The sequence below is a fragment of the Triticum urartu genome, chromosome 3A (genome assembly GCF_056163025.1).
Source record: "Triticum urartu cultivar PI428250 chromosome 3A, HENAU_Tu73, whole genome shotgun sequence".
Lineage (NCBI taxonomy): Eukaryota > Viridiplantae > Streptophyta > Magnoliopsida > Poales > Poaceae > Triticum > Triticum urartu.
Genome location: NC_141875.1, coordinates 616,179,121 through 616,323,299, shown reverse-complemented (window position 1 = coordinate 616,323,299; position 144,179 = coordinate 616,179,121). Strand labels below are relative to the sequence as shown.

The following is a 144,179-nucleotide window of genomic DNA, read 5'->3' as shown; positions in this document are numbered from 1 at the left end:
GATGCTTGCAATAGAGGTTAATCATAAGTGGGATGCTTCTCCAAGTAAGGACAATACCCAAGCACCGGTCCACCCACATATTGTAAGTGCATCTAGTGCCCCTTAGTGATTTTGGTGTATTGAAGACTTATAGGTTAAAGGACTAATGCGTTTGTGAGTGTACACAGGTCTATAAGTCTATGAGGAGTTTGATATTTACAGAGAAAGTCGACCCCTAAAAATGAAGTTCTTCGACTGAAGACTTTGGATCTCTGAAGACTTTCTGAAGACTTTGAAAGTGAAGAAATTGGTGTGACCGTGAAGACTTGGTATTCATTCGAGGAACATGAAGCGTGAAGACTTTTGTTTTCGTAGTTTCATTTTCTCTTTCTTGAGTCATAGGAAACACCGTACTGTTAAGGGGGGTCGAGGAAATACTAAGGAAAATTTTCCATGTGATTCTCAACTCAAAATACTACACCTACCAATCCCTTCGAGTGAAGCCATTGGAAATCTCATACAGTTCGGTCAATTTCTTCAGTGACAGAGACGAAGTTCTTCTGGTCTCTGAGGAATTTTTCCTGACTGAGGAGTAAGGAATTCGCCAGTGCGGATTGCCTACACAGTGAGGAAAATGATAGCCCTGAGGATTTTGCTACTCAAAATTCCGACCGTTGCTGTGCTATGCGCCAGCTGTCCCAAAATACCTATCCACCTAACGGTCATATCATTGAAGGGCATTTATGTCTTATCATATCGGGCTGCTCCCTAGGCTATAAATAGCCGCCCCCTACAACCACTAGTTGGTTGGCTGCTCCGAGAGAAACTGACACTTGTCATTTGAGAGCAACCCATCCTCCGAGGACTTTGAGCGAAAATTATCAAGTGAGGAGAACCCCAAAACCCAAACACCTACAAACCCCAAGTGATTGAGCATCACTGAAGAGATTGATCCTGCGTGGATCCGACGCTTGTTACCTTTGAAGACTGTGCTTCTTCCATACGGTTAGGCGTCATGGTCTAGAGCATCCAAGAGGAATTGTGGATCGCCGAGTGACCGAGTTTGTGAAGGTTTGGAAGTCGCCTGAAGACTTACCACGAGTGATTGGACGACGTATGTGTGACCTTAGTTCAAGGAGAATACGGTGAGGACTGGGTGTCCTGAGCTGCGTGTTCAGGACTGGGTGTCCGGGACTGTGTGTCCTCGAGTTTAAATACTCAGCCGCTCCAACCAGACATACAACTGAGACAACAGTTGGAACTGGTCTACCAAATCATTGTCTTCACCAAGCTTACTGGTTCTATTCCCTCAACTCTTTCATTTCCTCATAACTGTGTTGTGTGGTTGTTCATATATGTGTTTGAAGACTTTGACTGAAGACTTTCTCAATTTCCTCAGTTCTATTTCTTCAGTCTGTTTGTCTTCATCCTGTATTATCCTGTGCTTACGCCTCCTGTACTCTGTGCCTGTCTTTATTTTATCATGATGACTATGCTTGTATTCTGTTATGTTTACTTTTGAGTACTCATTCCGCTGCTAGTAGTTCTTCGCTAAGGAATTTCCTCACCGGCAAATTCCTCAGTGAAGAATTTCATAAAAATCGCCTATTCACCCCCCCTCTAGTCGATATAACGCACTTTCAATTGGTATCAGAGCAAGGTACTCCCTTGTTCTATGTGATTTTGGTTTAACCGCCTGGATTTTTAGTTATGTCGACCGCAGGTATGATCAAGGTCTCTGCTGGGTGTCCTACCTTCGATGGGACGGATTACCCCTACTGGAAGAATAAGATGCGAATGCATCTTGAAGCAATTGATAACGATCTCTGGTATGTTGTGGAAAATGGTGTTCCCTCAGTCACACCTTCTCTGAATGCTGCTGATGTGAAGATATTCAAGCAACTCGACTCTCAAGCGAAGAATATCATATGTGGCCATCTGAGCAAAGGACAGTATGGCAGAGTGAGTGCTTTGGAGACAGCGAAGCTTATCTGGGACAGGTTGTCCAAAGTGAATGAAGGAGTCTCAACTCAGCGTGACTCTCGAGTTGATGTTCTTCGCAATCTCTTCAACCGCTTCAAAAGACTCGACAATGAAAATGTTCAGCAAACCTTCGATCGCCTCACTGACATCTCAAATGAGCTTCAAACACTTGGTGCCACTGACATCACCGACCATGAGGTGGTGAAGAAATTGCTGAGATCGCTTGATTCCTCATTTGACACTCTGGCATTGATGATACAAGAACGTGCTGATTACAAGTCACTTGATCCCACTGATATTCTCGAAAGGCTAAATACTCATGAGTTCCAACTTGCTGAAAAGAGAGATCTCTATGGTTCAAGCTATGGCAGAACACGTGCACTGAAGGCCAAGGCAGTATCCGAGTCCGAAGATGAAGACTCTGGTAGCAGCCTTGGTGATCCTGAAGAACTAAGCCATGATCTGGCTCTGCTTGTGAAGAAGTTCCAAAAGTTCTCAAGATGTGGTCGCCTTGGAAGACCCTCAAGGAGCAGTGATTCCTCATCCAGTGACTACAAGAGGAGGCTCTGCCACAAATGCAAGAAGCCTGGATGTTACATTCAAGATTGTCCTCAATGGGAAAAGGAATCAAAGAAGAAGAAATACAAGGATTACGGTTCTGATGATGCGAAGAAAAAGAAGAAATCCACAAAATCCTCATCATCAAAATCCTCAAGGCCTTCATATCACAAGAAGAGCAGCTCCAAGAAGGCCAGGGCATTCATTGGCAAGGAAATGGACTCTAAGGCTGAATCTGAAGAAAATGAGGAAGAGGAGTCATCTGAGGAGTCCGAATCCGGAGTGGCGAGCCTAGCTCTCGCTACTACATTCGTCAGAAAGTATCTTCAACACTGAAGAAAATGACCTCACCAACAAAGCTGATGAAGGGGATGATGACTACACTCCCACCTATTGCTTCATGGCAAAGGGTGCCAAGGTACTCAAATATACCTCATCTGAATCAAGTGAGAATGAATCTGATGAAAACCTTAAGCCCAGCTATTCTAAACTTGCTAAGATTGCTGTAAAACAACAAAGGGCTTTAGAAAAGGTTCAAAACATGTTAGACAAAAGTGATGATATGTTGGGTGAAGAAATGGATCGCACTAAAGCCTTGACTGAAAACCTTCAGAGATTTCAGACTAGGTTTGACAATCTTCAAAGTCATCATAACACTCTCTTATCCGATCATGAGAAGCTTTCTTATGAATTTCTTCAAAGAAAGCAAGATCTTGAAAAGCTAAGAGTGAGTTATGAAGATCTTCAGAAGGAGCGCGATTCATTACTTGCTCAACAAATCAGCGCATCTCAGGAAGAATTTGTTCCTCCATGTTTGAAATGCATTGAACGTGAAACTGCTAATTCTTCACCTGAATGTTCAAATGTTGCTAATGTTTCAAATTCTTCACATGCCTCTGCTATCACTAAATCCTCATCTGAGGACATTGCTAGTATCACTGACGATGCAGGGCTGAAGGAATTGTACACGATAGGCATGTACAAAAGCCTCAAAGGGCATCAGGCTCTTTGTGATGTGCTTAAAAAGCAGATCCTCAACAGGAACCCTAGGAAAGAGGGTATTGCCTTTGAGAGGAAACTCAATGCTGATGGTACATATTGGAAGCCTGAGCAGTACCCCAAAACTACATGGGTTGCTGCAAAGGGACCTCCAGTTGATCCATCTAACTTATCTAGATTTGCATGTGAATCTCCTCGTTCTGATGAATAGTCGTTTGACTCCAACTACAAACTATTCAAAAATCAGAATGTTGAAGTATTTGCTAGATATGTTCGCACTAACTACAGGAACGGCTCCCCTATGAAGAAAATCTGGGTTCCCAAAAGATGCCTTGAAAATCTTCAGGTGAATGTCATCATGACGCCATATGTGAAGTATAGGAACCCCAGATCAAATTCTTCATACAGACTAAACTCCTCACATGGATCAAATTCCTCAAAAGGATCAAAGTCCTCATATGAACATCATCGTGCTAACCCATGTGTTTCGTAGGGAAGATCTAAGGATTATGGATATGTGCATTATTCTTCAAATTATTATGTCCATAAGTCCTCGAAGAATTTCTCTGCTTACTCTTATGCTTATTCTAACCCCTATTATGTGAAACGAAATGGACTGGCTTCTATGCCATCCTTCTCGTATGAAGCTCACAGAATGATGAACTCTTTGCCACCCCTTCAGATGTGGGTGGTGAATAAAAAGAACTAATCTCTTCTGCAAGGTGAGGTCTCCAGACGTACGTAATCGTCTGAAGAATTTGCTGGAGACCTGAGCATGCCTGATAGGACGCAGGCTAATCATGAAGAAATGAACTTTCATTTCTCACGTCCTCATATTGCTTTATCTGTTCTTTTGCTTGATGAAATTGATCTGATGAATTGATGTCATATTCTTCACTGATGAAGTATATGAGTTTGTAAGATGCACTAATTCATCTGCAGGATGATCAACCCAAAGCCACTGAGTGGGTCCTCGATAGTGGGTGTACAAACCACATGACTGGTGACAAGAATCTATTGATGGATGCTCCATTATCTCCGTCGCATCTGAAGCATATCATCTTTGCTGACAAAGGCAAAAGTCAGGTATTGGGTCTAGGTAAGGTTGCGATCACAAAGGATCGACACATGGACAAAGTCATGCTTGTTGAGTCCTTAGGATACAACCTTATGTCTGTCTCAATGCTTTGTGATCTTGATATGGTTGTTGTCTTTGGCAAGTACCGTTGTGTTGTGGTTATGGAAGCTGACAATTCCAAAGTCTTCGAAGGCTTTAGGAGAGGAGACCTGTATATTGTTGATATCTCTATAGGACTACAACCAGCCGTGTGTCTACTTGCAAAAGCTTCAGAAGGCTGGCTCTGGCATCGACGACTTGGTCATGCAGGCATGAGGAATTTGCACATGCTTGCGAAGTAGAAGCATGTCATTGGCATCGAGAATGTCAAATTCCTCAAGGATCACCTATGCAGAGCCTGTGAAGCTGGGAAGATGATAAAGGCCAAGCATCCAGCGAAGACTATCATGACCACTACTCGCCCATTTGAATTGCTTCACATGGATCTCTTCAGTCCTAATCATTATTCTGCTATTTCAAATGAAGCATCTCAATATGGCTTTGTTATTGTTGATGACTACTCTCGTTATACATGGGTACACCTTGTTACTTACAAACATGAAGTGCAGGAGGTCTTCAAACGATTTTCCTCGAGGGCTTCAACCAACTTTAGTGTGAAGATCAAGCACATCAGAAGTGACAATGGCACTGAGTTCAAGAATTCTGGTCTCGATGACTATCTTGATGAACTTTGTATTACTCATGAGTTATCTGCTCCTTACACTCCTCAGCAGAACGGCGTCATGGAGCGCAAGAACAGGACTCTTGCTGAGATGGCTCGCGCTATGCTTGATGAATACAAAACGCCTCGTCGTTTATGGACTAAGGCAATTGATACCGCGTGCCATATCATCAACAGAGTATATCTTCACAAATTCTTCAAGAAGACTACCTATGAACTCCTCACTGATTAGAAACCCAATGTAAGTTATGTCAAAGTCTTCGGTGCTAAATGCTGGATAAGAGATCCTCATCACAACTCAAAATTTGCACCGAAAGCACATGAAGGTTTTATGCTTGGTTACGGAAAGGACTCGCACACCTACAGAGTCTTCAACAACGTTCTTCACAAGGTTGTTGAAACTGTAGATGTGCGGTTCGATGAAACTAATGGCTCGCAAAGAGAGCACCTACCTACTGTGATAGATGAACCAGCACCTGAGGAAACTATCAAGTTCAAGGCTACTGAGGATGTCATTCCCACTAAAGAATCTGCTGAAGAATTCATTCCAGAACATGAAGAACGTTGAGCTAATGCACCTGAAGAAAATACTGAAGAAAATGGTGCTGAAGAGAATGCTGATCAAATTCTTCAATGGCAACCAGCTCATCCTCGCATTGCAAAAGAAGTGCAAGTTGAAAAGATCATCAATGGCATCAAAGCGCTAGGTCCTCTCACACGCTCAAAAGCTTCACATTTGTCTAACTTTTGTGGGCACTATGCTTTTGTCTCTATTACAGAGCCCACTAAGGTAGATGAAGCATTTCTGGAGCCTGAGTGGATTCAGGCCATGCAAGAAGAATTACATCAGTTCGAGCTCAACAATGTCTAGGAACTGGTCAAACGTCCAGATCCTCGCAAGCACAATATCATCGGCACAAAGTGGATCTACCGCAACAAGCAAGATGAAAATGGCCTTGTGGTGAGGAATAAGGCACGACTTGTAGCTCAAGGCTACACACAGGTTGAAGGAATTGATTTCGATGAAACTTTTGCACATGTTGCTAGACTTGAGGCTATTCGCATATTACTTGCTTATGCTAACCATCATGATATCAATTTATATCCAATGGATGTGAAAAGTGCATTCCTTAATGGTAAGCTTGAGGAAGAAGTATATGTTTCTCAACCCCCAGGTTTTGAAGATCCAAAGAATCCTGACAAAGTCTTCAGACTCAACAAGGCCCTCTATGGCCTCAAGCAGGCCCCACGGGTGTGGTATGATACTTTGAAGGAATTCCTCATGACGAAAGGCTTCAAACCCGGTTCACTCGACCCTACTCTTTTCACTAAATCTTATGATGGTGAATTGTTTGTGTGCCAAATATATGTTGATGATATTATCTTTGGCTGTACTGACCAACGTTATAGTGATGAATTTGCCTATATGATGAGTGAAGAATATCAAATGTCTATGATGGGAGAGCTGAAATTCTTCTTAGGACTTCAAATTCGTCAACAACGCAATGGGATATTCATATCTCAGGAGAAATACCTCAAGGATGTACTGAGGAAATTCGGCATGCAAGATTGCAAAGGCTTCAAAATTCCTATGCCCACAAATGGCCATCTGTGCACTGATGAAAATGGTATTGAGTTCGATCATAAGGTATACCGCTCCATGATTGGTTCTTTATTGTACTTATGTGCATCTAGGCCAGATATAGTGCTTAGTGTTTGCATGTGTGCCCAATTTCAAGCTACACCGAAGGAATCACACCATAAGGCTGTGAAGCATATTCTTCGATATCTAGCTCACACACCAACACTTGGATTATGGTACCCCAAGGGCTAGGCTTTTGATCTCATTGGATATTCTGACTCTGACTATGCTGGTGATCGTGTGGACCGCAAGTCAACATCTGGTACATGTCATTTCCTCGGACAATCTTTGGTCTGTTGGTCCTCGAAGAAACAGAACTGCGTATCACTATCTACTGCTGAAGCTGAGTATATTGCCGCTGGTTCTTGTTGTGCCCAATTGCTATGGATGAAGCAAACTCTCAAGGACTACGGCGTCAACATGAAGAATGTGACTCTCTACTGTGACAATGAGAGTGCCATCAAGATTGCTCACAACCCAGTTCAGCACTCGAGGACAAAGCACATTCAGATTCGTCATCATTTTCTTCGTGATCATGTGTTCAAGGGCGACATTTCTATTGAGCATGTGAAAACTGAAGAACAGCTAGCCGATATCTTCACAAAGCCCTTGGATGAGAAGAGATTTAGCAAGTTGCGGTGTGAGCTAAATATCCTAGAATCTTCGAATGTTCTTTGAAAAGGACACTCATCCTAACACTTATGCAAAATTGATGACTTAGACGTGCAACACATGAAGAAACATTTTTCTTCAATCAATGAAGAATAACACTCTTAGTGTGAAGAAACTAACGAAGAATTTGATTCTCAGAACCCTATGATAATTGTACGCGGTGTATGAAATCATCATTCTTATACGGTGGGTCACGCCACCACCAAAAGTTGAAATTCCTCAATTATTCATATTCTTCAACTTTGCATTGTCTTCACTGCTTCCGTCATTTTTCTTCATTGACTATATATATATATAAGTTTATGTCCTCTACAGCATTCACTTATTGCTAATTCTTCAAGTTGGTTTTTCTGCTAAGTGAATGTGATCGGACCCTTCCCCCTCTATGTAATACTCAACCTAATCTATTCACAAATTCTTCATGTGCGTTCTATTTGAAACTTGTTCAAAAACTTCACTGTGTCCTTGTCAGCTGAAGAAATTGCGAACGGAACTTTAAAACCTATCTTATCTAAAATTTCGGCTTTGCCGCTCAAACCGTTCCGCATCCCACGATACACTTATCCATTCACCCACGGCCACACACAATCTCCACCTCTCAGTACGTGGGTGACACATGTCATGCGAATGAGAAGGGTCGGGGGCATGTTCGTCCAATTTCTTCAGGCGAGCAGTTTTTCATTGTGGCTATAAATATCCTTCCTTCCCTTCCTCACTTCTTTTACTCCGCTCGATCTCTCTCTCCAGCTCGAGCTTCTCAAACCCTAGCGCCGCCGCTACTTCATCGTCGCCGATGAGGAAGAGCTTCACTGCCTCAACCTCGTTGCCGACGTACTCACGCCGACCGCGGAAATCTTCACTCCGCCGCCGCCGTAGCCGTCTTCCTCCGCCGAGTTAGGGCGTGGAAGATCTACACAGATGAACTTCACCTCTCCTCCTCACTGTTCGTCGTGTTCTTCATCCAGGGTAATTAAAAGTTACTTTTACTGCCCTCGTTGATTCGAATGATTCTCTACAAAATCTTCAAAGGTGTTTTTTTATATCTTCACACACTAAACACCTCACAAGTCATCTGTTCTTGATTCATTTCTCTAAGCATCATTTTTCTTCAAGATTCCTCAATTGTGTGGATCTTCGATCTATACAACTCTGGAACCTAAGACAATGAACGCTTAGTGAAATTCTTCAAGACTCATCTGGTCAAATTCCTCAAACTTGTTCCTTTTGAAAAACCTTCTGAGAACGCATATGACCTCTCCAAATTCCTCACAACTATACTCTATTCACAGGTACTCATGTCAGCTGCTGAATCACTAGGTTCTCATCAACTTAACTCATTTGCAGCGTTCCTCGAAGAAAAGTTGCATACTTCTTTAGAGAATTCAATTGTCCAAATTCCTCAACTGAAGAAAATGGCTGACGGTAAGAAGCCACAGAAAGGAGGAAAGATGCCTGAGGTCAATACATCGTTTGAGATCCCTAATGAAATATATGCTGGGTACTGCACACCTACTGAGGAAACCAAGAATGAGCGCAAAGTGCGCATTCAGAAGATAGAGAGGAGATGGGCTAGAGAGTGGAGGGAGTACAGATATGTCACTCCCAAGTATATGAAGAAATTCGCACTCAATCCTCCATGCCCAAGACCTCCATTGGCACCTGGCCAAATAGCTGATCCCACCAGCCTCAAGCGCGGTGAGGACTATCCTGATGATTGGGCCAAGCGCCAAGACAAGTTGGCTAAGCAAGCCAGAGAAGCGGTGAGGAAATTCAATGAAGACTCTGCTGCTACTGCTGCCTCTGCTGAGGCCTTTGCTGTCAAGCCAAAGAAGGCTATGTCAAAGAAGTCTGCGCGCAAGCGAAGTGCTTCACCAACAATGCCCTCAAGGCCAAGTTCCTCAGCAATGCCCTCACGGCCAGAATCCTCAAAGCCCTCACGGCCAATTCCTCATGCTGCTCCTGTTCCTCCAAAGTCCTCAGCTCCTCCGCCAAAGCCCTCAACTGTTCCGACTAAATCCTCAGCACCTGTGCATCTCACCTCATGCCAAAGGACTGCAGGCATCTCCATTGCCTCAGGAGCTTCAGCTAGTTCCTTAGCTGCACCTAATTCCTCAACGGGACCCTCTCTACTGAAGACAAAGGCCACTGCTGGACGAGGACCTCGCCCAAGTCCTCAGAAGAAGCAAGTTGCTTTCCAAGTGCCGTCTGAAGAAGACGAAGCTGATGATGATGAACTTGCAGAAATCATCAGAGATAGGCAAGTCAGGGCCACTAGAGCCAAGGGAACAAATGTGCCACTTCTTTTGGATCCCAAGTTGATCCTCGAATACATTGACATTTGGCACAAGGACCCCAACACTCCCATGCCTGACTTCAAGCTGACTCCTGGCCAAAGTCACATGCTGACCCACTTCATTCAAGAAGAAAAGTGGAAATTTGAGAAGGCCAGGCAGATCAAGAAAGCGCAGTACAAGAAAGAGCGCCATCTGAAGAAAAACATTGTCTCTATGACAATTGAAGAACTTGTCACTATTCAGACTGAGATCAAGAAACTCAGTGATGACTTTGACGCATATCGCGCTGATTGGCTTGGAGCCAAGGTTCGTTTTGTGAAACTTGCGGATAACTTCACTTCCAATGTTGCAGGTCCATCGCAATAGGAAATTCCTCAGGCTGAAGCATCTGCTCAGCCTACTGAAGAAAATGCCAGCACCGCTGATGACAATCAGGATGCTGAAGAAAATGTGAGTTCTAGGGCTGATGACTGCATTCCAGCCGCTGAAGAAATTGCCAGGGCACCCACTAGTGGTGCGCCTGAAGAAAATGAAGAACTCAGGGCAACTGCATCAGTTGTGCCTGAAGAAAATCAACCAGATTCCTCAATTGCTCCTGCACCAACTTCAACTCCAATCCTTCCATCTGCATCAGATGTGAAGAAGACCAAGGCTGCAGAGCGTGCTGCAGTGAAGAAAAGGAAAGCATCAGCTGCTTCAGATTCTTCAGCTCCGAAGAAAATGAAGCCTATGACAAGTTCATTTGCAAATCCCATTGATGCTGTTCCCATCTCAACCAGGCCATCAACACCTGTCATCTCCTCGCCCATGCCTCAGTTCACAGCTGAAGAGGCTGGCGTTGAAGAAATGGAAGATGAAGATTAGGACGTTTGCTGCTCCACACCTGTAATCAGTGATGAATTCTGGGACAGTCAACATCCAAACTCTCCAATGTTCACACCACTGCAGCAAATACCACAGTCGCCTGCACCAACTGTTCAAATGGGCTCTGAAGAAACTCATCCCACTGCATCTGTCCATGAGGAAATTCCAGCCACTAGCACTGAAGAAACTGCTGCTGCTGAACAACCAACGACGCAGACTGCCACTGAGGAGGAACCAGAAAATTCCTCAGCCTGAAGAACCAGCGATTGAGATTCCTGAGGTCGTGATGCAACTCACTGACACTCCTCTGCCAAAGCCAAAGGATCCATTCTCACGCAAGCAAAAGTTCAAGGCTGATGATTTCTTCGGCGAGCACGTATTCTTCAAAGATTACAACCCATATAACTCTGCTCGCATTAGGAAGAGGCGTTTCTGGACTGCTAGTCAAGCCAATTTCTATTCCTCAGTGCTGTTCAACAAGGAGAAAATCTTTTACCATGAGAATATTCCCCACGTGGATATGGAATCTCTGCCGTGCTTCGCACCAGTCCTCAGTGTTCTTCACGACGCTGGACTGCTAAACTTTTGCTCTGGCATCTGCGATTGGAATGAAGAACTGATTCTTCAATTCTATGCAACGCAGCATATCACCGGAGATGCTGAAGATGTGAATTCTTGGGTGCTGGACTGGATGTCTGAAAACACTCACTACACTGCACCAGCCTCTGAATTGCTTCGTGCTCTACCACTCAGTCCTCCCCTTGAAGAAGCTCGCAGCATCTATAGTGAACCTGAGCTCACACATCATTACATGCAGGTGCTGATGAAACCTTTGAAGCCAGGTCAAGCACCAAGAACCAAATTCCTCGTGAAGGAATTGTTGTACGTGCCCAGAACTGTCTATCGTATTCTTACAAGGACAATCAGTCCTATCAAAGGCCACGACTCATCTAATGAGGAAATTGTTGGCATCATGAAGAATCTGGTATTCAACATCGTTCATGGCATTCCTGTCAATTATCATGATTTCTTCATGAGGACTATGGCAAATGTTGCACTATCTCCGTTTGAGCTGAAGCCTTATGCACCTTGGATTATGAGATTCCTCAGGACAAGGTCTTCACTCAACTACAAAGCTGATTTCCAGAATCACCTCAGCTACTTGCCCCCAATTGAAGTCCTCAAGCAGACATATTCCTCAATTGATGGAAAGGGCAAGGCACCAGCTGTAATAGATGAAGGCATTCGTCCATTGGACGGTCAGTTTCGCAAAGCTGCATCTTATTCCACCAATGATGACTCTGCCACGCATGACTCTGCCAATGCACCCAAGTCCACTCCTCAAGCCACTTCTCTGCGCGTGATGACTAGCCGTGAACTTCTGCTTAGTCTTCACCGGAAGGTGGATCGAAATCACAAATGGTTTAAGCATCAGTTTGGTTCACTTCTTCACAACATGACTGCCACACACAATGCAGTGAAGAAAAACCATTACTACCTCCATCAAGTCTTCGGTCGCACCTGGGCAATCCTGTCACATCTATATGGTGAAGACGATCTGAAGAAAATGGGTCTCAAAGAAGATTTTGACTGGTCTGCACCTCCACCGAAGAAATTCAAGAAGGTCAAGGTTCCTTCTCTGGTGGCCAGCTCATATTCTTCATCGCGCGACACTGATGAACATGAAGACTTGGACGACACTGCGGCAGGCCCTACTACAACAAACGACCCCAATAACGCTGGCGCTCCTTCATCAACTTGAATTTCTTCAGGGGCGTTAGTCCTCATATTCGATCATTTTGGTCATTTGATGACAAAGGGGGAGAATTTTGAGTTAGTGTTCAAGTGGGTCTTTCTATATGGGCGTTTTTTGTTAAGTTACAACTCTCGTTCTTCTGAGACTTTATTGGATCGAGTTGTAATCTTAAACCCGATGGTGCTCTGATACTTTTGAGACGTTTTTCTGCATTCTTATTCCTCGTTAAATATTATTGCATGCATGCTGAATTACATCAATCACCATATTTCATCATGCATTTCAAATTCTTCACTGTTATATGTCAAATGCGTGTATGAATTACAAGATATAGGGGAGATCTCCATGATTCAATTCTTCAAGTGTGCATTGCTTCAAAAGCAAATTCCTCACTATGCGCATCTTCAGGGGGGGTTCTTATATATCTTGCAATCAAATTCCTCAATAACAGTACTAACACTTCATATGTTTATCCCCTTTGAAAACTTAACCTATATTGTCATCAATCACCAAAAAGGGGGAGATTGTAAGTGCATCTAGTGCCCCTTAGTGATTTTGGTGTATTGAAGACTTATAGGTTAAAGGACTAATGCGTTTGTGAGTGTACACAGGTCTATAAGTCTATGAGGAGTTTGATATTTACAGAGAAAGTCGGCCCCTAAAAATGAAGCTCTTCGACTGAAGACTTTGGATCTCTGAAGACTTTCTGAAGACTTTGAAAGTGAAGAAATTGGTGTGACCGTGAAGACTTGGTATTCATTCGAGGAACATGAAGCGTGAAGACTTTTGTTTTTGTAGTTTCATTTTCTCTTTCTTGAGTCATAGGAAACACCGTACTGTTAAAAGGGGGTCGAGGAAATACTAAGGAAAAATTTCCATGTGATGCTCAACTCAAAATCCTACACCTACCAATCCCTTCAAGTGAAGCCATTGGAAATCTCATACAGTTCGGTCAATTTCTTCAGTGGCAGAGACGAAGTTCTTCTGGTCTCTGAGGAATTTTTCCTGACTGAGGAGTTAGGAATTCGCCAGTGCGGATTGCCTACACAGTGAGGAACATGATAGCCCTAAGGATTTTGCTACTCAAAATTCCGACCGTTGTTGTGCTATGCGCCAGCTGTCCCAAAATATCCATCCACCTAACGGTCATATCATTGAAGGGCATTTATGTCTTATCATGTCGGGCTGCTCCCTAGGCTATAAATAGTCACCCCCTGCAACCACTAGTTGGTTGGCTGCTCCGAGAGAAACTGACACTTGTCATTTGAGAGCAACCCATCCTCCGAGGACTTTGAGCAGAAATCATCAAGTGAGGAAAAACCCAAAACCCAAACACTTACAAACCCCAAGTGATTGAGCATCACTGAAGAGATTGATCCTGCGTGGATCTGACGCTTGTTACCTTTGAAGACTGTGCTTCTTCCAGACGGTTAGGCGTCATGGTCTAGAGCATCCAAGAGGAATTGTGGATCACCAAGTGACCGAGTTTGCGAAGGTTTGGAAGTCGCCTGAAGACTTACCATGAGTGATTGGACGAGGTCTGTGTGACCTTAGTTCAAGGAGAATATGGTGAGGACTGGGTGTCCTAAGCTGCGTGTTCAGGACTGGGTGTCCGGGACTGTGTGTCCTCAAGTTTAAATACTCAGCCGCTCCAACCAGATGTACAACTGAGACAACAGTTGGAACTGGTCTTCCAAATCATTGTCTTCACCAAGCTTACTGGTTCTATTCCCTCAACTCTTTCATTTCCTCATAACTGTGTTGTGTGGTTGTTCATATCTGTGTTTGAAGACTTTGACTGAAGACTTTCTCAATTTCCTCAGTTCAATTTCTTCAGTCTGTTTGTCTTCATCCTGTATTATCCTGTGCTTACGCCTCCTGTACTCTGTGCGTGTCTTCATTTCATCATGATGACTATGCTTGTATTCTGTTATGTTTACTTTTGAGTACTCATTCCGCTGCAAGTAGTTCTTCGCTAAGGAATTTCCTCACCGGCAAATTCCTCAGTGAAGAATTTCATAAAAATCGCCTATTCACCCCCCCTCTAGTCGATATAACGCACTTTCACATATCAGATTATCAAAGTACCGAACGCGAATCATATGAACGTGATGAAAACTAGCTTGACGATATTCCCATGAGTCCTCGGGAGCGCCTTTCTCTATATAAGAGTTTGTACGGGCTTGTCCTTTGCTACAAAAAGGATTGGGCCACCTTGCTGCACTTTATTTACTTTTGTTACTTGTTGCTCGTTACAAATTATCCTATCACAAAACTATCTGTTACCACTTATTTCAGTACTTGCAGAGAATACCTTGCTGGAAACCGCTTATCATTTCCTTCTGCTCCTCGTTGGGTTCGACACTCTTACTTATCGAAAGGACTACGATAGATCCCCTATACTTGTGGGTCATCACAAACCATGCCTCATGGGAAAGATGACTAAAACTCCGTTCTCCGGAACAATGGAGCGAGCAACAGAGTTATTGGAAATCATACATACTGATGTATGTGGTCCAATGAACATTGAGGCACGCGGAGGATATCGTTATTTTCTCACCTTCACAGATGATTTGAGCAGATATGGGTATATCTACTTAATGAAACATAAGTCTGAAACATTTGAAAAAATCAAAGAATTTCAGAGTGAAGTGGAAAATCATTGTAACAAGAAAATAAAGTTTCTACGATCTAATCATGGAGGAGAATATTTGAGTTACGAGTTTGGTCTTCATTTGAAACAATGTGGAATCGCAACTCACGCCACCCGGAACACCACAGCGCAATGGTGTGTCCGAACGTCATAATCTTACTTTACTAGATATGATGCGATCTATGATGTCTCTTACTGATTTACCGCTATCTTTTTGGGGTTATGCTTTAGAGACGGCTGCATTCACGTTAAATAGGGCACCATCTAAATCAGTTGAGACGACACCTTATGAACCGTGGTTTGGTAAGAAACCCAAGTTGTCATTTCTTAAAATTTGGGGCTGCGATGCTTATGTGAAAAATCTTCAATCTGATAAGCTCAAACCCAAATTGGAGAAATGTGTCTTCATATGATACCCAAAGGAGACTGTTGGGTACACCTTCTATCACAGATCCGAAGGCAAGATATTCGTTACTAAGAACGGATCCTTTCTAGAGAAGGAGTTTCTCTCGAAAGAAGTGAGTGGGAGGAAAGTAGAACTTGATGAGGTAATTGTACCTGCTCCCTTATTGGAAAGTAGTTCATCACTGAAATCAGTTCCAGTGATTCCTACACCAGTAAGTGAGGAAGATAATGATGATGATCATGAAACTTCTGATCAAGTTACTACCGAACGTCGTAGGTCAACCGGAGTAAGATCCGCACCAGAGTGGTACGGTAATCCTGTTCTGGAGGTCATGTTACTTGACCGTGATGAACCTACGAACTATGAGGAAGCGATGATGAGCCCAGATTCCGCAAAATGGCCTGAGGCCATGAAATCTGAGATGGGATCCATGTATGAGAACAAAGTGTGGACTTTGGTTGACTTGCCGATGATCAGCAGACCATAGAGAATAAATGGATTTTCAAGAAGAAGACTGACGCTGATGGTAATGTTACTGTCAAAAAAGCTCGACTTGTTGCAAAATGTTTTCGACAAGTTCAAGGAGTTGACTACGATGAGACCTTCTCACCCGCAGCGATGCTTAAGTCCGTCAGAACCATGTTAGCAATTGCCGCATTTTATGATTATGAAATTTGGCAAATGGATGTCAAAACTGCATTCCTAAATGGATATTTTAAAGAAGAGTTCTATATGATGCAACCAGAAGGTTTTGTCGATCCACAAGGTGGTAACAAAGTGTGCAAGCTCCAGCGATCCATTTATGGACTGGTGCAAGCCTCTCGGAGTTGGAATATACGATTTGATAGTGTGATCAAAGCATATGTATTTATACAGACTTTTGAAGAAGCGTGTGATACGTCTCCGTCATATCTACTTTTCCAACACTTTTGCCCTTGTTTTGGACTCTAACTTGCATGATTTAAATGGAACTAACCCGGACTGATGCTGTTTTCAACAAAATTACCATGGTGTTATTTATGTGCAGAAACAAAAGTTCTAGGAATGACCTGAAACTTCACGGAACACCTTTTTGGAAATTATAAAAAATCCTTGCAAAAGATGAAGGCGAGGGGGCCCACCACCTGTCCATGAGGGTGGGGGCGCGCCTGCCCCCCTAGGGCGCGCCCCCTACCTCGTGGGCCCCATGGAGCTCCTCCGACTCCAACTCCAACTCTATATATTTGGTTTCGGGGAGAAAAAAATAGAGAGAAGAAATCATCGCGTTTTACGATACGGAGCCGCCGCCAAGTCCTAAAACCTCTCGGGAGGGCTGATCTGGAGTCCGTTCGGGGCTCCGGAGAGGGGAATCCATCGCCATCGTCATCATAAACCATCCTCCATCACCAATTTCATGATGCTCACCGCCGTGCATGAGTAATTCTATCGTAGGCTTGCTGGATGGTGATGGGTTGGATGGGATCCATCATGTAATCGAGTTAGTTTTGTTAGGGTTTGATTCCTAGTATCCACTATGTTCTGAGATTGATGTTGCTATGACTTTGCTATGCTTAATGCTTGTCACTAGGGCCCGAGTGCCATGATTTCAGATCTGAACCTATTATGTTTTCATCAAAATATGAGAGTTCTTGATCCTATATTGCAAGTCTATAGTCACCTATTATGTGTTATGATCCGTTAACCCCGAAGTGACAATAATCGGGATACTTACCGGTGATGACAATAATCGGGACTTTGACAGACTTGCCCGATAATCGGCGAGCGATAGAGAATAAATGGATCTTTAAGAAGAAGACGGACGTGGATGGTAATGTTACCATCTATAAGGCTCGACTTGTCGCTAAGGGTTATCGACAAGTTCAAGGGGTTGACTACGATGAGACCTTCTCACCCGTAGCGAAGCTGATGTCCGTCCGAATCATGTTAGCAATTGCCACATACTATTATTATGAGATATGGCAAATGGACATCAAAACGGCATTCCTTAACGGCTTTCTTAAGGAAGAATTGTATATGATGCAGCCGGAAGGTTTTGTCGATCCTAAGAATGCTAACAAGGTATGCAAGCTCCAGCGCTCCATCTATGGGCTGGTGCAAGCATCTCGGAGTTGGAACATTCGCTTTAATGAAATGATCAAAGCGTTTGGGTTTATGCAGACTTATGGAGAAGCCTGCGTTTACAAGAAAGTGAGTGGGAGCTCTGTAGCATTTCTCATATTATATGTGGATGACATACTTTTGATGGGAAATGATATAGAACTTTTGGACAATATTAAGGCCTACTTGAATAAGTGTTTTTCAATGAAGGACCTTGGAGAAGCTTCTTACATATTAGGCATCAAGATCTATAGAGATAGATCAAGACGCCTCATAGGTCTTTCACAAAGCACATACCTTGATAAGATATTGAAGAAGTTCAATATGGATCAGTCCAAGAAGGGGTTCTTGCCTGTGTTGCAAGGTGTGAAATTGAGCTCAGCTCAATGTCCGCCCACGGCAGAAGATAGAGAAAAGATGAGTGTCGTCCCTTATGCCTCAGCCATAGGGTCTATCATGTATGCCATCCTGTGTACCAGACCTGATGTAAAGCTTCCCGTAAGTTTGGTAGGAAGGTACCAAAGTAATCCCGGCATGGAACACTGGACAGCGGTCAAGAACATCCTGAAGTACCTGAAAAGGACTAAGGATATGTTTCTCGTATATGGAGGTGATGAGGAGCTCGTTGTAAAGGGTTACGTCGACGCTAGCTTCGACACAGATCTGGATGACTCTAAGTCATAAACCGGATACGTGTATATTTTGAATGGTGGGGCAGTAAGCTGGTGCAGTTGCAAGCAAAGCGTCATGGCGGGATCTACATGTGAAGTGGAGTACATGGCAGCCTCGGAGGCAGCGCATGAAGCAATCTGGATGAAGGAGTTCATCACCGACCAAGGAGTTATACCCAATGTGTCGGGGCCGATCACTCTCTTCTGTGACAACACTGGAGCTATTGCCCTTGCCAAGGAGCCCAGGTTTCACAAGAAGACCAGGCACATCAAGCGTCGCTTCAACTCCATTCGTTAAAATGTTCAGGATGGAGACATAGATATTTGCAAAGTACATACGGATCTGAATGTCGCAGATCCGTTGACTAAACCTCTTCCGCGAGCAAAACATGATCAACACCAGAACTCTATGGGTGTTCAATTCATCACAATGTAACTAGATTATTGACTCTAGTGCAAGTGGGAGACTGTTGGAAATATGCCCTAGAGGCAATAATAAAATGATTATTATTATATTTCCTTGTTCATGATAATTGTCTATTATTCATGCTATAATTGTGTTATCCGGAAATCATAATACATGTGTGAATACATAGACCATAACATGTCCCTAGTGAGCCTCTAGTTAACTAGCTCGTTGATCAATAGATAGTCATGGTTTCCTGACTATGGACATTGGATGTCATTGATAACGGGATCACATCATTAGGAGAATGATGTGATGGACAAGACCCAATCCTATGCATAGCACAAGATCGTGTAGTTCGTTTGCTAGAGCTTTTCTAATGTCAAGTATCATTTCCTTAGACCATGAGATCGTGTAACTCTCGGATGCCGTAGGAGTACTTTGGGTGTACCAAATGTCACAACGTAACTGGGTGACTATAAAGGTATACTACAGGTATCCCCGAAAGTATCTGTTGGCTTGACACGGATCGAGACTGGGATTTGTCACTCCGTATGACGGAGAGGTATCTCTGGGCCCACTCGGTAATGCATCATCATAATGAGCTCAATGTGACCAAGTGTTTGGTCACAGGATCATGCATTACGGTACAAGTAAAGTGACTTTCCGGGAACGAGATTGAACGAGGTATTGGGATACCGACGATTGAATCTCGGGCAAGTAACGTACCGATTGACAAAGGGAATTATATATGGGATTACTTCAATCCTCGACATCGTGGTTCATCCGATGAGATCATCAAGGATCATGTGGGAGCCAACATGGGTATCCAGATCCCGCTGTTGGTTATTGACCGGAGAGTCATCTCGGTCATGTCTGCGTGTCTCCCGAACCCGTAGGGTCTACACACTTAAGGTTCGGTGACGCTAGGGTTGTAGAGATATTAGTATGCAGTAACCCGAAAGTTGTTCGGAGTCCCGGATGAGATATCGGACGTCATGAGGAGTTCCGGAATGGTCCGGAGGTGAAGATTTATATATAGGAAGTCCAGTTTCGGCCATCGGAAAACTTTCAGGGGTAATCAGTATTGTACCGGGACCACCGGAAGGGTCCCGGGGGTCCATCCGGTGGGGCCACCTATCCCGGAGGTCCCCATGGGCTGAAGTGGGAGGGGAACCAGCCCCTGGTGGGCTGGTGCGCCCCCCATGGGCCTCCCCCTGTGCCTAGGGTTGGAAACCCTAGGGGTGGGGGCGCCCCACCTGACTTGGGGGGCAAGTCCCCCCTTGGCCGCCCCCCCTTGGGGATGGGATCTCCTAGGGCCGGCGCCCCCCTAGGGGCCCTATATATAGTGGGGGAGGGAGGGCAGCCGCACCCAAGTCCCTGGCGCCTCCCTCTCCCCTCGTAACACCTTTCCCTCTCATTGGAGCTTGGCGAAGCCCTACCGAGATCACCGCTGCTTCCACCACCACACCGTCGTGCTGCTGGATCTCCATCAACCTCTCCTTCCCCTTGCTGGATCAAGAAGGAGGAGACGTCCTCCCCAACCGTACGTGTGTTGAATGCGGAGGTGCCATCCGTTCGGCACTAGGATCTTCGGTGATTTGGATCACGACGAGTACGACTCCATCAACCCCGTTCTCTTGAACGCTTCCGCTCGCGATCTACAAGGGTATGTAGATGCACTCCTCTCCCTCGTTGCTAGATGACTCCATAGATTGATCTTGGTGATGCGTAGAAAATTTTAAAATTCTGCTATGTTCCCCAACAGTGGCATCATGAGCTAGGTCTATGCGTAGTTTCTATGCACAAGTAGAACACAAGTTGTTGTGGGCATCGATTTTGTCAATTTACTTGCCGTTACTAGTCTTATCTTGATTCGGTGACATCGTGGGATGAAGCGGCCCGGACCGACCTTACACGTACGCTTACGTGAGACTGGTTCCACCGACTGACATGCACTAGTTGCATAAGGTGGCTAGTGGGTGTCTATCTCTCCCACTTTAGTCGGATCGGATTCGATGAAAAGGGTCCTTATGAAGGGTAAATAGAAATTGGCATATCACATTGTGGTTTTGGCGTAGGTAAGAAACGTTCTTGCTAGAAACCTTTAGCAGCCACATAAAAAAACTTGCAACAACAATTAGAGGACGTCTAACTTGTTTTTGCAGCATATGCCGTGTGATGTGATATGGCCAAAAGGATGTGATGAATGATATATGTGATGCATGAGATTGACCATGTTCTTGTAATAGGAATCACGACTTGCATGTCGATGAGTATGACAACCGGCAGGAGCCATATGAGTTGTCTTAATTTATTTATGACCTGCGTGTCAACATAAATGTCATGTAATTACTTTACTTTATTGCTAAACCGTTAGCCATGGTAGTAGAAGTAATAGATGACGAGACAACTTCATGAAGACACGATGATGGAGATCATGGTGTCATGCCGCTGAGGATGATGATCATGGCGCCCCGAAGATGGAGATCAAAAGGAGCAGAATGATATTGGCCATATCATGTCACTATTTGATTGCATGTGATGTTTATCATGTTTTACATCTTATTTGCTTAGAACGATGGTAGCTTAAATAAGATGATCCCTCACAATAATTTCAAGAAAGTGTTCCCCCTAATTGTGCACTGTTGCGAAGGTTCGTTGTTTCGAAGCACCACATGATGATCGGGTGTGATAGATTCTAACATTCGAATACAACGGTTGTAAGCCAGATTTACACACGCAATACACTTAGGTTGACTTGACGAGCCTAGCATGTACAGACATGGCCTCGGAACACGGAAGACCAAAAGGTCGAACATGAGTCGTATAGAAGATACGATCAACATGAAGATGTTCACCGATGATGACTAGTCCGTCTCACGTGATGATCGGACATGGCCTAGTTGACTCGGATCATGTATCACTTAGATGACTAGAGGGATGTCTGTCTGAGTGGGAGTTCATTAAATAATTTGATTAGATGAACTTAATTATCATGAACTTAGTCTAAAAACCTTTGCAAAATGTCTTGTAGATCAAATGGCCAACGCTCATGTCAACCTCAACTTCAACGCGTTCCTAGAGAAAACCAAGTTGAAAGATGATGGCAGCAACTATACGGACTGGGTCCGGAACCTAAGGATCATCCTCATAGGTGCCAGGAAAGCATATGTCCTAGAAGCACCGCTAGGTGAAGCACCCATCCCAAAGAACCAAGACGTTATGAATGCTTGGCAGTCATGTGCTGATGATTACTCCCTCGTTCAGTGTGGCATGCTTTACAGCTTAGAACCGGGGCTCCAAAAGCGTTTTGAGCAACACGGAGCATATGAGATGTTCGAAGAGCTGAAAATGGTTTTCCAAGCTCATGCCCGGGTCAAGAGATATGAAGTCTCTGACAAGTTCTACAGTTGTAAGATGGAGGAAAATAGTTCTGTCAGTGAGCACATACTCAAAATGTCTGGGTTGCACAACCGCTTGCCCCAGCTGGACATTAACCTCCCGGGCGAGGCGGTTATTGATAGAATCCTTCAGTCGCTCCCAACTAGCTACAAGAGCTTTGTGATGAACTACAATTTGCAGGGGATGGTGAAAACTATTCGTGAAGTATTTTCAATGCTGAAATCAGCGGAGGTGGAAATCAAAAAGGAACATCAAGTGTTGATGGTCAATAAAACCACTAGTTTCAAGAAAGGCAAGGGTAAGAAGAACTTCAAGAAGGACGGCAAGGTAGTTGCCGCGGCCGATAAATCAGTTGCTAGGAAGAAGCCAAAGAATGGACCCAAACCTGAGACCGAGTGCTTTTATTGCAAGGGAAAGGGACACTGGAAGCGGAACTGCCCGAAATACTTAGCGGACAAGAAGGCCGACAACACTAAAGGTATATGTGATATACATGTAATTGATGTTTACCTTACCAGTACTCGTAGTAGCTCCTGGGTATTTGATACCGGTGCGGTTGCTCATATTTGTAACTCAAAACAGGAGCTGCGGAATAAGCGCAGACTGGCGAAGGACGAGGTGACGATGCACGTCGAGAATGGTTCCAAGGTCGATGTGATCGCCGTCGGCACGCTACCTCTACATTTACCTACGGGATTAGTTTTAAACCTCAATAATTGTTATTTAGTGCCAGCTTTGAGCATGAACATTGTATCTGGATCTCGTTTAATACGAGATGGCTACTCATTTAAATTCGAGAATAATGGTTATTCTATTTATATGAGAGATATGTTTTATGGTCATGCCCCGCTGGTCAATGGTTTATTCTTAATGAATCTCGAACGTGATGTTACATGTATTCATAGTGTGAATACCAAAAGATGTAAGATTGATAATGATAGTCCCACATATCTGTGGCACTGCCGCCTTGGTCACATCGGTGTCAAACACATGAAGAAGCTCCATACAGATGGACTTTTGGAGTCTCTTGATTTCGAATCATTTGACACATGCGAACCATGCCTCATGGGTAAAATGACCAAGACTCCGTTTTCCGGAACAATGGATCGAGCAACCAACTTATTGGAAATTATACATACTGATGTGTGTGGTCCAATGAGCGTTGAGGCTCGCGGTAGCTAACGTTATGTTCTCACTCTCACTGATGACTTAAGTAGATATGGGTATGTCTATTTGATGAAACACAAGTCTGAGACCTTTGAAAAGTTCAAGGAATTTCCGAATGAGGTAGAGAATCAACGTGACCGAAGATAAAATTCTTACGATCAGATCGTGGGGGAGAATATTTAAGTCACGAATTTGGTATGCACTTAAGGAAATGTGGAATCGTTTCACAACTCACGCCGCCTGGAACACCTCAGCGTAACAGTGTGTCCGAACGTCGTAATCGCACTCTATTGGATATGGTGCGATCTATGATGTCACTCACTGATTTACCGCTATCATTTTGGGGATACGCTCTAGAGACAGCTACATTCACTTTAAATAGGGCACCGTCTAAATCCGTTGAGACGACACCGTATGAATTATGGTTTGGGAAGAAACCTAAGCTGCCGTTTCTAAAAGTTTGGGGATGTGATGCTTATGTCAAGAAACTTCAACCTGAAAAGCTCGAGCCCAAGTCAGAAAAATGCGTCTTCATAGGATACCCTAAGGAAACCATTGGGTATACCTTCTACCTCAGATCCGAAGGCAAGATCTTTGTTGCCAAGAACGGGTCCTTTCTGGAGAAAGAGTTTCTCTCGAGAGAACTAAGTGGGAGGAAAGTAGAACTCGATGAAGTACTGCCTCTTGAACCGGAAAGTAGCGTAGCTCAGGAAGATGTTCATGTGGTGCCTGCACCGACTAGAGAGGAAGTTAATGATGATGATCAAGGTACTTCTAATTAAGTTGCTACTGAACTTCAAAGGTCCACAAGGACACGTTCCACACCAGAATGGTATGGCAACCCTGTCTTGGAAATCATGTTGTTAGACAACGGTGAACCTTCGAGCTATGAAGAAGCAATGGCGGGCCTAGATTCCAACAAATGGCTTGAAGCCATGCAATCCGAGATAGGATCCATGTATGAAAACAAAGTATGGACTTTGACAGACTTGCCCGATGATCGGCGAGCGATAGAGAATAAATGGATCTTTAAGAAGAAGACGGACGCGGATGGTAATGTTACCATCTATATGTTGGGGAACGTAGTAATTTCAAAAAAATTCCTACGCACACGCAAGATCATGGTGATGCATAGCAACGAGGGGAGAGTGTGATCTACGTACCCTTGTAGACCGAGAGCGGAAGCGTTAGCACAACGCGGTTGATGTAGTCGTACGTCTTCACGGCCCGACCGATTAAGCACCGAAACTACGGCACCTCCGAGTTCTAGCACACGTTCAGCTCGATGACGATCCCCGGACTCCGATCCAGCAAAGTGTCGGGGAAGAGTTCTGTCAGCACGACGGCGTGGTGACGATCTTGATGTACTACCGTCGCAGGGCTTCGCCTAAGCACCGCTACAATATTATCGAGGATTATGGTGGAAGGGGGCACCGCACACGGCTAAGAATATGATCATGTGGATCAACTTGTGTGTCTATGGGGTGCCCCTTGCCCCCGTATATAAAGGATCAGGGGGGGTGCGGCCGGCCAGGAGGAGGGCGCGCCAGGAGGAGTCCTACTCCCACCGGGAGTAGGATTCCCCCCTTTCCTAGTTGGAATAGGATTCGGGAAGGGGGAAAGAGGAGAGAGAGAGAAGGAAGGGGGGGCGCCGCCCCCCTCTCCTTGTCCTATTCGGACTAGGGGGGAGGGGCGCGCGGCCCAGCCCTGGCCACCTCTCCTCTCTTCCACTAAAGCCCACTAAGGCTCATATACCTCTCGGGGGGTTCCGGTAACCTCCCGGTACTCCGGTAAAATCCCGATTTCACCTGGAACTCTTCTGATATCCAAATATAGGCTTCCAATATATCAATCTTTATGTCTCGACCATTTCGAGACTCCTCGTCATGTCCGTGATCACATTCGGGACTCCGAACAAACTTCGGTACATCAAAAAGCATAAACTCATAATATAACTGTCATCGAAACCTTAAGCGTGTGGACCCTACGGGTTCGAGAACAATGTAGACATGACCGAGATACGTCTCCGGTCAATAACCAATAGCGGAACCTGGATGCTCATATTGGCTCCTACATATTCTACGAAGATCTTTATCGGTCAGACCGCATAACAACATACTTTGTTCCCTTTGTCATCGGTATGTTACTTGCCCGAGATTCGATCTCGGTATCTCAATACCTAGTTCAATCTCGTTACCGGCAAGTCTCTTTACTCGTTTCATAATACATCATCTTGCAACTAACTTATTAGTTGTAATGCTTGCAAGGCTTATGTTATGTGCATTACCGAGAGGGCCCAGAGATACCTCTCCGACAATCGGAGTGACAAATCCTAATCTCGAAATACGCCAACCCAACATTCACCTTTGGAGACACCTGTAGAGCTCCTTTATAATCACCCAGTTACGTTGTGACGTTTGGTAGCACACAAAGTGTTCCTCCGGTAAACGGGAGTTGCATAATCTCATAGTCAAAGGAACATGTATAAGTCATGAAGAAAGCAATAGCAACATACTAAACGATCAAGTGCTAATCTAACGGAATGGGTCAAGTCAATCACATGATTCTTCTAATGATGTGATCCCGTTAATCAAATAACAACTCTTTTGTTCATGGTTAGGAAACATAACCATCTTCGATTAACGAGCTAGTCTAGTAGAGGCATACTAGTGACACTCTGTTTGTCTATGTATTCACACATGTATTATGTTTCCGGCTAATACAATTCTAGCATGAATAATAAACATTTATCATGATATAAGGAAATAAATAATAATTTTATTATTGCCTCTAGGGCATATTTCCTTCAGTCTCCCACTTGCACTAGAGTCAATAATCTAGTTCACATCGCCATGTGATTTAACACTAATAGTTCACATCACCATGTGATTAACACCCATAGTTCACATTGTCATGTGACCTATACCCAAAGGGTTTACTAGAGTCAGTAATCTAGTTCACATCGTTTATGTGGTTAACACCCAAAGAGTACTAAGGTGTGATCATGTTTTGCTTGTGAGATAATTTTAGTCAACGGGTCTGTCACATACAGATCCGTAAGTATTTTGCGAATTCTATGTCTACAATGCTCTGCACGGAGCTACTCTAGCTAATTGCTCCCACTTTCAATATGTATCTAGATCGAGACTTAGAGTCATCCAGATCTGTGTCAAAACTTGCATCGACGTAACTTTTTACGACGAACCTTTTTGTCACCTCCATAATTGAGAAATATTTCCTTATTCCACTAAGGATAATTTTGACCGCTATCCAGTGATCTACTCTTAGATCACTATTGTACTCCCTTGCTTAACACAATGTAGGGTATACAATAGATCTGGTACACAGCATGGCATGCTTTATAGAACCTATGGCTGAGGCATAGGGAATGACTTTCATTCTCTTTCTATCTTCTGCCGTGGTCGGGCTTTGAGTCTTACTCAATTTCACACCTTGTAACACAGCCAAGAACTCTTTCTTTGACTGTTCCAATTTTTGAACTACTTCAAAATATTGTCAAGGTACGTACTCATTGAAAAAAAACTTATCAAGCATCTTGATCTATCTCTATAGATCTTGATGCTTAATATGTAAGCAGCTTCACCGAGGTCTTTCTTTGAAAAACTTCTTTCAAAATACTCCTTTATGCCTTGCAGAATAATTCTACATTATTTCCGATCAACAATATGTCATTCACATATACTTATCAGAAATGTTGTAGTGCTCCCACTCACTTTCTTGTAAATGCAGGCTTCACCGCAAGTCTGTATAAAACTATATGCTTTGATCATCTCATCAAAGCGCATATTCCAACTCCGAGATGCTTGCACCAGTCCATAGATGGATCGCTGGAGCTTGCACATTTTGTTAGCACCTTTAGGATTGACAAAACCTTCTGGTTGTATCATATACAACTCTTCTTTAATAAATGCATTAAGGAATGCAATTTTGTGTATCCATTTGCCAGATTTCATAAAAATGCGGCAATTGCTAACATGATTTGGACAGACTTAAGCATCGCTACGAGTGAGAAAATTTCATCGTAGTCAACACCTCGAACTTTGTCAAAAAACTTTTTCGACAGGTCTAGCTTTGTAGATAGTAACACTACTATCAGCATCCATCTTCCTCTTGAAGATCCATTTATTTTCTATGGCTTGCCGATCATCGGGCAACTCCATCAAAGTCCATACTTTGTTCTCATACATGGATCATATCTCAGATTTCATGGCCTCAAACCATTTCGCGGAATCTGGGCTCATCATCGCTTCCTCATAGTTCGCGAGTTCGTCATGGTCTAGTAACATGACTTCCAGAACAGGATTAACGTACCACTCTGGTGCGGATCTCACTCTGGTTTACCTACGAGATTGGTAGTAACTTGATCTGAACTTACATGATCATCATCATTAGCTTCCTCACTAATTGGTGTAGTAGTCACAAGAACATATTTCTGTGATGAACTACTTTCCAATAGGGGAGAAGGTACAATTACCTTATCAAGTTTTCTACTTTCCTCCCACTCACTTCTTTCGAGAGAAACTCCTTCTCTAGAAAGTTTCCAAATTTAGCAAAAAAAGTCTTGCCTTCGGATCTGTGATAGAAGGTGTATCCAATAGTTTCCTTTGGATATCCTATGAAGACGCACTTCTCCAATTTAGGTTTGAGCTTATCAAGTTGAAACTTTTTCACATAAGCATTGCAATCTCAAACTTTAAGAAACGACAGCTTAGATTTCTTACTAAACCATAGTTCATACGGTGTCATCTCAAACAGATTTAGATGGTGCCCTATTTAACGTGAATGTAGCTGCCTCTAATGCATAACCCAAAAAACAATAGCGGTAAATCTGTAAGAGACATCATAGATCGCACCATATCAAATAAAGTACGATTACGACATTCGAACACACCATTACACTGTGGTGTTCCAGGTGGCGTGAGTAGTGAAACTATTTCACATTGTTTTAACTGAAGACCAAACTCGTAATTCAAATACACTTCTCCACGATCAGATCGTAGAAACTTTATTTTCTTGTTATGATGATTTTCCACTTCACTCTGAAATTCTTTGAACTTTTCAAATGTTTCAGACTTATGCTTCATCAAGTAGATATACTCACATCTGCTCAAATTATCTGTGAAGAACAGAAAATAATGATACCTATCGTGAGCCTCAATATTCATCGGACCACATACATCAGTATGTATGATTTCCAACAAATCTGTTGCTTGCTCCATTGTTCCGAAGAACGGAGTCTTAGTCATCTTGCCCATGAGGCATGGTTCACAAGCATCAACTGATTCATAATCAAGTGATTCCAAAAGCCCATCAGCATGGAGTTTCTTCATGCGCTTTACACCAATATGACCTAAACGGCAGTGCCACAAATAAGTTGCACTATCATTATTAACTTTGCATCCTTTTGGCTTCAATATTATGAATATGTGTATGACTATGATCGAGATCCAACAAACCATTTTCGTTGTTGTGTATGACCATAGAAGGTTTTATTCATGTAAACAGAACAACAATTGTTCTCTAACTTAAATGAATAACCGTATTGCAATAAACACGATCAAATCATATTCATGCTCAACGCAAACACCAAATAACACTTATTTAGGTTCAACACTAATCCCGAACGTATAGGGAGTGTGCGACGATGATCATATCAATCTTGGAACCATTTCCAACACACATCGTCACCTCACCCTAAACTAGTCTCTGTTCATTCTGCAACTCCCGTTTCGAGTTACTGATCTTAGCAACTGAACTAGTATCAAATACTGAGGGGTTGCTATAAACACTAGTAAAGTACCCATCAATAACATGTATATCAAATATACTTATGTTCACTTTGCCATCCTTCTTATCCGCCAATCATTTGGGGTAGTTCCGCTTCCAGTGACCAGTCCCTTTGCAGTAGAAGCACTTAGTCTCAGGCTTAGGACCAGACTTGGGCTTCTTCACTTGAGCAGCAATTTGCTTGTTGTTCTTTTTGAAGTTCCCCTTCTTCCCTCTGCCCTTTTCTTGAAACTAGTGGTCTTGTCTACCATCAACACTTGATGTTTTTCTCGATTTCTACCTTCGTCAATTTCAGCATTATGAAGAGCTTGGGAATCGTTTCCGTTATCCCTTGCATATCATAGTTCATCACGAAGTTCTACTAACTTGGTGATGGTGACTAGAGAATTCTGTCAATCACTATTTTATCTGGAAGATTAACTCCCACTTGATTCAAGCAATTGTAGTATCCAGACAATCTAAGCACATGCTCACTAGTTGAGCGATTCTCCTCCATCTTTAGCTATAGAACTTGTTGGAGACTTCATATCTCTCAACTCGAGTATTTGCTTGAAATATTAACTTCAACTCCTGGAACATCTCATATGGTCCATGACGTTCAAAACGTCTTTGAAGTCCCGATTCTAAGCCGTTAAGCATGGTGCACTAAACTATCAAGTAGTCATCATATTGAGCTAGCCAAACGTTCATAACGTCTACATCTGCTCCTGCAATAGGTTTGTCACCTAGCGGTGCATCAAGGACATAATTCTTCTGTGCAACAATGAGGATAAACCTCAGATCACGGATCCAATCCGCATCATTGCTACTAACATCTTTCAACACAATTTTCTCTAGGAACATATCAAAATAAACATATGAAAGCAACAACGCGAACCATTGATCTACAACATAGATATGCTAATACTACCAGGACTAAGTTCAGGATAAATTAAAGTTCAATTAATCATATTACTTAAGAACTCCCACTTAGATAGACATCCCTCTAATCCTCTAAGTGATCACGTGATCCAAATCAACTAAACCATGTCCGATCATCACGTGAGATGGAGTAGTTTCAATGGTGAACATCACTATGTTGATCATATCTACTATATGATTCACGCTCGACCTTTCGGTCTCCGTGTTCCGAGGCCATATCTATTATATGCTAGGCTCGTCAAGTTTAACCTGAGTATTCCGCGTGTGCAACTGTTTTGCACCCGTTGTATTTGAACGTAGAGCCTATCACACCCGATCATCACGTGGTGTCTCAGCACGAAGAACTTTCGCAATGGTGCATACTCAGGGAGAACACTTCTTGATAATTAGTGAGAGATCATCTTAAAATGCTACCGTCAAACTAAGCAAGATAAGATGCATAAAAGATAAACATCACATGCAATCAAAATATGTGACATGATATGGCCATCATCATCTTGTGCTTGTGATCTCCATCTTCGAAGCACCGTCGTGATCACCATCGTCACCGGCGCAACACCTTGATCTCCATCGTAGCATCATTGTCGTCTCGCCAATCTTATGCTTCCACGACTATCGCTACCGCTTAGTGATAAAGTAAAGCATTACAGCGCGATTGCATTGCATACAATAAAGTGACAACCATATGGCTCCTGCCAGTTGCCGATAACTTGGTTACAAAACATGATCATCTCATACAGTAAAATTTAGCATCATGTCTGGACCATATCACATCACAAAATTCCCTGCAAAAACAAGTTAGACGTCCTCTACTTTGTTGTTGCAAGTTCTACGTGGCTGCTATGGGCTTAAGCAAGAACCAATCTTACCTACGCATCAAAACCACAATGATAGTTTGTCAAGTTGGTGCTGTTTTAACCTTCGCAAGGACCGGGCATAGCCACACTCGGTTCAACTAAAGTTGGAGAAACTGTCACCCGCAAGCCACCTATGTGCAAAGCACGTCGGGAGAACCGGTCTCGCGTAAGCGTACGCGTAATGTCGGTCCGGGCCGCTTCGTCCAACAATACCGCCGAACCAAAGTATGACATGCTGGTAAGCAGTATGACTTATATCGCCCACAACTCACTTGTGTTCTACTCGTGCATATAACATCAACACATAAAACCTAGGCTCTGATACCACTGTTGGGGAACGTAGTAATTTCAAAAAATTTCCTACGCACACGCAAGATCATGGTGATGCATAGCAACAAGGGGAGAGTGTGATCTACGTACCCTTGTAGACCGACAGCGGAAGCGTTAGCACAACGCAGTTGATGTAGTCGTACGTCTTCACGGCCCGACCGATCAAGCACCAAAACTACGGCACCTCCGAGTTCTAGCACACGTTCAGCTCGATGACGATCCCCGGACTCCGATCCAGCAAAGTGTCGGGGAAGAGTTCTGTCAGCATGACGGCGTGGTGACGATCTTGATGTACTACCGTCGCAGGGCTTCGCCTAAGCACCGCTACAATATTATCGAGGATTATGGTGGAAGGGGGCACCGCACACGGCTAAGAATATGATCATGTGGATCAACTTGTGTGTCTATGGGGTGCCCCTTGCCCCCGTATATAAAGGATCAGGGGGGGTGCGGCCGGCCAGGAGGAGGGCGCGCCAGGAGGAGTCCTACTCCCACCGGGGGTAGGATTCCCCCCTTTCCTAGTTGGAATAGGATTCGGGAAGGGGGAAAGAGGAGAGAGAGAGAAGGAAGGGGGGCGCCGCCCCCCTCTCCTTGTCCTATTCGGACTAGGGGGGAGGGGCGCGCGGCCCAGCCCTGGCCACCTCTCCTCTCTTCCACTAAAGCCCACTAAGGCTCATATACCTCTCGGGGGGTTCCGGTAACCTCCCGGTACTCCGGTAAAATCCCGATTTCACCTGGAACACTTCTGATATCCAAATATAGGCTTCCAATATATCAATCTTTATGTCTCGACCATTTCGAGACTCCTCGTCATGTCCGTGATCACATTCGGGACTCCGAACAAACTTCGGTACATCAAAAAGCATAAACTCATAATATAACTGTCATCGAAACCTTAAGCGTGTGGACCCTACGGGTTCGAGAACAATGTAGACATGACCGAGATACGTCTCCGGTCAATAACCAATAGCGGAACCTGGATGCTCATATTGGCTCCTACATATTCTACGAAGATCTTTATCGGTCAGACCGCATAACAAGATACTTTGTTCCCTTTGTCATCGGTATGTTACTTGCCCGAGATTCGATCGTCGGTATCTCAATACCTAGTTCAATCTCGTTACCGGCAAGTCTCTTTACTCGTTTCATAATACATCATCTTGCAACTAACTTATTAGTTGTAATGCTTGCAAGGCTTATGTGATGTGCATTACCGAGAGGGCCTAGAGATACCTCTCCGACAATCGGAGTGACAAATCCTAATCTCGAAATACGCCAACCCAACATTCACCGTTGGAGACACCTGTAGAGCTCCTTTATAATCACCCAGTTACGTTGTGACGTTTGGTAGCACACAAAGTGTTCCTCCGGTAAACGGGAGTTGCATAATCTCATAGTCATAGGAACATGTATAAGTCATGAAGAAAGCAATAGCAACATACTAAACGATCGAGTGCTAAGCTAACGGAATGGGTCAAGTCAATCACATCATTCTTCTAATGATGTGATCCCGTTAATCAAATAACAACTCTTTTGTTCATGGTTAGGAAACATAACCATCTTCGATTAACGAGCTAGTCTAGTAGAGGCATACTAGTGACACTCTGTTTGTCTATGTATTCACACATGTATTATGTTTCCGGTTAATACAATTCTAGCATGAATAATAAACATTTATCATGATATAAGGAAATAAATAATAACTTTATTATTGCCTCTAGGGCATATTTCCTTCACTATAAGGCTCGACTTGTCGCTAAGGGTTATCGACAAGTTCAAGGGGTTGACTACGATGAGACCTTCTCACCCATAGCGAAGCTGAAGTCCGTCTGAATCATGTTAGCAATTGCCGCATACTATGATTATGAGATATGGCAAATGGACGTCAAACGGCATTCCTTAACGGCTTTCTTAAGGAAGAATTGTATATGATGCAACCGAAAGGTTTTGTCGATCCTAAGAATGCTAACAAGGTATGCAAGCTCCAGCGCTCCATCTATGGGCTGGTGCAAGCATCTCGGAGTTGGAACATTCGCTTTAATGAAATGATCAAAGCGTTTGGGTTTATGCAGACTTATGGAGAAGCCTGCGTTTACAAGAAAGTGAGTGGGAGCTCTGTAGCATTTCTCATATTATATGTGGATGACATACTTTTGATGGGAAATGATATAGAACTTTTGGATAGTATTAAGGCCTACTTGAATAAGTGTTTTTCAATGAAGGACCATGGAGAAGCTGCTTACATATTAGGCATCAAGATCTATAGAGATAGATCAAGACGCCTGATAGGTCTTTCACAAAGCACATACCTTGATAAGATATTGAAGAAGTTCAATATGGATTAGTCCAAGAAGGGGTTCTTGCTTGTGTTGCAAGGTGTGAAATTGAGCACAACTCAATGTCCGACCACGGCAGAAGATAGAGAAAAGATGAGTGTCGTCCCCTATGCCTCAGCCATAGGGTCTATCATGTATGCCATGCTGTGTACCAGACATGATGTAAACATTGCCGTAAGTTTGGTAGGAAGGTACCAAAGTAATCCCGGCATGGAACATTGGACAGCGGTCAAGAACATCCTGAAGTACCTGAAAAGGACTAAGGATATGTTTCTCGTACATGGAGGTGACGAGGAGCTTGTCGTAAAGGGTTACGTCGACGCTAGCTTCAACACAGATCTGGATGACTCTAAGTCACAAACCGGATACGTGTATATTTTGAATGGTGGGGCAGTAAGCTGGTGCAGTTGCAAGCAAAGCGTCATGGCGGGATCTACATGTGAAGCGGAGTACATGGCAGCCTCGGAGGCAGCGCATGAAGCAATCTGGATGAAGGAGTTCATCACCGACCTAGGAGTCATACCCAATGCGTCGGGGCTGATCACTCTCTTCTGTGACAACACTTGAGCTATTGCCCTTGCCAAGGAGCCCAGGTTTCACAAGAAGACCAGGCACATCAAGCGTCGCTTCAACTCCATTTGTGAAAATGTTCAAGATGGAGACATAGATATTTGCAAAGTACATATGGATCTGAATGTCGCAGATCTGTTGACTAAACCTTTTCCGCGAGCAAAACATGATCAGCACCAGAACTCCATGGGTGTTCGATTCATCACAATGTAACTAGATTATTGACTCTAGTGCAAGTGGGAGACTGTTGGAAATATGTTGGAAATATGCCCTAGAGGCAATAATAAAATGATTATTATATTTCCTTGTTCATGATAATTGTCTATTATTCATGCTATAATTGTATTGTCCGGAAATCGTAATACATGTGTGAATACATAGACCATAATGTGTCCCTAGTGAGCCTCTAGTTGACTAGCTCGTTGATCAACAGATAGTCATGGTTTCCTGGCTATGGACATGGGGATGTCATTGATAACGGGATCACATCATTAGGAGAATGATGTGATGGACAAGACCCAAACCTAAGCATAGCACAAAGATCGTGTAGTTCGTTTGCTCTAGCTTTTCTGGATGTCAAGTATCATTTCCTTAGACCATGAGATTGTGCAACTCCCGGATACCGTAGGAGTGCCTTGGGTGTGCCAAACATCACAACGTAACTGGGTGACTATAAAGGTACATTACAGGTATCTCCGAAAGTGTCTGTTGGGTTGGCACGAATCGAGACTGGGATTTGTCACTCCGTATGACGGAGAGGTATCTCTAGGCCCACTCGGTAATGCATCATCATAATGAGCTCAATGTGATCAAGTGGTTGATCACGGGATCATGCATTACGGTACGAGTAAAGTGACTTGCCCGTAACGAGACTGAACAAGGTATTGGGATACTGACGATCGAGTCTCGGGCAAGTAACGTACCGATTGACAAAGGGAATTGAGTACGGGATTGATTAGGTCCTCGACACCGTGGTTCATCCGATGAGATCATCGAGGAGCATGTGGGAGCCAACATGGGTATCCAGATCCCGCTGTTGGTTATTGACCAGAGAGTCGTCTCGGTCATGTCTGCTTGTCTCCCGAACCCGTAGGGTCTACACACTTAAGGTTCGGTGACGCTAGGGTTGTATAGATATGAGTATGCAGTATTCCGAAAGTTTTTCGGAGTCCCGGATGAGATCCTGGATGTCACGAGGAGTTCCGGGATAATCCGGAGGTAAAGAATTATATATGGGAAGTTGTCATACGGTCACCGGAAAGGTTCGGGGGCATATCGGTATTGTACCGGGTCCACCGGAGGGGTTCCGGGGGTCCACCGGGAGGGGCCACCTCTCCCGGAGGGCCTTATGGGCTGTATGAGGACGGGATCCAGCCCAAAGTGGGCTGGGGCGCCACTCCCCCTAGGGCCCATGCGCCTAGGGTTGGGGGAAACCCTAAGGGGGGGGCGCCCCCTTGCTTGGGGGGCAAGCCCCCCTCCCCTTGGCCGCCGCCCCCCCTCTAGATCTCATCTAGAGGGGCCGGCCCCCTTCCTCCTTCCCCTATAAATAGAGGGGTGAGGGGAGGGCTGCAAAGGACATCCAAGGCGCAGCCCCTCCCCCCCCCCCCCCCCCAACACATCTGCTCCTCCGTCACGAGCTTGGCGAAGCCCTGCCGGAGTACTACTGTTCCACCACCACCACGCCGTCGTGCTGCTGCTGGAGCCATCTTCCTCAACCTCTCCTTCCCCCTTGCTGGATCAAGAAGGAGGAGACGTCACGCTGACCGTACGTGTGTTGAACGCGGAGGTGCCGTCCGTTCGGTGCTAGGATCTCCAGTGATTTGGATCACGTCGAGTACGACTTCCTCATCCTCGTTCTTTGAACGCTTCTGCGCGTGATCTACAAAGGTATGTAGATGCAATCCGATCACTCGTTGCTAGATGAACTCATAGATGGATCTTGGTGAAACCGTAGGAAAATTTTTGTTTTCTGCAGCGTTCCCCAACAGTGGCATCATGAGCTTGGTCTATGCATAGTTCTCCTTGCACGATAGAACACAATTTGTTGTGGGCGTAGATGTTGTCAACTTTCTTGCCGCTACTAGTCTTATCTTGCTTCAGTGGTATTGTGGGATGAAGCGGCCCGGACCGACCTTACACGTACGCTTACGTGAGACTGGTTCCACCGACTGACATGCACTAGTTGCATAAGGTGGCTAGCGGGTGTCTGTCTCTCCCACTTTAGTTGGAGCAGATTCGATGAAAAGGGTCCTTATGAAGGGTAAATAGAAGTTGACAAATCACGTTGTGGCTATTACGTAGGTAAGAAAACGTTCTTGCTAGAACCCTTTTGCAGCAACGTAAAACTTGCAACAACAATTAGAGGACGTCTAACTTGTTTTTGCAGCAAGTGATTTGTGATGTGATATGGCCAAAGTTGTGATGAATGATGAATGATATATATGTGATGTATGAGATCATGTTCTTGTAATAGGAATCACGACTTGCATGTCGATGAGTATGACAACCGGTAGGAGCCATAGGAGTTGTCTTTATTTTTTGTATGACCTGCGTGTCATTGAGAAACGCCATGTAAATTACTTTACTTTATTGCTAAACGCGTTAGCCATAGTAGTAGAAGTAATAGTTGGCGAGCAACTTCATGGAGACACGATGATGGAGATCATGATGATGGATATCATGGTGTCATGCCGGTGACAAGATGATCATGGAGCCCCAAGATGGAGATCAAAGGAGCTATGTGATATTGGCCATATCATGTCAGTATTATTATTTGATTGCATGTGATGTTTATCATGTTTTTGCATCTTGTTTACTTAGAACGACGGTAGTAAATAAGATGATCCCTCATAATAATTTCAAGAAAGTGTTCCCCCTAACTGTGCGCCGTTGCGACAGTTCGTTGTTTCGAAGCACCACGTGATGATCGGGTGTGATAGATTCCAACGTTCACATACAACGGGTGTAAGACAGATTTACACACGCAATACACTTAGGTTGACTTGACGAGCCTAGCATGTACAGACATGGCCTCGGAACACAGAAGACTGAAAGGTCGAGCATGAGTCGTATAGAAGATACGATCAACATGAAGATGTTCACCGATGTTGACTAGTCTGTCTCACGTGATGATCGGACACGGCCTAGTCAACTTGGATCATGTTATACTTAGATGACTGGAGGGATGTCTATCTAAGTGGGAGTTCATTGAATAATTTGATTAGATGAACTTAATTATCATGAACTTAGTCTAAAATCTTTACAATATGTCTTGTAGATCAAATGGCCAATGTTGTCCTCAACTTCAACGCGTTCCTAGAGAAAACCAAGCTGAAAGACGATGGCAGCAACTATACGGACTGGGTTCGGAACCTGAGGATCATCCTCATAGCTACCAAGAAAGATTATGTCCTAGAAGCACCGCTAGGTGACACACCCGTCCCACAGAACCAAGACGTTATGAACGCTTGGCAGACACGTGCTGATGATTACTCCCTCGTTCAGTGCGGCATGCTTTACAGCTTAGAACCGGGGCTCCAAAAGCGTTTTGAGCGACACAGAGCATATGAGATGTTCGAAGAGCTGAAAATGGTTTTCCAAGCTCATGCCCGGGTCGAGAGATATGAAGTCTCCGACAAGTTCTTCAGCTGTAAGATGGAGGAAAATAGTTCTGTCAGTGAGCACATACTCACTATGTCTGGGTTACATAACCGCTTGACTCAGCTGGGAGTTAATCTCCCGGATGACGCGGTCATTGACAGAATCCTCCAGTCGCTTCCACCAAGCTACAAGAGCTTTGTGATGAACTTCAATATGCAGGGGATGGAAAAGACCATTCCTGAAGTATTTGCAATGCTGAAATCAGCAGAGGTAGAAGTCAAAAAGGACCATCAAGTTTTGATGGTGAATAAAACCACTAAGTTCAAGAAAGGCAAGGGTAAGAAGAACTTCAAGAAGGACGGCAAGGGAGTTGCCGCGCCCGGTAAGCAAGCTGCCGGGAAGAAGCCAAAGAATGGACCCAAGCCCGAGACTGAGTGTTTTTATTGTAAGGGAAGTGGTCACTGGAAGCGGAACTGCCCCAAATACTTAGTGGACAAGAAGGCCGGCAAAACAAAAGGTATATGTGATATACATGTAATTGATGTGTACCTTACCAATACTCGTAGTAGCTCCTGGGTATTTGATACCGGTGCAGTTACTCACATTTGTAACTCAAAGCAGGAGCTGCGGAATAAGCGGAGATTGGCGAAGGACGAGGTGACGATGCGCGTCGGGAAAGGTTCCAAGGTCGATGTGATCGCCGTCGGCACGCTACCTCTACATTTACCTACGGGATTAGTTTTTAACCTCAATAATTGTTATTTAGTGCCAAGTTTGAGCATGAACATTGTATTAGGATCTCGTTTAATGCGAGATGGCTACTCATTTAAATCCGAGAATAATGGTTGTTCTATTTATATGAGAGATATGTTTTATGGTCATGCTCCTATGGTGTATGGTTTATTCTTAATGAATCTCGAGCGTAACGCTACACATATTCATAGTGTGAATGCCAAAAGATGTAAGGTTGATAATGATAGTCCCACATACTTGTGGCACTGTCGCCTTGGTCACATAGGTGTCAAACGCATGAAGAAGCTCCATACAGATGGACTTTTAGAGTCTCTTGATTACGAATCATTTGACACGTGCGAACCATGCCTCATGGGTAAGATGACCAAGACTCTGTTCTCAGGAACAATGGAGCGAGCAACCAACCTATTGGAAATCATACATACTGATGTGTGCTGTCCAATGAGTGTTGAGGCTCGTGGTGGCTATCATTATGTTCTCACCCTCACTGATGACTTGAGTAGATATGGGTATATCTACTTAATGAAACACAAGTCTGAAACCTTTTAAAAGTTCAAGGAATCTCAGAGTGAGGTTGAGAATCAACGTTACAGAAAAATCAAGATTTTGCGATCAGATCGTGGAGGAGAATACTTGAGTCACGAATTTGGTACACACTTAAGAAAATGTGCAATAGTTTCACAACTCACGCCGCCTGGAACACCTCAACGTAATGGTGTGTCCGAACATCGTAATCGCACTCTATTAGATATGGTGCGATCTATGATGACTCTTACCGATTTACCGCTGTCATTTTGGGGCTATGCTTTAGAGACTGCCGCATTCACTTTAAATAGGGCTCCGTCGAAATCCGTTGAGACGACACCGTATCAATTATGGTTTGGGAAGAAGCCTAAGCTGTCGTTTCTAAAAGTTTGGGGATGCGATGCTTATGTCAAGAAACTTCAACCTGAAAAGCTCGAACCCAAGTCGGAAAAATGCGTCTTCATAGGATACCCTAAAGAAACTATTGGGTATACCTTCTACCTCAGAGCTGAAGGCAAGATCTTTGTTGCCAAGAATGGATCCTTTCTAGAGAAGGAGTTTCTCTCGAAAGAAGTAAGTGGGAGGAAAGTAGAACTTGATGAAGTATTGCCTCTTGAACCGGAAAGTGGCGCAACTCAGGAAAATGTTCCTGTGGTGCCTGCACCAATTAGAGAGGAAGTTAATGATGATGATCAAGATACTTCTGATCAAGCTCCTACTGAACTTCGGAGGTCCACAAGGACACGTTCCGCACCAGAGTGGTTCGGCAACCCTGTCTTGGAAATCATGTTGTTAGACAACGGTGAATCTTCAAACTATGAAGAAGCGATGGCGGGCCCGGATTCCGAAAAATGGCTGGAAGCCATGAAATCCAAGATAGGATCCATGTATGAAAACGAAGTATGGACTTTGACTGACTTGCCCGTTGATCAGCGAGCCATAGAAAATAAATGGATCTTTAAGAAGAAGACATACGCGGGTGGTAATGTGACCATCTATAAAGCACGGCTTGTCGCTAAGGGTTATCGACAAGTTCAAGGGGTTGACTACGATGAGACTTTCTCACCCATAGCGAAGCTGAAGTCTGTCTGAATCATGTTAGCAATTGCCACATTCTATGATTATGAAATATGGCAAATGGACGTCAAAACGGCATTCCTTAATGGTTTCCTTAAGGAAGAATTGTATATGATGCAATCGGAAGGTTTTGTCGATCCTAAGAATGCTGACAAGGTGTGCAAGCTCCAACGCTCGATTTATGGGCTGGTGCAAGCATCTCGGAGTTGGAACATTCGCTTTGATGAGATGATCAAAGCGTTTGGGTTTATGCAGACTTATGGAGAAGCCTGCATTTACAAGAAAGTGAGTGGGAGCTCTGTAGCATTTCTCATATTGTATGTGGATGACATACTATTGATGGGAAATGATATAGAATTCTTGGAAAGCATAAAGGCCTATTTGAACAAGTGTTTTTCAATGAAGGACCTTGGAGAAGCTGCTTATATATTAGGCATCAAGATCTATAGAGATAGATCGAGACGCCTCATTGGTCTTTCACAAAGTACGTACCTTGACAAGATATTGAAGAAGTTCAAAATGGATCAGTCAAATAAGGGGTTCTTGCCTGTATTGCAAGGTACGAGATTGAGCTTGGCTCAATGCCCGACCACGGCAGAAGATAGAGAAAAGATGAGTGTCGTCCCCTATGCCTCGGCCATAGGGTCTATCATGTATGCTATGCTGTGTACCAGACCTGATGTAAACCTTGCCGTGAGTTTGGTAGGAAGGTACCAAAGTAATCCCGGCATGGAACACTAGACAGCGGTCAAAAATATCCTGAAGTACCTGAAAAGGACTAAGGAAATGTTTCTCGTTTATGAAGGTGACGACGACCTTGTCGTAAAGGGTTACGTCGATACTGTAAGTGCATCTAGTGCCACCCCTAGTTGGTTTTGGAGTATTGACGACAAACCTAGTTGAGGGACTAATGTGTTTGTGAGAATTTCAGGATAACACAGGTAGAAGTCCCTCATTGATTCGGTTTTACTAGCAGAGATGACCCCTAAAAATGTATGAAGACATTGAAGTCAAAAATGGTATATGAAGATATTCACATTGAAGACTATGACAAGACAAGACACTATATGAAGCCTATGGAGCTCGAAGACTTAGATCTTTCGTAGTTCTTTTTCTTTTGTGTTGAGTCATAGGAACCACCGTACTCTTAAGTGGGGTCCAAGAGAACCAGTCAGAATGACTGAAGTGATGCCTAAACCAAAAACCTATGTCTTCGAGTGAAGACTATGAGAGCGAATCTTGTCTAGAGTCGGACAAGTCAGCTTTGCTTGTAGCCCAAGTAAAGTTGCCGTGTGAGTTTGAAATCTGACCGTTGGAACACGTGTCAGTTCCTTAGTGACCCAGGGTCATTTCGGACAAATCAGGTCAGGTTGCCAAGTGGCTATAAATAGCCCACCCCCTACAACCATAAATGGTTGGCTACTCAGATTGAGAGTACGGCTTTTATCGTTTGAGAGCAACCCACCTCGAAGCCTTTGAGAGAGAATTCCTTGCGAGGATAAAGCCCTAACCACCAGAGCCAGATAGAATTGGGCATCACTTAAGTCTTCTTGTCTGTGTGATCTGGAGACTTATTACACTTGAGGACTGTGCATCCTCCAGCCGGTTAGGCGTCGTGTTCTGAGCATCCAAGAGACATTGTGGATTGCCCGTGAACGAAGTCTGTGAAGGTTTGGGAGTCTACCTTGAAGACTTACCAGAGTGATTGCGCGAGGTCTATGTGACCTTAGCTCAAGGAGAATACGGTGAGGACTGGGTGTCCTGAGCTGCGTGTTCGGGACTGGGTGTCCAGGACTGTGTGTCCTAAGGTTTAAATACCTAGCTGCTCCAACCAGACGTACAGTTGTCACAGCAACTGGAACTGGTCCAACAAATCATTGTCTTCAACGAGTCACTGGTTTCATCTTCACTTCCCTTTACTTACTGTTACTCCTTGTGAAGTCATTGTATGTTTGCACTATCATTTGTCTTCACTGAGTGACTGCGTGTTCTGTTTGGCTTCACAATACCTTCCTACCTAATCCTTACTACCTAGCTGCTATTAGTCTTTGTGCTTTCACTTCATTGAATACTTGACTATGGTTTGCCTAGTGTAGTCTACCTTCCGCTGCATGGTAATAGGTTTAATTTTATCGTTTGTCTTCAAAACTTCTATGTTCTGAAGACTTTCATAAAAATCGCCTATTCACCCCCCCCTCTAGTCGATATAACGCACTTTCAATTGCTATCAGAGCAAGGTGCTCCCTTGTTCTGTGTGATTCGGTTTAACCACCTGGAGTTTTAGCTATGTCGATTGCAGGGATAATTAAAGTCTCCGCTGCGTGCCCCATCTTCGATGGAACTGAATATCCCTACTGGAAGAATAAGATGCGCATGCATCTTGAAGCCATTGATGTCGACCTATGGTATGTCGTCGAGAACGGCGTTCCCAAGGCTGGAGAAGGTGTCACTGCTGCTGATGTCAAGAAATTCGTTCAACTGGACTCTACTGCCAAGAATATCATCTGTGGTCATCTGACCAAAGGACAGTATGGCCGTGTGAGTGCTTTGAAGACATCCAAGCTGGTCTGGGACTGGCTCTCCAAGGTCAATGAAGGCATCTCAACCCAGAGAGATCAGAGAATTAGTGTCCTTCGCAACCTCTTCAACCGCTTCAAGCGAAATGACAATGAGAATATCCAGCACACATTTGACCGACTCACTGATATCACAAATGAGCTTCAAGCCCTCGGCGCCACTGAGATTACCAAACACGAAGTCATCAAGACGCTGCTGAGATCACTTGATAGTTCGTTTGACATCCTGGCCCTGATGATTCAAGAATGTCCTGATTTCAAGACACTCGATCCGTCTGACATACTTGAGAGGCTCAACACACATGAGTTTCAGCTTTCGGAGAAAAGAGATATCTACGGTCCAAACTATGGGCGAACTCGTGCCTTGAAGGCAAAAGTTGTCTCCTCATCTGAAGAAGAATCTGACATCAGTTCTGATGATCCTGAAGACATTGGAAGGGAACTTGCTATGCTTGTCAAGAAGTTCCAAAAATTCACCAAGAAGAAAGGCTTCAGAAAGTCTTCCAGATCAAGTTCAAGGAATGATGAAGCTCCTGCTCAAGACTACAAGAGGAAAACATGTCACAAGTGCAAGAAACTTGGCCACTTCATCTCTGAGAGTCCACAGTGGGACAATGAGAACAAAAAGAAGAAGAAGAGCAAGGAATATGACTCTGACGACAAGAAGAAGAAGAAGAAGAAATACTCAAAGTCTTCTTCCAAGTCTTCCTCAAAGTCTTCATCACACAAGAAGAGCTCATCTGGCAAGGCACGTGCGTTTGTTGGCAAGGAAATGGATTCAGAGGAGGAGTCTGCTTCTGAGGAGGCGGAGGTGGAGTCTGAGGAGGAATCCGACTCAGGCGTCGCAAGTCTGGCTACAGCATACATTGCCAAGTCCATCTTCAACGCTGAAGACAATGACTTCATCACCGACACCGATGCAAATGACAAGGACTACTCTGCTTCTACCTACTGCTTCATGGCACGCGGTGCCAAGGTAAACACACGCACTACTCACTATCAAACATCTAGTGACGATGACTCTGATTGTGGTTCAAAACCTAGCTACAAAACACTTGCTAAAATTGCAACTGAACAACAGAAAGCTATGGAACATATTCAAAAACTGTTAGACAGAAGCGATGATCTGTTAGGTGCTAAAATGACTCGATCGGAATCCTTAATTGAAGACATAAAAAATCTTCACGTTAAGTATCAGGAACTTAAAAGTCGTCATGAAACTCTCTCAACAACTCATGAAAAGCTTTCCTATGATTATCTTCAAAGGAAGCAAGATCTTGAGAAATTGAGAGCGGTTCATGAAGATCTTCAAACGGAAAACGAGTCACTTCGCGCCAAACAGATCAGTCCCACTCAGGAAGGATTTGAACCACCATGTCTTAAATGCATTGAGCATGATAATGCTACTTCTGTTGCTGAATGTTCTACTGCTACTGCTGTTGCAATATCTTCAACTGTTGATGTGGTAACTAACCCCTCTGCTGAGGATACCACCGCTATTGCTGATGAGAATGCTAGGTTGAAGACATTGCTTGAAACAGGGATGTACAAAAGTCTTCAAGGGCATTAGACACTATGTGATGTCCTCAAAAAGCAGATTCTGAACCGAAACCCTAGGAAAGAGGGTGTTGGGTTCGTAAGGAAAATGAATGCAGATGGATCTTACCGGAAACCTGAGCAGTACCCCAAAACTATGTGGGTTGCTGCAAAGGAACCTTCAGCAGATCCATCCAATCTATCTGGCTTCACTTGTGCTAACCCCATTATCATTGATGAATCCTTTGATGCAAACTATATACTGTTTCAGAATCAGAATGGTGAAGTGTTTGCCAGGTACATTGGTACTAACTGCAGGAATGGACCGCCTATGAAGAAGATCTGGGTTCCGAAAAGGTGTCTGGAGAGTCTTCCTGTGGATGTCATGACACCTCACGTGAAGAAGACAAACCTCAGACCAAAGGCTTCATATGGTCCAAAGGCTTCATACAGACAGAGGACTCACCTGAGTCGCACTAACGCAAATGTTTTGCAGGGAAGCCATACTCAGGCATATGAATATGAGAGCGGTTCATCAAACCGCCATGTTCATAAGACCAAGAACTATTCTGCTTATTCTTATGAGTACTATTGTCCGCATGCAAGACTGTTTGCTAGGGCTTCAAAGCCAAAATTCTCAGATGCTGCACTTAGACTTATTGCTTCTAAGCCACCCTTGAAGATGTGGGTGGCTAAGAAAGCTTAACTCTCTTTTGCAGGGAAAGGTCTCCAGCAGAAAACCAAAATCGTCTGACGCTATTGCTGGGGACCTTGAACATCTTGTAGGGCGCAAGATCAAATGCCCGAATGGTCTTACTATGTACTTCGTTCCTGAATCGCTTGCTACTCTCCCTATTAGTCCTAACCTGGATCTAAGCTTTCATAACCCACTGGTTCGTCAAATGTTTTTGCTTCACAATGCTCTTGGTGAAGCCTATCCCCCTAACTGCACTGTAGGGTACGACACCAGCGTCTTCAGAATGGATTATTGACAGTGGGTGTACAAATCACATGACTGGCAAAAGAAGTCTTCTTATGGACTCAACCTTACGTCCATCCGACAAGAGCCACATCACATTTGCTGACACTGGTAAAAGTAAGGTATTGGGTCTAGGTAGAGTTGCAATCTCAAGGGATCAACACATGGATAAAGTCATGCTTGTTGAATCCCTTGGCTTCAACTTAATGTCTGTCTCAATGCTTTGCGATTTGAACATGATCGTAATATTTGGAAAATATCGTTGCCTTGTACTAATGGAATCTGACAAGTCTCTAGTGTTTGAAGGGTATCGAAAAGATGATTTGTACGTGGTAGATTTCTCAGCAGGACCACAGCTTGCAGTATGTCTTCTAGCAAAGGCTTCAGAATGCTGGCTCTGGCATCGGAGGCTTGGGCATGCTGGCATGAGGAACCTCCACACCCTTGCGAAGAAGAAGCATGTCATAGGCATCGAGGGCGTCAAGTTCAAGAAAGACCACTTATGCGGTGTCTGTGAAGCAGGGAAGATGACGAGGGCCAAACATCCCTCGAAGACAATCATGACCACTACTCGACCCTTCGAACTGCTTCACATGGATCTTTTCGGTCCCACTCATTACTCAACTCTTACTACTACTGCTTGCCTCTATGGCTTCATTATTGTTGATGATTATTCTAGATATACTTGGGTGCACATAATCCTTTACAAGACTAAAGTGTAGGATGTCTTCAGACACTTCGCCAATCGAGCTATGAACAATTATGGCGCTAAGATAAAGCACATCAGAAGTGACAATGGCACTGAATTCAAGAACACTGGCCTTGATACATATCTTGATACCTTGGGCATCACACATGAATTCTCAGCCCCGTACATGCCACAGCAGAATGGCGTCGTCGAACGCAAGAACAGAACACTAATTGAGATGGCCAGAACGATGCTAGATGAATACAAGACCCCAAGAAAATTCTGGCCCGAAGCCATTGATACTGCATGCCATACAATCAATCGTGTTTATCTTCACAAGCTACTGAACAAGACATCTTATGAGCTCCTTACTGGCAAGAAGCCAAATGTCAGCTACTTCAGAGTATTTGGCGCAAGGTGCTGGATCAAGGACCCACATCACACCTCAAAGTTTGCACCAAAAGCACATGAGGGTTTTATGCTTGGATATGGAAAGGATTCACACTCCTACAGAGTCTTCAATCTCTTCCATTACAAAGTGGTTGAAACAGTGGATGTGCGGTTCGATGAGACCAACGGTTCACAAAGAGAGCAACTGCCAAATGTGCTAGATGAAGTTCCATCCAGTGAATCAATCAAGCTAATGGGAACTGGAGAAATTATACCTTCTGAAGCTCATCCTGAAGGAGAACTTATCATCTCAGCACCTGATCAACATGAAGACAATGCTCAGCCTGAAGACATTCCTTCTAACAACGACAATGAACAGCAAGAGCAAAGTCTTCGCCCTGTACATCCCCGCGTTGCCAATGAAGTGCAGATTGAAAGAATAATTGATAGCATCAATGCACCTGGTCCACTCACTCGTTCAAGGGCAACTCAGCTAGCAAATTTCTGTGGGCACTTCGCATTCGTCTCAATAACAGAACCCAAGAAAGTTGAAGAAGCCTTCATGGAACCTGAATGGATTCAAGCTATGCAAGAAGAGCTTCAACAGTTTGAGCTGAATAATGTATGGGAACTGGTTAAGCGTCCTGATCCACGGAAGCACAATATAATAGGCACCAAATGGATATACCGCAACAAGCAAGATGAGCATGGTCAAGTTGTCAGAAACAAAGCTCGTCTCGTTGCTCAAGGATATACTCAAGTGGAAGGCATTGACTTCGATGAAACATTTTCTCCTGTGGCTAAACTTGAAGCCATACGCATACTGCTGGCCTATGCAAATCATCATAACATACTTCTATATCAAATGGATGTGAAGAGTGCCTTTCTCAATGGCAAGATTGAAGAAGAAGTGTATGTTGCACAACCGCCTGGCTTTGAAGATCCAAAACATCCTGACATGGTATACAAGCTCAACAAGGCACTGTATGGCCTCAAACAAGCCCCTCGGGCCTGGTATGACACACTCAAATACTTCCTGAAGAGCAAAGGCTTCATACCTGGTTCCCTAGACCCCACTCTTTTCACGAAGACATATGATGGTGAACTGTTTGTGTGCCAAATATATGTGGATGACATTATCTTCGGCTGCACCAATCAGAAGTACAGTGAAGAGTTTGGATATATGATGCAAGAGCAATATCAGATGTCTATGATGGGAGAGCTAAAGTTCTTCCTCGGTCTTCAAATACGACAACAACGCAATGGCATCTTCATATCTCAAGAGAAGTATCTCAAAGATTGCCTGAAGAAGTTTGGTATGCAAGACTGCAAAGGCTTCACAACACCAATGCCAGCCAAACATCATCTGGGTCCTGACAACAATGGTAAAGTGTTCGATCAAAAGGTATACCGCTCCATGATTGGTTCTTTACTTTATCTATGTGCATCTAGGCCAGATATTATGCTTAGTGTTTGCATGTGTGCTCGATTTCAAGCGGCACCAAAGGAGTCGCATCACTTGGCTGTGAAGCGAATTCTTCGATATTTGGCTCACACCCCAACTCTAGGATTATGGTATCCAAAGGGCTCAGAGTTTGATCTGGTTGGATTTTCGGATGCTGATTATGCTGGTGACAAAGTCGATCGCAAGTCTACATCAGGCACATGTCACTTTCTGGGACGATCACTTGTATGTTGGTCTTCAAAGAAGCAGAACTGTGTATCTCTCTCCACTGCTGAATCTGAATACATTGCTGTTGGATCTTGCTGCGCTCAGCTTCTGTGGATGAAGCAAACACTCAAGGACTATGGCATTCATCTGAAGCAAGTGCCACTTTACTGCGACAACGAAAGCGCCATCAAGATTGCCAACAACCCAGTTCAGCACTCGAAGACAAAGCACATTGAAATTCGTCATCACTTTCTCAGAGATCATGTTGTGAAGGAAGACATTGATATCATACACGTCAACACTGAAGAGCAATTGGCAGATATCTTCACCAAGCCCTTGGATGAGAAGAGGTTTTGCAAGTTACGGTGTGAGCTAAATATCCTGGAATCCTCAAATGTCCTGTGATCAGGCACACATCCTAACCCTTATACATATTGATGACTTAGATGTGCAACACACGAAGTAAAGTATATCTTCAATCAATGAAGACATACATTCTAAGTGTGAATACATTAATGTGGAATTTGACTTCGGAGCGCCACGATAATTGTGCGTCGTGTCTGGGTCTAATACTTCCTATACGGTGGGTAACGCCACCACCAAACGTTCTATTTTGAAGTGTTTCACTCATGGCGTTACCTTGCAATGTCTTCACATTTGGTTTGGCTTCGATCTCAACATATTTTCATGATTATCTTCACTATGTTGATTATAGATATATATATATATACTAGTGTTCTGTCCTCTACAACATTCACTTATAGTTATGTCTTCGTGTTGAATCTTTTGAACTAAGTGAATGTGATCGGACCCTAACCTCTCTATGCTTTCTATCTCAAACTCTATCTCTCCAAGTCATATGCATTCTATTGAAACTGTCGAATGTCTTCTCTGCGTCCTTGTCAGCAGAAGATACAGAGACAACCATTAAGTCCGTTTTCAATGCTCATTCCTCCACATGAAATCCGGAGAAGTAGGAACGACCACCCGACAATCCAGGCGTGCGTGGGACGTGGAACAAACCCCAAAATTCCGCATAATGGCCATGTGTTCCTTAGATGCGAATCGCCAGGGGCACCTGTGTAATAGCACAGTGCCGCCCCTGTACCTATAAATACACACTCACAACGGTCATTATCTCTTCTTCCACCCTCGCATGAACCCTAGCGCCACCGCTAGCCCTCGACGACGCCGGCGATGAAGCACTTCGCTGCCGCAACCTCTCCGACGCCGTCTTCACGCCGACCGCGGACATCGTCCTCTCCGCCGTCACCGTAGGTGTCCTCCGTCGCCAAGTTAGGGCACGGAAGATCGAACTGCTCGGCCTCATCTTACACTCCGTCTAGCAGTTCTTAGTGTGGTAAATAAAACTTCCTGTTTTTACAGCACCATTGATCCTATGGATTTGTTACTTTCTACCACAAGCAGTTTTTGTTCACACAAGCTAGATCTCTCTCATACTGCATCTCATAACATGCCTAGTATATTCACTTGTGCTTCACAAAGTAGTTAGATTCCTCACTTGTACTGATCTGTGGATTCGTACAAATCTGGAACCAACTTCTTATCTATGAGTGAATGTCTTCGCACGATGAGGTCAATGTCTTCTAAACTGATTTATCTTCAAAATCTTCTGAGAATGCATATGACCTCTTCCCCTTCCCTTGCACCTTAATGCTGTCACAGGTACATGTCCGTGGGAGAATCCTTTGGTTCTCATAGTCTGCATTCATTTGCAAAATTCTTACAGCATCACATAAATTCTCCCGAAGCCAGTTCCTGTTGGTCCAGCAAGCGGAACCCTTTGAAGCCTTTGAACGTCTTGAAGCCTTTCAAGTTAAAGTTTATGGCTCCAGAGAAAGCAGGAAGGGTGGCAGAAAGCGTCGTGGTGAGACCTCCAGAGATCTGCCAGATGAACTCTCAGAAATATACAAGACAGATCCTGAAGAGGATTACAGTCAGCGCAAGACCCGAATCCAATGGATTCGAAGATATTGGGCGGAACAATGGTTCAAATACAGATTTTTGACCCAGGAGTATGTTGAGAAAAACACCATCAAGAGACCATGGGGAGACATCCTATTCAAATCTTCTACCCAGGTCCAGAGATGAAGCCATTGCTCAAGGCTTCTATCCATGCATGGTCCGTGGACCACAGCCTGCTGATGCACACTTGTCATCACTGCTATGGTGTCGTGACGACAATCTGTTCAAGCGCAACTTCCAGTTTGCTCAGAACTCAGCGAAGCAGAACAAGAAGACTTTTGGGTTAGACTTCAACCCTGGTCCCTCAGCACCAAGGGCAGATGGCACACGAGATGCTGAACCCAATGTCATCGGTCCTTTCGCCAACCTTGAAGGCCTCATCACCTACATCTTAGTTCAAGGGACTGCAGTGAATGAGCCTGCAGCTGACACTGAATCAGAAGAAGCTCCTGCAGCTCTGAAGACAAAGAAGCTGAAGAAGCCTAAAGCTTTAAAACCTGCCCCTTCACCAAAAGTCTCAAGGGCGAAGCCACTGGCAACTGCACCTCCTGAAGACAGTGTGCAGTCTGAAGACTTATCACGCGTCTCCAAGCCCCAGAAGGCCAAGATGCCTCTGCCTCACACTAGCCAAGAGCTAACAGCTGCTGCCATTCTGCGCAATGACGACATTGATCTGTCAAGTGATGAAGATCTTGCAGATGACGCTCTTGAGCAACTCATCAAGAGCAAAGAAGAAGCAGAAATCTTCAATGATCTGCCTCTCTTTGATGTCACCATCATCCACAACTTCATTAACGAGTGGTTTGACACGCCAAACATCAGCTTTGAAGATCTGCAGCTACCCATTGGCCTCAGTGTCGCCTTCCAAGGCGTCATTGCTTCAGAACTTGCTATTGCCCAGCGCATTGTTGAACTGAAGCAGAAGATTGACTATGAAAAGGCTCAGTTCAAGAAGCATATGGCCAAGCTCAGCGTGCAAGAAGTGAAGAACTTCAAGACAATGATGCACGAGCTCAAGGAAGCCTTTGTGAAGAAGCGTGCAGAAGCTCAGGGTTCGCGTGAGCGCATGAAGACTCTGGCTGACAGATGTGTGCAAGCCTATAATGAGGCTGAGAAGCGCAACGCACTTGGGCGTCCTGGCATCGACCCCAGGATGGCTGCAAACAAGAAGAAGAAGCCTGCTACGGCTGAACCTGATGCACCAAGGCAAGAAGCAGTTCCGATTGTCTTCCCAACTAGACTGACTGGCTCGAAGCCAAAAAGCCGGTCAACAGCTTCAGAGCTCAAGAAGACAAGGACTGCTGAGGCTGAAGCCAGGAAGAGGAAACACTCTGAAGCCTCTCCTACTGCCCCCTCCAAGAAGAAGAGGAAGACCAAGAAAGCTCGGGCTGCTTCCACAGAGCCCTTGATAGTTGAACCCATTTCTATGGTCTATCCTGAAGCTGAACGACAACTGACAATTCATGAGCCTGCTTCCACAGAGGCTCATGAAGCTGAAGACATTCCAGCAGCTAATCCCATCGCTGCTGAAGACATTGGTCATCATGACAATGTAGTAGATGGTGCAGTCCTTCCTCAGTTTGAAAACAGCGAACTCATCAGCATTGGTCGTCCACTGACGCCAATTGCACAGGATGCTTCATGGGCGGATCGCCCACAAGAGGAAGAAGACTATGAGGCCCAGCCCACTCCAACTCCACAGGGGTCGTCTGTGTTCCGCAGGCTTCGCAAAGGTCCAAGGCCTCAAGTCTCTGCTGAAGACATTCCGGCTGCATCAGCCGCAGAAGAAGGAGTCCCACAAGATCCCACTCCCCTGTCCCACCAAGAAGCAGTTCTCCAGGAGAATGTGCTTGTGACCGACCCTCCAGCTAGTCAAGTGGAGGATGAAAATCATGAGGCCGCCACAATCACCAATGAAGCTAATGTGGAGCCCTCCCCAACAAAGGCATCAGAAGACAACGAAGCCACTGATCCCGCCACTTCTGTTCCTGAGTCTGCTGCCGGTCCTTAATTCGACTATCATGTTGAGCACAGGCCTCAGGTCCAGAAGCCAATCCCAAGACTGCCAAGGTTTCCAGGTCCTGCATCAGCACCTGGCTCCTTCAACATCAATGGCTTCAGGGCAGACAACACGTTCTTCAGTAGCTCCAGGAACCCCTACTCAAGGGAAAGGATATCATCTGATCGGTTCTGGAGCTATCCTCAGCGAAGCTATTACTCTTGCATTCTTTACAACCAAGGTCGCATCTTCCCACACAAGCGCCTTGACGTTGAAGCTATAGCTGGTCTGCCCTGTCTGGAAGAAGCTTTAGATTGCTTCAAGAAAGTTGGACTGCTGCCGTTCATTACTGACGAAGAGCATTGGAATGAAGAGCTGCTGCTTCAATTCTATGCCACACTTCACATCAGAGGGTAAAGCAGAGATCCGAAGACTTGGGTCCTGGAGTGGATGACTGGCAACGTTCATCACGAAGCCAATGCATTTGACATCATTGAGCTCACTGGCTTGCCCACTCCTAGCGATCTCTTCGAGCAAGGCTGTCAGCTGCATACTGAAGCTATTGAGAGCATCTTTCAGCGGCCAGAACCTGATATGAGTCAGATGCTCAGCATGATGAAGCCATTGCCCCAAGATGCTGCTTATCCCACCGAGTTCTTCGTTGAAGACCTTGAGTATCTGCCAAGAACCATCTATCACATCATCAGGTGAACTCTCTGGCCTATCAAAGGGCACTCTCCAAATGCCAAGCTTCAGGGTGCAATGAAGACTTTGGTCTTCTATATACTTCATGGAAAATTCTTCAATGCACAGGACTTCTTCATACGCCAACTTGCTGCATCAGGCATTGATCTATTTGGTTTGAAGTTCTACGCCCCTTGGGTCATGCGGCTGATCAAGCTACACTCCGCCATCTCGTATCAGCCCTCAGCCCGCAACCATCAGATCTTCTTGCCTGACGTGTACATGTCTACTGAAGCCATATATTCTGAGCCTGCCAAGCAACCTCTAAGTGTTCAGAATGCAGAACATCAGAGTTTTACTCAGAACGTTGAAGGCATTGAAGCAGTTTCTCGGGTGTATCCTTTGGCTGGCACTACACGTGCACCACACCCTGCTTCCACTGAAGCCACCGACAGTGCCACTGCTCCAAGACCCAAGAAGCGCACTCATGTTCTCAACGACCGAGAGCTTCTTGTGGCTCTACATTAGAAACAGGATAGGCATCATGACTGGTTAAAGCGTCAGATGAAAAGCCTCTTGGTGGAAGTTAATCGCGTTCGCAATCTTGCCACCAAGAATGCTTTCGTTGCCCATGAAACCTGTCGTCGCACATGGAAAGGGCTCACGATGATGTGTTCTGAAGCTGATCTTCAAGAGGATGGCTTCACTGAGAGATTCAAGTTTGACTCCACACCTCCTCGAAGGGTTGTGCTGCTAGGAACTCCATCCCTTGAAGACTCTGAGTTCTCTTCCTCTGCTGCCACAGTGACTGCCAGAATTATTGAGGAAGAAGATGATGCTACTTCACCGCCACCTCCTTCAGCACCTCCAAGCTCTTCTGCACCACCAAACAACACCAACAACCCTGCTACTTCACCTACTCCTCATGGGAACGAGTAGAGGCTCTATGTCTTCAAACCTTTTTGGTCATTACTGACAAAAGGGGGAGAAGCATATGAGATTGATAGTCTTCAAGCGGGTCCATATGGGCGGGTGCTTTATATTTTGCTTCATGCTTACAACTCTCGTTTTTGCTACATTTGGTTCTTATGAGTTGTAACACTTAAACTAGATGGTCGTCTGCTACTTATTTGCCACCTTGTTTTGCGAAGATAAATTCCGCATGTGCGACGATAAATTCCGCACTTAGCTCATTCTACAGACGTCCATTTTCCATTATGCATGTCATTATCTTCATATACTTTCACATGCATAGTGGATTGTCATCATAAGTTGAAGTGGATCTCCACAAGTACAACCTGCCATGTGCATTTGCATTCCAAAAGCAAATTAACTTATATGCACATCTTCTGGGGGAGCCCTTGCAACTTATGAAGACAATTCCTTATCCTTTACAATTTCACAGATTATATTCCCCGTTGAAAACTTCAACTAGTTTGTCATCAATCACCAAAAAGGGGGAGATTGTAAGTGCATCTAGTGCCACCCCTAGTTGGTTTTGGAGTATTGACGACAAACCTAGTTGAGGGACTAATGTGTTTGTGAGAATTGCAGGATAACACAGGTAGAAGTCCCTCATTGATTCGGTTTTACTACCAGAGATGACCCCTAAAAATGTATGAAGACATTGAAGTCAAAAGTGGTATATGAAGATATTCACATTGAAGACTATGACAAGAGAAGACACTATATGAAGCCTATGGAGCTCGAAGACTTAGATCTTTCATAGTTCTTTTTCTTTTGTGTTGAGTCATAGGAACCACCATACTGTTAAGTGGGGTCCAAGAGAACCAGTCAGAATGACTGAAGTGATGCCTAAACCAAAAACCTATGTCTTCGAGTGAAGACTATGAGAGCGAATCTTGTCCAGAGTTGGACAAGTCAGCTTTGCTTGTAGCCCAAGTAAAGTTCTCGTGTGAGTTTGAAATCTGACCATTGGAACACGTGTCAGTTCCTTAGTGACCCAGGGTCATTTCGGACAAATCAGGTCGGGTTGCCAAGTGGCTATAAATAGCCCACCCCCTACAACCATAAATGGTTGGCTGCTCAGATTGAGAGTACGGCTTTTGTCGTTTGAGAGCAACCCACCTCGAAGCCTTTGAGAGAGAATTCCTTGCGAGGATAAAGCCCTAACCACCAGAGCCAGAGAGAATTGGGCATCACTTAAGTCTTCTTGTCTGTGTGATCTGAAGACTTATTACACTTGAGGACTATGCATCCTCCAGCCGGTTAGGCGTCGCGTTCTGAGCATCCAAGAGACATTGTGGATTGCCCGTGAACGAAGTATGTGAAGGTTTGGGAGTCTACCTTGAAGACTTACCAGAGTGATTGGGCGAGGTCTATGTGACCTTAGCTCAAGGAGAATACGGTGAGGACTGGGCGTCCTGAGCTGCGTGTTCAGGACTGGGTGTCCGGGACTGTGTGTCCTAAGGTTTAAATACCTAGCTGCTCCAACCAGCCGTACAGTTGTCACAGCAACTGGAACTGGTCCAACAAATCATTGTCTTCAATGAGTCACTGGTTTCATCTTCACCTCCCTTTACTTACTGTTACTCCTTGTGAAGTCATTGTATGTTTGCACTATCATTTGTCTTCACTGAGTGACTGCGTGTTCTGTTTGGCTTCACAATGCCTTCCTACCTGATCCTTATTACCTAGCTGCTATTAGTCTTTGTGCTTTCACTTCATTGAATACTTGACTATGGTTTGCCTAGTGTAGTCTACCTTCCGCTGCATGGTAATAGGTTTAATTTTATCGTTTGTCTTCAAAACTTCTATGTTCTGAAGACTTTCATAAAAATCGCCTATTCACCCCCCCCCCTCTAGTCGATATAACGCACTTTCAGATGCTAGCTTCGACACAGATCTGGATGACTCTAAGTCACAAACCGGATACGTGTATATTTTGAATGGTGGGGCAGTAAGCTGGTGCAGTTGCAAGCAAAGCGTTGTGGCGGGATCTACATGTGAAGCGGAGTATATGGCAGCCTCGGAGGCAGCACATGAAGCAGTCTGGGTGAAGGAGTTCATTACCGACCTAGGAGTCATACCCAAAGCGTCGGGCCCGATGACTCTCTTCTGTGACAACACTTGAGCTATTGCCCTTGCCAAGGAGCCCAGGTTTCACAGGAAGACCAGGCATATCAAGCGTCGCTTCAACTCCATTCGTGAAAGTGTACAAAATGGAGACATAGAGATTTGTAAAGTACATACGGACCTGAATGTAGCAGATCCGTTGACTAAACCTCTCCCTAGAGCAAAACATGATCAACACCAAAATTCCATGGGTGTTCGATTCATCACAATGTAACTAGATGATTGACTCTAGTGCAAGTGGGAGACTGTTGGAAATATAACCTAGAGGCAATAATAAAATGATTATTATATTTCCTTGTTCATGATAATTTTCTATTATTCATGCTATAATTGTATTGTCTGGAAATCATAATACATGTGTGAATACATAGACCATAATGTGTCCCTAGTGAGCCTCTAGTTGACTAGCTCGTTGATCAAAAGATAGTCATGGTTTCCTGGCTATGGACATGGGGATGTCATTGATAATGGGATCACATCATTAGGAGAATGATGTTATGGACAAGACCCAAACCTAAGCATAGCACAAAGATCATGTAGTTCGTTTGCTGTAGCTTTTCTGGATGTCAAGTATCATTTCCTTAGACCATGAGATTGTGCAACTCCCGAATACCGTAGGAGTGCCTTGGGTGTGCCAAACGTCACAACGTAACTGGGTGACTATAAAGGTACATTACAGGTATCTCCGAAAGTGTCTGTTGGGTTGGCACGAATCGAGACTGGGATTTGTCACTCCGTATGACGGAGAGGTATCTCTGGGCCCACTCGGCAATGCATCATCATAATGAGCTCAATGTGATCAAGTGGTTGATCACGGGATCATGCATTACGGTACGAGTAAAGTGACTTGCCGGTAACGAGACTGAACAAGGTATTGGGATACCGACGATCGAGTCTCGGGCAAGTAACGTATCGATTGACAAAGGGAATTGAGCATGGGATTGATTAGGTCCTCGACATCGTGGTTCATCCGATGAGATCATCGAGGAGCATGTGGGAGCCAACATGGGTATCCAGATCCCGCTGTTGGTTATTGACCAGAGAGTCGTCTCGGTCATGTCTGCTTGTCTCCCGAACCCGTAGGGTCTACACACTTAAGGTTCGGTGACGCTAGGGTTGTATAGATATGAGTATGCAGTAATCCGAAAGTTGTTCGGAGTCCTGGATGAGATCCTGGACGTCACGAGGAGTTCCGGGATAATCCGGAGGTAAAGAATTATATATGGGAAGTTGTCATACGGTCACCGGAAAGGTTCGGGGGCATATCGGTATTGTACCGGGGCCACCGGAGGGGTTCCGGGGGTCCACCGGGAGGGGCCACCTCTCCCAGAGGGCCTTATGGGCTGTATGAGGAAGGGACCAGCCCAAAGTGGGCTGGGGCGCCACTCCCCCTAGGGCCCATGCGCCTAGGGTTGGGGGAAACCCTAAGGGGGGGCGCCCCCTTGCTTGGGGGGCAAGCCCCCCTCCCCTTGGCCTCCGCCCCCCCCCTCTAGATCTCATCTAGAGGGGGCCGGCCCCCTTCCTCCTTCCCCTATAAATAGAGGGGTGAGGGGAGGGCTGCAAAGGACATCCAAGGCGCAGCCCCTCCCCCCCCCCCCCAACACATCTCCTCCTCCGTCACGAGCTTGGCGAAGCCCTGCCGGAGTACTGCTGCTCCACCACCACCACGCCGTCGTGCTGCTGCTAGAGCCATCTTCCTCAACCTCTCCTTCCCCCTTGCTGGATCAAGAAGGAGGATACGTCACGCTGACCGTACGTGTGTTGAACGCGAAGGTGCCGTCCGTTCGGTGCTAGGATCTCCGGTGATTTGGATCACGTCGAGTACGACTTCCTCATCCCCGTTCTTTGAACGCTTCCGCGCGTGATCTACGAAGGTATGTAGATGCAATCCGATCACTCGTTGCTAGATGAACTCATAGATGGATCTTGGTGAAACCGTAGGAAAATTTTTGTTTTCTGCAACGTTCCCCAACAAAATATGCCCTAGAGGCAATAATAAAATGATTATTGTTATATTTCCTTGTCATGATAATTGTCTATTATTCATGCTATAATTGTGTTATCCGGAAATCATAATACATGTGTGAATACATAGACCATAACATGTCCCTAGTGAGCCTCTAGTTAACTAGCTCGTTGATCAATAGATAGTCATGGTTTCCTGACTATGGACATTGGATGTCATTGATAACGGGATCACATCATTAGGAGAATGATGTGATGGACAAGACCCAATCCTAAGCATAACACAAGATCGTGTAGTTCGTTTGCTAGAGCTTTTCTAATGCCAAGTATCATTTCCTTAGACCATGAGATCGTGTAACTCTCGGATGCCGTAGGAGTACTTTGGGTGTACCAAACGTCACAACATAACTGGGTGACTATAAAGGTATACTACAGGTATCCCCGAAAGTATCTGTTGGGTTGACACGGATCGAGACTGGGATTTGTCACTCCGTATGACGGAGAGGTATCTCTGGGCCCACTCAGTAATGCATCATCATAATGAGATCAATGTGACCAAGTGTTTGGTCACGGGATCATGCATTACGGTATGAGTAAAGTGACTTGCTGGGAACGAGATTGAACGACGTATTGGGATACCGACGATCGCATCTCGGGCAAGTAACCTACCGATTGACAAAGGGAATTATATACGGGATTACTTGAATCCTCGACATCGTGGTTCATCCGATGAGATCATCGAGGAGCATGTGGGAGCCAACATGGGTATCCAGATCCCGCTGTTGGTTATTGACCGGATAGTCATCTCGGTCATGTCTGCGTGTCTCCCGAACCCGTAGGGTCTACACACTTAAGGTTCGGTGACGCTAGGGTTGTAGAGATATTAGTATGCGGTAACCTGAAAGTTGTTCGGAGTCTCGGATGAGATACCGGACGTCATGCGGAGTTCCGGAATGGTCCGGAGGTGAAGATTTATATATAGGAAGTCCAGTTTCGGCCATCGGGAAAGTTTCGGGGGTAATCAGTATTGTATCGGGACCACCGGAAGGGTCCCAGGGGTCCACCGGGTGGGGCCACCTATCCCGGAGGGCCCCATGGGCTGAAGTGGGAGGGGAACCAGCCCCTGGTGGGCTGGTGCTATTGGGGAATGTAGCAGAAATTCAAAATTTTCTATGCATCACCAAGATCAATCTATGGAGTCATCTAGCAACGAGGGAGGAGTGGATCTACATACCCTTGTAGATTGCGTGCGGAAGCGTTCAAGAGAACGGGGTTGATGGAGTCGTACTCGTCGTGATCCAAATCACCGATGATCCTAGCGCCGAACGGACGGCACCTCCGCGTTCAACACACGTACGGAGCAGCGACGTCTCCTCCTTCTTGATCCAGCAAGGGGGAAGGAGAGGTTGATGGAGATCCAGCAGCACGACGGCGTGGTGGTGGACGTAGCGGGATTCCAACAGGGCTTCGCCAAGCGCTGCGGGAGGAGGGAGATGTGTCATGGGAGGGAGAGGGAGGCGCCAGGGCTTAGGTGTTGCTGCCCTCCCTTCCCCCCACTATATATAGGGCCAAGGGAGAGGGGGGGCGCAGCCTTGGCCCTTCCTCCAAGGAAGGGTGCGGCCAGGGAGGAGTCCCTCCTCCCCAAGGCACCTCGAAGGTGCCTTCCCCCTTTAGGACTCTTTCTTTCCCTTATCTCTTGGCGCATGGGCCCCTTGGGGCTGGTGCCCTTGGCCCATATAGGCCAAGGCGCACACCCCTACATCCCATGTGGCCCCCCGGGGCAGGTGGACCCCCTTGGTGGACCCCCGGACCCCTTTCGGCACTCCCGATACAATACCGATAATGCGCGAAACTTTTCCGACGACCAAAACAAGACTTCCCATATATAAATCTTTACCTCCGGACCATTCCGGAACTCCTCGTGACGTCCGGGATCTCATCCGGGACTCCGAACAACTTTAGTGTTACCGCATACTAATATCTCTATAACCCTAGCGTCACCGAACCTTAAGTGTGTAGACCCTACGGGTTCGGGAGACATGCAGACATGACCGAGATGACTCTCCGATCAATAACCAACAGCGGGATCTGGATAACCATGTTGGCTCCCACATGTTCCATGATGATCTCATCGGATGAACCACGATGTCAAGGACTTAATCAATCCCGTATACAATTCTCTTTGTCTAGCGGTACGATACTTGCCCGAGATTCGATCGTTGGTATCCCGATACCTTGTTCAATCTCGTTATCGGCAAGTCTCTTTACTCGTTCCGTAACACATCATCCCGTGATCAACTCCTTGATCACATTGTGCACATTATGATGATGTCCTACTGAGTGGGCCCAGAGATACCTCTCCGTTTACACGGAGTGACAAATCCCAGTCTCGATTCGTGCCAACCCAACAGACACTTTCGGAGATACCTGTAGTGTACCTTTATAGCCACCCAGTTACGTTGTGACGTTTGGCACACCCAAAGCACTCCTACGGTATCCGGGAGTTGCACAATCTCATGTTCTAAGGAAATGATACTTGACATTAGAAAAGCTTTAGCATACGAACTACATGATCGTGTGCTAGGCTTAGGATTGGGTCTTTGTCCATCACATCATTCTCCTAATGATGTGATCCCGTTATCAATGACATCCAGTGTCCATGGTCAGGAAACCGTAACCATCTATTGATCAACGAGCTAGTCAACTAGAGGCTTACTAGGGACATGGTGTTGTCTATGTATCCACACATGTATCTGAGTTTCCTATCAATACAATTCTAGCATGGATAATAAACGATTATCATGAACAAGGAAATATAATAATAACTAATTTATTATTGCCTCTAGGGCATATTTCCAACAGTCTCCCACTTGCACTAGAGTCAATAATCCAGTTCACATCGCTATGTGACTAACACTCAAGGTCACATCCCCATGTGACTAACACCCAAAGAGTTTACTAGAGTCAATAATCTAGTTCACATTACCATGTGATTAACACTCAATGAGTTCTGGGTTTGATCATGTTATGCTTGTGAGAGATGTTATAGTCAACGGGTCTGAATCTTTCAGATCCGTATGTACTTCGCAAATTTCTATGTCATCTTGTAGATGCAACTACTACGCTACATTTGGAGCTATTCCAAATAACTGTTCTACTATACGAATCCAGTTTACTACTCAGAATAATCTGGATTAGTGTCAAAGTTTGCATCGGCGTAACCCTTTACGACGAACTCTTTTACCACCTCCATAATCGAGAAAATTCCTTAGTCCACTAGTTACTAAGGATAACTTTGACCGCTGTCTTGTGATCCATTCTTGGATCACTCTTGTACCCCTTGACTGACTCATGGCAAGGCACATTTCAGGTGCGGTACATAGCATGGCATACCGTATAGAGCCTATGAAAAAAGCATAGGGGACGACCTTCGTCCTTCCTCTTTCTTCTGCCGTGGTCGAGCTTTAAGTCTTAAATTCATACCTTACAACTCAGGCAAGAACTCCTTCTTTGACTGGTCCATCTTGAACACCTTCAAGATCATGTCAAGGTATGTGCTCACTTGAAAGTACCATTAAGAATTTTGATCTATCCTTATAGATCTTGATGCTCAATGTTCAAGTAGCTTAATCCAGGTTTTCCATTGAAAAACACTTTTCAAACAACCCTATATGCTTTCCAGAAATTCTACGTCATTTCTGATCAACAATATGTCAACAACATATACTCATCAGAAATTCTATAGTGCTCCCACTCACTTCTTTGGAAATACCAGTTTCTCATAAACTTTGTATACACCCAAAATCTTTGATCATCTCATCAAAGCATACATTCCAACTCCGAGATGCTTACTCCAGTCCTTAGAAGGATTGCTGGAGCTTTGCATACTTATTAGCATCTTTCAGGATTCACAAAACCTTCCGGTTTGTATCACATACAACCTTTCCTCAAAAAAACGTCGAGGAAACAATGTTTTGACATCCTATCTGCAAGATTTCATAAATAATGCAGTAATCACTAATATAATTCCAACAGACTCTTAGCATCGCTACGAGTGAGAAAGTCTCATCGTAGTCAACTCCTTGAACTTGTCGGAAAACATCTTAATGACAAGTCGAGCTTTCTTAATGGTGACATTTACCATCATTGTCCGTCTTCCTTTTAAAATCCATCTGCACTCAACAGCCTTACAACCATCGAGCTGTTCTGCCAAATTCTACACTTTGTTTTCATACATGGATCCTCTCTCGGATTTTATGGCCTCGAGCCATTTATCGGAATCCGGGCCCACCATCGCTTCTCCATAGCTCGTAGGTTCATTGTTGTCTAGCAACATGACTTCCAAGACAGGATTACGTACCACTCAGAAGTAGTACGCATCCTTGTCATCCCACGAGGTTTGGTAGTGACTTGATCTGAAGTTTCATGATCACTATCATAAGCTTCCACTTCAATTGGTGTAGGTGCCACAGGAACAACTTCCTGTGCCCTGCCACACACTAGTTGAAGAGACGGTTCAATAACCTCATCAAGTCTCCACCATCCTCCCACTCAATTCTTTCGAGAGAAACTTTTCCTCGAGAAAGGACCCGATTCTAGAAACAATCCCTTATTGCTTTCGAATCTGAGACAGGAGGTATACCCAACTGTTTTGGGTGTCCTATGAAGATGCATTTATCCGCTTTGGGTTCGAGCTTATCAGCCTGAAACTTTTTCACATAAGCGTCGCAGCCCCAAACTTTTAAGAAATGACATCTTAGGTTTCTCTAAACCATAGTTCATATGGTGTCATCTCATCGGAATTACGTGGTGCCCTATTTAAAGTGAATGTGGTTGTCTTTAATGCCTAACCCATAAACTATTGTGGTAATTCAATAAGAGACATCATGGTATGCACCATATCCAATAGGGTGCAGTTATGATGTTCGGACACACCATCACACTACGGTGTTCCAGGCTGTATTAGTTGTGAAACAATTTCCACAATGTCTTAATTCTGTGCCAAACTCGTAATTCAGATATTCATCTCTATGATCATATCATAGATATTTTATCCTCTTGTCACAACGATCTTTCAACTTCACCCTGAAATTACTTGAACCTTTCAATAATTCAGACTCGTGATTCATCAAGTAAATATACTCAATATATCTACTCAAATCATCTGTGAAGTAAGAACATAACAATATCCACTACACGCCTCAGCACTCATTGGACTGCACACATCAAAATGTATTACTTCCAACAAGTTGCTTTCTAGTTCCATTTTACTGAAAACGAGGCTTTCAGTCATCTTGCCCACGTGGTATGATTTGCATGTCTCAAGTGATTCAAAATCAAGTGAGTCCAAACGGTCCATTTGCATGGAGTTTCTTCATGCATATACACCAATAGACATGGTTCGCATGTCTCAAACCTTTCAAAACAAGTGAGCCCAAAGATCCATCAACATGGAGCTTCTTCATGCGTTTTATACCGATATGACTTACGTGGCAGTGCCACAAGTAGGTGGTACTATCATTATTATCTTTTGGCATGAACATGTGTATCACTACGATCGAGATTCAATAAACCATTCATTTCAGGTGTAAGACCATTGAAGGTATTATTCAAATAAACAGAGTAACCATTATTCTCTTTAAATGAATAACCGTATTGCGATAGACATAATCCAATCATGTCTATGCTCAACGCAAACACCAATCTCGATGGTAGAGGGAGCGTACGATATTTGATCAACCTTGGAAATACTTCCAACACATATCGTCATCTCACCTTTAGCTAGTCTCCGTTTATTCCGTAGCTTTTTATTTCGAGTTACTAACACTTAGCAACCGAACCGATATCTAATACCCTGGTGCTACTAGGAGTACTAGTAAAGTACACATTAACATAATACATCCAATATACTTCTATCGACCTTGCCAGCCTTCTTATCTACCAAGTATCTAGGGTAATTCTGCTCCAGTGGTTGTTCCCTTTATTACAGAAGCACTTAGTCTCGGGTTTGGGTTCAACCTTGGGTTTCTTCACTAGAGCAGCAGCTGATTTGCCGTTTCATGAAGTATCCCTTCTTGCCCTTGCCCTTCTTGAAACTAGTGGTTTCACCAACCATCAACAATTGATGCTCCTTCTTGATTTCTACTTTTGTGGTGTCAAACATCGCGAATATCTCAAGGATCATCATATATGTCCCTGATATATTATAGTTCATCACGAAGCTCTAGCAGCTTGGTGGTAATGACTTCGGAGAACCATCACTATTTCATCTGGAAGATCAACTCCCACTCGATTCAAGCGATTGTTGTACTCAGACAATCTGAGCACAAGTTCAACAATTGAGCTTTTCTCCCTTAGTTTGCAGGCTAAGAAAATCGTCGGAGGTCTTATACCTCTTGACGTGGGCACGAGCCTGAAATCCCAATTTCAGTCCTTGAAACATCTCATATGTTTCGCGACGTTTTAAAACGTCTTCGGTGCCTCAACTCTAAACCGTTTAACTGAACTATCACGTAGTTATCAAAATGTGTATGTCAGATGTTCGCAACATCCACAGACGACGTTCGAGGTTCAGCACACTGAGCGGTGCATTAAGGACATAAGCCTTCTATGAAGCAATGAGGACAATCCTCAGTCTACGGACCTAGTCCGCATAATTTGTACTATCAACTTTCAACTAAATTTTCTCTAGGAACATATCTAAACAGTAGAACTGAAGCGCGAGCTACGACATAATTTGCGAAGATCTTTTAACTATGTTCAGGATAATTAAGTTCATCTTGTGAACTCCCACTCAGATAGACATCCCTCTAGTCATCTAAGTGATTACATGATCTGAGTCAACTAGGCCGTGTCCGATCATCACGTGAGACGGACTAGTCATCATCGGTGAACATCTTCATGTTGATCGTATCTACCATACGACTCATGCTCGACCTTTCGGTCTCTTGTGTTCCGAGGCCATGTATGTACATGCTAGGCTCGTCAAGTTAACCTAAGTGTTTCGCATGTGTTCTGAGGCCATGTCTGTACATGCTAGGCTCATCAACACCCGTTGTATTCGAACGTAAGAATCTATACACCCGATCATCACGTGGTGCTTCGAAACGACGAACTTTCACAACGGTGCATAGTTAGGGGGAACACTTTCTTCAAATTTTAATGAGGGATCATCTTATTTACTACCGTCGTTCTAAGCAAATAAGATGTATAAACATGATAAACATCACATGCAATCAAATAGTGACATGATATGGCCAATATCATATTGCTCCTTTTGATCTTCATCTTCAGGGCTCCATGATCATCATCGTCACCGGCATGACACCATGATCTCCATCATCATGATCTCCATCATCGTGTCTCCATGAAGTTGCCTCGCCAACTATTACTTCTACTACTACAGCTAACAGTTAGCAATAAAGTAAAGTAATTACATGATGTTTATCTTGACACGCAGGTCATAAATAAATTAAGACAACTCCTATGGCTCCTGCCGGTTGTCATACTCATCGACATGCAAGTCGTGATTCCTATTACAAGAACATGATCATCTCATACATCACATATATCATTCATCACATCCTTTGGCCATATCACATCACATAGCATACCCTGCAAAAACAAGTTAGACGTCCTCTAATTGTTGTTTGCATGTTTTACGTGGCTGCTATGGGTTTCTAGCAAGAACGTTTTTCTTACCTACGCAAAAACCACAACGTGATATGCCAATTGCTATTTACCCTTCATAAGGACCCTTTTCATCGAATCCGATCCGACTAAAGTGGGATAGACAGACACCCGCTAGCCACCTTATGCAACTAGTGCATGTCAGTCGGTGGAACCAGTCTCACGTAAGAGTACGTGTAAGGTCGGTCCGGGCCGCTTCATCCCACAATGCCACCGAATCAAGATTGGACTAGTAACGGTAAGCATATTGAACAAAATCAACGCCCACAACTACTTTGTGTTCTACTCGTGCATAGAAACTACGCATAGACCTAGCTCTGATACCACTGTTGGGGAACGTAGCAGAAATTCAAAATTTTCTACGCATCACCAAGATCAATCTATGGAGTCATCTAGCAACGAGGGAGGAGTGGATCTACATACCCTTGTAGATTGCGCGCGGAAGCGTTCAAGAGAACGGGGTTGATGGAGTCGTACTCGTCGTGATCCAAATCACCGATGATCCTAGCACCGAACGAACGGCACCTGCGCGTTCAACACACGTACGGAGCAGCGACGTCTCCTCCTTCTTGATCCAACAAGGGGGAAGGAGAGGTTGATGGAGATCCAGCAGCACGACGGCGTGGTGGTGGACGTAGCGGGATTCCAACAGGGCTTCGCCAAGCGCTGCGGGAGGAGGGAGATGTGTCATGGGAGGGAGAGGGAGGCGCCAGGGCTTAGGTGTTGCTGCCCTCCCTTCCCCCCACTATATATAGGGCCAAGGGAGAGGGGGGAGCAGCCTTGGCCCTTCCTCCAAGGAAGGGTGCGGCCAGGGAGGAGTCCCTCCTCCCCAAGGCACCTCGGAGGTGCCTTCCCCCTTTAGGACTCTTTCTTTCCCTTATCTCTTGGCGCATGGGCCCCTTGGGGCTGGTGCCCTTGGCCCATATAGGCCAAGGCGCACACCCCTACAGCCCATGTGGCCCCCCGGGGCAGGTGGACCCCCTTGGTGGACTCCCGGACCCCTTTAGGCACTCCCGGTACAATACCGATAATGCGCGAAACTTTTCCGACGACCAAAACAAGACTTCCCATATATAAATATTTACCTCCGGACCATTCCGGAACTCCTCGTGACATCCGGGATCTCATCCGGGACTCCGAACAACTTTCGGGTTACCGCATACTAATATCTCTATAACCCTAGCGTCACCGAACCTTAAGTGTGTAGACCCTACGGGTTCGGGAGACATGCAGACATGACCGAGATGACTCTTCGGTCAATAACCAACAGCGGGATCTGGATACCCATGTTGGCTCCCACATGTTCCATGATGATCTCATCGGATGAACCACGATGTCAAGGACTTAATCAATCCCATATACAATTCCCTTTGTCTAGCGGTACGATACTTGCCCGAGATTCGATCGTCGGTATCCCGATACCTTGTTCAATCTCGTTACCGGCAAGTCTCTTTACTCGTTCCGTAACACATCATCCCGTGATCAACTCCTTGATCACATTGTGCACATTATGATGATGTCCTACCGAGTGGGCCCAGAGATACCTCTCCGTTTACACGGAGTGATAAATCCCAGTCTCGATTCGTGCCAACCCAACAGACACTTTCGGAGATACCTGTAGTGTACCTTTATAGCCACCCAGTTACGTTGTGATGTTTGGCACACCCAAAGCACTCCTACGGTATCCGGGAGTTGCACAATCTCATGTTCTAAGGAAATGATACTTGACATTAGAAAAGCTTTAGCATACGAACTACATGATCCTGTGCTAGGCTTAGGATTGGGTCTTTGTCCATCACATCATTCTCCTAATGATGTGATCCCGTTATCAATGACATCCAATGTCCATGGTTAGGAAACCGTAACCATCTATTGATCAACGAGCTAGTCAACTAGAGGCTTACTAGGGACATGGTGTTGTCTATGTATCCACACATGTATCTGAGTTTCCTATCAATACAATTCTAGCATGGATAATAAACGATTATCATGAACAAGGAAATATAATAATAACTAATTTATTATTGCCTCTAGGGCATATTTCCAACAGGTGTGCCCCCCATGGGCCTCCCCATGCGCCTAGGGTTGGAAACCCTACGGGTGGGGGGCGCCCCACCTGACTTGGGGGGCAAGTCCCCCCTTGCCCCCCCCCTTGGAGATGGGATCTCCTAGGATCGGTGCCCCCCCTAGGGGCCCTATATATAGTGGGGGGAGGGAGGGCAGCCGCACCCAAGTCCCTGGCGCCTCCCTCTCCCCTCGTAACACCTCTCCCTCTCGTTGGAGCTTGGCGAAGCCCTGCCGAGATCACCGCTGCTTCCACCACCACGCTGTCGTGCTGCTGGATCTCCATCAACCTCTCCTTCCCCTTGTTGGATCAAGAAGGAGGAGACGTCTTCCCCAACCGTACGTGTGTTGAACGCGGAGGTGCCATCCGTTCTGCACTAGGATCTTCGGTGATTTGGATCACGACGAGTACGACTCCATCAACCCCGTTCTCTTGAACGCTTCCGCTCGCGATCTACAAGGGTATGTAGATGCACTCCTCTCCCTCGTTGCTAGATGACTCCATAGATTGATCTTGGTGATGCATAGAAAATTTTAAAATTCTGCTACGTTCCCCAACAAAGGTAAATTCTCTCTATAGATATGATAAAGCTGAAATCCCATTTACTAAGTTTGCTAGCCCATGCTTAGATGAGTTTGATAAATTTATGGCTAGGAAAGAAGATTTCAATGCTTATTTTGGTAGACAATTGAAATACAATTCAAATATGCTTGAACACTTGGGTGATTATATGGCTAATGTCAAAAGTGAACTTAAACTTATTAGTAAACATGCTTCTATAGTTACCACTGAAGTAGAACAAGTACTTAAATCTCAAAATGATTTGCTCAATGAATTGAATAGTAAGAATAATGATAATGTTGTTAGAGTTATGACTAGAGGTGGTAAAATGACTTGGGAACCTTTGTATCCTGAAGGCCACCCTAAGAGAATTGAGCAAGATTCTCAGAGAGATAATGTAAATGCACCTAGTCCTTCTAATAGGAAGAAAAAGAAAAATGATAGGACTTTGCATGCTTCTAGTAAACCTATCGCTGAACCACCTGAGAATCCAAATGATATTTCTATCTCTGATGCTTAAACACAATCTGGTAATGAACCTGAAACTAGTGATAATGTTAATGATAATGTTCATGATGATTCTCAACCTAGTAATGATAATGATATAGAAATTGAACCTCTTGTTGATCTTGATAACCCACAATCAAAGAATCAACGTTATGATAAGAAAGACTTTGTTGCTAGGAAACATGGAAAAGAAAGAGAGCCTTGGGTTCAGAAACCCATGCCTTTTCCTCCCAAACCATCCAAGAAAAAGGATGATGAGGATTTTGAGCGCTTTGCTGAAATGATTAGACCTATCTTTTTGCGTATGCGATTAACTGATATGCTCAAAATGAATCCTTATGCTAAGTACATGAAAGAAATTGTTACGAATAAAATGAAGATACCGGAAGCTAAAATTCCCACCATGCTTGCTAATTATACTTTTGAGGGTGGAATACCAAAGAAACTTGGAGATCCAGGAGTACCCACTATACCATGCTCCATTAAAAGAAACTATGTTAAAACTGCTTTATGTGATCTTGGAGTCGATGTTAGTGTTATGCCTCTCTCTTTATATCATAGACTTGATTTGAATAAGTTGACACCTACTGAAATATCTTTGCAAATGGCTGATAAATCAACTGCTATACATGTCGGTATTTGTGAGGATGTGCCTGTTGTGGTTGCAAACGTTACTATTTTAACGGACTTTGTTATTCTTGATATTCCCGAGGACGATAGTATGTCTATTATTCTTGGAAGACTTTTTTTGAATACTACAGGGGCTATTATTGATTACACTAAAGGCAGTGTCACTTTTCATGTTAATGGTAATGAGCATACGGTACACATTCCGAGGAAACAACCTCAAGTTCATAGTATCAACTCTATTGGAAAAATTCCATCGATTATATTTGGAGGTTTTGAATTTCCTCTTCCTGCAGTCAAGAAGAAATATGATATTCTTATTATTGGGATATGCATATCCCCATTGAGGTAACATAGTGTTATTCGAAATTTCTCTGGTTCCATGTTATTCGGAATGAGTTTGTTAACAAGACCTGATCAACCTTGTTAGTGGATTCCTTTTGATGAGCATGAGATGGATGAAACTAGAAGGCACAACCTTCTGTACCCCACTTTTACTTTCTGTTATTTATATTAAATAAAATAAAAATAAGTATTTTTCTGTCTGTTATCTGATTATCCGTGCAATATAAAAATACCCCAAAAATAAAAGTTCTCCAAATGCCCTGAAATTTAAATATGATTTTTTCTAGAATATTTGAGAATATTTGGCACTAGAACACAGCAGGGGGGTCATCCACCTGGCCACGAGGGTGGAGGGCGCGCCCTACCCCCCTGGGCGCGCCCCCTGCCTCGTGGGCCCACGGTGGCCCTCCTCCACTTATCCTTTCACCCACACACTCCTTCTTCCTCCCACAAACACGAATAACCAGCTCAAACACGAGTCCAAGCTCGTTTTGCTGCCATTTTCGATCTCCTTGCTCAAAGCACCTCTCACAAAACTGCTTGGGGAGATTGTTCCTTGGTATGTGACTCCTCCATTGGTCCAATTAGTTTTTGTTCTAGTGCTTTATTCATTGCAATTTTGTGCTGCCTAGGTGACCATGTTCTTGAGCTTGCATGTCAAATTTATATGGTTCCAAGTAGTTTTGATGCATGATATAGGCTCTAGGCACTTGTAGGAGTAGTTGCTATCAATATTATTGAGTTTGGTTTACTTTTATTTTGAAGTTACTAAAAATTTTCAGAGGAAGAAATATGCTTACGAAAATGTTCCAAGGTGGTTCTTCAAGAAAGCAAGGACCCAGGCTTGCAATGCGTGATGCTAATGAAGAGCCACCAAGAGACGCTCCAGTGCATCCTTGTGAATGGCCTTCTGAGAACTTTATGGATCGAGCGGGAATTAAGGAGGAATTTAACGCATATTTGCATAACACTGATCTTGTGAGCTTCGAGGAAGAGAAGTGTAGCCAGTATCACCATCTCACTAGTTCCTTTGTGAGGAGGTTTGAATTTTCATCTTCACGTAATTCTCCAACTGTCCTATTTGATCTTTATGAAAATTCTTACACTATGGACTTAGAGGATTTTACCACTGCTTGCAAACTTCCACAGTGGGGTAGTATCAGGGATCCTCGCAAATCTAAATTTAGAGATTTTCTTGCTAGTATAACTGTGGGAGAATCTAGAGATATAACACAAGCTACCATAGGGAGCATTCACTTTCCTGCTATACATTATTTTGCTCTCTTCATAGGTAGATGCATTAATGGTAAAGATGAAGCATGTCATATGTGTGTTCCTGACCTCAGTATTCTTAGGAGTGCTGTGTTAGAAGACAAATCTTATAATTTGGGAGCCATTGTTGCACGTAGGTTGCATCTTAATAGATTTAATGGAGATTTCTTTGGTGGAATTTATGCAACCCGCATAGCTAATTTTCTTGGTATAGCCATACGCGAGGATGATATTGAGTTGCCTCCTGCTTATTTAGATTTTAATGCTATGGTTCACCACCAGTTTGTCGTGAGGAATGAATCACCTCTCCAGTATCGACTAATCTTTGACAGACGGCGTGCTGTCAGTATTACTCTCCCTGCTCCTGCATTCTTTGATTATCAGGCAAAAGGAAGATATGTTATTACCAGAGAGGAGGCAGATGGGTACGAGAGGAGAGCGGAGGCCGCTCGTCGCCACGCTGCATCCTAGGAGGCGATAGCCGCTACATCGCAGTACGACCCCAACTATTATTATGGATATCTGCCAGGCCAGCCGTGGCCATAGACCAACTTAGGCCAAAAGCCTAAGCTTGGGGGAGTACGTATTTCCCACCGACATTACATTCATGTTCACAAACTCATTGATAGATGTCGGTGCTCATACTTTTCATTGTATCATCCATGCTAGTTTATTTTCCTTTTTATGCTTTCTTCTTGTGTGTTTAATAAACCTTAAGAAAAACCAAAAAAATAGTTGTAGCTTTTAATTAGTTTACTTTCCATGATTGTAGTAGTAATTGTTGGGGAACGTAGCAGAAATTCAAAATTTTCCTACGTATCACCAAGATCTATCTATGGAGAAACCAGCAACGAGGGGAAGGAGAGTGCATCTACATACCCTTGTAGATCGCTAAGCGGAAGCGTTCAAGTGAACGGGGTTGATGGAGTCGTACTCGTCGTGATTCAGATCACCGATGATCCTAGTGCCGAACGGACGGCACCTCCGCGTTCAACACACGTACAGCCCGGTGACGTCTCCCATGCCTTGATCCAGCAAGGAGAGAGGGAGAGGTTGATGAAGATCCAGCAGCACGACGGCGTGGTGGTGGATGCAGGGCGTCACAGTAGCAGGGCTTCGCCTATACTACGAGAGAAAGACGTAACGGGGAGAGAGGGAGGCGCCAGGGGCTGGTCTATCAAGTCCCTCCTCTCCCCCACTATATATAGGAGGGCCAAGGGGGGTGGTGCGCAGCCTAGGAGATCCAATCTCCTAGGTGCGGCGGCCAAGGGGAGGTTTCCCTCCCCCCCAAGGCACCTAGAGGTGCCTTCCACCATTGGGACTCTTCCCTTAAGTGGAACCCTAGGCGCATGGGCTTTTGGGGCTGGTGCCCTTGGCCCATCTAGGCCAAGGCGCACCACCTACAGACCATGTGGCCCCCCGGGACAGGTGGCCCCACCCGGTGGGCCCCCGGGACCCCTCCGGTGGTCCCGGTACAATACCGATAACCCCGAAACTTGTCCCGATGGCCGAAATAGCACTTCCTATATATAATTCTTTACCTCCGGACCATTCCGGAACTCCTCGTGACGTCCGGGATCTCATCCGGGACTCCGAACAACATTCGGGTTACTGCATACTAATATCTCTACAACCCTAGCGTCACCGAACCTTAAGTGTGTAGACCCTACGGGTTCGGGAGACATGCAGACATGACCGAGACGTTCTCCGGTCAATAACCAACAGCGGGATCTGGATACCCATGATGGCTCCCACATGTTCCACGATGATCTCATCGGATGAACCACGATGTCAAGGACTTAATCAATCCCGTATACAATTCCCTTTGCCTAGCGGTATGTTACTTGCCCGAGATTCGATCGTCGGTATCCAATACCTAGTTCAATCTCATTACCGGCAAGTCTCTTTACTCGTTCCGTAACACATCATCCCGTGATCAACTCCTTGGTCACATTGCGCATATGATGATGTCCTACCGAGTGGGCCCAGAGATACCTCTCCGCTTACACGGAGTGACAAATCCCAGTCTCGATTCGTGCCAACCCAACAGATACTTTCGGAGATACCTGTAATGCACCTTTATAGTCACCCAGTTACGTTGTGACGTTTGATACACCCAAAGCACTCCTACGGTATCCGGGAGTTGCACAATCTCATGGGCTAAGGAAATGATACTTGACATTAGAAAAGCTTTAGCATACGAACTATACGATCTTTGTGGTAGGCTTAGGATTGGGTCTTGTCCATCACATCATTCTCCTAATGATGTGATCCCGTTATCAACGACATCCAGTGTCCATGGTCAGGAAACCGTAACCATCTATTGATCAACGAGCTAGTCAACTAGAGGCTCACTAGGGACATGGTGTTGTCTATGTATCCACACATGTATCTGAGTTTCCTATCAATACAATTATAGCATGGATAATAAACGATTATCATGAACAAGGAAATATAATAATAACCAATTTATTATTGCCTCTAGGGCATATTTCCAACAGTCTCCCACTTGCACTAGAGTCAATAATCTAGTTCACATCGCCATGTGATTAACACTCACAGGTCACATCGCCATGTGACTAACACCCAAGAGTTTACTAGAGTCAGTAGTCTAGTTCACATCACTATGTGATTAACACTCAATGAGTTTTAGGTTTGATCATGTTGCTTGTGAGAGAGGTTTTAGTCAACGGGTCCGAACCTTTCAGATCCGTGTGTGCTTTACAAATCTCTATGTCATCTCCTAGATGTAGCTACCACGTTCTATTTGGAGCTATTCCAAATAACTGTTCTACTTGGAGCTATTCTAAATTGTTGCTCCATTATACGTATCCGGTATCTCTACTCAGAGCTATCCGGATAGATGTTAAGCTTGCATCGACGTAACCCTTTACGACGAATTCTTTTCCACCTCCATAATCGAGAAAATTCCTTAGTCCACTAGTTACTAAGGATAACTTTGACCGCTGTCCTGTGATCCATTCTTGGATCACTCTTGTACCCCTTGACTGACTCATGGTAAGGCACACTTCAGGTGCGGTACACAGCATAGCATACTGCAGAGCCTATGTCTTAAGCATAGGGGACGACCTTCGTCCTTTCTCTCTATTCTGCCGCGGTTGAGCTTTAAGTCTTAACTTCATACCTTACAACTCAGGCAAGAACTCCTTCTTTGACTGATCCATCTTGAACACCTTCAAGATCACGTCAAGGCATGTGCTCATTTGAAAGTACTATTAAGCGTTTTGATCTATCCTTATAGATCTTGATGCTCAATGTTCAAGTAGCTTAATCCAGGTTTTCCATTGAAAAACACTTTTCAAACAACCCTATATGCTTTCCAGAAATTCTACGTCATTTCTGATCAACAATATGTCAACAACATATACTCATCAGAAATTCTATAGTGCTCCCACTCACTTCTTTGGAAATACCAGTTTCTCATAAACTTTGTATACACCCAAAATCTTTGATCATCTCATCAAAGCATACATTCCAATTCCGAGATGCTTACTCCAGTCCTCAGAAGGATTGCTGGCGCTTTGCATACTTATTAGCACCTTTCAGGATTGACAAAACCTTCCGGTTGTATCACATACAACCTTTCCTCAAGAAAATCGTCGAGGAAACAATGTTTTGATATCCTATCTGCAAGATTTCATAAATAATGCAGTAATCGCTAATGTAATTCCAACAGACTCTTAGCATCGCTACGAGTGAGAAAATCTCACCGTAGTCAACTCCTTGAACTTGTCAGAAAACATCTTAACGACAAGTCGAGCTTTCTTAATGGTGACATTTACCATCATTGTCCGTCTTCCTTTTAAAATCCATCTACACTCAACAGCCTTACGACCATCAAGTAGTTCTTCCAAAGTCTACACTTTGTTTTCATATATGGATCCTCTCTCGGATTACATGGCCTCGAGCCATTTATCGGAATCCGGGCCCACCATTGCTTCTCCATAGCTCGTAGGTTCATTGTTGTCTAGCAACATGACTTCCAAGACAGGATTACGTACCACTCTGAAGTAGTACGCATCCTTGTCATCCTACGAGGTTTGTTAGTGACTTGATCTGAAGTTTCATGATCACTATCATAAGCTTCCACTTCAATTGGTATAGGTGCCACAGGAACAACTCTTTGTGCCCTGCTATACACTAGTTGAAGTAACGGTTTAATAACCTCATCAAGTCTCCACCATCCTCCCACTCAGTTCTTTCGAGAGAAACTTTTCCTCGAGAAAGGACCCGATTCTAGAAACAATCCCTTATTGCTTTCGAATCTGAGACAGGAGGTATACCCAACTATTTTGGGTGTCCTATGAAGATGCATTTATCCGCTTTGGGTTCGAGCTTATCAGCCTGAAACTTTTTCACATAAGCGTCGCAGCCCCAAACTTTTAAGAAATGACAGCTTAGGTTTCTCTAAACCATAGTTCATACGGTGTCACCTCATCGGAATTACGTGGTACCCTATTTAAAGTGAGTGTGGTTGTCTCTAATGCCTAACCCATAAACTATTGTGGTAATTCGATAAGAGACATCATGGTATGCATCATATCCAATAGGGTGCAGTTATGATGTTCGGACACACCATCACACTATGGTGTTCCAGGCTGTATCAGTTGTGAAACAATTTCCACAATGTCTTAATTCTGTGCCAAACTCGTAATTCAGATATTCATCTCTATGATCATATCATAAATATTTTTATCCTCTTATCACAACGATCTTCCAACTTCACACTGAAATTACTTGAACCTTTCAATAATTCAGATTCGTGATTCATCAAGTAAATGTACTCAACATCTACTCAAATCATCTGTGAAGAAAGAACATAACGATATCCACTACATGCCTTAGCACTCATTGGACTGCACACATCAAAATGTATTACTTCCAACAATTTGCTTTCTAGTTACATTTTACTGAAACCGAGGCTTTCAGTCATCTTGCCCATGTGGTATGATTTGCATGTCTCAAGTGATTCAAAATCAAGTGAGTCCAAACGGTCCATTTGCATGGAGTTTCTTCATGCATATACACCAATAGACATGGTTCGCATGTCTCAAACTTTTCAAAAATGAGCGAGCCCAAAGATCCATCAACATGGAGCTTCTTCATGCGTTTTATACCGATATGACTTACGTGGCAGTGCCACAAGTAGGTGGTACTATCATTACTATCTTTTGGCATGAACATGTGTATCACTACAATCGAGATTCAATAAACCATTCATTTCAGGTGTAAGACCATCGAAGGTATTATTCAAATAAACAGAGTAACCATTATTCTCCTTAAATGAATAACCGTATTGCGATAGACATAATCCAATCATGTCTATGCTCAACGCAAACACCAATCTCGATGATAGAGGGAGTGTGCGATGCTTGATCATATCAACATTGAGAACACTTCCAACACATATCGTCAACTCACCTTTAGCTAGTCTCCGTTTATTCCGTAGCTTTTATTTCGAGTTACTAACACTTAGCAACCGAACCGGTATCTAATACCCTGGTGCTACTAGGAGTACTAGTAAAGTACACATCAACACAATGTATATCCAATATACTTCTATCGACCTTGCCAGCCTTCTAATCTACCAAGTATCTAGGGTAATTCTGCTCCAGTGGTTGTTCCCTTTATTACAGAAGCACTTAGTCTCGGGTTTGGGTTCAACCTTGGGTTTCTTCACTAGAGCAGCAGCTGAATTGCCGTTTCACGAAGTATCCCTTCTTGCCCTTGCCCTTCTTGAAACTAGCGGTTTCACAAACCATCAACAGTTGATGCTCCTTCTTGATTTCTACTTTTGTGGTGTCTAACATCGCGAATATCTCAAGGATCATCATATATGTCCCTGATATATTATAGTTCATCATGAAGCTCTAGCAGCTTGGTGGTAATGACTTCGGAGAAACATCACTATCTTATCTGGAAGATTAACTCCCACTCGATTCAAATGATTGTTGTATTCAGACAATCTGAGCACAAGCTCAACAATTGAGCTCTTCTCCTTAGTTTGTAGGCTAAGAAAATCGTCGGAGGTCTTATACCTCTTGACGTGGGCACGAGCCTGAAATTCCAATTTCAGCCCTCAAAACATCTCATATGTTTCGTGACGTTTCAAAACCGTCTTTGGTGCCTCAACTCTAAACCGTTTAACTGAACTATCATGTAGTTATCAAAACGTGTATGTCAGATGTTCGCAACATCCACAGACAACGTTCGAGGTTCAGCACACTGAGCGGTGCATTAAGGACATAAGCCTTCTATGAAGCAATGAGGACAATCCTCAGTTTACGGACCTAGTCCGCATAATTGCTACTATCAACTTTCAACTAAATTTTTTTCTCTAGGAACATATCTAAACAGTAGAACTAAAGCGCGAGCTACGACATAATTTGAAAAACCTTTTGACTATGTTCAGGATAATTAAGTTCATCTTATGAACTCCCACTTAGATAGACATCCCTCTAGTCATCTAAGTGATTACATGATCCGAGTCAACTAGGCCGTGTCCGATCATCACGTGAGACGGACTAGCCAACGTCGGTGAACATCTTCATGTTGATCGTATCTACCATACGACTCATGCTCGACCTTTCGGTCTTCTGTGTTCCGAGGCCATGTCTATGCACATGCTAGGCTCGTCAAGTTAACCCTAAGTGTTTTTGCTGTGTAAAACTGTCTTACACCCGTTGTATGTGAACGTAACGATCTATCACACCCGATCATCACGTGGTGCTTCGAAACGACGAACTGTAGCAACGGTGCACAGTTAGGGGAGAACACTTCTTGAAATTTTAATGAGGGATCATCTTATTTACTACCGTCGTTCTAAGCAAATAAGATGTATGAACATGATAAACATCACATGCAATCAAATGATAGTGACATGATATGGCCAATATCATATAGCTCCTTTGATCTCCATCTTGGGGCTCCATGATCATCTTTTACACGAACATGATCAATCTCATACATCACATATATCATTCATCACATCCTTTTGGCCATATCACATCACATAGCATACCCTGCAAAAACAAGTTAGACGTCCTCTAATTGTTGTTTGCATGTTTTATGTGGCAGCTATGGGTTTCTAGCAAGAACGTTTCTTACCTACGCAAAACCACAACGTGATATGCCAATTGCTATTTACCCTTCATAAGGACCCTTTTCATCGAATCCGATCCGACTAAAGTAGGAGAGACAGACACCCGCTAGCCACCTTATGCAACTAGTGCATGTCAGTCGGTGGAACCAGTCTCACGTAAGAATACGTGTAAGGTCGGTCTGGGCCGCTTCATCCCACGATGCCGCCGAATCAAGATAAGACTAGTAACGGCAAGCATATTGAACAAAATCAATGCCCACAACTACTTTGTGTTCTACTCGTGCATAGAATCTACGCAATAGACCTAGCTCATGATGCCACTGTTGGGGAACGTAGCAGAAATTCAAAATTTTCCTACGTATCACCAAGATCTATCTATGGAGAAACCAGCAACGAGGGGAAGGAGAGTGCATCTACATACCCTTGTAGATCGCTAAGCGGAAGCGTTCAAGTGAACGGGGTTGATGGAGTCGTACTCGTCGTGATTCAGATCACCGATGATCCTAGTGCCGAACGGACGGCACCTCCGCGTTCAACACACGTACAGCCCGGTGACGTCTCCCATGCCTTGATCCAGCAAGGAGAGAGGGAGAGGTTGATGAAGATCCAGCAGCACGACGGCGTGGTGGTGGATGCAGGGCGTCACAGTAGCAGGGCTTCGCCTATACTACGAGAGAAAGACGTAACGGGGAGAGAGGGAGGCGCCAGGGGCTGGTCTATCAAGTCCCTCCTCTCCCCCACTATATATAGGAGGGCCAAGGGGGGTGGTGCGCAGCCTAGGAGATCCAATCTCCTAGGTGCGGCGGCCAAGGGGAGGTTTCCCTCCCCCCCAAGGCACCTAGAGGTGCCTTCCACCATTAGGACTCTTCCCTTAAGTGGAACCCTAGGCGCATGGGCTTTTGGGGCTGGTGCCCTTGGCCCATCTAGGCCAAGGCGCACCACCTACAGACCATGTGGCCCCCCGGGACAGGTGGCCCCACCCGGTGGGCCCCCGGGACCCCTTCGGTGGTCCCGGTACAATACCGATAACCCCGAAACTTGTCCCGATGGCCGAAATAGCACTTCCTATATATAATTCTTTACCTCCGGACCATTCCGGAACTCCTCGTGACGTCCGGGATCTCATCCGGGACTCCGAACAACATTCGGGTTACCGCATACTAATATCTCTACAACCCTAGCGTCACTGAACCTTAAGTGTGTAGACCCTACGGGTTCGGGAGACATGCAGACATGACCGAGACGTTCTCCGGTCAATAACCAACAGCGGGATCTGGATACCCATGATGGCTCCCACATGTTCCACGATGATCTCATCGGATGAACCACGATGTCAAGGACTTAATCAATCCCGTATACAATTCCCTTTGCCTAGCGGTATGTTACTTGCCCGAGATTCGATCGTCGGTATCCAATACCTAGTTCAATCTCGTTACCGGCAAGTCTCTTTACTCGTTCCGTAACACATCATCCCGTGATCAACTCCTTGGTCACATTGCGCATATGATGATGTCCTACCGAGTGGGCCCAGAGATACCTCTCCGCTTACACGGAGTGACAAATCCCAGTCTCGATTCATGCCAACCCAACAGATACTTTCGGAGATACCTGTAATGCACCTTTATAGTCACCCAGTTACGTTGTGACGTTTGATACACCCAAAGCACTCCTACGGTATCCGGGAGTTGCACAATCTCATGGTCTAAGGAAATGATACTTGACATTAGAAAAGCTTTAGCATACGAACTATACGATCTTTGTGCTAGGCTTAGGATTGGGTCTTGTCCATCACATCATTCTCCTAATGATGTGATCCCGTTATCAACGACATCCAATGTCCATGGTCAGGAAACCGTAACCATCTATTGATCAACGATCTAGTCAACTAGAGGCTCACTAGGGACATGGTGTTGTCTATGTATCCACACATGTATCTGAGTTTCCTATCAATACAATTATAGCATGGATAATAAACGATTATCATGAACAAGGAAATATAATAATAACCAATTTATTATTGCCTCTAGGGCATATTTCCAACAGTAATTAATAAGAAAACCCAAAAAGATTTCCTGTTCTTCTTTTTGCTTGTTGGGAGCTTTCCCGTGTAAATAGTTTTATTTCTTTTCTTTTCTTTGGGGATCGATAGGAGAAGACCATGATTAAACTGTTGAAGTGGCTCTTATATGCATAATTGTTGATCTGACAAAAGAGCCCATATTGCCTTGTCTTCTCCTGTTTATTGAATGCTTGCAGATTCCGGCTTAGTCCAATGCACTCGCACTATTATTATTATTCACATCGTTCGGTCGTGCAAGTGAAAGGCAATTATGGCAATATATGATGGACTGACTGAGATGAGAAAGGCTGGTATGAACTCGACCTCTTTTGTTTTTGTAAATATGATTTTTCATCGTTCCTGATTCAGCCTATTATGAGTAAACATGTTTGCAATGACAACTAGAGATCATAGTTTCTTGTGCCGTGCTTGATTAGCTATGAGTTACAATGGTTTACCTTGTGTGCCAACATGCTATTAAAATGGTTATGATGTGGTATGATAGGGTGGTATCCTCCTCTGAATGATTTAAGTGACTTGACTTGGCGCATGTTCACGCATGTAGTTGAAACAAAATCAACATATCCTTCACGATATTTATGTTCATGGTGGATTATATCCTACTCATGCTTGCATTCGGTGTTGATTAATTTTAATGCATGTTCATGACTGTTGTCGCTCTCTAGCTGGTCGCTTCCCAGTCTTTTGGTAGCCTTCACTTGTACTAAGTGGGAATACTGCTTGTGCATCCAACTCCATAAACCTCAAAGTTATTCCATATGAGTCCACCATACCTACCTATATACGGTATCTACCTGCCGTTCCAAGTAAATTTGTATGTGCCAAACTCTAAACCTTCAAATAAATATCTTGTTTTGTATGCTCGAATAGCTCATGTATCAACTAGGGATGTCCATCTTCCATGTTAGGCGGGTTATTCTCAAGAGGAGTGGACTCCGCTCCTCACTCACGAGAAAGTGGCTGGTCACCGGGATGCCCGGTCCCATGCTTTATGCAAACTAAATCAAAATAATTGCAAACAAAACTCCCCCTGGGAATCTTGTTAGTTGGAGGCACTCGTTGTTTCGAGCAAGCCATGGATTGATGCTTGTTGGTGGAAGGGGGAGTATAAACTTTACCATTCTGTTTGGGAACCGCCTATAATGTGTGTAACATGGAAGATATCGCCATCTCTTGGTTGTTATGTTGACAATGAAAGTATACCGCTCAAAATATTATTCACCTATATTTCAAAACCGAGCTCTGGCACCTCTATAAATCCCTGCTTCCCTCTGCGAAGGGCCTACCTATTTACTTTTATGCTGAGTCATCATCTTCTTATTAAAAAGCACCAGTTGAAGAGCACCGCTGTCATTTGCATCCATTACTGTTAGTTTACATTGGGTATGACTTGACTTTATCTCTTTACCATGAATTACAATGTCTAGTCAGTCCTTGATCTTTAAAGGTGCTCTGCATTTATGTTTTGCGGTCTTAGAAAGGGCTAGCGAGATACCATCTTGTTATATCATATTATGATTGTTTTGAGAAAGTCTTGTCATCCGAGATTTATTATTATTGCTCGCTAGTTGTTTATGCCATTGATATGAGTAAACTTGAGACCTAAGTGTTATTGTGAATGTGGTTAGTTATAATCTTTGCTGAAAACTTGAATGATGGCTTTACATATTTACAACAACAAGAGCAAACAGAGTTTGTAAAAGTTTTTCTTTATCACTTTCAGTTTATCAACTGAATTTCTTGAGGACAAGCAAAGGTTTAAGCTTGGGGGAGTTGATACGTCTCCGTCGTATCTACTTTTCCAAACACTTTTGCCCTTGTTTTGGACTCTAACTTGCATGATTTGAATGGAACTAACCCGGACTGACGCTGTTTTCAGCAGAATTACCATGGTGTTATTTATGTGCAGAAACAAAAGTTCTCGGAATGACCTCAAACTTCACGGAACACCTTTTTGGAAAATATAAAAATTCCTTGCAAAAGATGAAGGCCAGGGGGCCCACCACCTGTCCACGAGGGTGGGGGGCGCGCCTGCCCCCCTACCTCATGGGCCCCCTGGAGCTCCTCCGACTCCAACTCCAACTCTATATATTTGGTTTCGAGGAGAAAAAAATCAGAGAGAAGAAATCATCACGTTTTACGATGCGGAGCCGCCGCCAAGCCCTAAAACCTCTCGGGAGGGCTGATCTGGAGTCCGTTCGGGGCTCCAGAGAGGGGAATCCGTCACCATCGTCATCATCAACCATCCTCCATCACCAATTTCATGATGCTCACCGCCGTGCGTGAGTAATTCTATCATAGGCTTGCTGGACGGTGATGGGTTGGATGGGATCTATCATGTAATCGAGTTAGTTTTGTTAGGGTTTGATCCCTAGTATCCACTATGTTCTGAGATTGATGTTGCTACGACTTTGCTATGCTTAATGCTTGTCACTAGGGCCCGAGTGCCATGATTTCAGATCTGAACCTATTATGTTTTCATCAAAATATGAGAGTTCTTGATCCTATCTTGCAAGTCTATAGTCACCTATTATGTGTTATTATCCATTAACCCCGAAGTGACAATAATCGGGATACTTACCGGTGATGACCATAGTTTGAGTAGTTCATGTATTCACTATGTGTTAATGCTTTGTTCCGGTACTCTATTAAAAGGAGGCCTTAACATCCCTTAGTTTTTGTAAGGACCCCGCTGCCACGGGAGGGTAGGACAAAAGATGCCATGCAAGTTCTTTTCCATAAGCACGTATGACTATAGTCGGAATACATGCCTACATTATATCAATGAACTGCAGCTAGTTCTGTGTCACCCGTTATGACTGTTACATGATGAAACGCATCCGGCATAATTCTCCATCACTGATCCATTGCCTACGAGCTTTCCATATATTGTTCTTCGCTTATTTACTTTTCCGTTGCTATCGCTATCATCATTACAAAATACCAAAAACATTACTTTTGCTATCGTTACCTTTTGCTACCGCTACTATTATATTACTTTGCTACTAAACACTTTGCTGCAGATATTAAGTTTCCAGGTGTGGTCGAATTGACAACTCGGCTGCTAATACTTGAGAATATTCTTTGGCTCCCCTTGTGTCGAATCAATAAATTTGGGTTGAATACTCTACCCTCGAAAACTGTTGGGATCCCCTATACTTGTGGGTCATCAGCGTGTATTTACAAGAAAGTGAGTGGGAGCTCCGTAGCATTTCTGATATTATATGTAGATGACATATTGTTGATCGGAAATGATACTGAATTTCTGAATAGCATAAAAGGATACTTGAATAAGAATTTTTCAATGAAAGACCTCGGTGAAGCTGCTTATATATTGGGCATCAAGATCTATGGAGATAGATCAAGACGCTTAATTGGACTTTCACAAAGCACATACCTTGATAAAGTTTTGAAGAAGTTCAAAATGGATCAGGCAAAGAAAGGGTTTTTGCATGTGTTACAAGGTGTGAAGTTGAGTCAGACTCAATGCCCGACCACTGCAGAAGATAGAGAGAAAATGAAAGTCATTCCCTATGCTTCAGCCATAGGTTCTATCATGTATGCAATGTCGTGTACCAGACCTGATGCGTGCCTTGCTATTAGTTTAGCAAGGGGGTACCAAAGTAATCCAGGAGTGGATCACCGGACAGCGGTCAAGAACATCCTGAAATACCTGAAAAGGATTAAGGATATGTTTCTCGTTTATGGAGGTGACAAAGAGCTTGTCGTAAATGGTTACGTCGATGCAAGCTTTGACACTGATCTAGATGACTCTAAGTCACAAACTGGATAAGTATTTTTATTAAATGGTGGAGTTGTCAGTCGATGCAGTTCCAAGCAGAGCGTCGTGGCGGGATCTACGTGTGAAGCGGAGTACATAGCTTCTTCAGAAGCAGCAAATGAAGGAGTCTGGATGAAGGAGTTCATATCCGATCTAGGTGTCATACCTAGTGCATCGGGTCCAATGAAAATCTTTTGTGACAATACTGGTGCAATTGCCTTGGCAAAGGAATCCAGATTTCACAAGAGAACCTAGCACATCAAGAGACGCTTCAATTCCATCCGCGATCAAGTCAAGGAGGGAGACATAGAGATTTGCAAGATACATACGGATCTGAATGTTGCAGACCCATTGACTAAGCCTCTCTCACAAGCAAAACATGATCAGCACCAAGACTCCATGGGTTTTAGAATCATTACAATGTAATCTAGATTATTGACTCTAGTGCAAGTGGGAGACTGAAGGAAATATGCCCTAGAGGCAATAATAAAGTTGTTATTTATATTTCCTTATATCATGATAAATGTTTATTATTCATGCTAAAATTGTATTAATCGGAAACTTAGTACATGTGTGAATACATAGACAAACAGAGTATCACTAGTATGCCTCTACTTGAGTAGCTCGTTCAATCAATGATGGTTATGTTTCCTAACCATAGACATGAGTTGTCACTTGATTAACGGGATCACATCATTAGAGAATGATGTGATTGACTTGACCCATCCGCTAGCTTAGCATGATGATCGTTTAGTTTGTTGCTATTTCTTTTTTCATAACTTATACATGTTCCTATGACTATGAGATCATGCAACTCCAAAATGTCGGAGGAACACTTAGTGTGCTATCAAACGTCACAACGTAACTGGGTGACTATAAAGATGCTCTACAGGTGTCTCCGATGGTGTTTGTTGAGTTGGCATAGATCGAGATTATGATTTGTCACTCCGAGTATCAGAGAGGTATCTCTGGTCCCTCTCGATAATGCACATCACTATAAGCCTTGCAAGCAATGTAACTAATTAGTTACGGGATGATACATTACGGAACGAGTAAAGAGACTTACCGGTAATGAGATTGAACTAGGTATTGAGATACCGACGATCGAATCTCGGGCAAGTAACATACAGATGACAAAGGGAACAACATATGTTGTTATGCGGTTTGACCGATAAAGATCTTCGTAGAATATGTGGGAGCCAATATGAACATCCAGGTTCCGCTATTGGTTATTGATCGGAGATGTGTCTCGGTCATGTCTACATAGTTCTTGAACACGTAGGGTCCGCACGCTTAACGTTCAGTGATGATCGGTATTATGAGTTTATGTGTTTTGATGTACCGAAGGTAGTTCGGAGTCCCGGATGTGATCACGGACATGACGAGGAGTCTCAAAATGGTCGAGACATAAAGATCGATACATTGGATGACTATGTTTGGACATCGGAAATGTTTCGAGAGAGTTCGGGCATATACCGGAGTACCGGGGGGTTACCGGAACCCCCCGAGGAGTCAATGGGCCTTAAGGGGTCATAGTGGAAAGGAGGAGGAGGCGTCCAAGGTGCCCCCCAAGCCCAATCCGAATTGGGAGGGGGGTCGGCCCCCCTTTCCTTCTCTCCTTCTCCCCTTCCTTCCCTCTCCTACTCCAACTAGGGAAGGGGGAATCCTACTCCCACCGAGAGTAGGACTCCCCCCTTGGGCGCGCCTAGGAGGCCGACCCTCTCCCCCTCCTCCACTCCTTTATATACGGAGGGAAGGGGGCACCCCAGAGACACACAAGTTGATCATTGATCTCTTAGCCGTGTGCAGTGCCCCCCTCCATCATAATCCACCTCGGTCATATCATAGCGGTGCTTAGGCGAAGCCCTGTTCCGGTAGCATCATCATCGTCGTCATCACGCCGTCGTGCTGACGAAGCTCTCCCTAGACACTCTGCTAGATCGTGAGTTCGTGGGACGTCACCGAGCCGAACGTGTGCAGATCACGGAGGTGCCGTACTTTCGGTACTAGAATCAGTTGATCGTGAAGACGTATGACTACATCAACCGCGTTGTCATAACGCTTCCACTTACGGTCTACGAGGGTACGTAGACAACACTCTCCCCTCTCGTTGATATGCATCACCATGATCTTGCGTGTGCGTAGGAATTTTTTTGAAATTACTGCGTTCCCAACAACAAAGGCCACACCAACAAACCAACGATCATTCTTGAGGGAGTTGCGGCGAAGGATCTTTGGATATGGCATCAATTATTTAATTTTCCTGGCTCTCACAATGACTTGAATGTGCCGTCGAGATCACCACGGTTCTCCAGATTTATTATAGGAGATGCTCCTGCTTGTGACTGCTCCATCAATGGGCACAACTACTCGATGGGTTACTACCTTGCGGGTGGCCTCTATCTATAATGGGTCACCTTGGTCAAAACAATTCCGTGTCCTAGAGGTAACAAAAATATTCAGTGTGCTTGAATTTGAATAATTCGGCTTGCTACATTTGGACCATTCAGTGTGCTTAAATTTGAATACTTCGGTTTGTAAAGTTTGAATTCAGTTTGTAAACTATATTCGTGATTTGCTTGAACATTCAAATTCATGTTTAGTTTCTATATGTGTGCTAGTCTGTAGTTGCAATGTATAGTAGAATTGCAAAGTTTAGAAAAAAACATTATTCCATTAAATATAGGGGATCGGCTAGGTCCGGCCAAATCTTAGTGGAGCAAATATACTCCACAAGGGTTTACTCCACCATATCCTCCTCTATTTCTTGGGGTTCGGTTAGAAATGCCCTAAGGAGTGAGACAAGGGTGCAACAGAGCTGCCGATCTCGCGTATTCGGGCAACATCGATTTCTATCTCTAACCAGGATCAACCTCCGACGCCCTAGGTTGTTGTTGGGGCTCTCTTAGTTTCCAGTCTTTTGTGCGTAGGTAGTTGGCCTGGCCGTCAATTTGTGTAATGATGCATGTGCAGCCTTTAACTGTCATGAACTCTTTCTGTTGGGTTGTTTGGTTGGTTGTACCGGTCACTCTCGCCTGTGGGCTTTATATGTAAAGTCAGTCTCTCATCTTTTCTCTAAAAAAACGTAGTACATCAGCGCCCTTGATCCCTCCATTGCAACCACAAACAGCAGCGCCCCTCGACATCCTTTTCTTCCGGCATTGACATCTGCTGGGGATGGCGATGACTGCAACATCAATGTTCTCAGCGAGCTGCGTCGCAACATTTCGCTCGTGCTGCCACCGATGCACTACCAGCGACCAGTTCGCAGCAGGCTAGCCCCCTTGCAGCATGGGCGGTCTCTCGTGGCGAGCTACATCGCAGCACTCCATGGCAGCACCGACGGCCCCGGCGATGCTCCCACTGCAGCTCCATGGCAGCATGCCACGGCACGGCAAAAGCTTCATCGCAACACCGACCCCCCCCCTTCCCCCATTCCAACAATGGAAATTGTCCCAAGCTCAATCCGACTAGCAACAATCGTGCGCACCTGGCCTTCCAAGTTCGCTTCAAGGCTAACTCAAAAAGGAATGGAAACATTTCGCTTCAAATCCGGTTACCGCCGTTGGGTTGAAAAGTTGGGGAGGGCCGCCAGAGGAAACGCGCCAAGTCCCCGACCCCAACCCCCAACACAGCTCGCGCGTCCATAAATTTGGATCCGCCGCCGACGCCTCTCCCTGCCTCCGGCGCGCCCCCCTCCTCCTCCCCTCCTCGCCTCAAACCCTAGCCCGCCCATGGCGTCGCCGCCGCTCCCCGGCTCTTCCTCCTTCTACTCAAGCGAGGGCGAGCTCGCCTGCTTCCCGTACCCGTCGTTCGAATGGGGGGGAGCCGGCCGCCGCGTCTCTCCGTACCACCCGCCGCCGCCGCAAACCCTAGCCCATGACGTCGCCGCCGCCTCCCTCCTGACCCCTCGCGCGTCACCCACCTCGCCTCCGCCCATCGCGTCGCCGCCGCCTCCTCCCGAGCCCGCGCCCGGCTTTTCCTTCTGCCCGACCGACAGCGAGCTCGTCTCCTTCTACCTCCGCCCAAGAATCTCCGGCCAGCCCCTCCCGGACGCCACCAAGCAGTTCTTCCACGAGGCAGACGTATACGCCACAGATCCGGCCTCCCTCGTCTCCGGCCGCCTGCCAGGCCCGGCGAGGGCTCAAGGCGAGAGCAAGAACTGGTACTTCTTCAGCCTCGTGAAGCCCAGGAGCGCCCAGGACGTCCGCAAGTGCCGGATCGTCGGAGGAGGCAAAGGCACATGGAAACAAGAGCGAGGGAATGACGTCGTCGGCGCCGAGGGCCACGCCGTCGGGCGCTTGGAGAAGTTCACCTACACGCCCAGTCCCAAGGAAGACAAGAAGCCGCCGGAGTGGCTCATGATGGAATTCAGCGTTGGCCAAGAAGACGGCGGCGAGCCGAGGCCGGTTCTTTGCCTCTGCAAGATCTACCAGAGCCCGCGGTTCCTCAAGTTCGCCTCCAAGAACTCGGTGTCCGCGCGCAAGAGGAAGACGCCGGACGACGGCCCTCGTCTTTCCCCGCCATCTCTGCACGCGTCTGCGCCCAAGAAGAGCAAGGCCCCCATGGACGAATCACCCGCAGCCAGACGGCAGCTCCTGTTTCCGTCGTTGCCCCCTCCATCAAATCTGCCGTCGCCCGTCCCTTCGCCCCCTCCTTCCGCGCCAAATCCCGTGGTGGAACTGGAAGACGACTTCTTGGCGAAGATTCTTGCGGACCCAGAGATGAACTGGTCCTGGGAAGAGCTATCTGCGCCCTTGCCCTGCTCAATGACGGCAGTGGCACCGGCCCTGCTGGGATCCTGCCATGGAAGTCAGTGCGCTTAACAGAGTTCTTGCATACAACGGCCATCTCTGAAGATGTTCACCTCCGGCCTCTCTACTGCTTCAGTCATTCAAGATCTCATCATACCACTTCGGCTAAGTCACTTAGTTAAACTAGTCACAACCTTTACTGTTACGCTTACTTTGCTTGCTAAAAGCAAACCATAAGCATTTTACTCTATATCATATACTCTACGGCATCATGGCTCAGTTTTGGGAGCAATATATCATGCCAAATTTTGTAGCTTCTCACCCGATGGCAGTTACGAGTTACTTTTGACTCTTGGTTGTGTCTTCTGTGATGGAATTACTGTTTGGTATCTTAACTAGGACGTGATATGTACCCAATCCTCCACTGTTAAGTTTGATGCTATCTTCTGATGTGCAATGTGGATCTTAATTTCTGCAGTAGATAATGTCAGCTGAACCTCGTTTCCCCTTTTTCTGAATTTAGCACTGCTACTGAATTGTCGAATACATGCCGTGTCCTGTTGTTCTCCATAAGCTTTGTTAATTCTGCAATATCTTTGTTATAGGCTAGAAATAGGTTTAGATTTTCTTACCGGGGTCTGTGGAACTACTGTGAATGTTCATCTATTTTTTCTGAATGCAGCCGGACTTTTGTAACTTCTTTGTTGTTGGATTTCTGGGCATTACTGCAGAATGGTCAAAATTTGTAGCTCGATTGCTGTAGTGAACTGAAGATGTGCTTGGTATTTTACGTGTGCTCAGAACTTAAATATGTGTTTTGCTTACAAAATAAAAATCCTGACACAATTTGTGGCTGGTGTTTTCTAGATGGGTCTTGTACATTCAGTAGTTTTTTGCCTGACACTTTAACATACATCATATCTTGTTTGGAGGATACAGGTATTGTTCATTGTTGGATTTCTGGGCGTTACTCCACAACGATCTTACAGAATCTGTAGTACAATTGCACATAAAACTTTCTGACACAATATGCAGTTCCCTTTCCTAAGTTGTTGTTTTTTAGATTCAGATGATTACACAGTTTTGCTTGACAGGTGTTTTCCTTTTGCTGCTGGAACGACAGATACTTTCAATAAAATTCTTCTTCACCTCGGCTCGAACTGCTGACACGAATGTGGGACATGTTCGATTTCTTCTCTGAAGAAGAAATGGTGCTTCAGTTGAGCTCCTGCCGACATGGATACACATGGGCCCAGAGGATTGGGTTGGGGGCCCTGTGATGAAAACCTCAGGAATCATAAGAGGGATTAGTGATGCAAGCAAGTTGCAGTTGGTTCAGAAGATTGGGCTGTAAATTCTTAGACCTAGGATTGCAATTATGTATGATGCTACAATTTTGATCCTGATGTAGCTGTAAAAGACAAGTGGGATTGAACTATCATATCAAATGAAAAGACCTCAGCATGCGTACGTTACCACAGGATTAGCCAATTTTGGGCTGTAAATTCTTACTCAATTAAGTGTTATGTTACAAATTGTTTTGGGAGCAATATATCATGCCAAATTTTGTATCTTCTGATCTGATGGCAGTTATTAATTACTTTTGACTCTTGGGTGTATCTTCTGTGATGGAATTACCATTTCCTATCTTAATTAGGACATGTTATGTACACTGTTAAGTTCGATGCTATCTTGTGTGCAATGTGGTTCTTAATTTCTGCAGTAGATAATGTCAGCTCAACCTTTTTCCCCCTTTTCAGAATTTAGCAGTGCCACTGAATCGTTGAATGTATGCCGTGTCCTGCTGTTCTCCACAAGCTTTGTTAATTCTGCAAAATCTCTGTTAAGGCTAGAAACAGGTTTAGAGATTTGCTTACCGGGGTCTGCGGAAGTGGAGCTACTGAACGCTGCAGGCCGACTTATGAATGGTATCCTAGTTCAGAATGCAGCTAGCTGGAATTCTAGGTGAAGTTGGAGTAGCGACGGCCATATGTTGCTCGTCCCGTGTTTTATCAACCATTTAGATTCTCTTGAAACCAAAACACAGAGCTCCAACGATACAGGCAGAGGCAGTGTACTGTGTGCAGCGGCGTCCCGGGTCATTTTTTTTTGAGGGAACGGCGTCCTGGGTCCAATGCACGGATGGGTGTAGGCCCACAGAAAGCCCAGGCCATCTGCCGGCCTAGATATAGTGCCGCCCAGAAAGAGGGAAATGGGAAATGCCGGCCCAGCTTGTGAACTGGGCAGTCCCGTGCGAGCTTCTCCAACGGTCTCCCGGGGAGTTAATTGCAAAAAACCACCACATTTGAAGCTTCTTCTGCAGAAAACAACCTGGTCTCTAATCATTTGCAAAAGACACCATGCATTTGGTAAACTTTTTGCAAAAAATACTGATTGCTTGATTTGCAGCCTCTGAGGGCGTTTCCGACAGGTGGGACCCAAAATAGGTGACGTGGCGTAACGGCGAGGCGGACGACGCCGTTACTCACTACCTGGTCAAACCGACGCGGTCGGCTCGCCTGACCGCACCAGCTCTCTCACAAATCTCGCCCGCACTCTCTCTCCCTTCTTCGTGCTCCCACTCATGGCGACGGCGAAATCCCGCGACGGAGGCGCTGCTGATGCTAGGTGCGGCGCTGATGGAGATCCGCCGGAGTTATGTGGTAGCTCAAATCCATCTCAGCCGCCGCTTCCTCCCCAACTGCTGGCGGCAAACCCATCAGTTGAATGTGCGGTGGCGGCCGCGTTCGCCCGAGCTGTGAAGGAAGATCCGATGGGCAGCCAAAACTGGGCATCCTCGTTCGGCGGCGTCTGGTAAGTAATGCATCCGCGTTCTCCCTTTTCCCCCGATTGGGTTTGTAGTTTAGGTTTCTAGGGTTAGGTTTCTAGGTTTAGGGTTGTATGGTTAGGGTTCTAGGGCCGGTGTTCGTCTAGTTGGGTTCTAGGGTTAGTGTTCTAGGGTTGCTGTTCCTGCGTTAGGGTTGTAGGGTTAATTGAAATTTTGTCTGGATATTTAAATGAACATTTGTCTGAATATTTAGGTCATTGAAGTGTTAAGTTTACTGTTTTAGTTGAATTAGTAACTGAACACTAGTTAATTGAACATTTTACTGAAGTGTTAAATTATATGTTAATTGAACATTTGTCTGAATATTCAGCAAACTAAAGTGTTAAGTTTACTCATTTGTCTGAATATTTAGTTAATTGAAGTGTTACATTTACTGTTTTAGTTGAATTAGTAAATAAACATTTGTTAATTGAACATCTTACTGAAGTGTTAACTTATCTGTTAACTTAACATTTGTCTGAAGTGTTAATTTTTTGGCATTTAACTGAACTTGTAACTGAACATTTTACTGTAATTTTACTGAAGTGTTAACTTATCTGTTAACTGAATAATCTTTTAACTAAACTTTGAATATAACATTTAAAGTAGCTTTGTACTGAATATTTTACTATAATTTTGTTTGTAGTTTGGATGATGAAGTCTGGGAAGTCAGATTTCATTTCTTTGACAGAGATAACTTGGAAAGAAATATAAGCCTGTCAGACATAACTTTTTGGAATCTAGTTGCACTTGTAGAGTTAGAAGGCTATTCTTGTAGAGATTATATGTATTATGTCAGAGATCCAGGTGTTGGGGTGTCAGGAATGGTAGAGTTAACAGATGATGACAAGGTGGAGGAGATGTTGGATGAGCTAGCTAGTAAAGGAGAAACTGTGGTTAATATTACAGTAATGAGAAGTGATGCTCCAACACCAGCTGATTTGAACAGAGGCACTATGTATGAAGACCAGGTTCCTTTGTCTGAAACAGGTGAGCCACTTGTGTATCAGATAGATACATCTGGAGTACTTTTCCCTAGTCCGGTGAAGCCACAACCAGAGCCAGTCCAGGTCATGCACACACATGATAGCATTGAACCAGAATTTGTAGTCCACAATGGTGAGGAGAGGCATGAGTATTGAAAGGATCGATATGGTTGACTAGATGGGGGGGGGTGAATAGGCAACTACCAATTTTTAGCTTTTCTTAACCAAATTAAACTTTGCATCAAAGTAGGTTGTCTAGATGTGCAACTAGGTGAGCAACCTATATGATGCAATAACAACAAGCATACAAGCAAGCAAGGGTAGAAACACTAAAGAGCTTGCACAAGTAAAGGTAAGAGATAAACAAGAGTGGATCTGGTGAAGACGAGGATGTGTTACCGAAGTTCCTTCCTTTTGAGGGGAAGTACGTCTCCGTTGGAGCGGTGTGGAGGCACAATGCTCCCCAAGAAGCCACTAGGGTCACCGTATTCTCCTCGCGCCCTCACACAATGCGAGATGTCATGATTCCACTATTGGTGCCCTTGAAGGCGGCGACCGAACCTTTACAAACAAGGTTGGGGCAATCTCCACAACTTAATCGGAGGCTCCCAACAAGACCACGAAGCTTCACCACAATGGAATATGGCTCCGAGGTGACCTCAACCGTCTAGGGTGCTCAAACACCCAAGAGTAACAAGATCCGCTAGGGATGAGCGGGGGAATCGAAAATCCCTTGGTGGAAGTGTAGATCGGAGCCTTCTCAACCACTCTCGAGCAAATCAACAAGTTTGATTGGATAGAGAGATAGATCGGGCGAAAATGAAGCTTGGAGTATTTAATGGAGCTTGAGCAATAAATGGAGCTTGGGGGAGGAAGAGGTTGGTGAGAAGGAAGAAGGGGACTCCCCAAGAAGCCACCAGGCCCACCAACCAGCCCCGCACAGGGCGGTACTACCGCTGAGAGGGGGCGGTACTACCGCCAGGACAACGGTACGGCCGCTCCAGCCAGCGGTACTGCCGCGCTGAGGAGACTAGTAGGGAACGGACCCAAATGCGGTACTACCACGGTGGTAGGGCGGTACTACCGCTGCTGGAACGGTACTACCGCCACTACAACCGTGACTAGTGCCGCAAAACCCGACACGAGAAAAAGACCTCTCGAATCGAGGCGGTAGGAGCCAGCCTGCCCAGCGGTACTACGGCAGTGGGGTCAAGGGCGGTAGTACCGCTGTGGAGCGGTACTGCCGCTTGTGACCCTTCGGCCGTAGTACCGCAGGCAGTGCGGTACTACCGCTGGGGCGCGCGCGAGAGAGAAGAAATCTCTCAAAGAAGCTGAGGACAAGGCGGAGGTGCCAAGCCCCCAGCGGTACTACTGCTGTGGAGCCACGGGCGGTACTACCGCTGCGGAGAGGTACTGCCGCTTGGCTCCTCAGCGGTACTACCGCTGGGTGCGCGGTACTACCGCTTTGACCCAGACAGGACAAGGAAGAGAGGAGAGACCTCTTCAATGGAAAGGAAATGCTCGGAGGGTGAGAAGCTGATGTGTACGTGATGATTCCACCCATGCAAAACCCCAGCGGACCCCCTCTTGATAGTACGGTGCCCTCTACGCAACTAGTCCACCGGGAAAGAAACGAAAGAGCTACACCGTCTTGAAATACACTCCGAGGGGAAGAAGGCGTCTCGTGCCAGGGGAGAATCTGTGAATTATTCAAAGCACAAGATTAGTCCGCAAACATGTTGTCATCAATCACCAAAACTACCTTGAGAGAGATATGCCGTAACAATCTCCCCATTTTTGGTGGATTGATGATAACAAGGGATTTGCGCAAGGAAAAGAAATGAAACGAAGAAAGCTAAGAACTACAAAATATAGACGGGCTCCCCCAGAATGTGTGCACCAAGAGATGGCACGACACACACATTCAGATCAACACTCCCCCTATATTTTATAGTCCAACAATACTAAGTACAAGATATATGAGAGAAGAGAATAAGCAGGACAAGCATGCATCTCACAATAAACTACAGTACTCTGAAATGACATAAGTAATAAGGTAGCGATAGGGAGCATATGTCTCACACCATATGTCTAGAACTTAGGTCTCACACCAAACCAAACCAAAGAAGGACACCGAGAGAACACACAAGAAACCACAAGACGACTCAAAGCACGACACAAGAAGCAAATCCCTACACTCTCTCCCCCTTTGGTAGCGACACACCAAAAAGGGCATAGAGTGACACTACGACTCCAGGTGATGGGAGGAGGAAGATCTCGAACATCACATCTCTGCATCTTCATCGTGGGTCGAAAACTGCTCGGCATCGGAGTCGGTCCAGTGGCAATTCTGATGAATCCAGTCCTCCTCTTCAGTGATCTGACCCTTAGACCCACTGGCAACTGTTGCTCCCATCTAACGCATGAGCTCCTTGTGGCGCATCCTGGCATGCTTCTCCGCCACATGAGTCATGTACTGACCATGAGACTCCATGTAGAAAAGCTTCTTCATCTTGCGCTTAAGCTTCTGTGCCCACGATGGTTCTGCACTAGAGGGGCCAAAGTCCTCCTCATGAGCATCAGTAGCAGCCTCACCCTCGGTCCCCATGGCAGCAGCAGCAGCAGACGGACCCCCTGTGGCAGCAGTAGCAGATGGACCCCCTGTGTGAGGCGCTGTCCAGTTGTCCTTCTTCCTCAGACGCTTGATCTCATGAGAAACCAAGTCTCCAGTCTCTAGCAGCACTCTGGGATAAGTCTGTGCCCAGGCCCTCTCAATGAGCCTCATGATGAATGGACCATAGATAGGACATTTGCGCTCAGACACGGCAGATAGAAGTTCAGACCACATGACATGAGAGATATCCAGGCTCTCTCCAGTGCTTGCTTCCTTCTCATGCAGACAGAAAAGGAGCATGTCCACGAGGAAAGAGTGGATCATATCTAGATTCCCAATCCGAGGGAAGAGAGTCTCACGGAATATGCGATGAAGAATGTCCAGATACGGAGACAGCTCATAGGTCTTCTTCTCAGTTACTGGGTGAACCTTCACAGTGCAGTAGGACCAAAGGGCTTGCTTGTGGGTGGATGTAGCATTGCGGTGAGGACGGAAACCGACAGGAGTCTCAAGCCCGTTATCCACCACATCAAGTAACCCCATGAACGCCTGCCACTTGACGGAAAGCAGCTTGCCATTGGTCATCCATGTCAGAGTCCTGTCGACATCCGTCCCAAGATGGACGGTGGCATAGAATTGAGCCACCAAATCTGCATCGAAATCCTTGTTGAATTGCATGATCCTGAGAATGTTCAACTGAGTGCACATCTGAAGGGCTTCGCCAAAGTACTCTGGGTCCTTCTCCATAGCATCAGTATCAATGGAGCGAACATCAACAAAAAGATTCTTCTTGGCCTTGATCACATCAAAGTAGATGGCAAACTGAAAACGGTTTCAGAACGGGCGGTTGACCAAAGTGGGTTCTTGGTCCACCGCATAGGGGTTGCGGCGACGCTTCTCCCAAAACTCCTTGTTGGTCATCTCAGTCACAGTCTTCCCTTTGGGCTTGTGGGCGGCTCGCTTCGATTGCTGAGGAGGTGGAGGAACACTTGCAGATGCACTTGCTGGAGGCGGTTGGGTGCTTGAGGAACCACCGGCTGGCTCTGAGGTGTGGTAGCGTTTTGATGTGGCATGCCCGGGGTTGATACGGCGACCTTGCTGCTCGGAAGGGTCATCACCTGGAGCCAAACACAAGAACACACAAAACAACCAGAAAGAACGAGCATAAGCCAACAAACTCAACCAAAAGATCAAGGTAAGGCAGGAAAATGATGGAAATTGGCATGCAGCGGTAGTACCGTGACCTGCCCGCGGTAGTACCGCCCCAAGCGGTAGTACCGCCCAAAGGGAGCGATAGTACCGCTCTAGGTCAAGTGGTAGTACCGCTCCAAAGAGAGTGGTAGTACCGCTTGAGGCGGAGAAACATCAGTTTCTTAGCACGAGGCGGTGAAACAGCGGGTTCCTACTACCGTGGTCAGATCCGGCACTACCGGCCTACCAAATTCAAAAATAATCCTACCAAGCTCTAATCAAGATAGTCTAGTTGCCTTCTCCAACCAACTCAAGCCTAGATTTAGCCAGAAATCTAGAGATGCAACCACCATTGCCCCTAAGAAACAAGATCTGAAAAAGAGACAAAACGAAGGAACGGGGGAAATACCGGCATCCATGGCAAGAGGACGAGGTGGGGATCGACTCCACCAAAGGAAATGGAGAGGGACACCCCGGATACGGAGATCCGCCGGAGCCCTCCCACGGCGAGTGGAGGCTAGAGAGAGGAAGAGAAAAGAGGGGCGAAGTGAATGGGTATGGGGGAGAAGAAACCTCCCCCTGCCCTGACTTAACCCCCTGTTCTCGTCCCCAGCGGTAGTACCATGCTAGGGGGCGGTAGTACCGCTTACGAGCGGTAGTACCGCGCACCACCAGTGGTAGTACCGCCCAGCACACCACGGCAACTAAACAAACACGGCTTTAGCTCGAAGAAACGACAAAAACGGCAAGAGAAAAACAACACACCAGCAAACGACCAAGACACACCTCTTCAAAAGAGGGCGGTGGCCGAGGCCACCTATGTTTGAGTCAAAAGGTATGGCACCGCGAAGATTTTAACCTTGGGCCCATGACCAAAACTCGTCTTTGAAGCACAAGTGCCATTAACAATGGCTAAAGTGAAAGACTTGATCAATTTATGCATAATGGGGGGAGGGAGAGTTCATTGAGAGAACAACACTCCCCCTATGTCCATGCCTACACCTAAACTGGACAAAAAATTGAGCATGGTAGGGTGTGCACGGGTTCAAACCACATTGCTCGAATCAATGATATTTAGCTCATGCCTTAACTCGCGAAATCTTGCTTCATCCAAGGGCTTCGTGAAAATATCTGCAAGGTTGTCATGAGTGTTGACATAGTTGAGCTCAATCTCTCCTCGCCTAATGTGATCCCGGATGAAGTGATACCGAATCTCAATATGCTTCGTCTTGAAGTGTTGCACTGGGTTGAGAGAGATCTTGATGGCACTTTCATTGTCACACCAAAGAGGCACTTTGTCACAAGTGACACCGTAATCCTTTAAAGTTTGCCTCATCCATAGAAGTTGTGCACAACAACTACCGGCGGCAACATACTCCGCCTCAGTGGACGAGAGAGACACGCAACTTTGCTTTTTGGAAGACCAACTTACCAAAGAGCAACCAAGGAATTGGCACCCTCCGGAAGTGGACTTCCTATCCACTTTGTCTCCCGCCCAATCGGAATCCGAGTACCCTACAAGCTTGAAGTTTGATCCTCTTGGGTACCATAAGCCAAAGTTTGGGGTATGAGCCAAATATCGAAAGATTCGTTTGACCGCCACATAGTGACTTTCCTTAGGTGCGGCTTGAAACTGTGCACAAATTCCCACACTCAACATGATGTCCGGTCTAGATGCACAAAGGTAAAGAAAGGAACCAATCATGGAACGATATAGCTTTTGATCCACCACTTTACCATTGGGATCTAAGTCAAGTTGACACTTGGTGGGCATTGGAGTGGAGGCCGGCTTGACGTCACTTAGCTTGAATCTCTTGAGCATGTCTTGGGTGTATTTGGATTGATTGATGAAGGTTCCTTCTCTTCTTTGCTTCACTTCGAACCCTAGAAAGAACTTCAACTCTCCCATGGAGGACATCTCGAACTTTGAGGTCATGAGAGCGGCAAATTCCTCATTGAAAGCTTTGTTAGGAGAACCAAAGATAATATCATCAACATATAATTGGCACACAAACAACTCCCCTTTGGCCTTCTTAGTAAAAAGAGTGGGGTCGATTAGCCCAACTTCAAAACCACGGTCTTGTAACAACTCGGTAAGGTGGTCATACCACGCACGTGGGGCTTGTTTAAGGCCATAGAGTGCCTTATCGAGTTGATACACATGATCGGGAAAGTAGGGAACCTCGAACCCGAGGGGTTGCTTGACGTAAACCAATTCATTAATGGGACCATTAAGAAAAGCACTCTTCACATCCATTTGTTGTAACTTAAAGTTATGATGAGAAGCATATGCAATCAACATGCGAATGGATTCAAGACGAGCAACGGGAGCAAAGGTTTCACCGTAGTCGATACCCTCGAGTTGGGAGTAGCCTTGTGCTACCAAACGAGCCTTGTTGCGAATGATAATCCCATGGGCATCTTGCTTGTTCTTGAATATCCACTTGGTTCCAATGACATTGTGGTTCCCCGTTGGCCTTGGCACCAATCTCCATACTTTGTTGTGGTCGAAGTTGTTGAGTTCTTCATGCATGGCATTGAGCCAATCCGGATCTTCTAGCGCCTCATAGACCTTGTGGGGTTCCACACAAGAGACAAACGCGTGATGCTCACAATAATTTGCTAATTGTCTACGAGTGCTTACCCCCTTTCTTAAGCTTCCAAGCACATTCGTCATGAGATGATCCTTGGTGGAGAGCTTGGAAGCAACCTTGGCGGCACGACGCTCTAATTCCTCCTCGGTGGTGAGTTGAGGAGCGGTTACTTGATCATCTTGAGCGCCGTCATGAACTTGTTCTTGATCTTGAACTTGCTCGGGGGAGAGAACTTGACCTTGGGCATCACTTGGTGTGTCAACACCGTCTTGAGTATGATCTTGCCCTTGGTCTTGTTCATGAGGTTGAGGGCCTTCACTTTGTTCTTCGGAAGCGTGTGGGCCTTGGGTTGGTGATGGCTCCACTTGAGTGGAGCATTGTCCTTCTTCTTCGGCCACAAGGGGTTCCTCAATGGGTAGGATGAAACCAACACCCATTCTTCTTATGGCTTGAGGAGGAATTTCATCACCTACATCACAAGTGCCACTTTGCTCCACTTGGGAGCCGTTATTCTCATCAAACTCCACGTTACACGTCTCCTCAATAAGTCCCGTGGATTTATTGAGGACACGGTAAGCATGAGAGTTTGTAGCATAACCAACAAATATGCCCTCATAAGCTCTAGCCTCAAATTTAGACAACCGAACACCTTTCTTGAGAATGAAACACTTACACCCGAATACCCGGAAGTACTTGAGGTTGGGCTTGTTACCGGTGAGTATCTCATATGGAGTCTTGTTCAAGCCCTTGCGGAGGTAGAGCCGATTGGATGCATGACACGCGGTGTTGATGGCTTCGGCCCAAAAGTTGTACGGAGACTTGAACTCCGCCATCATGGTCCTTGCCGTATCCATCAACGTCCGGTTCTTCCTCTCCGCAACACCGTTTTGTTGAGGGGTGTATGGTGCGGAATATTGATGCTTGATTCCCTCATCACTAAGAAATTCATCCAAGGTGTAGTTCTTGAACTCGGTGCCGTTGTCACTTCTTATTGTCAAGATCTTTGCATTGTGTTGACGTTGTGCTTCATTTACAAAGTCAATGACGGTTTGTTGGGTCTCGCTCTTCCTCTTGAAGAAATACACCCATGTGTACCTTGAGTAGTCATCCACAATCACCAAGCAATACTTCTTACCTCCAAGACTATCGAAGGATGGGGGCCCAAAAAGATCCATGTGAAGGAGCTCCAAGGGCCTCTTTGAATAAATGATAGTCGTGGGAGGGTGAGCCTTCTCATGTAGCTTTCCTTTGATACAGGCACTGCAAGCACGATCTTTAACAAAACTAACATTCGTTAGTCCACGGACACGGTCCCCCTTGAGAAGACTTTGCAAAGATCTCATATTGACATGGGCTAAACGGCGATGCCAAAGCCATCCCACATCAACTTTAGCCATTAGGCATGTCGCGGTCTTAGTGGGTCGCTCCGAAAAGTTAATCACATATAGACCGTTCTTGACATGCCCAACAAAAGCTACTTTAAGAGTCTTGCTCCACAAGAGGGCCACGGTATCGATATCAAAGAAAGTGACAAAGCCCATGATTGCAAGTTGACGAACGGAAAGTAAATTATATGCAAGGGACTCAACAAGCATGACCTTCTCGATAGTGAGATCATGAGAGATGACCACCTTGCCAAGTCCCAATACCTTAGAGGATGAGGCGTCACCCCACTCGACATTGGTGGGCATAGATGGAACTTTGTGCACGTCCACCACCAAGTCCTTGCTTCCGGTCATATGATTTGTAGCTCCGCTATCAAGCAACCATGATCCACCACCGGAAGCAAACACCTACAAGTGATCAATGCTTGGTTTTAGGTACCCATTTTGTAATGGGTCCTTTGATGTTAGTAACAAGGGTCTTAGGAACCCAAATAGACCATTCAATATACTCATGAAGAGAACCAACAAATTTGGCATAAACATGCCCATCACTAGCACGGCATAACACATAAGAAGGATTAAAATCGCCGGCTTTGTTGGGAGGGGTGACATTGCCCTTCTTGACATTGTTCTTCTTCTTCTCCTTGGGGACACTCTCTCCCTCCCTCACAAAGGTTTGCATGAGGGGAGGAGGTCGTTTGGTCTTGTCATTCTTCTTCTTGTTCTTGGAGTCGGGCACGTACCCAACCCCTTCCTTGGCCACACCTCCCTTTTGGTTGATCAAGAGATTGTTGAGGTTCTTCTTGCCTTGTATGAAAGTTGCAAGACCTCTCTCAAGTTGCTCCTTCAACTTATTTTCCTCAACAAGATGTATATGCTCACAACACGGGTTAGTAGCATTTGCATTATCAATTAAAACCATATGAGGAAAAGTTGCTTTCTCCTTAGTTAGCTTCACTTGGAGTTGATCATGAGACTCCTTGAGACTAGCGTGAATACCCTTCAAGGCCTCGTGGGCCTTGTCAAGTATATCAAACTCCTCTTTGAGTCTAGCAAGATCAACCCCGAGTTTGGCCTTCTCGGAATTTAGTACACGAGAAACAATGAGGGCATGATCATAATCTTTCTTTAACTTAGCATGATCAACGTTGTGTGACTCCTCAAGAGCCAAACGAAGACCCCGCTCTTCCTCAAGAGCATTGGAAAGATCCGAAATCTCATCGACATAGTCACGACTATGCCCTTCCATCTTAGAGATGGTGTCTTCGTGAGCCTCGATCATGTCATTGGCCTCACCAAGTTGTTCCAAGAGAGCAACAAAATGCTTCTTGGATTTTCCCTTGAGTTTGCCCATAAAGGCCTCAAACTCGTTAGCCTCCACATTAGCTCCCTCAAGTTCATTAATGCTATCCGTTGGGGAAGGATGATTAATGATGGTAGTTTTGATGTTGGAGGTTACCTTGTTGGTGGCTTTAGCCATGAGGCACTTGGCGATTATGCTCTCGTTGGGTGAGTCGAAGAGAGACACCCGTGACGTTGTTGCAATGGCAACGGAGGCCATGGCAACCGACTCATCATCTTTATCATCGTCATCATCCTCATTGTACTCTTATTTCACAACCAAAGCCTTGGGAGGAGTCTTCTTGGTGAAGTTGTTCTTGTTGGGGAACGACTTGGCCTTGTCCTTTCGGATGAGTTTGCCACCATTGTCTTCCCTCTTCTCATACGGGCATTCCGCAACGAAATGACTCACGTTGCCGCAATTGTAGCAAGTCCTTACACGTTGCTTGCCCCTTGTGCCACTTGAGTTGTTTTTGCTAAAGTTGGGCCTCGAGTTTTTCTTGCTCCAAAATTGCCTTGAAGCAAGTGCCATGTGTTCATGATATGCATACTTCGTATCTTCAGGGTTGCTCTCCTCTTCTTCCTCTTCTTCTTCTTCCACGGAGAGCTTGGCCTTCAATGCAAGGTTAGGCTTCTTTGCCTGTTGAGAATGGAGCACCGCATTGTCGGCGGTCTTGTCCAAAATGTTCATGGCCACAAACTCATCCAACACTTCGCTTGAGGTCAAAGTGTGGAAGTCCGGTCTTTGACGAATGACGGAGGACATGGCCTTGTGGTAGGGCATCATTGCCTTGAGGAATTTGCGCTTGATCCAATTGTCATCCGTGTCCTTGCTCCCATGATCTCGTAGTGAGACCGCGAGTTTGGTTACTCTCCGATAAAGCTCACGAGGTTCTTCATCTTCCTTCATTGCAAACTCATCGGCCTCATCTTGTACCACTTCATAGTTGGAGCATTGAATGCTTGCGCTTCCCCGGTAGAGAGACACGACACAATGCCATGCATCTTTGGCCAAGGCAAAGGGACGAAGATGAGGTAGGTCTTCGGGTGGAATTGCATCTTGAATGATGAAGAGAGCATTCTCATTGAATTGATTGTCCGTGGCTTCTCGAGGAGTGAAGTTGCTTGGATCATGTGGATAGAAACCTTCTTCAATGATTCTCCAAAGGTTAGTGTTCACATGATTTAAATGACGTTTAAAGCGGTAAACCCAAGAATCAAAATCCTCATTTTTCACAATCTTAGGGGGAGGACCGGCATGATTCAAATGAGTGGAAGGAACCGGTCCACCATAAACAAGTGGTGGTTCCACATGGGCAAAGATGCTGGTGCCATTCTTGCCACTAGAAGAAGGAGCCTTTTCACTACTAGCTTCCCCCTTGTCGGGGATAGCATCCGACACCTTGTTGGCGGGATCACCCACTTTCAACAATGTGGTGGATAGTTTAAGCCCCTCAAGAAATTTAGTAAACATGCTTTCAACTTCGGTCGTCATGGAGGTTTTCAATGTCTCCAAGGCCACATTGAACTCCTCACGAGAGACCGAAGTTCCCCAATCTCCCGTAGACGAGATCGGATTCACACCGGAGTGTTCCTCCACACCGTCTACGGTATCAACCATACTCTTTGGACGGTAAAGTCCTTAACAAAGAGACGAGGCTCTGATACCAATTGAAAGGATCGATATGGTTGACTAGAGGGGGGGTGAATAGGCAACTTCCAATTTTTAGCTTTTCTTAACCAAATTAAACTTTGCATCAAAGTAGGTTGTCTAGATGTGCAACTAGGTGAGCAACCTATATGATGCAATAACAACAAGCATACAAGCAAGCAAGGGTAGAAACACTAAAGAGCTTGCACAAGTAAATGTAAGAGATAACCAAGAGTGGATCTGGTGAAGACGAGGATGTGTTACCGAAGTTCCTTCCTTTTGAGGGGAAGTACGTCTCCGTTGGAGCGGTGTGGAGGCACAATGCTCCCCAAGAAGCCACTAGGGTCACCGTATTCTCCTCACGCCCTCACACAATGCGAGATGCCGTGATTCCACTATTGGTGCCCTTGAAGGCGGCGACCGAACCTTTACAAACAAGGTTGGGGCAATCTCCACAACTTAATCGGAGGCTCCCAACAAGACCACGAAGCTTCACCACAATGGAATATGGCTCCGAGGTGACCTCAACCGTCTAGGGTACTCAAACACCCAAGAGTAACAAGATCCGCTAGGGATGAGTGGGGGAATCGAAAATCCCTTGGTGGAAGTGTAGATCGGAGCCTTCTCAACCACTCTCGAGCAAATCAACAAGTTTGATTGGCTAGAGAGATAGATCGGACAAAAATGAAGCTTGAAGTATTTAATGGAGCTTGAGCAATAAATGGAGCTTGGGGGAGGAAGAGGTAGGTGAGAAGGAAGAAGGGGACTCCCTTTTATAGTGGGGCAACAATCCCGTTGCCCCCCACAACCAGCCCCGCACAGGGCGGTACTACCGCTGAGAGGGGGCGGTACTACCGCCAGGACAATGGTACTGCCGCTCCAGCCAGCGGTACTGCCGCGCTGAGGAGACTAGTAGGGAACGGACCCAAATGCGTTACTACCGCGGTGGTAGGGCGGTACTACCGCTGCTGGAACGGTACTACCGCCACTACTACCGTGACTAGTGCCACAAAACCCGACACGAGAAAAAGACCTCTCGAATCGAGGTGGTAGGAGCCAGCCTGCCCAGTGGTACTATGACAGTGGGGTCAAGGGCGGTAGTACCGCCATGGAGCGATACTGCCGCTTGTGACCGTTTGGCCGTAGTACCACAGGCAGTGCGGTACTACCGCTGGGGCGCAAGAGAGAGAGAAGAAATCTCTCAAAGAAGCTGAGGACAAGGCGGAGGTGCCAGGCCCCCAGCGGTACTACTGCTGTGGAGCCACGGGCGGTACTACCGCTGCGGAGCGGTACTGCCGCTTGGCTCCTCAGCGGTACTACCGCTGGGTGCGCGGTACTACCGCTTTGACCCAGACGGGACAAGGAAGAGAGGAGAGATCTCTTCAATGGAAAGGAAATGCTCGGAGGGTGAGAAGCTGATGTGTACATGATGATTCCACCCATGCAAAACCCCAGCGGACCCCCTCTTGATAGTACGGTGCCCTCTACGCAACTAGTCCACCGGGAAAGAAACGAAAGAGCTACACCGTCTTGAAATACACTCCGAGGGGAAGAAGGCGTCTCGTGCCAAAGGAGAATCTGTGAATTATTCAAATCACAAGATTAGTCCGCAAACATGTTGTCATCAATCACCAAAACTACCTTGAGAGAGATATGTCGTAACAAGTATTTCATGGACATTGATCAGGAGCAAGAGCAAATAGAGCAACAAATGGAGGAGAATAGGAATAAAGAGATTGAGAAGTTCAGGAGCAATAAGAAAAGAAAAGAGAAATACAGAGCAGCTAAAAGGAAACTTCCAGAGTTGCTTGCTGAAGATTGTACTGACAGTGATACTGATAGTGAGATTCTAGCAGATGAGGACATAATTGTTAGGCTACAGGCAATGAATAAACATAGAGATGATCCACTCAACCACTTTGAAGGGGACACTTATGTTGAAGAGCTATATGAACCAGATGAGGAGGAGGGAGTTCATGAGGATGAGGCAGCAGAGCAGGAGGCAGCAGTGAATAGCAGCATAGGAGGAAGCAGCACAGGAGGCAGTCAGAGAAAGGGGCCAACAACCAGATCTCATGCAAGTATAGATCAAATTATAGAACAGGACTGGTACCCTTCCTCTGATGAGGAGAGCAACCCAGGTGACTTAAGCCAGGAAGACAATGATGAGGCTCAACCACCAGCTTTTAAGATTCCAGCTGGTAGGAAGAGTAGGGCCAAGAAGAAGAAACCAAGGGTTTGGTATGATGAGAAGAGAGAGAACCCACATGAGAAATTTGTGAAGAAACTATGTTTCCTAGATGTGAGCCAATTCAGGAGGGCACTTCAAACATTCCACATCTCACAGAACAGAAACTATTCCTTTCATAGGAATTGTTCTGATAGGGTTATTGCAGTTTGCAGTAGTGCAGAATGCCCTTTTTTCATTGCAGCCTCTCAGATAGCACATGAGAAGACATTTTGCATAAAGAAAATGAACTTGTGCCACAATTGTGTTGCAGTAGGAGAGAGCACCAAAGTAATTGCCAAATGGTTGGCACATGAGTGTGAGCAACAGTTGAGGACAGACATTAACACACCAGTCCAATCCATAATTGAGAATTTGAAGCAGAAACATGGTATAGAAGTGTCCATTCACATGGCCTACAGAGCAAGGAAAGTTGCTAAGAGTGTGGTGAAAGGAGATCAAAGGGCACAGTATACAAGGATAAGGGATTACCTCTAAGCTGTATTGGATACCAATCCAGGAAGTAGATGCATTGTTACAACAAAGCATTTGAGGGCACATCCTAGCAAGAATCCTAGATTCCATGGCTTGTTCATGTGTCTAAATGCATGCAAAGAGGGTTTCTTGAATGGCTGCAGACCTTTCATAGGTACTTATTGTGCTAATTACTTGTTCATATGTACTTATTGTGCTAATTGCTTGTTCATGTGCACTACTTTGTTTCTAATGTGCTCTGTGTTGTTGTAGGTGTTGATGGGTGTTTTATAAAGCTTACCATAGGGAAGCAAATCTTGGCTGCAACAGGAAGAGATGGTAACAACAAAATTTTTCCTATTGCATTTGCAATAGTTGACAAAGAAGACACTGCAAGCTGGTCCTGGTTTTTAACACAACTCAAGTATGCCATTGGTGGTGAGTATGGGAAGTATGGCTACTACACTATCATATCTGATAGACAAAAGGTAAAACCAAAATCTGCTCCTCTACACTATCATATCTAATACACTATCATATGTCAACAAGTGCCTTGTTAGTTACACTTTAGTTGTTTCAAACAGGGTCTTCTTAAAGCCAGAGCCATAAATAATGTCTTTCCAAACTGCCCACAAAGATTCTGCCTTAGACATATTTATCAGAACTTTCAAACTGCCGGCTTTAGAGGTGAAGAGTTAAAGAAATACATGGATCAGGCTAGCTATTCATATACTGAGCATGGATATGATGTAGCAATGGATGGCATGAAAAGAGAGTGTGAGGCAGCTTGGAAATGGCTTAGTAAGATTCCCAAACATACATGGGCTAGACATGCCATGGACAATAATTGTAAAACTGACTTGGTTGTCAACAATATTAGTGAAGTGTTTAACAAGATGATACTTGATGTCAGAGGCAAGCCAATTAAAACTATGGTTGATGGGATCAGAACTAAGTTGCTAGTTAAGTTCAACACAAATAGAACTAAGACTAAGACAGCCAAGTGGCAGATATGCCCAACATATGCTGAAAAGCTAGAAGAAGCAAAACATCATTCAAGATACTGTCAATCTATCAAAGCTGGACCTGATCTATACCAAGTTACAAGTGGATAAAGTGCATATGCAGTTAATTTGCAAGCATACACATGTGGTTGTAGGAAATGGGACATGACAGGGGTTCCTTGCAATCATTCAGTTTCTGCAATCAACAAGGCAAAATTACACTCAGAAGATTTTGTCAATGATTTTTTCAAGAAACCCATGTACCAAGCAGCCTACAGTCCAATAGTTTACCCTGTGCCTGGGCCTGATCTATGGCCAAAGACTGGTACCCCTGACATAGAGCCACCAGTTTTCAAAGAAAAGCCAGGAAAGAAACAAACTAAGAGGAGGGAGAGTAGGTTTGCGAAGCCAGCTCCCAAGGATACTTCTAGGATGGGTACAATCACTTGTAGCAATTGTAACCTGGCTGGGCATAGGTACACTAGCTGCCACAAGACTCTTAAGCCAGCTCTGGTAATGAGAAGGAACCAACATGAGGTAACTTTGTGACTATCTTGTAATTTGTCTATGTTTATGCAAGTTTCCTATCTTATATAATCTGTCTATGTTGTAATTCCAGGAAAATAGAAGAGTTGATGCTAGGACAGCTCCAAGGGCACCAACAAGAGCCACAGCAACAGCAAGCAAAGCTCCATCAGCTCCTCCTGCTCCAAGGGCACCCACAAGAGCTACACCAGTAGTACCAAGGGCAGCTCCATCAGCTCCTCCTGCTCCAAGGGCACCCACAAGGGCTACACCAGCTGCAAGCAAAGCTCCATCAGCTCCAGCTGCATCCAGGAGAGCTCCAAAGGGCAGCTACTACTAGTGCATCTTCTGCTGGGCCCAGTTCCTCTACAGCTGCTGGGCCAAGTACCTCTACTACTGCTGCTGGTAGGCAAAAGAAAAACTTCATCCCTCCAAGACCAGCAGGTACTGGAAGAGTCAGAAAACCATCTTTTAAGATGGCTGAGTGGTTCAATTGTTCTAAGGGAAGCAGGTAAGTTTGTGGTGTCCTGCTGATGGTAAAAACATTATGAAGCATGTTGCCTATGTTGGCATGGTACTGTTTATGGTTGTGTTGAATTCTGGAATTGGTGATGCTTGAACTATGTATGATTGTGTTGAACTATTTATGGTTGTGTTCAACTATGTATGGTTAAGTGTTGAACTATTTATGGTTGTGTTGAAGACTATGGTTGTGTTGAAGACTATGATGCATGAGTGCTTGTTGTTATGATCATTGCTTCTCTGTTGTTGTTCATGATTGTTCTTATGATGCTAGTTATGTTCAAGATTTTTTGCATGAGTACTGTTTATAGTTATGTTGAAGACTATGATGCATGAGTGCTTGTTGTTGTCGATGATGGCTCTTATGATGCTTGTTGTTGTTGCCACAAATGAGTAAGTTTGGCCATTTGGGGTGGATCGACGTCGAGAAAAAACAAAATGAGTGAGTTAGGTCATTTGGGGTGGATCGAAGGCGACAAAACCCCAAATCAGTAAGCTAGGTTATTTGGGGTGGATCGACGTCGAGAAAAAACCAAATGAGTGAGTTAGGTCATTTGGGGTGGATCGAAGGCGACAAAACCCCAAATCAGTAAGCTAGGTCATTTGGGGTGGATCGACGTCGAGAAAACACCAAAGAGTGAGTTAGGTCATTTGGGGTGGATCCAAGGCAACAAAATCCCAAATCAGTAAGCTAGGTCATTTGGGGTGGATCGTCGTCAAGAAAAAACCAAATGAGTGAGTTAGGTCATTTGGGATGGATCCAAGGCGTCAAAACCCCAAATCAGTAAGCTAGGTCATTTGGGGTGGATCGACGTCAAGAAAACACCAAATGAGTGAGTTAGGTCATTTGGGGTGGATCCAAGGCGACAAAACCCCAAATCAGTAAGCTAGGTCATTTGGGGTGGATCGACGTCGAGAAAACACCAAATGAGTGAGTTAGGTCATTTGGGGTGGATCGAAGGCGACAAAACCCTAAATCAGTAAGCTAGGTCATTTGGGGTGGATCGACGTCGAGAAAACACCAAATGAGTAAGTTTGGGCCAAAACACAACTTAGGTCTCACCTTAATTCGGCCAAAACTTTCCTCACACAACATTAATCACAAACCATAACATAAAATGAAAGAACACATCAAATGACCCAACTTAGTACTTAAGATTCATAGTTCAAGGACATAACTTAGTCTTCATCACAAATAACCCAACTACAGAATTAATAGAGTTCAACACAGCCAAAGTTAACACATTACAAGCTTTAGTCCAAAGCTATTACAAAAGATAATGACCCACATGGTCAGACTACAACTCAACTTAGTCTTCATCACAAATAGCCTTAATCTGGTGAAGCTTTCTCTTGTTACTATCACCTGCTGTCTTGAGTTCAACAATGCAGGAAGCAAGAGTACTCTTCTCCATGGTCAACTTCTCCTTCTCTTTCATCAGCTCAGCAATGCAACTGTCCACCTGATCCTTCTCTTTCTTCAGGTCATCCTTCTCTTTCTTCAGGTCAGCATAGCAAATCTCCAAAGTCCTCTTATCAGAGCTCATCTTTTCCTTCTCTTTGAGATGCTTGAACTTCAAATTCCTAATGACAGTGGCTTGAGCTACATGAATTAACTTTAACTGGTCATGAGCAGCCTTCCATTTTTTGATCTCCTCGTCCTTTGCAAAGCTGCTTTCCACACTGATTGTAATGTTCTCAGCATCATCATTCTTATGATTTACCTCACGCAGGTTATCCTGTGAATCTAGGAGGTTGTTAACATCTTCAACAAGCTTCTCATATGTCTCCTGCAGCTCTTTTTTTGCTGTGTGAGTATGTGTACAGTAGATGAATGCTCCAGGCATGCCATCCTATTGTCATGCTGGCTACGCTCATACATAAGCCACAGCTTGTGAAGAGCATTCTGCAGATGATCTGGCCACTCCTCATCTACCCACTGCACTAATCCACAATTATTAGCACCCTGCAAAGAAGTTACAGATTAAATTAGTTACAGAAAAAATCAATTAAGTTAATGTACCACATTCAGTTAGGTTAAAGTACAAGATTCAATTAAGTTAATTGATCAGATTCAGTTAAGTTAATTATCAGATTCAGTTAAGTTAATTGATCAGATTCAGTTAAGTTAATCTACCATATTCAGTTAAGTCAATCTACCATATTCAGTTAAGTTTATCTACCAGATTCAGTTAATAAAGAGTTACTATCAACCATAGAACAGTTACTACAAACCCTAGAACAGAACATGAACAGTACCTATGAACCCTAGAACATGAACAGTAAATATGAACCCTAGATGATGAACTGGACTGCTGCAAAGCTAGGACTAAATACTTATTTCAGGGGCACAGGCAATGAACCTCCTCCCAGTGCTTATCCCCTCGAATGCAACACATTTCCTCCCTGGATTCCCATGCTCGCACATCACCATCAAATCGTCAGCAGCACCCTCGAACAACGGGTCATCACTCGTAGCTGGGATCTGGGCAATCCAACACAAACTTGTTCAAATCGAGCAGAACTAGTAGAACCCTAGAACACGTACTCCCTAGAACACAAATGAGCGGCGGCCAAAACAAATAGAGAACCAGAGGAACAACTGACCTTGAGAGGGGAGTCGGGAGTGAGGTTGTACTGCGCGGCGAAGCCATCAGTGCTTTCGCTCTCGCTCCAGGACACCATGGCGGCCGCCGGCTGCCGGAGAGGAAGAGGAGAACGAAGGAGGGAGAGAGAGTGCGGGCGAGATTTGTGAGAGAGCTGGTGCGGTCGGGCGAGCCGACCGCGTCGGTTTGACCAAGTAGTGAGTAACGGCGCCGTCCGCCTCGCCGTTACGCCACGTCACCTATTTTGGGTCCCACCTGTCGGAAACGCCCTCAGAGGCTGCAAATCAAGCGATCAGTGCTTTTTGCAAAAAGTTTACCGAATGCGCGGTGTCTTTTGCAAATGATTAGAGACCAGATTGTTTTCTGCGGAAGAAGCCTCGAATGTGGTGGTTTTTTGCAATTAACTCGTCTCCGGGCGAGACACGACGGCCGGCGGGATCCGCGCCGCCAAGCACCCTCGCTGCCGCGGCCGGAGAGAGTCAGGAATGTTCGTTTTGCAGGCGAGCGGCGCGGCGGCTTGATAGGTGGTGGCGCTGACGGCCACGAACGCGCGCCTCTACGACGCCGCCGCCGCCGCCATCCCGGCGCTCCTCGACTCACCTCTTCGACGCCGACGCGCTCAAGCGCCTCCTTGTCGTCATAGCGCAGGGCGTCGACGTCGCCCACTCTTGCCGCAGGTTCGGTTCGGTCAAATCCCTCCTCCTCTCGCCCCATGCGCCGCGGATACTGACGGAATTTCCACTACTGGCTGGCGGCTGCGTGCAGGTGGTCAAAGAACGTGGCGGCGCAGTCGCCTACCTCTGCTACCTGCGCCGTCGCTGGAGGTGAAGAAGCTAATCTGCCTCTACTAGAGTCGCCGGGCGCCGGATTGCTAACAAGAAATGGAAAGGCAAGAGGGGGCCTTTAAGCCGGGCTCTGCGCTCCAGCGCCCGCCATCAGTTCGACGAAATGCCGCCTACCCTCCTCCTTAGGTGCTCTGTACACGGCCGACGGGCGGAGCCGCTTGTGCAGGACACGCTGGAAGATCATCGTGCGCAAGTAGTTCTACCGCATGTCATCATGGCCTCTCGGGGAACCGAGTTGAATGGACATGTGGTCGACACACTGCTCCGGGAGAAAGGTAGATGGATGGCATCACGGAGCCGAACACGACCACCAACTAAGGCTACAGTTTTCATGGTGATCAAGGCACTGCTTTGCGAGCGTCGACTGGCTGGGTGGTCCACACGCGGGGTGCTCCGACTAAATTCGCGGCGAGGGTGTGTCTACTGAAATAAGTGCTTGATCAGATGACCAGATAAGTGATGTGTCCCTGCTTTCTTTCTTTGTTTAAGAGGCACTGCATTTGTTTCCTTTGATCTATATCCATTAGCAAATGCGGCTGTCCATGAACTCGCTCAACTAGCTTTTACGTGTACAACACATTGTAATGTATGGCTTCTACAAAGCTTGAGATTGTAGCACTTACTCAATTTTTTTTGTGGCAAAACAGTTGTAACATGCTATGTATTTCCAATCTATCCGATCAGGAGATTGGGAATGAGACACACACAAAAGAATCTTCAAGAGTTTGGAGGGAGGATAAGAGCAGAAACAGTACAGAAACTAAGCACCCAGACTGCTTGAGATTGTGACACTTATTCTTAGTAATCAATATAGCTCTCTTTTCTCACTGACAAATGTGTGTCTGTTCGTGTAACTTTGTAATTACATTGCTAATCTTGGTGATAACTGACACTGCTGTCATACTTGCTGTATGGTCCATGACAATATGTGAATACTCCAATCTACTGTTCTTATTCAGTAAATCTCATTGTGATCATGTTAATGCTAATCATGTACTGGAAATTCCGGTAAAGAAACAATGTAGGGTAAACTCAATCATTATTCTGTTTCCATACTCAACTTGAAGAGCCAACATATTCTACCATGTCAAATAATAATAATTCTGCTGGCTTAAATCAATATCATATCTGGCAGTGACAGGTTGTTATTCTTATCTGAATTTGACCCTTCAACCTTTCTACCTTATAATTAACACGTTTACGTTATAAAAAGAAGAATTGAAGTTCCACTGTGCAATCAAAGTCATGGCCTCAAAATGACAAATCTGCTGATCTAAAACAAACTCTAGTAGTGACAGGTTGTTAATTTATTATATCCTGATGTGAATTAGACCTAATCTTTCATGCAACCTTCCTATTAGCAGCCCCTGAGATTGATAAGCACGTTGACCCTAACGGGCTGCCCAATAAGCAGTCTGAACAGCATATAAAACATAGAATTGAAGGGCACCATCACCATCTCCTTCCTAATCTTGCCCTCTAAGGTTCAAGGTCTTCGGAGGTTGGGTGTGCTGCATGCAAAGCCATGGCTTCCAAAAAGATGGCGCACATTATGACTCAAGGACAAGGGGAAACTAGCTATACTCAACTCTAGTATTCAGGTATTTTCTCTTCTGTCTATTAATTTAGTACTGTTGTCTCTACGGTCTCTTGGAACTTGGCTTCCGAAGATTCTCTCACCAAGAATTTGTTCACAATATATCTTATATTACTGGCATTTAAATTAACACCATTATGCAAAATAAGAACAAGAATTGGGATAGATTTAGATTTTTCTGAATAAGTACATGTCAACTGCAGAATGCTGAGCAGAAGAAGATGAAAAAACCCTGATTGAAGCGGTCATCATTGAATTATGCAGCAGCACCGGCACCTTGCAGCCCAGCAAGATGATGATCGTGGACTTGGGCTGCTCCACTGGTCCAAATGCGCTTGCATTGGTATCGATCACCGTTGAGGCGATCCACGCTAATTGTCTTCAGTTCCAGCAACCACCACCGGAAGTGTGTGTGCTCCTCAACGATCTCCCCGAGAACGACTTCAACACGGTGGTGAAGAGCCTGGTCACGCCCCGTCAAAGCAGCGATCCTGTTGCCGTGACCGGTATCACACCAGGCTCGTTTTACGAGCGGCTCTTCACCAGTGAATCCTTGCATCTTGTTTGCTCGTCCAATAGCTTGCATTGGCTCTCAAAGGTGTGAGTTTGATGCTACTGGATGGATCAATCCACTGCATTACTCATTGACTCTGTAAGCAAAACCTTATGTTTACAGGCTCCAGAAGATCTAACAAAAAATCTCATCCCAGCATATGACATTGATGAGCATTCTAGGCATGAAAGGCTCTTCCCATGGTGCTTGAGGCTTATGCAAAACAGTACAGAAAAGATTTCACACTTTTTCTGGAGCTGAGAGCCAAAGAGTTGGTCTCAGGAGGCCGAATGATTGTTTCTCTGGTAGGGAGGCGTTCTGATGCAATCGCCACCAAATTCTCTTATATTTTAGAATTGTAGCTCAGATTCTATGTGTCATGGTCTCAGAGGTAAACTGCTTTACTTTCTTTTCTAGCATGTATCTTTTGCGATCGAACTCGTGCGAGCACTATATTTGACCTCATGATCTTATGGTTATATAAACAGGGTGTGATTGAAAAAAAAGTTTGTTCCTTTTATGGGCTATTGTATGAATCTTCCAGCAAAGAGCTGAGGGAAATCATCCAAGAAGAGGGCTCCTTTTCAATCAGGGAGATGCGGGCACATGACCCTAGAACCGATATGAACAATGCTCTCAGCACCCCAGGCAGGTTCACGAGATTTCTTAGAGCTTTGTTTGAGCCGGTATTGGTCCAACATTTTGGAGATGTCATGGATGAATTCGTGAAGACCACGGAGCGGCGGTGGGTCCTAGAGGGAAGCTTGCAAGAGGAGAGGGCTAGATGTCCTTATGCTATGCTGGTTGTATCCCTTGCAAAGGCATGATTATCAGGTCCCTAAAGGTAACATCACATTTGATGATAGTGAACAGATGCTTTCTTTGAGGCCAAACGTGTGCCCACTTGATTCTGTAGACTAAAATCCATAGCGTGCTTTGAAGGTATTCAACATTCTGATGTATACCATATGCACATGTTTAACGGAACCATTTTTTTTATGGAACATGGTCATGGATGAATTCATAAGGGCCGAAAAGAAGCACTGGAGCCTGCAACGCAGCTCGCAAGCTGTGTGTACCAAAACCCGAGAGTGATGCTGGTTTTATCGGGGGGTTTTCGACAAAGGGTGGATTTTATCCTTACCAAGGCATGACATGGCAACTGGTGTGTGACTTCTTAGCTTATATCTATCACAATGGCATGGCATGTTCGTAAAATTGAAGAGACAAAAAGATAAGTACCTGCTGAAATAAAATTTTAATTATCATTGTCAAGTGTTTGTATCTTCCCCTTATCTGACAATGTAGTTGAGTTTAATATTGATGTTCCGCTGATGTATAGGAAATTCCCTTCTGTTCATATGGTAATTTGAAAAATAGAATAGGACTCCTCACTAGTACAGAACATGCCATCTCTAGCTGTTCAAAAAACTCATCAGTGGCGGTTTACAGGACCGCCAGATCGTCAGTGATAGGTCAGTCCATCAGAGGCAGTTACCAACCGCCTGAAAGGACAATATGTGAGCACTCCAGTTAGTATCTGATTGTATATTCAATATGGTGCTTGTGTAATGCTAGTATTGTGCTAGGAATTACAGTAAAAATATATATGCCGGAAATTCAGTTAGTATCTGATTGTATATTCAACTGGAAGAGCCAACAAAATTTAACCATGTCAAATAACGATCCTGTTGGTCTAAACAAATATCCTCTGTAGTAGTGACAGATTGTTTTTCTTATCCGAATTCGACCCTTTAGTCTTTCTAGCTGGCCCAAACAGCAGTTACAAATAACAGATTGAGAAGCACATTGACCATTTTATTGCCCAAAGCAGCCAGAACAGTCATCCCTGTTGAGCACTGTAAAAGAAAATTTGAACTTCCAGCGCAAGCGGAGCAATGGCCTCAAAACAACAGGTAGCTGGTATAAGACAAACTCTGGTAGTGATAGGTTGTTAATGTATTATATGCTGATTTGGGTTTGACCGAATCTTTCATTAAACCTGTGTATGAGCTGGCCCTAGGATTGATAAGCACGTTGACCCATTTGCTTTGCCCAATAAGCAGCCAGAAGAGCCATCCCCAGCTAGCATAAAAAAACAAGAGCTGAACTTCCAGTACATCGTTGCCAACTCACCGCCTGCTTCCTAATCTTGCTCTCTCAGGTTCAAGTCTCTGGAGGTTAGCCCTGCTGCAAGCAAAGCCATGGCTTCCAAACAGATGGTGCATATGAATCATGGACAAGGCGAAACTAGCTACGCTCACAACTCCAGTTTTCAGGTAATTTCTGCTCTCTTAATTAGCTGACGAGTGTTGTTTCTACGGCCCCTTCTCCTGAAACTTGGCTTCTGAAGACTGTCTCATCAGGAATTTGCTCATAATATATCTTACATTACTAACAACTAAAGTAACACCATAATGAAAAATAAAAACAATATTGGGAAAGATTAAACTAGATTTCTGAAGAAGTACGAGTCGACTGCAGAGTGCTGAGCAGAACAGGATGAAGCCCCTGATAGAAGCAGTGATCGTCGAATTATGCAGCAACACCACCACCATGTCCCACGGGAAGATGGTGATTGCTGACTTGGGCTGCTCCTGTGGCCCAAATGCGGTAGCACTGGTGTCCATCGCCCTCGAGGCCACCCACAGCCACTTTCTTTGGTTGCGGCAGCCACCTCCGGAAGTCTCTGTACTCCTCAATGATCTCCCATACAATGACTTCAACGCGGTGGTGAAAAGCCTGGTTGCGGTCCGTCAAATCGGCGAGCCTCTTGTTGTAACTGGTGCTGTGCCAGGGTCATTCTATGAGAGGCTCTTCCCTAGTGCCTCCGTGCATCTTTTCTGTTCATCCAACAGTCTTTATTGGCTCTCGAAGGTATGAGTTTGTTTGACACCACTCCAGTAGCATTCGTCCCTTCACTATCTGATTGTTCAGAGGTACAGGCTCCTGAAGATTTGAGGATAAACCAGATCCCGGCGTATGACGTCGATGAGAATGCCAGGCGTGAAAGACTCCCAGTGGTCGCTGGAGCTTATGCACAGCAATTCAGGAAAGATTTCACGCTTTTCCTGCAGCTGAGAGCCAAAGAATTGGTCCCGGAAGGCCGGATGGTTGTTTCGCTCCAGGGGAGGCGTTCTGATGAGCCCGTCACCGAGAGCTCTCTCATCTGGGGAACTGCAGCTCAGATTTTAGGCACCATGGCCTCAGAGGTAAATGCAAGCTTTACTTTTTTTCTTATGAAACAAGGCAAAAGACTTGCCATTTTCATTGATTAAGAAGAAGAGAATTGCCCGGTTAATTGACGGAAAACCAAGGCAAGCTTTACTTTTGAACCATGTTGTCATTTGCTAATGAGCATTTTTGGATAACTAGCAGGGTGTGATTGACAAAGAAAAACTTGATTCTTTGTACATACCGGTGCATGGACCTTCTGACGAAGAGCTGAGAGAGATCATCCAAGAAGAGGGCTCCTTCTCAATCACAGAGATGCGGGTGCACGACCCTATAAGCGGCATGGACCGCGCGCTCCTCACCCCAAACAGGCTGGTGAACAGTCTGAGAGCTGCTTTCGAGCCAATAATAGTCCAGCATTTTGGATCGCTTGGAGAGATCATGGATGAATTCGTGAGGACCGGCGAGAAGCACTTGAGCCTGCAGCGCAGGTCACAGGTCAAGCACGCCAGAAACCCGAGAGTTATGCTGGTTGTATCACTCACCAAGGCATGACATGGCAATTGACGTGCTGCTGCTGCTAGTCTGTATCCCTCACCAATTTGTGTCATGCCTGTGAAATTCAACATCGAACTTAACCGGATTTGTGAGAGACGGACAAGGCAAATATCTGCTGAAATTGCATTGTGAGACATATACTTTGCTGAATTGAGTGATATTGAAGTTCTGCAAAGGTACATACATGCTATTATTCCTTTCTGTTCCATGGCAATCTCATAAGAATTAGTGTTGTTCTCCTCTGGACCCATCTCTCCTGGCTCTCATCTATGCTATCAGTGAGGCATACCTTGGCCAGATTTTGGAATGCAGAAGATGTCTAGAAATCCCCCGGAGTGCGTTTGGCATGTCAAACCGGTGGTGACCACCCAAGTGGCACGACAGCCAGCGCGCACCGGACCGCGTTTCCTCGTTCCCGTAGCACCCCGTTCTCCCTGGTCATGGCCGCCTTGCCATCTCACCTCCCCGTGACGCCACCTAGCCCTCACGGCTGTTTCCCCCTTCCCTCTCTGTCTCCGACGCCGTCAGAGAGCGCCATGGCCTCAGAGGTCGCACATGCTGACATGCACACTCGAAGTGGCCTCTCCCAACTGATTGATCCTCAACCAGACCGCAGTATATACAGCGACGTGAACTTTACTGGAAAACAGTACACAGCCCGAGCAAAAGGCCAGTGCCTGTGTACAAACTACAAGCTGATGCTGTAAATAAACTGGAGCGTCTTGGTTTTTTAGCCAGTGGCCATCCATCATATTCATGCAGTACTTACATGCACACTCGAAGTGGCCTCTCCCAACTGATTGATCCTCAACCAGACCGCAGTATATACAGCGACGTGAACTTTACTGGAAAACAGTACACAGCCCGAGCAAAAGGCCAGTGCCTGTGTACAAACTACAAGCTGATGCTGTAAATAAACTGGAGCGTCTTGGTTTTTTAGCCAGTGGCCATCCATCATATTCATGCAGTACTTACATGCACACTCGAAGTGGCCTCTCCCAACTGATTGATCCTCAACCAGACCGCAGTATATACAGCGACGTGAACTTTACTGAAAAACAGTACACAGCCCGAGCAAAAGGCCAGTGCCTGTGTACAAACTACAAGCTGATGCTGTAAATAAACTGGAGCGTCTTGGTTTTTTAGCCAGTGGCCATCCATCATATTCATGTAGTACTTACATGCACACTCGAAGTGGCCTCTCCCAACTGATTGATCCTCAACCAGACCGCAGTATATACAGCGACGTGAACTTTACTGGAAAACAGTACACAGCCCGAGCAAAAGGCCAGTGCCTGTGTACAAACTACAAGCTGATGCTGTAAATAAACTGGAGCGTCTTGGTTTTTTAGCCAGTGGCCATCCATCATATTCATGCAGTACTTACATGCACACTCGAAGTGGCCTCTCCCAACTGATTGATCCTCAACCAGACCGCAGTATATACAGCGACGTGAACTTTACTGAAAAACAGTACACAGCCCGAGCAAAAGGCCAGTGCCTGTGTACAAACTACAAGCTGATGCTGTAAATAAACTGGAGCGTCTTGGTTTTTTAGCCAGTGGCCATCCATCATATTCATGTAGTACTTACATGCACACTCGAAGTGGCCTCTCCCAACTGATTGATCCTCAACCAGACCGCAGTATATACAGCGACGTGAACTTTACTGGAAAACAGTACACAGCCCGAGCAAAAGGCCAGTGCCTGTGTACAAACTACAAGCTGATGCTGTAAATAAACTGGAGCGTCTTGGTTTTTTAGCCAGTGGCCATCCATCATATTCATGCAGTACTTACATGCAAATTGATTCCTGGAGAGTACAAAAAACAAAATTGAAAAGTGGTCGCCCACCGTGGGGCTCGAACCCACGACCACAAGGTTAAGAGCCTTGCGCTCTACCAACTGAGCTAGACGGGCTGTCTTGTTTTTGTTTTTATTCCTAACTAACTCTTCCATGCTCCACGCACAGAAGGTAATCAGTCCATCCTACTCCCTAGTCAAAAAAGCAAACACTGATAGAGAAACAAAAGTAGTGCAGGTCAGAAGATGATTGTCGAGGCACTACAGATTTATCTTTATTTCTATATATTGTACACTTGGTACTCCCTCTATGTAGGTTTATAGGACGTGCACGTATTGTTAGGTCCTCATTTCCACCAACCAAACATGTCATGCCGCCAAAAGCATAATAAGAACACCGACTTAGCATTCAGAAACAACGAACGGGACAGTTCAAGTGAAATCAATAAGTTGATAATAATGGACGGAAACTAATTAACCCGAGGTGTGCAGCTACAGTAAACACTACTTGCAAGGCTGCTCCCTTTCCTCGACACTCGGCATTTTTCATGGTGCCATACGAGGGCACAAGTCAGAAAGGGCGGTCGCAGCAGCTACGGAAGCATCAGCAAGCAGGCTCGCGGGAACAAGCACTAGGAACCAGCCAGCAATCTACAATTAGTTAGCCCGTGTTCAACTGATCAACTGTCACCAAAGGACGCTTTGCAGCCGCAGCAGCCACCGCGTTCAGTTGGAAAGACACCCTCTGGCTCTGGCTCTGGCTCTGGCTCTGAGGCTGATGTTGCTCGCTGCCCCTCTGATCCCGCGGATAGCTTGAACTAGGATTGGCAGGGCTTGCGTCGGCTCCCTCGTTGTCATCTTCTGCTTCCTCAATCTGAGTTGGCGGCTTCAATGCGGGTAGAAGCTGGTAGTTTTCGCTCAACAAAGTGTCCTGCTCAGGTGGCAGAGGAATCGAGCCAGGTGGAGCAATAGACTTGGGCAGCGGGATTTTGTTCCGGCTGCGCGCCAACTCAAGTAGAACCTGCGACATCAGCAAAAAGACTTGTCATCCACCTATGCATATAGAGTACTTTGTGTCAGCTTGAGTTTCCAAGGATGTGATAAAAAGTAAAACAAGCAGTTGACTTCAAAGCATAACCACATGAGTTGTTCATAGCCTTTATTCACCCAAGATCTTGTTTAGTTGCACTTCTTAGCAGTTAACATGCAAGTGGATATACTTGTGCATGACCCTCAATCTCTAATATCTTCGTACTGCCTAATATGATTCATCAACATTTTAAGTATATCTTCAGATGCCAGCCTCATATACAATAAGAATCATACACTGTTTGTTTTGTGTTTGAGTAAATTCCGGTTTTCACCCCCTATTTTGACATTTTTGACACTAATTACCCCATTTAGCAGGATTTCATCCATTTTACCCTATTTAGTAGAAATGTTGCCATAATTTACCCTGTTTAATTTTTTGTGAGCATTCTAACCGGCAGGTTCAATTGTGTTGTGCCTATTTACCCTGTCTATTTTTTGAAGTTGATGGTATTCTCCTATTATTTATAAAATAGATCCTTCTCTATTATTTGCAACAGATCATGGAAATAAAATGCGAAAAATTTGTGTTATGACAACTATTTCTACCTATTTGTTCCCTGGGTCATGATGTCAATTCGTCTCCTTATTCAAGGATCATGCTGTCAAATTATCTCTCTTTTGCCAAACAGATCGTATTTCTGCCTCACACTACTGACAAAACTGATTAATATAGGCTATAGACTGCTCTGGATTCACATGTTCGAAACAGGATTGAATAATGCTTCCCATTTATAGATAGCTTCACTAGTTCACAACTACACAAACTATAGAATACACCAAACAGTGTCAGTGGCAATGACAGGCTACACAAGCAGCGGCACAAACACCTTGTCAGTCTTCACCTTTCTTAGCTCCTACACATTGTAGAAGGGTGACATGTATACACATGATCTTCAATAAGCATCTTAATTCTGTCCTAATGAAACGCCTCGCCGGCTAATGCATGAGTCGGGAAAATATCAGACTACACAAATTGCTATGATAGATATGGTCAAAATCTTGTGGAATGGGGTACGACCGAGAGGGATTGTTTGTTCACCAACCTCACTAATTTGTTGGACCAGCCATCGCCATAGCCCCGCCATCAACTGAGCACATCCTCATGGGGTCCCTGCTATGTCGCCAAAGTAGTAAGATGAACTGGTCACAGCCTGATGGGATCATGTACATGGACGCGCCTATGCCAACGTCGGCGAGCTTGACGGAGCCATCGGATTCCACGGGGTCATTTCTTGCTTGGATGCCGCGGCCATACAACCCTGCTCGAGGAGGTATGAAATCGCATGGCCGGCCGCTCAGCACTCATCGCCGCCACCGCCGTCATCATCACCGCTGCCTGACAATCCCCAACCCAAGGTTCGAGCGAGCCTAGCATGTGTGTGGGTTGGAAACCTAGACCGGCGATGCAATCGATAGGGGACAGGCAACACAAGCAAGAACCGACTGGAGGCAAGCGTGGCCCACGGCCGACTCGGGCGTTGTGCGTTGGATGCGACGCGAGCGACCTCCATCGGGCTGGTCCTGTTCCCGGTCAAGGAGAAGCTGGGAGGACCGGTCCAGCAGGAAGAAAATAGGCAGGAAAAAACGGTCGATGTGGGATGCCAAGTGGACCTGACAATTGGGACATGTCGGTCAGAACGCTCACAAAATTTTAAACAGGGTAAATTGTGGTAGAACTTTTGTTAAATTGGGTAAAATGGATGAAATATGGCTAAATGGGGTAATTAGTGTCAAAAATATCAAAATAGGGGGTAAAAACCGGAATTTACTCTTTGTGTTTCTATAGATGTCTATCCATGCATTCCAAAACATTGTTTTGTACTATGCGTAGCTTGTTCCTGAAGAATTGAAGGGGCGGGAGTGAGAACACTGGTGTATCAGTGAATTGGCAGGTAACAGTCATTATGGAATGTATGTGGGGAATTCCGTATCGGATAAACCCAGAGGCAGGCACACCTGAGTTGGAATTGGCTGAGAGTTCGTTCAACGAAATAGTCTCTTCTGTTCCCCAAGTTAAGAGTCGTTTCAATAGAACTTGCAGCAGTCACGTTCTGCAGCAGTTTTGACCTTGTATCCGTCCAGGACACTAGTCTCGACTCGTGTCCCCTAGCTGCAACGACTGATGCAAGTTACCGATAAAGAAGCCTTCCCCTAATCTCTGTTCGCCACTATCCGTTATCTTTCTGATCTGTGCTGGCTACGGTGCCTCCTCGCCGATACCTTGTCAGCCCTCTGGCATAGGCATAGCAATCTGATCTGAGGCTCTAACAGATGCTCTCCCTTCTGTGCGATTATTTGACTTGACCTACGAAGAGTGTCAAATCTAACAAAATTTGTCGATAATACAAATGATACCGTGGGCTCAGCTGAACATTCCTAACAAGACATGGACTAAATTGAACGTCGATCTTCTGCCCCAACTGGACTCTCATTGCATCATCGGTTACTATCTGCACCCAGGAATTTAAATGTCGGCACTCCCTAGTTACCCACCAAACTAGCAAAAGTTTGGTAGGTTCCAACTTCCCAAAGGATAAACGAGTCATCTTGGTCCTAGTGGTAGAATACTACTTGAGATGATCTGGGTTCAAATCCCACATTCCCTCGTATGTTTTCCTTATAATTTCAGTATAACAATGACTGATATGTTGGTCCCTCGAATGGGCTACAAGTGTGGAGTGTAGACAAAACGGCATCACGTGAGCTTAAATAAAGGACTCAAACCGCAATCTCTGTGTTCCGGATGGTGGCTTCTAACCACCATGTCTGAAGCTTTGATTGATTGTGGAATGCATTCATTTATTCAAGAAGTTGCCCCTTATTTGAAATTTACTAAAATTTAAAAATTTCCCAAAAAATATCTCTCCTGAGAACCAGATATTAACTGAAATCTCAACAGAACACATCATTTCTTGTATCGAGAATGTTTCTGGTGTGACACACCGGCACATTCTCTGTTGTGCCTATCGTTTCCCCAATTGGAATCCACAACATTACTCCCTCCGAATCTGACGGGTTCACAGGAAAGCCGGTCCTCGATCTAGGGTTTAAAGTGGCACCTTGCCCTCGTCATTCACCAACTGAATGAAGCTACGCAATCTAGTAATTTGCCCGAATCTAACGAAGATATACTCTTGCGTGTTTAGTGAGGTTGGTCGAACTCGAGTAAATAGCATAAAACTACTAGTTTACAGGCTAAGGTTTCAAAAAACTACCAGTTTTTAATTTTTCTCAGAAAGCTACCAAACGCGCGGTCCGCTGTTTCAAAAAATCCAAACCCGCGGTGACTAGCGATTTAACCGTTTTTCTGACTGCCTGGGCCCATCTGTCAGCCCACGTGGCCACGCGCGCTCACGGCGCGGCAGTTGATGGCCGTTAGCCGACCGGCCCGGTCGGAACTGGGGTAAATATACCCGCTCGGTCGGTCGGGATCACACGCTCGCTCACTCTCTCGTGCTCGCTCACTCCCCTGCTCCCAGTCCCCTGCTCCAGTACGAGCTCGCCGCCGCGCGCCGTCTTCGAGGCCGGTGGCCGTTGACCTCCTTGCAGCAATGCCTTCCTGGAACGACGAGGAAACCAGCTCGGAGGAGGAGTGCGAGGTTGTCAGCATGGACATGGGACTTATGGTAAGTTCTTTGCCACCTAGGGTTAGGGTTAGGGTTAGGTGCTAGTAGCTTAGGCTTCAGCCATGGATGTTGCTTAGTGTAGTGTTGTTGTTGTGTGTGATACTGTTCTTGATTAGTGAGGGTGGGGTTTGATTGTAGGATTGAGGTAACCTAGGGTTCATCTCTGTACAGTGTTAGGGTTCATGCTGATTTGGGGATTTAATGAACAGTGCAAGTTGATTCTGGTATTGAGTGCAGATTGAAACCAGTGTTTGTTGGTTATTATGGTTGTAGGAGGAACCAGACACCACTGTGGAGCCCCTTTTCTGTGGCCAACTTGAGCTTGCTCATCCCAAGTGCATTCTGCACCAACTGAGGCCTATTAAGCGTGTTGCTTTTGAAGGGCCTGTAACAGGGAGGCGTTTCTATGGCTGCCCAGTCCAGGTTAGATGCCAATTAAGTTTTCTGCTATGGATGTTCAGTGATGTTTGATATGATGCAACAGTTTGTTTGATATGACAGACACATATGTATTTTTATCACTTTGGAAACTTAATCATGGCATTGTAATAACTTATCATATCTCATTTATGTTATTAATAGTTAGAAAATCTTAAGTTTATCAAGTTAATCATGGAATTGAAATAAGGTACTAGTCCTTTTGTAATAACTTATCACATTTACAAATGCAGGAAAATGGTGTGAATTGTGGTGTTGTAGAGTGGGTTGATGGGCCTTAGCCAACTGTTCTTCAGAGATGTTTGTGCAAGCTATGGGAGATGTTCCATGAGCAGAACTTTGGAAGGGTAAATGACAAGGAAAAGTTTGAGAAGGAGTTGGCCAGGCTTAAGAGTGAGCATGAAAGGGAGTTGGCCAAGCTTAGGACTGAAAATGACAAGCTTTGCATTGAGTACACCAAGCTTATTGATGATGTATCCAAGATGTTTGATTGGCAGGATGGTAGGGTGGACAAGCAGGTGTACCAGAAACAAGTGGAGGAGGAAGAACTTGAGAAGAAGAAGGATCTAGAGGAGAAAGCCATGTTGGAGGTGCAGATGGAAAAGCTCAAACTTGCAAAAGAGCAGAGGTGCATTTTGCAGAGCCAAGCTGATATCATCAGGAACACCAGGAAGGCTATGAAGGATGTTGAAGTTGACAGAGATGTTCTTAAGAAGGAGAAGGCAAAGCTTGAGCTTGTTGTTGCTGAGCTGCTGAAAGAAGGGTATGGCAGCAAGGAGAAGTTAGAGCAAATCAAGGCCATCCTTGAGTCTTGAACTTGCTGTGATATGTTGGTGAAGTAAGTACATCCAAAGGCCTTTATATAAGGATGTGGCCTGGCATGACTTCAAGTGATTATGGGTGTACATTTTGGGGGAATGTGAAGTTTAACCTAGTGTAAGAACCTTATTTGCTATGTTGTTAAGTTGTAATGGATCACCTATGGTATTAAGTGTTGTAATGGATCACCTATGCTATTAAGTAGTGGAAATGGATCTCTTATGCTACTAAGTTGTGGATCTTTTATGCTATTAAGTGTTCAACTTGATCTTATATCTTTTATATGTTATTTGTTAGCGTACATATATTATTTCTGTGGGTAATTGGGCTTAGTGGCCCACTACTCTTTGACCAAATGCAACCCTAGGCCTACTAAACCCAATCCCCCATCTATCTCTCAATATAAACCCCTCCCCACCCCCACCCTTTCCCAGTGACTCCACCAGCCGCCATCCAAAAGAAACCCTACAGATGGATCCTGACATGGGAGATGTCACAGAGGAAGAGGGGGAGGCTGTGGAGGTTAGGACAGCAGCAGCTGCACAGAGGAGGAGGAGGAGGAGGCGCAGGCAGAGGGCCCTGGAGGCGGCCCAGGATGAGCAGCAAGAGGAGTTCAACCGCCGACTCTCCAACAAGGTACTGGAGAAGTGCAATGATGAAGAACTAGAGCTGGTTTTCACTGGAGGCAGGGGAAGATCATTCATGGAGATCATTAGGTGGGCAAGGATTAGGGCAGTCATGGCTCCTCATCCAGCAACTAGGGCCAAAGATCCAGTGCCAGCTCTATTGGCAGCAGCTGACCTGGTGTTCTTTGCTGGAGAAGACCTTGATGACCTGGTGTTCTTTGCTGGAGAAGACCTTGATCCATTGCCAGAAATAGTTGTGTTCTTCTTCTTGGGAGGTGGTACTACTGTTGCAGAAGAGGTGTTGGTCCTGCTCTTCTTGAGAGGTGGTGGTGCTGCTGTTGTAGATGGTGCTGCCCTCTTCCTTGACCTAGAAGCTGTCTGTGTTGACTCAGTTGTTGTTGGAGGAGGAGTTGGTGCAGGTGCAGAGGCAGAAGGTACCCTTGGTGGCCTTTGTGCAGTTGCAGCCATTGAAGAACCAGCCTCAGAGTAGTTTGCTCTATTTTCCTACACAACAATATTAGTTAGAACTATTTCCCTACAAATGAAATGAATGTAACAATGCAATGAATGTAACAATGGAATGAATGGACATACCTGGTGCTTGTTCAGCCTCATCTGGAACTTAGGTTTCAAAGGGACACCACAATTGTTGATCCTGTGCCCTTGCTTCTTGCAGTTGCTGCATGTCACTGTACCAATCCTAGAAGTATCCTTTTTAGCTGGCACCTCAAATAGGCCTTTCCTCCTGACAGTTTGTTTTTTACCTTTCTTTTCTCTAAACACAGGGGGAGAAATATCATCACCAGGTGTATGAGGCCAATGGTCAGGACCTGGCACAGGGAATATTATGTGCTTATATGTTTCACAATAAATGTGTTTCTTGAAAAAAGCAGAAACATAGTCTTCAGGGTGTATCTTCACTTTCTGCATTGCAGCAATGGCATGACTGCAGGGGATAGCTGTCATGTCCCACCTCCTACAGTCACAGGTCTCATTGTTCAAATTAACCTGTGACCTGCCATATCCTACAGTCACAGGGGATTGCATTGCAGCTACTTGTGACCTGCCATATCCCTGGCCCTACCATGTATGCTTCACAATATTTAGCCCACTTCTTCCCCTCTTTTAAAATCTTTGAATAAGTAGGTGTGATTTCCCATCTGCATGTCTCTATCTTCTCTCTGATCTTCTGAAACTTAATCATCAGCTTTGTTCTTATGCCCTCTAACATAGTCCTGATTGGCTTGTTCCTAACATCCAATATCATTCTATTGAAAACCTCACTAAGGTTGTTTACTACCAGGTCTGTTTTGCACACAGTGTCCATTTTATACCTAGCCCAGGTATGCTCTGGTATCTGTGACAACCACTGCCAAGCTTCTAAACTTTCCTTTTTCAAATTCTCCATGCCTAAATCATGTCCATGTTTGGTAAAGGAATAGGCAGCCTGATCTAAATGTTTCTTAAGTTCCTCTCCTATGAAACCAGCAGATTGGAAATTGGCATAAATATGTCTAAGACAAAACCTTTGTGGAGAGTCAGGGAATACATCATCTATTGCATTCAACAATCCCTGTTCAATGTAAGGTAATCTTAAGTGTTACTCATCTACTGAATAACATTTTACTCATGGCAAATGTAAAGGCAAATGTAAAGACTAGGTTCAGAACAATACCTTCTGCCTGTCAGACATAATTGTGTATTTGCCAAACTTATTGCCAGTTCCAATGACTGTTCTCAACTATGTGAGAAACCATGTCCAACTGTCTGTCTCTTCCTTATCAACAACACTAAAAGCTATTGGGAAGATGTTATTGTTGCCATCCCTCCCTGTAGCTGCCAATATCTGCTGACCAGTGCTTAGCTTGATGAAGCAACCATCCAGACCTGCTAACATGATAACATGAGTGCCTAAGTACATCAATGTTTAAAAAGCATATAAATTTCTGAATACTTACCTATAAATGGCCTGCATCCATTCAGAAAACCCTCCTTGCATGCAAAAAAGCAGTAAAACATATAGTGAAACCTTGGGGTAGGAGCTGGGTTAAGTGAGTCCTCATGTGTTGTTACTATGCACCTACTGCCAGGGTTAGTATCTAGCACACACTACAGGTAGTCCCTTATTCTGTGATACTGGAGTTTGTGATCTCCTTGTACAACCTCAACTGCTTGCTTCCTTGCCCTATATGCCAAGCTTTTAGGCACATGCACACCAAACTTCTTCTTTGTGTATGACATAATTGTGTCAACACCAGCTCCAGGGTTGGATCTGACTGTATCCTCACAAACCTTAGCAACCCAATTGACTGTCACCTTTGTGTTCTCTCCACTTGCTCCACAAGTGTGATCCAGGTTCATCTTCTTGATACTGAAAGTTGCCTCATGAGCTATCTTGGAGGCAACTATGTAAAACTCACAACCATGTTTTCTGTCAGAGCACCAAGCAATAACCCTAGTTGGTTCATTTCTGTGATACTCAAAATTCCTAAGAGTCCTCACATGAAAATTTCTAAGTGCTTCTCTAAACTCAACTACATTTTCAAAGCACAAATGCATTGCAAACTGCTCATGTGCATCAGGCCTTGATGGATCATACCATATCCTCTCCTTCTTCTGCTTCTTCCTACTCTTTCTTCCAGATGGCAGCCTTGGTGCATCATCTTCATCACTTATGCCAAAATCACCTGGAAAACAGTACTCATCAGCTTCAGGGACATAATCTTCAAACTTGATGTGCTCAGGCTCACTGTGAGACTTGCTAGTTGGGCCAGGTTTTCTAACTGGCTTAAGCTTTTTGGCTGCTTTTGTAGTTACAGCAGGATCCTCTACTACTTCATCTTCAGAAACAACTGGTTCTTCCTCCCAAAACTCAGAAGGTTCTGAGTTAGCTACACAAAAGTGCTCTGTAGTATCAGTGCCAGCCTCATCTTCACCCCTACACCAAGCTTTGTAAGAAATTTTCTCCCCTCTGTAATCACCCCTAAAGAACTCAAAATCTGAAGATGATTTGTCATCTTCAACTTCATCTTCTTCCTCTGGTACATCTTCTTCTTCTTCATCTGCTTCTTCTTCTACATCTTCTTCTTCCACAACTGTTTTCCCTTTGTTAAAATTGCTGCTTTGCTATGTGTTCATGTAGGGCTCATCAGGGGTTAAAGCTGGCAAACTAGCATTAGAGGCAGGGTACAGAACACCTTCTTGTGAAACTCTGTAAACAACAGGATCACCAACATGATCAATGGGGATCTGTTCCTCATCTGCTGGGCTTGGATCAGTAGCTTTTCTGACACTGATGTTCAATACCTTATTATCAACAAATAAGTCAAGCATTTCCTCTAATGCCTCCTCACTATCCAGGGCCTCCACACCCTCCAGCCCCTTTCCCTCTTCCTTTACATATGTCAGAAATGCATCCATGCCATAGCCCTCCAACTCAACCAATGCTAATATGGTCAGATAACTGATATCTGAGGAAACTGAATACTTTTTCTCCATATTATCTATTCCTTGGAAATGTAGCCTCAAGTCCCAAATCTCTTCATCTAAGCTGTAGGATTAAATTGACAAACAACCGTTTTTTAAGTCACTGAACATTACTGAACTTTCTTCTAATTACAGTGAATGCACTGACCAAATGAACTAACCAAATGCACTTTCTTCTACACTGACTTAACCAATAAAATACAGTAGCATGCCAAGAACAAACAATTACTATCTCTAGTTCTAATTTGAACTAAAGCACCCAAAATTTTTAACTAAAGGACCCAGACCAGAAACATTGACCAGTGTTTACCTCACTCCACCAAAGGACGACGCCCAATGGTGGCCGCCTGCTGGATCAGCGTGGATGCGCTTTGCCACTGCCCTGGCCGCGCGGACTTCCGGATCTGAGCTCGCCGGATCCACAGGAGCCGCGGGCAGTGATGGCTACTGCGACCGCTGCACCGGGAAGCTCGAGCTGCCTAGCCATTTGTCCACCTCTGAGTGTCCACCGCCCTCCTGGCCGGTGCCGCCTTGGCTCAATAGCTCGCCGCCGACGACATTTGGCTGCGCCGCCGCCATCGCCCACCTAGGTCACTGCGGGGGAGAGGAGGGGGAGAGGAGGGGGAGAGGAGGGGGAGTGAGAGAGTGTGTGGCCGGACCGCCTACTTTGGTTCCGACCGGACCACGTCGGCTAACGGCCGTCAACTGCCGCGCCGTGAGCGCGCGTGGCCACATGGGCTGACAGATGGGCCCAATCCGTCAGAAAAATGGTTAAATCGCTAGTCACCGCGGGTTTGGGTTTTTTGAAACAGCGGACCGCGCGTTTGGTAGCTTTTTGAGAAAATTTAAAAACTGGTAGTTTTTTGGAACCCTAACCTGTAAACTAGTAGTTTTATGCTATTTACTCGTTGAACTCGTACCTCGCGTGGCGGCGGCTGGGAGAAGGAGAAGTCGACCTTGGCCTGGATGGCGAGGCGGACGTCGTCGGCGTCGAGCTGGGGCTTGGCCGCGTGGTCGACGTAGACCTGGGCGTCGCCGAGCACGTCCCCGACGTAGCGGTAGGCCAGGTCCAGGAACTGGTGCACGACGCGCGGCTCGTACTCGCCCTCGCCGAGCCCCATCGTCCATCGACTGGAGGAGCTCCCGCACCACGCGCGCGTCGCGAGGCTCGTCCGGGCCGGAGGCTCCTCCCGCCGCCGCCGCGGACGGAAGCGATGGCCGCACGCCGCCGCTGTCCATGGTCTGATTGCTGTGTCCTGGCTGGTGGGGGTTTCGGGGAACGAATCAGAGTTAGATCTTGTGATTTTAAAAGATGCAAAGTTGCGAAAGATAACAACAAAGACGCTTTGGCCGAGTGGTTAAGGTGTGTGCCTGCTAAGTACATGGGGTTTCCACGCGAGAGTTCGAATCTCTCAGGCGTCGATATTTTAGTTTTTACTAAAAATATTTTAATGAGTAATAATTTTTCCTTGCGGCTTATTTCTATCTACTCCAAAAAAAACATTTGCGAGAAAAACTTCTAATCTATTCGGCAACCCCTGCTCCTTCGGTAAGGAATGGAGCACGCAGAGCACCCTGTTAGCAACTCGTCGAAATATAACTGCATGCCATTCCGCTTCGCAGCGGAGTTGCAGAGCGGAGGGATCCCGAATAGCTCCTTTATCAGCTGTTAAGGTAGTATAAAGAACACCACAAGTAAAAAAAATACATCCAGGCCCGTAGACCACCTAGCGATGACTATAAGCACGGGTGTCGGAAAGTCGTCGTGCTAAGGCCTTATGGGACCAGCGCACCAGAACAGCAACCACCGCCAATTAAAAGAAGCGTAGATCGAAAGGGTCAACCTGTAGACACACGGACATAGACGAACGAAGACAGGATCCACATGGATCACGAAAACAACCGCCGACAGAATCCCGGGAGATCCGTCAGAGAAAAACCTCCACACGCCCTTCAATAATGCTAGTGTCGGATCTCGGGTTCCGGCAAAACCCTCAAGGTTCGAACACTGGGGTGCGCACGAAGATCTCCCCCTACCAACTCGCGCCCTCAACCTCGCCACGATCTCAAAGGCAAGCTCGACGAACTCGCAACACAAGGGACACAAGATTTATACTGGTTCAGGTCATCGTTGTGGTGTAATACCCTACTCCGGTGTGGTGTGATGGATTGTCTCTTGGCTTAGGATGAACAATACAAGGGGAAGAACAGCCTCCTGAGATGAGGTGTTCTTGTGCTTGGTGGGTGTGAGGATGGGTTGGATATAGTCCAAGTTGAGATGGCTGAGGCTCTCTATGTTCGTGGTCCTCTTGGTTGCCTCCTACTATGGTGGCTAATCCTATTTATAGAGGCCCTGGTCCTCTCCCCAAATATTGAGCGAGAAAGGAGCCAACAACGGCCAATTTGAAAGGGGACAGCTAGTACAAGTTATCCTGACAAAAGCAGTCTTCGCCTACCAAAGGCTCTGGTGGTGACGCTGCTTGGGCTACATGGTGACCTCCTTCTTGCCATCCTGCTGGTCTTGGTCTCTGAGGGAGTCCTAGATTAGGGGGTCTCCGGACAGCCGGATTATATCCTTTGGCCGGACTGTTGGACTATGAAGATACAAGATTGAAGACTTCGTCTCGTGTCCGGATAGGACTCTACTTGGCGTGAAAGGCAAGCTAGGCAATACAGATATGGATATCTCCTCCTTTGTAATCGACCTTGTGTAACCCTAACCCTCTTCGGTATCTATATAAACCGGAGGGTTTTAGTCCGTAGGACATCATACAATCATACCATAGTCTAGCTTCTAGGGTTTAGCCTCTCTGATCTCGTGGTAGATCTACTCTTGTACTACCCATATCATCAATATTAATCAAGCAGGACGTAGGGTTTTACCTCCATCAAGAGGGCCTGAACCTGGGTAAAACATTGTGTCCCCTGCCTCCTGTCACCATCCGCCTTAGACGCACAGTTCGGGACCCCCTACCCGAGATCCACCGGTTTTGACACCGACATTGGTGCTTTCATTGAGAGTTCCTCTACGTCGTCGCCGTTAGGCTTGATGGCTCCTACTATCATCGATAGCGATGCAGTCCAGGGTGAGACTTTTCTCCCCGGACAGATCTTCGTGTTCGGCGGCTTTGCACTGCGGGCCAATTCGCTTGGCCATCTGGAGCAGATTGAAAGTTACGCCCCTGGCCACCAGGTCAGGTTTGTAAGCTTAAACTACATGGACGATATCTGTGGAGACTTGATCTTCGACAGATTCGAGCCTCTGCCTTGTGCGTCACGCGGTCACGATGAGTACGATTTAGCTCTACCATCGGACAGTGTCCAGGAGATCGCACATGCAGCCGCTCCGATTCTCAATTCGGAGCCAGTTGCGCCAACCATGGACGGGTGGATAGACCCCGCCACGGAGGCCTTACCCTCAGCGGCGATCGAGCCAAACATCGACCTTACCTTGCACGAGAGCCGTGCTGTTAAATTGCCGGATCCTTCTCCGGCCACGGACTCTGAACTGCCTGTGCCCGTTCTCGTCGAATCCGATTGGGCGCCGATCATGGAGTTTACCTCCGCGGATATTTTTCAGCACTCGCCCTTTGGCGACATACTGAACTCATTAAGGTCTCTCTCCTTGTCAGGAGGATCCTGGCCAAACTATGTCCGGCAGGACTGGGATGCGGACGACGAAGAAATTCGAGGCCCACCCACCACCCACTTAGTAGCCACTGTCGATGACTTAACCGACATGCTCGACTTCGAGTCCGAAGACATCGACGGTATGGACGACGATGCGGAGGCAAAGAGGAACCACCGCCCACAGGGCACTGGACAACCACCTCATCATACGATATATACATGGTGGATACACCCAAAGAAGGCAATGGCGATGAGATAGCGGAGGATGACCCCTCCAAGAAGCAACCCAAGCGCCGACGTCAGCGGCGCTGCTCTAAGTCCCGCCAATATGGAAACATTTGCTTGACGCCTCGATACTCTTCGTCTGCGCTTGCCTCCTTAGCACCAAAGAGGAAACAAGGACACTGTGCGCACTGGCGCCCGCCTGGTTTCGATCGTCATTGCTCACGTCATTGGAATCTCGCGAGGTTTGACTTGCCTTGATCTCTCCGCTCCTCACGAGCCAGCCTAGTGAGGCCGCTCCCGAGGAGGTCTTGTGTCGTCCACCTCGCGAGGCTTGGCCCCACACGAGGGTCTTGAATGCTTGTTGGTGAAGATGGGTCGTACGAGCCCGCTCGCAGAGCCACGCCGTGGGTTGCAGGCAGGCAAGTCTGGGGACCCCCGTTCCCAGAATGCCAACAGTAGCCCCTAGGCCCAAGGCGCACTCGGGCTTGGATTCGAGGCGAAGCCAAAGGGCAAGTGCGAAGCGCCGCGGGCCCCAATAGCCTGCGGCCTGATATGTCTCCAACGTATCTATAATTTTTGATTGTTCCATGCTATTATATTATCTGTTTTGGATGTTTATGGGTTTTATTATATACTTTTATATTATTTTTGGGATTAACCTATTAACCCAGAGCCCAGTGCCAGTTTCTGTTTTTTCCTTGTTTTAGAGTATCGCAGAAAAGGAAAATCAAACGGAGTCCAATTGACCTGAAACTTCACGAAACTTATTTTTGGACCAGAAGAAGCCAAGGAGTATCAGAGATGGACCAGGAGAGTCTCGGGCTGCCCACGAGGGTGGGGGCGCGCCCACCCCCCTAGGCGCGCCCCCCTACCTCGTGGACAGCCCGGAGGTCCACCGACGTACTTCTTCCTCCCATATATACCCATATACCCTAAAAACTTCGGGGAGCACAATAGATTAGGAGTTCCGCCGCCAGAAGCCTCCGTAGCCACCGAAAACTAATCTAGACCCGTTCCGGCACCCTGCCGGAGGGGGGAATCCCTCTCCCGTGGCCATCTTCATCATCCTAGCGCTCTCCATGACGAGGAGGGAGTAGTTCTCCCTCGGGGCTGAGGGTATGTACCAATAGTTATGTGTTTGATCTCTCTCTCTCTCTCTCGTGTTCTTGAGGTGGCACGATCTTGATGTATCACGAGCTTTGCTATTATAGTTGGATCTTATGATGTTTCTCCCCCTCTACTCTCTTGTAATGGATTGAGTTTTACCTTTGAAGTTATCTTATCGGATTGAGTCTTTAAGGATTTGAGAACACTTGATGTATGTCTTGCATGGGATACCTGTGGTGACAATGGGGTATTCTATGATCCACTTGATGTATGTTTTGGTGATAACCTTGCGGGTTCCGCCCATGAACCTATGCATAAGGGTTGGCACACGTTTTCGTCTTGACTCTCCGGTAGAATCTTTGGGACACTCTTTGAAGTACTTTGTGTTGGTTTGAATAGATGAATATGAGATTGTGTGATGCATATCGTATAATCATACCCATGGATACTTGAGGTGACATTGGAGTATCTAGGTGACATTAGGGTTTTGGTTGATTTGTGTCTTAAGGTGTTATTCTAGTACGAACTCTATGATAGATTGAACGGAAAGAATAGCTTCATGTTATTTTACTACGGACTCTTGAATAGATCGATCGGAAAGGATAACTTTGAGGTGGATTCGTACCCTACCATAATCTCTTCGTTTGTTCTCCGCTATTAGTGACTTTGGAGTGACTCTTTGTTGCATGTTGAGGGATAATTATATGATCCAATTATGTTATTATTGTTGAGAGAACTTGCACTAGTGAAAGTATGAACCCTATGACTTGTTTCCTAGCATTGCAATACTGTTTACGCTCACTTTTATCATTAGTTACCTTGCTGTTTTTATATTTTCAGATTACAAAACCTTTATCTAATATCCATATACCACTTGTATATATCACCATCTCTTCGCCGAACTAGTGCACCTATACAATTTACCATTGTATTGGGTGTGTTGGGGACACAAGAGACTCTTTGTTATTTGGTTGCAGGGTTGTTTGAGAGAGACCATCTTCATCCTACGCCTCCTACGGATTGATAAACCTTAGGTCATCCACTTGAGGGAAATTTTCTACTGTCCTACAAACCTCTGCACTTGGAGGCCCAACAACGTCTACAAGAAGAATGTTGTGTAGTAGACATCAAGCTCTTTTTTGGAGCCGTTGCCGGGGAGGTGAGTGCTTGAAGGTATATCTTTAGATCTTGTAATCGAGTCTTTTAGTTTCTTGGTTTATCACTACTTTAGTTTATAAAAGAAATTTGCAAAAAAATGGAATTAAGTTTGCCTCATACGCTTCATCTTTTTAATATCTTTCATGAGTATGATGGAAAGGAAAATTGTGCCAAAGTGTTAGAAGAAGAATGCATTAAAATGTTTGGCACTAAATCTTTGAATGATGAGCATGATTGCAATGTTGTTAGTATGAACTCCTTGAATATCCATAGTACTAATTATGATTGCACTAGTTATGACTAAAATGTCTCCTATAAACACGTCAATTTTTGTGGAGTGCATTGGGTTTGCAAGTACACATCAAATAGGGAAGATAGATATTGCAAGAGGCATAAGCATTTAGAAACTAAATTGTTGCAAGAAAGGCTAGATGTTTGTGCTAGAAATTGAATTTTTCTTGGCCATACTTGTGAGCTTTGCAATGAACGTGGTCATTTAACCATCCGATGCAAATTGTTTCATGATCTAATCGTTTCCAAAAATTGTGATGACTTGATTTCTCTTGCACATCATAATGAACTTAGTTTGCTTATGGATTATGAACAAATGAAACGTATAACTAACTATCTTCCAGTATTTGCCCGTGATAAACTTCTTGGCTTTGATCTAGAGGAAATTTATATGTATTGTGCGGTGAATTGTATTGAAAATCCTTATATTGCCAACTACATAAAGAAAAGAAAACAAATATAAGATGAAGAGAATACTAATTAAAGGGAAGAGACTTCCCAATACCCTCCTATTATTTCTTATGATGAATCAGGTAACGAGGAGGAGCCTCCTATTCAACCAATCTCATTAATAAGGAGCTCCAAAAAGAGGATTGAACCCACACATGATGTGGTGAAGAAGAAGAAAAGAAAAAGGAAGAGAGGTAAAAAGATATCTCTCTCAAATAGTGCTACTCCTATTACTGTTGTGCCTCATGAAAATATAATTGTGGAAGATAGTGATACTTCTTATGATCTTGAAAATCTTTTTGGCACTTGCTTGGAAGAATATGATAATTGCTATACTATTGGTGCTATCCATACTATTAATGATGAGAATGATTATGCTTATGATATGAAGAGGCCCAAGCTTGGGGATGCTATGTTTGATGAAGATGATGTTTTTGAGAATATATTTTCTGCGATTAATGTTTGTCCCAAGCTTGGGGAAGCTATGTTTAATGAAGATGATATTTTTAGTCTCCCAAGTTTTGATATGCAAATTTATAATGATGATAGCATGCCTCCTACTTATGATGATTATATTGATAAAAGTGGGTTTGGAAGAGTGTCAACTTTAGGAAGTAATGATCCCACTATTTTGGAGGATGTTGAATCTTATTATGATAATTATGAAAGTGGATTTGGAGAGTTCATGACTTTATTTAGTGATGATTCCACTATCTTGGAAGAGGTTTCAATCGATTATGATGAGAACAAAGTTGCTACTTATGATAATTATTGTGATGATACATATGCTATAAAAAGTAGTGATGATTATATTTATAAAACTTGTCATGACTATGATTACCCTTTTTCTGAACATTAATCTTTTAATGTGAAACAATTTATAGTATTCAAGTCTCTTATGATACTCCCACTATCCCGGATGAGAGGAATTTTGCTTATGTGAAGAGTAGTAAATTTTCTATGCTTGAAGATTATGAAAAGAATGCTTTAGGTGCTGGTTATATTGTTGAATTCATTCATTATTCTACTGAGAATTATTATGAGGGAGGAATATATACTTGTAGGAATTGTAATAATATTTTCCTCTCTATGTGCTTAAAGTTTTGAAGTTATACTTGTTTTACCTTCCTATGCAAGTTGATTATTGTTTCCACAAGTCGTTTGCTCACAAAATCCCTATGCATAGGAAGTGGGTTATACTTAAATGTGCTAGTCATATTCTTCATGATGCTCTCTTTATGTTTCAATTCTTATCTTTTATGTGAGCATCATTGAAATCATCATGCCTAGCTAGGGGCATTAAACGATAGCGCTTGTTGGGAGGTAACCTAACTTTATTTTTGTTCCTTGCTTTTTGCTCCTGTTTAGTAATAAATAATTCATCTAGCCTCTGTTTAGATGTGGTTTTATGCTTTTAATTAGTGTTTGTGCCAAGTAGAACCTTTGGGAAGACTTGGGGAAAGTCTTTGCGATCTTGCTATAAAAAAACAGAAACTTTAGCGCTCACGAGAATTGCTGCCATTCTTTATTGAAGAGTGATATTTAATTAATTATTTTTGCATATGATTAATAGATAAATTAATCATGTCCAGAAATTTATTTGAGAATTTTATGAGTTCCAGAAGTACACGTTTGATCCAGATTACTACAGACTGTTCTGTTTTTGACAGATTCTATTTTCATCATGTTGTTTGCTTATTTTGATGAATCTATGAGTAGTATCGGAGGGTATGAACCATAGAGAAGTTGGAATACAGTAGATATTACACCAATATGAATTTATAATGAGTTCACAACAGTACCTAAGTGGTGATTTATTTTCTTATACTAACGGAGCTTACGAGTTTTCTGTTAAGTTTTGTGTTGTGAAGTTTTCAAGTTTTGGGTAAAGATTCGATAGACTATGGAATAAGGAGTGGCAAGAGCCTAAGCTTGGGGATGCACAAGGCACCCCCAAGGTAATATTCAAGGACAACCAAGAGCCTAAGCTTGGGGATGCCCCAGAAGGCATCCCCTCTTTCGTCTTCGTTCATCGGTAACTTTACTTGGAGCTATATTTTTATTCACCACATGATATGTGTTTTGCTTGGAGCGTCAATTTATTTTATTTTGTTTTGCTTGCTGTTTGAATAAATTACCAAGATCTGAAATTCTTAAATGTTAGAGAGTCTTCACATAGTTGCATAATTATTCAACTACTCATTGATCTTCACTTATATCTTTCGGAGTAGTTTGTCGTTGCTCTAGTGCTTCACTTACATCTTTTTAGAGCATGGTGGTGGTTTTATTTTAAAGAAATAGATGAACTCTCATGCTTCACTTATATTATTTTGAGAGTCTTTAGAACAGCATGGTAATTTTCTTTGGTTATGAATTTAGTCCTAATATGATGGGCATCCAAGAGGGATATAATAAAAACTTTCATATAAGTGCATTGAATATTAAGAGAAGTTTGATACTTGATGATTGTTTTGAGATATGGAGATAGTGATATTAGAGTTGTGCTAGTTGAGTAGTTGTGAAATTGAGAAATGCTTGTGTTGAAGGTTGTGATTCCCGTAGCATGCACATATGGTGAACCGTTATGTTAAGAAGTCGGAGCATGATGTATTTATTGATTGTCCTCCTTATGAGTGGCGGTCGGGGACGAGCGATGGTCTTTTCCTACCAATCTATCCCCTAGGAGCATGCGCGTAGTACTTTGTTTTGATAACTAATAGATTTTTGCAATAAGTATGTGAGTTCTTTATGACTAATGTTGAGTCCATGGATCATACGCACTCTCACCCTTCCACCATTGCTAGCCTTTCTGGTACCGCGCAGCTTTCACCGGTACCATAAACACACCATTTACCTTCCTCAAAACAGACACCATACCTACCTATCATGGCATTTCCATAGCCATTCTGAGATATATTGCCATGCAACTTTCCACCGTTCCGTTTACTATGACACGCTCCATCATTGTCATATTGCTTTGCATGATCATGTAGTTGACATTGTATTTGTGGCAAAGCCACCATTCATAATTCTTTCATACATGTCACTCATGCATCATTGCTATCCCGGTACACCGCCGGAGGCATTCATATAGAGTCATACTTTGTTCTAGTATCGAGTTGTAATCATTGAGTTGTAAATAAATAGAAGTGTGATGATAATCATTCATAGAGCATTGTCCCAAGAAAATAGAAAGGCCAAATAAAAAAAGAAAGGACAAAAAAGGAAAGGCCAAATAAAAAAAAGGAAAGGCCAAATAAAAAATAAAAAATAAAAGGGACAATGCTACTATCATTTTTCCACACTTGTGCTTCAAAATAGCACCATGATCTTCATGATAGAGAGTCTCTTGTTTTGTCACTTTCATATACTAGTGGGAAATTTTCATTATAGAACTTGGCTTGTATATTCCAACAATGGGCCTCCTCAAGTGCCCTAGGTCTTCGTGAGCAAGCAAGTTGGATGCACACCCACTTAGTTTCTTTTGTTGAGCTTTCATACATTTATAGCTCTAGTGCATCCGTTGCATGGCAATCCCTACTCACTCACATTGATACCTATTGATGGGCATCTCCATAGCCCGTTGATACGCCTAGTTGATGTGAGACTATCTTCTCCCTTTTTGTCTTCTCCAGAACCACCCTTCTATTCCACATATAGCGCTATATCCATGTCTCACACTCATGTATTGCGTCAAGATTAAAAAAGTTTGAGAACATCAAAAGTATGAAACAATTGCTTGGCTTGTCAACCAGGTTGTGCATGATTTGAATACGTTGTGTGGTGAAGATGGAGCATAGCCAGACTATATGATTTTGTAGGGATAGCTATCTTTGGCCATGTTATTTTGAGAAGACATAATTGCTTTGTTAGTATGCTTGAAGTATTATTATTTTTATGTCAATATTAAAGTTTTGTGTTGAACCTTATGGATCCGAATATTCTTGCCACAATAAAGAGAATTACATGGATAAATATGTTAGGTAGAATTCCACATCAAAAATTCTGTTTTTATCATTTACCTACTCGAGGACGAGCAGGAATTAAGCTTGGGGATGTTGATACGTCTCCAACGTATCTATAATTTTTGATTGTTCCATGCTATTATATTATCTGTTTTGGATGTTTATGGGATTTATTATACACTTTTATATTATTTTTGGGACTAACCTATTAACCCAGAGCCCAGTGCCAGTTTCTGTTTTTTCCTTGTTTTAGAGTATCGCATAAAAGGAAAATCAAACGGAGTCCAATTGACCTGAAACTTCACGGAACTTATTTTTGGACCAGAAGAAGCCCAAGGAGTATCGGAGATGGACCAGGAGAGTCCCGGACTGCCCACGAGGGTGGGGGGCGCGCCCACCCCCCTAGGCGCGCCCCCCTGCCTCGTGGACAGCCCGGAGGTCCACCGACGTACTTCTTCCTCCCATATATACCCATATACCCTAAAAACTTCGGGGAGCACAATAGATCGGGAGTTCCGCCGCCAGAAGCCTCTGTAGCCACCGAAAACCAATCTAGACCCGTTCCGGCACCCTGCCGAAGGGGGGAATCCCTCTTCGGTGGCCATCTTCATCATCCCGGCGCTCTCCATGATGAGGAGTGAGTAGTTCTCCCTCAGGGCTGAGGGTATGTACCAGTAGCTATGTGTTTGATCTCTCTCTCTCTCTCTTGTGTTCTTGAGGTGGCACGATCTTGATGTATCGCGAGCATTGCTATTATAGTTGGATCTTATGATGTTTCTCGCCCTCTACTCTATTGTAATGGATTGAGTTTTCCCTTTGAAGTTATCTTATCGGATTGAGTCTTTCAGGATTTGAGAACACTTGATGTATGTCTTGCGTGGGATACCTGTGCTGACAATGGGGTATTCTATGATCCACTTGATGTATGTTTTGGTGACCAATTTGCGGGTTCCACCCATGAACCTATGCATAATGGTTGGCACACGTTTTTGTCTTGACTCTCCGGTAGAATCTTTGGGACACTCTTTGAAGTACTTTGTGTTGGTTTGAATAGATGAATCTGAGATTGTGTGATGCATATGGTATAATCATACCCATGGATAATTAAGGTGACATTGGAGTATCTAGGTGACATTTGGGTTTTGGTTGATTTGTGTCTTATGGTGTTATTCTAGTACGAACTCTATGATAGATTGAACGGAAAGAATAGCTTCATGTTATTTTACTATGGACTCTTGAATAGATCAATCAGAAAGGATAACTTTGAGGTGGTTTCGTACCCTACCATAATCTCTTCGTTTGTTCTTCGCTATTAGTGACTTTAGAGTGACTCTTTGTTGCATGTCGAGGGATAGTTATATGATCCAATTATGTTATTATTGTTGAGAGAACTTGCAGTAGTGAAAGTATGAACCCTAGGCCTTGTTTCCTAGCATTGCAATACCGTTTACGCTCACTTTTATCATTAGTTACCTTGCTGTTTTTATATTTTCAGATTACAAAACCTTTATCTACTATCCATATACCACTTGTATCACCATCTCTTCGCCGAACTAGTGCACCTATACAATTTACCATTGTATTGGGTGTGTTGGGGACACAAGAGACTCTTTGTTATTTGGTTGCAGGGTTGTTTGAGAGAGACCATCTTCATCCTACGCCTCCTACGGATTGACAAACCTTAGGTCATCCACTTGAGGGAAATTTGCTACTGTCCTACAAACCTCTACACTTGGAGGCCCAACAACGTCTATAAGAAGAAGGTTGTGTAGTAGACATCACGGCCTTGGTCGACGTGTGGCGGTTGATTGGACGTGAGCGTCTCCGCTTCCCCATGTTGCCTTGGCAACTGCCCGACTTGACGAGTCCCTACTGCATGCAAGGAAAAACCATCATTACCTGTGATCGTGGGGGGCGCTGGTTGGCCTTCTTCTGCTATAAATGGGGAGGGGCAGGGCCCCCGTCGCCCATCTCTCCCATTCCGCTCGCTTCTCCCCCTTTGCTCCATCGTCAGTTGCGACACCAATGACGCCGTCGAAAAGGTTCTCCGTCACAGAGAAGGGGAAGGCCCCTCGCGAGGGGCCCGGCTCTCCGGTGCCCAAGCGTGGACACGGCCGTCCTCGCAAGCGCACCGCGACCCCCACCACGGTCCCGCGCAGCCGTGGCGGTGCCGCTTCACGTGGCAGGGGTCGCTCCGGTCGTGGCAGTCCTGTTGATGAAGGGAAACGTGCCGTGGTTGCGCGGCCTCCCCGGCCGCGCTTCCACTCGGCGGAGGTGCTGCCGGAGTTCGTCGTCTAGTCGGAGAACCCGGCCGGCAACTGGCTTCAGCTCCCGCGCTTCTTCGCCGATGAGCTGCCAGCCACAGGTCCAGGCGGGCTTTGGCTATAGGCGGACGGCTGCTGCAGTAGGGCTTCCTGGGTCGCGGTTGAGGTCTCCGTTGCGGGCAACATAGCCCTGGCCCGTGGCCGGCAGACGTTTGCCCGCGCGCGCGGCCAGGGCAGGCGGTGCACCCTCCATTTCAAGTATGACGGTGACGCGACCCTCTACGTGAGGGTGTCTGGGGAAGATGGTCGCCGCGCCGGGTGCTGCCCCGAGGTCAACGATGGCGAGGAGGTGCTCGGCCTTGGCGATGGTCGTGATGAGGTTGAGTGCGAACCCGCCCTTGGGGCCGACCATGTCTCGTCCAGCTACAATGGTTCTTCCTCCGGCGATAGCTCCAACAGCGGCGGTTACGACCAGCCGCCGCGCCCGCTTTGAAGGTGGCAGTGGGTCATCTTGTCGCCGCGCCTCCGTGAAGCGCGAGGAGGGGTCTGGATGAGCTCGGGACGGCGCCAAGAGCCCGCCCTCACGGATCGCTGTAGGGGCACGCACCGCTTTTATTCCGTTCTTCCTTTCCTTCCTGTATTAAGAAAGAAGCCAGTATGGGCCCCCGAGGGGCGTGCAACGAACTATGATTTCTCAAGTATTATGCTATGTTTATCATTCCTGTGTTGTGTCGCAACATCGTCGTTTTATGTAGAGATAACTTAGCTTGACTTGCTTAGAGTATTCTCCTCCTCATGAGGCGCTTGCTTCCTGGTGCCTGCCGAGGCCTCCTTGGCCTGGTAGGCGTTTAGGAACTGCAAAAAATTCATTAATAGGCTTATCGATCACCCGAGCCTTGGTCACATGCGCCGCTGGCCTTGACCCAGCGCTTCGTATCACGGTACCCGAGGGGCACGGATTAGGAGAGGTGCGCCAGCTTGTGGGCTCGAATGAGGGTGCCTCGCGAAAAGCAGATGAAAGGCAGGAAAGGAAAAACGCTCACGAGGGCACCCGTCCAGCCCCCTCGCGAGGAATGTGAGAGAGTGTACAGGCTAAACTGAAGACAGAAACAGAGGCAGAAGGCGACGGAACCAAATCAGCGAAGAGTGCCAAAAGCAAACTTCAATTAAAAGAGGCGAGCCAACTATAGAAAGCAAATGAAAAGCCGCGTTTGGCACCTAGTATAGTCTTCATGTCTTCTCACCAGCGCGGAGCTAAGTGCTGCCACTAGGACGTGGGAGGGAGCCCCCGAGGCCCGAGGGCGGCACTCCTGAGACTACGGGGCATGTACAGCCCCACTCATTATTACGTGAGAGTGTCACGAGCGGAGATCTTCACAGGCACTGGGCCTTCTTAACAGGCGCTGGGCCTTTCTTCATGGGTAGAACTTCTGGAGGTGCTAGATGTTCCAGGCGTTCTGGTTGGGTACCCCGTCGTGTGTCTCCAGGCGCGCGGCGCCAGGCCTGGAGACAAGGAGGACCTTGAACGGGCCCTCCCACATGGGTGAGAGCTTATGCAGCCCTTCCCTGGAGAGCACTTGCCTCAGGACGAGGTCACCCACCTCGAGCGTCATGGAGCGGATGTTGCGGCAGTGGTACTGCCGCAGCGCCTGCTGGTATCTGATACGTCTCCGTTGTATCTATAATTTTTTATTGTTCCATGCCAATATTCTACAACTTTCATATACTTTTGGCAACTTTTTATACTATTTTTGGGACTAACATATTGATCCAGTGCCCAGTGCCAGTTCCTGTTTGTTGCATGTTTTTTGTTTCGCAGAATATCCATATCAAACGGAGTCCAAACGGGATAAAAACTGACGGAGATTTTTTTAGAATATGTATGATTTTTGGGAAGAAAAATCCACGCGAGACGGTGCCCGAGGTGGCCACGAGGCAGGGGCGCGCCCCTGACCCTCGTGGGCCACCCGTAAGGCGGTTGGTGCCCTTCTTTCGCCGCAAGAAATCTAATTTCTGGATAGA

At 45.1% G+C, this 144,179-nt stretch overlaps 5 protein-coding genes, 1 non-coding gene and 1 pseudogene across 11 annotated transcripts; 4 read left to right on the top strand and 3 right to left on the bottom strand.

Moving 5' to 3' along the window:
* Window positions 1-87,330: 87,330 nt before the first annotated feature.
* On the top strand, window positions 87,331-88,854 carry LOC125548894 (uncharacterized). The gene has a single exon (XM_048712416.2). It carries the CDS (start codon window positions 87,484-87,486, stop codon window positions 88,573-88,575), a length of 1,092 nt encoding a protein of 363 aa, XP_048568373.1. The 5' UTR covers window positions 87,331-87,483; the 3' UTR covers window positions 88,576-88,854.
* A 20,300-nt stretch (window positions 88,855-109,154) lies between these two features.
* On the bottom strand, window positions 109,155-110,529 carry LOC125527792 (uncharacterized). Its single transcript, XM_048692302.2, has 4 exons — window positions 110,452-110,529; window positions 110,188-110,329; window positions 109,670-109,812; window positions 109,155-109,634 (listed from the first exon to the last, which is right to left on the bottom strand). The coding sequence occupies exons 1-4, from the start codon at window positions 110,527-110,529 to the stop codon at window positions 109,155-109,157; spliced, it is 843 nt and encodes a 280-aa protein (XP_048548259.2).
* LOC125527791 (putative methyltransferase TCM_000336) lies at window positions 110,528-114,272 on the top strand (annotated as a pseudogene). The gene is made up of 5 exons (XR_015599364.1): window positions 110,528-110,595; window positions 111,216-111,339; window positions 113,096-113,490; window positions 113,569-113,836; window positions 113,934-114,272. The product of XR_015599364.1 is annotated as a putative methyltransferase TCM_000336 (transcript).
* On the top strand, window positions 114,167-117,370 carry LOC125527789 (putative jasmonic acid carboxyl methyltransferase 1). 5 transcript variants are annotated; one of them, XM_087513600.1, is made up of 6 exons: window positions 114,476-114,610; window positions 114,898-114,965; window positions 115,610-115,724; window positions 115,930-116,322; window positions 116,391-116,657; window positions 116,824-117,370. In XM_087513600.1, coding segments are annotated over exons 2-6 (1,128 nt in total). In that variant the 5' UTR covers window positions 114,476-114,610; window positions 114,898-114,963; the 3' UTR covers window positions 117,175-117,370. The 5 variants fall into 5 exon arrangements, with proteins under 5 accessions (XP_087369728.1, XP_087369727.1, XP_087369726.1 ...); XM_087513598.1 differs by lacking the exon at window positions 114,898-114,965 and adding an exon at window positions 115,280-115,361 and having other exon boundaries at window positions 114,479-114,610; XM_087513602.1 differs by lacking the exons at window positions 114,476-114,610; window positions 114,898-114,965 and adding an exon at window positions 114,167-114,289.
* Window positions 117,371-119,024: 1,654 nt separating this feature from the next.
* On the bottom strand, window positions 119,025-119,097 carry TRNAK-CUU (transfer RNA lysine (anticodon CUU)). The gene has a single exon. It is a non-coding gene; the product is annotated as a tRNA-Lys (tRNA).
* Window positions 119,098-119,641: 544 nt separating this feature from the next.
* On the bottom strand, window positions 119,642-130,205 carry LOC125527788 (transcription initiation factor TFIID subunit 9-like). Its single transcript, XM_087516962.1, has 2 exons — window positions 129,988-130,205; window positions 119,642-120,001 (listed from the first exon to the last, which is right to left on the bottom strand). Exons 1-2 carry the CDS (start codon window positions 130,186-130,188, stop codon window positions 119,642-119,644), a joined length of 561 nt encoding a protein of 186 aa, XP_087373088.1. The 5' UTR covers window positions 130,189-130,205.
* Window positions 124,408-125,107, top strand: LOC147980814 (uncharacterized). Its single transcript, XM_087516963.1, has one exon. The coding sequence runs from the start codon at window positions 124,457-124,459 to the stop codon at window positions 124,949-124,951; it is 495 nt and encodes a 164-aa protein (XP_087373089.1). The 5' UTR covers window positions 124,408-124,456; the 3' UTR covers window positions 124,952-125,107.
* Window positions 130,206-144,179: the final 13,974 nt, after the last annotated feature.

Excerpts from the sequence above, each read along its gene's own strand:
- LOC147980814 (XM_087516963.1), top strand. The coding sequence starts at position 124,457 with ATGTTCCATGAGCAGAACTTTGGAAGGGTAAATGACAAGGAAAAGTTT.
- LOC125527788 (XM_087516962.1), bottom strand. The coding sequence starts at position 130,188 with ATGGGGCTCGGCGAGGGCGAGTACGAGCCGCGCGTCGTGCACCAGTTC. Across the intron at positions 120,002-129,987 it reads CCCAGCCGCCGCCACGCGAG|GTTCTACTTGAGTTGGCGCG; the intron begins GTACGAGTTCAA and ends CTGATGTCGCAG.
- LOC125548894 (XM_048712416.2), top strand. The coding sequence starts at position 87,484 with ATGGCGTCGCCGCCGCTCCCCGGCTCTTCCTCCTTCTACTCAAGCGAG.
- LOC125527789 (XM_087513598.1), top strand. Across the intron at positions 115,362-115,609 it reads CAATGGCCTCAAAACAACAG|GTTCAAGTCTCTGGAGGTTA; the intron begins GTAGCTGGTATA and ends TTGCTCTCTCAG. Across the intron at positions 115,725-115,929 it reads CTCACAACTCCAGTTTTCAG|AGTGCTGAGCAGAACAGGAT; the intron begins GTAATTTCTGCT and ends AGTCGACTGCAG.
- LOC125527792 (XM_048692302.2), bottom strand. The coding sequence starts at position 110,529 with ATGGTGTCCTGGAGCGAGAGCGAAAGCACTGATGGCTTCGCCGCGCAG. Across the intron at positions 109,813-110,187 it reads GTTCATTGCCTGTGCCCCTG|AGGGTGCTAATAATTGTGGA; the intron begins AAATAAGTATTT and ends TAACTTCTTTGC. Across the intron at positions 109,635-109,669 it reads GCCTGGAGCATTCATCTACT|GAGACATATGAGAAGCTTGT; the intron begins GTACACATACTC and ends AAAGAGCTGCAG.